Raw genomic sequence first — 144179 nt, 5'->3', positions numbered from 1 at the left:
ATTTATGGGACACAGCAAAGGCAGTGCTAAGAGGGAAGTTTATAGCAATACAGGCCTTCCTCACAAATGAAGAACAATCTCAAATAAACAATTTAACCCACCATCTAAGTGAACTAGAAGAAGAAGAACAAAAAAACACCAAAAGGCAGCAGAAGGAAGGAAATTATAAAGGTTAGGGAGGAAATAAATAAAATACAGGTTAAAAAGACCATAGAAAAAATGAATCAACCAAAAGCTTTTTTTTTGAAAAAGTAAATAAAATCAACAAACCTCTGGCCAAACTCACAAAGAAGAAAAAAGAGAGATCACAAATTAGCAAAATAAGAAAGGATAATGGAGAAATTACAAAAAATAAAATAGAAATACAGAATATCATATGAGAATATTATGAAAAACTATATGGAACCAAACTGGATAACCTAGAGGAGAAGGACAAGTTTCTGGAAACATACTGTCCACCAAGACTGAATCAAGAAGAAACTGACCACTTGAACAAACCGATCACTAGAAATGAAATCGAAATAGCAATTAAAAAACCTCCCTACAAGTAAAAGTCCAGGACCGGACAGCTTCACCAGGGAATTCTACCAAACATACAAAGAAGAACTCATACCAGACCTTCTCAAACTCTTCCATAAGATTGAAAAGTAGGGAATACTCCCAAACTCATTCTAAGAAGCCACTAACACCCTGATACTAAAACCAGACAAAGACACTACCAAAAAAGAGAATTATAGGCCAATATCACTGATGAACATAGACGCCAAAAGCCTCACCAAAATATTAGCAAATAGAATCCAACAACACATAGAAAAGATTGTACATCATGACCAAGTGGGGTTCATCCCAGGGACAAGGGTGGTTCAACATACGCAAATCAATCAATGTAATATATCACATCAACAAGAGAAAGGACAAAAACCATATGATCATCTCACTAGATGCAGAAAAAGCATTTGATAAAATTCAACACCCATTTATGATAAAAACTCTCACCAAAGTGGGTATAGAGGGAACATATCTCAACATAATAAAAGCTATATATGACAAATCTACAGCCAGCATAGTACTCAACAGTGAAAAACTCAAAGCTTCCCACTAAAATCTGAGACAAGGATGCCCATTATCACCACTCCTATTCAACATAGTCTTTGAAGTCCTAGCCACAGCAATCAGACAAGGGAGAGAAATAAAAGGGATCCAAATTGGAAAAGAAGAGGTAAAAGTGTCACTCTATGCCAATGACATGTTACTATATATAGAAAACCCTAAAAGGTCTACACAAAAACTACTAGAGCTGATCAAAGAATTCAGCAAGTTAGCAGGTTACAAGATTAATATTCAAAAATCAGTAGCATTTCTTTACACTAATGATGAATCAACAGAAAAAGAAAGTAAAGAAACAATCCCCTTTTAAAAAGCACCCAAAGTAATAAAATAACTAGGAATAAACCTAACCAAGGAGGTGAAAGAATTATACACAGAAAACTATAAACCATTGATGAAGGAAATTAAAGAAGACTAAAAAATGGAAAGATATCCCATGCTCTTGGACTGGAACAATCAATATTGTTAAAATCGTCACACTGCCCAAGGCAATCTACAGATTTAATGCAACCCCTATCAAATTACCCAGGACATATTTCACAGAACTAGAACAAATCATAATAAAATTTATATGGAACCATCAAAGACCTAGAATTGCCAAAGCATTACTGAAGAGAAAGAAAGAGGCTGGAGGAATAACTTTCCTAGACTTCAGACAATACTATAGAGCTACAGTCATCAAGACAGCATGGTATTGGTACAAAAACAGACATATAGACCGATGGAACAGAATAGACAACCCAGAAATGAACCCACAAACTTTTGGTCAACTAATCTTCGACAAAAGAGGCAAGAATATACAATGGAATAAAGACAGTCTCTTCAGAAAATGGTGTTGGGAAAACTGGACAGCAGCATGTAAATCAATGAAGCTAGAACACTCCCTTACACCATACACAAAAATAAACTCAAAATGGATCAAAGACTTGAACATAAGACAAGATACAATAAACCTCCTAGAGGAAAATATAGGCAAAACATTATCTGACATACATCTCAAAAATTTTCTCCTAGAAGAAATAAAAACAAGAATAAACAAATGGGACCTAATGAAACTTACAAGCTTCTGCAGAGCAAAGGAAACCATAAGTAAAACAAAAAGACAACCTACAGAATGGGAGAAAAAATTTGCAAATGAAACCGACGAAAGCTTGATCTCCAGAATATATAAGCAGCTCATACGACTTAATAAGAAACAACCAAACAACCCAATACAAAAATGGGCAGAGGAACTAAACAAGCAATTCTCCAAGGAAGACATACAAATGATCAAAAGGCACATGAAAAAATGTTCAATATCACTAATTATCAGAGAAATGCAAATCAAAACTACAATGAGGTATCACCTCACACCAGTCAGAATGGCTGTCATTCAAAAATCCACAAATGACAAATGCTGGAGAGGCTGTGGAGAAAGGGGTACCCTCCTACACTGCTGGTGGGAGTGCAGTTTGGTGCAGCCACTGTGGAAAATAGTGTGGAGATTCCTCAAAAGACTAGGAATAGACTTACCATATGACCCAGGAATCCCACTCCTGGGCTTATTTCCAGAAGGAACCCTACTTCAGGATGACACCTGCACCCCAGTGTTCATAGCAGCACTATTTACAATAGCCAAAACATGGAAACAGCCTAAATGTCCATCAACAGATGACTGGATAAAGAAAAAGTGGTGTATTTATACAATGGAATACTACTCAGCCATAAAAACCGACAACATAACGCCATTTGCAGCAACATGGATGTTCCTGGAGAATGTCATTCTAAGTGAAGTAAGCCAGAAAGAGAAAGAAAACTACCATATGAGATCACTCATATGTGGAATCTAAAAAACAAAAACAAAAACAAAAACAAAAACAAACAAAGCATAAATACAAAACAGAAACGGACTCATAGACATAGAATACAAACTTGTGGTTGCCAAGGGGACGGAGGGTGGAAAGGGATAGACTGGAATTTCAAAATTGTAGAATAGATAAACAAGATTATACTGTATAGCACAGGGAAATATACACAAGATCTCATGGTAGCTCACAGAGAAAAAAATGTGACAATGAATATATATGTTCATGTATAACTGAAAAATTGTGCTCTATGCTGGAATTTGACACAATATTGTAAAATGCTTATAAATCAATAAAAAAAGTTTAAAAAATTAAAAACAAAAATAAAAAAATAAAATTCATGGACTTAGATATAAAAAAAATTTTAATATTTAGAATTCTCTAACATATTCCAGAAAAATAAATCAAAATATAAACATGATGCAATTCTCCTTTGGATTTTTCCTCTGCTTAAGTGGCATCATATAACAGAAAATTGTTTTAAAACACTTGTTTATATCTTGCTATAGCCACAGAAATATATAATATTAAAAATATGAAAAAGCAAGGTCAAGAGAACTGTGGGCACTGTGCATAGGGAACAAAATACATGAATTTCTCTATTCCTAAGAATTTCTAAAACCTATTTTCCTAATTTCAAGGACAAATTTACTCAAAAGAGGAAAAATAAACAGGTCAGCTCCACATTTACAGCTTTATTGATAGGGTATAGCCATTATGCCAAAATTCAGCCATCTATATAGAAACCTCATTTCCCATCTAAAGTTAATGAGAATATATTTTTCTTCAAATAGGACATAGTGTCAAAGTGCCAGGAATTGAAAAATAACCTTAAAGTCTTCATTCCACACTTCAAATATCAAAAAAGCAATAATTCCCCAAATCAGGAAAGCATAATGAAATAACTACACAGGAAAAAAGTGGATATTAAGTCATTTCATTCTTTCTTAATATTATATAGTGAAAACTGATGTATTTATAACTTTAGCATACTTCATACAGTCATTATTCATCAAAAATAGATAAATGTTCACAAAGAATATTTAACTTAAATTTCATAGTTGCTTCTAAAGTAGCACTTGAAAGATTGACCTGTATAAGGAAATAAGAGTCTTGTCAAATAGAACACAATCCTGTGGGTACCAGGGGGAAAACGGGCTGGGAAGGGATAAATAGGAAGTTTGGAATTTGTAGATACTAGCTACTATATATAAAATAGATAAACAGCAAGGTCCTGCCATATAGCGCAGGGAACTGTGTGCAATATCTTGTTATAGCCTATAATGAAAAAGTCTGAAAAGGGATATATACATATGTACAACTGAATCACTATGCTGTACACCAGAAATTAACACAATATTTTAAACTGACTATACTTAAATTTAAAAAAAATTTTAAGTCATCAAAAGAGATAGTAAACTAAAAATATAAAATATACCACAATGTTTAAAATCTCATAGTATTCTATAGGAAAATCAATGAAGACAACTTAATTTTTCTGGGAGGGAAAAGTATGCAGCGTTACAAATTTAAAGTGTAAATTTATATAAGCATTCAATAAGGAATGCATTTATTGAATTGCCTTGCAGTGCCACATAATGACCATCGTCTATTTGTGGAAAAACAGTAAAAATGATATACTTTTTGAATATGTGTACATCAAAACCAAAAGGTTAATTTTTACTTTTTCCTTTATGAGCAACTTTGGATGCATTTTTAGGTTTTGGTTCCCAGAGGGAACTGGATGTCCCTTAGGGTTAATTCCCTGAGTTGCCAAATAAATCCCAAACATTGAAGTTAATGTGTAAGCAGAAATTAAATCCACTTTTGCTTGATCAAGTGGGTCCAACTTCTGCAACAATTCGTTGCTAGAAACACACATGGTCTTCAGCATCTCACCCACAGCATCAATGGAATTCTCAAATGCTGATAAATACTCATGAATTTCTACTGGATAGTCTTCATTCATTTCTTTGCCTGCCACTATGACCAACTCACAGGCCTTCCACTCCTGCCTCCCAGAAAGCAGCTGGTGGCAATGACATCAAACTGTTTCAAAATTCTTTTAAATGTTTAGGAAAGTTTACTTCACATAGAATTCATTGTTATTGTGTGTCCTTCCCCAGTTGCCCCCAGCAAAGATCAAAGGGATAGACCGGATGGTTAAGCTCTTTTATTCATCACTCTGCCAGCATAATACTAAACAGAAGCTTAACATGATTTGACTCTTTTTTCCCGTATTCATTCAAGCCTAGAACCAGGGTGAGACAAAGAACCTATAGATGGAAAATGTAGGGTACTTACTCTTGGGAGAGTATAGCTCAGTGGCAGACTGCATGCTTAACATGCACAAGGTCCTGGGTTCAATCCCCAGTATCTCTATTTTAAATAAACCTAATTACCTGCCCCCTTAAAAAAAATTTTTTTTAAAGAAAATACTCACTCAGTGAAATTGCCAGGTCAAAGGATAAGTATATTTTTTGATTCTGCTATATTCTTTATAGGCAATACTGCCTTTCAAAGACAGAGTACCAATTTATCATGCCACCAAAAAAATCAATGAGACTGATTTGATTTTGAAAAATTAAAAACATCAATCATCCATTTTACAAAACCTTGCCAAGACTGGACGTCATCTCTATGGGGTGGGGAGGAGATCACTGTATCAGATTATAGCCGGTATCTCGAGAGTCTTTCGGTGGTATCAGCTAACATATTGAACATTGAAATGGACTGTTACCAATGACTCCTTAGTGATTTTGGTAGATAAGCCTATTTTTCTAACTTTAGGGGTGAGGAAACCAAAGCTTAGATTTTTTTGACCTTCAGAAGCCACACAGCTAACAAGTTTCATGGTGGGATTTTATCCCCTATCAGCTCAGCTACAAACCATGGCTCTTTTTACTACATCACATCCAATTTCTTTATACCATTTTTTTTTAACTTTTGTATTTCTTCCTTCTGAAATACTTGCTCATAGCCTTTAGATTACTGATTCCGTAATTGAAGCCTTTCAGAAATAAGAGTGGCCAGGCTTCTCACTCCCTCCAAGATCATTTGGAATAGCAGGGTTTTTCCACTAGAGCCAGGCTGGCGTTAGACTGTGCGTGAGAACATGAGGCGGGATATGGTGCAGTGAGGTCAGAAGTAAGTGCACAGATTACAGTCCCGTTTCAGCCAATTCCTAGCTGTCACCTTGTAGCCTCTTAACATTGCTGTGACTCAGTTTCCTTGCCAGTTAAGCGGGGGTGAGAATCATACCTACCCCACAGACTTGTGGGGAGAATTCAATACAGTAATACATGGAAAGCATTAACTGCAGTGCCTAACACATAGAAGGCATTTAATCAATGCTAAGGAGAACAAAGGAGTCCAAAGAGACAGAAGGAAAAAAGAAGAGCATCTGACTAGGTACGGAATTCCAGATAGTCTATTTTCTCCCAAACTCTACCTACAAACTCCTCGATTTTAAAATGGCAATAAATGCACACTAAATCTTCTTTGTTTATTGTATTAAAGGGAGAAAGTAAAATTTAAAACTTGGTCAGCTCTGCCAGCATGTAAAAACCAATCAAATTATATAATGAAACATCTTTTTTTCACCCCTAAAAAGATACAAGAGTGTACTTAACACAACAAAAAAGAAGGAACACCCACTTTGGCAAGGAAATACTTTCATTTTCAAGATAACAAAAACGTATCTTGAAAACTGTTCTGCCTGGATTGCATTGGCCAATAAAAACCTCAAATCTGTACTTTGTAGCATATAGTGGAATGTGAGCACACTTACTTCTCTCTTGCCTGTGTCATTCACTTCCAGTGAGGTTCTCGCTCAAGCCCAAGACACAGCCTGCCAAGAACCTACTTCTTAACTGTAAGTACTTTGAAATGAAGCACTTCTTTAAAAGCTTATCTTAGCACTGAAAAAAAAAAGTCTTCTTTACCAGTATTTGATTTCCTTTTTTTTTTAATTTCTAACATGCTGTATTTTAAGGTTCAGCTGAAAGACCAATGTTTTCTTATCTAACTGCTTAAATTTAGTCAATTTAGTCAAATTCAACATGTGCCAGGCATATGGGAGATGCCATGCTTTTTAAAGTAGTATAAGATGTTTTGAATCCTTCATCAACTCTGGCTTTCAGCAGGAACACATACTAGGCCTTATGTTTACTAACTTGATCATTAATTTCACTCTATTTCATTCACAGGCATGCTTGCTTGTGCCAGTCGAATTTCTTTGCGTTTTGAAACTATTTTGCTTGTTGTTGGTTTTCTTGCCATTGGAAATAGAAGACAGGATTTTGCTACTAAACATGAGAATCCTTGAATTTTCAGTATGAAAGTAAGAAAAACAGACTAGAATGCTTTAAAATTAAATTCTGGTGCTTTATGTAAATGTGTAAAGAAAGATAACCTCCTCACCTCACATTTATCAGCTTTTGAGATGAGAAATTATGAAATGCAAATGTTTTAATCAAAGTAAAAAAATGAAAAGTTAATCTAAGTGATATATTTAGTACCCAGATTGATTAAATTAATAATATTGATGTCAATCCAATTAATACATTAATAAGATAATGGTCTGTCCTTCTCAAGAGTAAGGTGTTCCAAGGCAGGGGAGTCAGGTACAAGGTTGGTCATAACTAAGACTAATGGGTGAAATTAAGATGTTTAAGATGTTTAAAATGTAAGCCAAATCCTGCAAGGTTTCTGGGCATTGAGGTCATTTCACAAAAGGAGCTTTCTAAAGAGAGGAGCTACAGTCCCTCTTCAAAGCTTGTCCACCGAGTTTCCCATTTAAATTCCCCTTGCCTCCATTTTTCCTTTTTCCTGAGTGGCACCAGCCAACATTTTTCATCACTCTCTCTGCTCCCATGGTATCAAAGATGTATGAAACAAAACACCTCTATGGTCATTTAGTGATGGGCAGAGCTGCTGGCCGTGGAGCGGGAACTACTGACGCTCCTTAAACCCTACCAAACCCAACACAAGGCTTTCACAAACACTGGACGCCTGCCCAGTAAATGTTTGCTAAAGGGGATTGGATCTGTAGTTATTCTTCACAGAAGAGAAATGAAAATACCCAGGGCTGTGAGTTACAAAGTGTGCTCTGTAAGGTCACTGGCGCTGGAATCTACTGAGAAGCCAAGGCTCTGCACGGGCAGGTGGTGCTGAGGTGAACAGGGCTGGCTTAGTCTGTGCTCCTAGGTGAGCTGGAGGCCTCAGCATGGGCTGCATCTGCCTGGCATTTTTCTAATTCTCATCAAGTTGTAGCTCCGCAGAAGGGCCACTTTTCTCTACTTTACACGACAGCATCTCATGGCATAGTGGCAGCAGCCTTGAGGGTGTGCGGTACAGATTCCTGGATCCCAGTCCACCTCGCCTAAGTCACAGCCTCGGAGTATAGTCCCCAGGAATCTACATCATAAACTAAGTCTCCAAGTAGCTTTTACGCACAGGAAGCACTGAAGGCCACTGAACAGAGGAGACAGGCTTGTAGACTAGGTCCCAGAAATTCTTAGAAATATCACTGGGCACTGAAGAGATTCCAGGGGAGTTGTCTTTTGTTCTCTTCCACCACCACCCCCACCTCCCCAGTTCCTGCTGTTGCTTTTACTTTGAATGGTTAAGGTTAAAAAATTACTGGATACTTAATGGCTAAAGCAGAGATTTGCAGTTGTTTGGCATATTTTGTTTCTATTTCACATTTTGCTACAACCTAAAGGATCCCTCGAATTGTGAAATGATATTTAAACCACAGAGCTACAGAGGAGTAAGTGTGTTTGTTTTCTCCTCTGTTTTATAACCGTCAGGGAGGTACCTCTTGAATAAAACAATCTCACATGAGAAGTCACAAGACCTCTTTCAGAAAAAGCTAAATTGGTCAAATGGAAGTGTGGGATGCTGATTCCTAGGGCTACTCTTCCAGGGGAGCTGGATGGAGCAGCCTTCTTCCTGCTGTAGGTAACCTTCACTAGAGATACACTCTGAAACCTACTGAGGCCCCCACTCCCTGCTCGGTTCTCTGTACTGAAGTCCACAGAAGCACCTGGGTCTCCACAATTTTCCATATTCAAAACAGGAAGTCAAAAACTGTGAAAGAAACAGAAACCGAGAGCTTTGACTTTAGGGCTGAAGACTGTTTCGGACCCCACACAGGTTTCAGCTGTAGACTTTCCTACAAACTAACTGGCAGTCAGCACGTGGACGGATTTTCCATGAAGCTGCTCACTACAAAATGTGCAGATGATCGCTGACTGAACTTCAGATGCTCTGGTCTCAGGCTGCTATAAGGGCTAACTCCAGCCTATCTAAATACACACGTACTTAAAGTACACACTGAGCGAGGACACTCAGTTGAAGGAAAGGATGATTCTATAACTGAGGCAAGTTTCTATACTGAAATCTTCAGATTGCTGTCATTGTATTAAAAATCACAGCATAGACTTCTTGAAAAAAAAACAACTTAAATGAACATGTTTTTCCTGAGAGAGATCATGGAAAGGATATTCATCATTCATTCATGCAACTGGTATTTATTGCATGCCAGTTGTGGTGCCAGGCATTGGCTAGGGGCTATGGAGAAGAAAATACAGACAGCTCTAAGCTATACGAATAATCAGCATGACCCTTTACATTCCTTCTCTCTCTTTTTTTTTTAAGTCACTAGGTTTGCTTTTGTTTCCAAATGGGTATTTCTTGTGTTGATTATAAAAGGAATAAATGCTAACCATAAAAACAGAAAACCAGATAATGCACAAAATTACAAAGATAAAAATAAAAAATACCCATCAGCCAATTCCCTAGTGATAACCACCCAACATTCTATATAGCCTTTCCTGTCTTTTTCTAATGTTTGATTATTAAAAGGAAACGCAAAAGAAAATCTGACTGAACATTTTTTTAAAGCATTTCCTGCAATGCCTCTTCTTCCCAGGCCTCAAATATGGGAAGCCATCACCCAAAACTATGGTTTCTATCATCTGTGTACTGAGGTTTGCGATATAGAAAAGACCTAGATCCTAGGATGTCTGGCGGTCTAAAGCAGCTCTGGGAAGGAAAGCCATTGCTTAAGTGGTTTCCAGGGCTGGGCACTAGCCAGTGTCTGATGTGCACCAGCTCCAGCTGGCATCACGCATTGACACCGCGGTAGCGGGCGTGTTAGTGGGCATCTACTGCGTGCGAGGCCTTGCGCTAGGCTTGTAAGATACGTCAGCGAACACAGCCCACAAAACTGTGCCCTTGTGGAGCTTACATTCCCGATTGGGAGCTTCCTGTTCCCCCAAAAAAGCTAACTATTGTAAAAAACGGTGAGCAACAGAAATGGCATTGCAATTTCTTTACTTGCTTCTTTGTGAAAGAACGAGTTTGTTTAGAGAGTTGTGGTTGCTTCCCGTTACGATGAAAAATAAGCCTGCGCACCACACGTAGAATCTGGAGCCCACCTCAGCGGGGCGAGGTGGGTGGGGGGCTGGGGTGGTCGTTTCTGTCTTACCTCCCGATCAGTGAGCTGATCAGCCCACCTATCTGATGATAACTTTAAAAAATGTATTATATATGCCTGGTGAGACTGGGCGACGGGTGCCGGGAGGGAGAGGCGCCCGACCCTGTCCCCGGTGCTCGAGCGCCACGACACGACTGCCCGGCCGCTGCCGGTTCCCAGCAGGTCCGGTGCGTCCGCGAGGTGCAGCCACCTTCAGCTGGCTGTCCCCCGCTTACGGCCGACCCTGCCCGCGGGCTCCGTGCTGGCTGCCCTGGAGAATTCGGGGGCAAATGGGACCCTGTTCCAGCAGAGGAGACAGCCGGGTCCTGGGAGGCCGAATGTGGGGACCAACTGGAGAACACCTTCCGCGCCCGCAGGCCGCTCGCAGTCACCTTCCCGAGCGGTCGAGAGGTCGAGAGGTCAGCGCGGCTGAGAAGCCACACCCCGGCCCGCCCCGCACCTGCGGAGGCCACAACTCCCGCGTGCGCCGGAAGCGGGGGCGGCGGGCTCTCCGCCCTGAAGAGAACCACAGGCTGCGGAAGGGCAGGGAGGGAGGGAGGAAGGGTGTGATGGCTCGACCCAGCGTGACGCCCGCATACCCTTCCGCACTCACCCTGCCCTGCTCTTGTCGCGGCCTCCTTGACCCTCCTCCCTGCGAGGGAGTCAGAGCACAGCCAGACGCAAGGTCATTCGCTCCAACACCTGAGGAGCCTACCCTTACCCTTCAAGATAGACTCCTCCCCGCTACATAGACACCCATAAATGACGCACCCCCGAAACGATCGCCCCCACCCCGACCCTCCGGCTGTTTGTTCACCTACTAGAACTTCCTTCCGCATTGTTTTCTGTGAGATTAACAGTGTTTAAACTTTTATTGTAATAGAGCAGTAAAAGGCCATTATGGCACCAATCAATCAATCAGAAATCAAAATCAAGCGCCACTTTAATGCATATAAAAGAACAAACAATACATTTTTAATCAGCTTCAACTATTCCGAATGCATTTTATGGTGTTTTACACAAAAAAGAAATTCTTTAGAATGGTTCCTAATAATTATAAGGGGGAAATGAAACCACAGTTCAAAAATCTTATTATGGCTATATTTGCATTATATACTACTTGGGTTTAGGGATATATTTTTCTAGTGTTTGTAGCAGATTGCTTTTGTATTTTTCATTCTAAATCCTATGGGGCTCTTCTCTCCCCGAATTCTCTTTTATGTTTTGTTTTGTTATTTTTTTAGAAATAATTTTAGATTTATGAAAAATGTTGCAAAAATAGTACACAAAAAAAGACAAACAATAACAAATGCTGGCCAGGATGATGGAGCCCTATACAAAATGCAGCCGTTTTGGAAAACAGTTTGAAGCAGTTCTTCCAAACACTATACGTGACCTTGGTGGTATAGTGCTTAGCATAGCTGCCTTCCAAAATACTAAGCATAAAGTTACCATTTTGACCCAGCAATGCCACTTCTAGGTGTACACCGAAGAGAAATGAAAATAAATGTTCGCACAAAAACTTGTACGCAGATACTAATAGGAGCATTATTCATAATAACCACAAAGTAGAAACAACCTGAATATCCATCAACTGATGAAAGGATAAACATGAAATGGTGTATCCACAGAATGCAGTATGATTCAGCAGAAAAGTACTGATAAACACTACAGCATGGATTGTTGAAAATCTTAAAAACATGCTAACTGAAGGAAGTCAGTCACAAAAGACTATATTCTGTGATTCCATTTGTATGAAATGTCTAGGATAAAGCAAAATAGTAGAGACAGAAAACAGATTAAATGTGGTTTGGAGGTGGAGGTGAGAGGAAATGGGAGTGACTGCCAATGGATATGGCTTTTCTCTGGAGAATATGTGACACAATTAGATTATGGGGATGGTTATACAGTTATACACTCTAGTCACTGAACTGTATCCATTTTAAATGAGTGAATTTTATGGTATGTAAAATATATCTCAATAAAGCTATTTTTAAACTAGCACACAGCACACACACGCCTCACCTAGGTTTCCTGATTCTTAATGTTTTACATAACCATAGTACAAATATTGAAACCAGGAAATCAATGTTGATAAACTACTAAAAACTAATCTATAGGTCTTGTTCAGATTTTACCAGTTGCCCCACTAATGTCCCAAGGAAGAGAAAAGCAGCCCTTGCCATCCCAGAGCTGGCCCAGTGCTGTGAGCTAGGCTTTGGTGTTGCTGCAAGTTGGCCGGGCACCCACGCTAAGCCTTTTTCTTTTTCTTTTTTTTTTTTTTCTGAGCTATAATTGACATATAACACTATATTAGTTTCAGATGTACAATATAATGATTTGGTATATTGTGAAATGATCACCACAGTAAAACTAGTTAACATCCATCACCACACAGTTACAAATTATGTTTTCTTGTGATGAGAACTTTTAACATTTATTCTCTTAGCAACTTTCAAATAGACAATTTAGCATTATTAACTATAGTCACCATGCGGTACATCACATCCCCAGGACTTACTTATTTCACAACAGGAAGTGTGGGCCTTTTGACCGTCTTCCCCCATTTCGCCCACTTTCCACCTCTCACCTCTGGCAACCACCAATCTGTTATCTGTAACCATGAGTTTGGCTTGCTTGTTTGTTTTAGATTCCACAAATAGGTGAGATCATTCTGTATTTGTCTTTCTCTTCTGACTTATTTAGCTTAGCATCATGCCCTCCACGTCCATCTGTGTCGTCCCTCTCACCTGGTCTTGGTGTTCTCTGGCACATGAAACAACCTCACAGAGTGTTAACATGAGATAAGGCTACACCGTGACCATGATGGATCAGAGTAACAACGCTAGCACTCCATAATCGTATTTGAACACAGATGAACTTTAATCATCATCCAAGCCACAAAATACCAAACATTTCCCTTTCCTGACTCACATGAGTGATTGCTAATATAACCTATTGCAGAGTTAGCCTTGCTCTAGTCAGCACCTCCTATAGATAAGATTCATTAATATACCCAGTCATAGTATTGTGTCCACTTTCTAGAGCATGTCAAGATGTCCCATTATTGATAATATTAACTTTGATCATTTGACTAAGATAGTGTCTGCCAGGTTTATTCAGTAGAAAGTTGCTGTTTTTCCCTTTGTAATTAGGAAGTAGTCTGTGGGGAGATACTTTGAGACCATGTAAACATCTTGTTTCTCATCATACTTTCAAAGTCTAATTTTTGCATCCATCCATCCAAATCTTGGTTTCTAAATACTGTTTTTCAAATTTTAAAAGCCCAAGTTCATTGGAGAAATGGTTGATTAAAAGGCTGGGGCAGGGAAAGTACAAGATAAACCTGAAACATCTTGTGGGACCAAAAAATAAAACAGGGTGGATTAGAAGCGGGACCTCAGAACCAACTGGATGGCTCTTCCAATGCTACATCTGGAACAATTTGAGCAATGATGCAATTTTAATATTGTCTAGAGAAACTATCCATAATTCTATGCTGATATAAATAAAAGAATTTTTAAATGAGGGAGAAGGGGATAGTGCTTTCCTACAGTAGAATTCCCATTAATGAATGTGAGAGCGGGAAATACAAGATCACCATTTGACAAACCCACAGTAATCATTGTTATAGACCCTCTGGGCATGCTGTGCCTCCCTCCTTAGTAGAATAAATTCTTTAATTTTGTATGCCTCTCTGAGTAGAATTTCCACAGCTGTGTTGGAGTGGTCCTTAAAGACCCCACAAAGGGGATTTACTCCCCTATTTATAACTCTGTGTGTGTGTGTGTGTGTGTGTGTGTGTGTTTGTGTGTAAATAACCATGAGTTCATACCTCTGATTCTAATGCAACAGGATTCATACTAGCTGTCCTCCTTTTCTTATTTGTAATTTCTTTCTCTGACAGTGCAGTCTCATTATCCACAATGTATTTACTTGTTCAAGCTAAATATATATACATATAATATATATAAGTATATATATAATATATATATAAATATATATATGGTACATATACATGTTTCAGAATTGCTAGTTTCTACCCCTGTGAGAAACAAGTTTACTAACTGAAGTACAATACTTACGTCAGTTATTTTTGTCTTCAGCTTTACATTATATATTCAAAATACTTTGCAAAGTTATTTAGTTTACCCTTTTCTTCCCCAGTCCCTTCCGTGTGGTTGTAATATTAATTGTAATACACTCAGCTCTGTTACTGTTTATATTGCACTTTGGACTCCTCCCACGTTCTGATTGATTTTAGTGATCCATTGTGTGTTGACTTGATACGTGAAATATTAGCATGGCCGGACGAGTCAGAGTCAAACGAAACGGCACACTGAGAGTAGTGTTGCCCCCACCCCTGCTACTCCATTTCCATTCTCTCATTCTTTCCGTCTCCTTTACTTTGAACATAAGAAATTTCATTTGTTCCTGGTTCACTCTTCCTGTACTTCTTATTTCACAGCTGAACAGATATAGTATGTTTTCTTATATCCCTTTATTTCTTGTATAAAGGATTTCATACCATGGGCATTCTTTTGTACATTTTTTACCACTTATATATATCCTGGATGTCACTTCATGTTAGTTTATAGAGCTTATCCTCATTCTTTTCTTGGCAGCTCATTCTTTTCATAACACTGCATTGTGCGAGTGTACCATAGTTTATTCAACCTCTCTCCCATGTATTGTTTACAATTATTTCGTAAAAACAAGCAATGCTGCTATGAATAACCTCATGCATGTGTATTTTTGCATTGTTGGAGGTGTATCTTCAGGATGAATTTCTAGGGGAGGGATTACTTGGTCAAATGGAAAGTGTTTACATAGTTTTGTTAGATATTGCCAAAGGTCCTCCCAGAATGGTCGTACCAGTTTGCATTCACACCAGCAATATTTTAGAGTGCCTGTTTCTACACAGCCTTGCCAAAAGACTGTGTTGCCTTCTTTCTAATTTTTGCCAATCTAAGTGTTTAATTTATATGTATTTAATATTGAATGAATTTGAACATCTTTTTTACAGATCTATTTAAGGGTCATTTTCATGTCACATTTTTTGTGAATTATCTGTTCCTGCCTTTTTGTCATTTTTCTCAACCTTGGGGCTTTTAAATTTCTCTCATTTTAAAGTTTTCTTAAAATACTTAATTCAAATTTAGTCCTTGTTTTCATTTTGTTCTTTTATAATCATTTTATTAAAACTTAGAAAAATATGTGGCATTTGCATACCACACTCACTACTGGGAAGGGAAATACCTAGAGCTATCTTCTAAAGGTGATAATGTTTGATACAAACATTTAAAAGAACATTTTAAAGTTTCTTCCTTCTTTCTAAAAAAATAATAAAAATAAATTTGTTTTATCCTCATCCAAAAACACTGAATGTTCTTCCCATGAGGCTGTTTGCTAGGACTCAGAGGACCATCTATAAAAGTAGACCTGGTTAATTTACAATTAGCTGTGATGAAGCCTGCGGAGATTTAGACATGTTTGAACCAACGCTGATGCATTTTCAGTTGTGTGGAGAAACACTCAAGATGTTGTTCTGTTTCATATGCTGCTCTCTTTTTGTCCTCAGGAACTACCAAACTAGCCAGGTGTCACTAAGCAATGCAATCAAGAAAGAAACCAGCTAACTCAAGAAATAGAAAAATTACAAAGTAATAGGGGACAGTGGAAGTTATCTGCTTGCTTTTGAAACTGTTCTATGAGGGGAATAATGTAAGAAAGCAAATAGTACAATCACATTGCCTGAGTATCTGGAGGCATTGTGTTTTCGATTTTAGTATTTTTCTTTTGTGCTTTTTAAAACATGTCCTGAAATCAACTTACTTCATTAAAAAAATAAGAACTAAAAAGAAAAAACCAAAAAATGAAAAAAAAAAAAAACAAAAGCAAAACAAACAAGCAAAAAACACCTACAGAAAAAAGAAATCTGAAGTGGAAATGTATTACACCTCAGTGTCTAGCACACTGTAAGTGAATCAAGCATAAAATAAGTATTTAATTTAACAAGGCAATAAAAAGTAGCTTCTGTGAGCCTAGCATTGAGCTTGGTGCTAAAGAAATAAATATAAAGAGAGGGTTCCAGTTCTCAAGGAGATCACAACACACCAATGGCAATGCCATCTGTATGTACTAAGTGTTCTGATGGAGTGGGGACTCTAAAGCTGAGGGGCAAAGGCAGGAGCAGGGACTGTGGAATGAGCCCGAGAAGGATTTGAATTTCACAATTCACTCAAAGTCTCTGAGCATCCATTTCCTCATCAACTCAAGATAATAATTCCTACCTAATAGGGCTGTTGTAGGATTAAGTGGACAATGTGAGTCTACTAGTGCAGTGCCTGACATAGAGTAGAATCTCTGTGACTACAAGCTCATACAATTGCCAATAAACGTTTGTGGAAATCATCAAAAGCAGCTCCTTACTGGGTGCGCAGGGTACAGCTTAGTGTTAGAGTGCATGCTTAGCAGGCACGAGGTCCTGGATTCAATCCTCTGTTAAAATAAATAAATAAATACCTAATTACCCCCAACACACACACACACACACAGTTCCTTGCTACATTTTTGTACATAATTAGCCACTCTCCCTTATATTTATCTGATTTTTTTTAATGTTCATTAAACTCATCCCCAAGCTTTATCTCATTTAATGCTCTCAATAAGCATGAGAGGTGGATAGGTCAGAAACTATTTCCATTTTACAGATTAGTAAATGGAAATTTAAATGAATAGTTAAATGACTAGTTAAATGACTAGGCTGTTCAATGACTAGTTCAAGATCACACAGTTTAGGAAACTAGAATTTGAGCAAAGATATTCTCATTCCAGATCAGATCAATGTTCCGTGACTCTGCAGTGCCTCTCATGATGAAGAGAAATTAGGACTAACCTAACAAAATGTACTTCATAATAATCTTTACTGGGGTACACTATAAGGGCTTGCCCCTAACACGTGTCAAGGGTCTGGCAAGTCAGCACTCACAGAGGGATACAGGCTCCAGGTAAATTTGAAGAGAAAAACCAACTTGGATGCAGAAAGATTGGAGAGGACTTCTGTGATATTGTGGTTTATAATAGGAAATACATATTTGGTCTTCATTCCTGTTCATAGCACAGAGCTTCTAAAATCTTTGGAAATTCTTAAGAGGTAAGACTCATAAAGATGTCTTATTATTCATAGCAAGCCCCTCTCAACTACAGAGGAGTTTATGCTAATGAAGTGACTTTTGGAAAGCCTTGAGGACTGGGGCTGGTTGCCAGGGAACCAACCTGTGATTAGAGGTTTAGAGCTTTTAGCCCTACCTCCTAGTCTTCCAGGAAAGGGAAAGGAGTCAGAGATTGAGTTCAGTCACCAATGGCCAAGGAGTCAATCAATCATGTCTATGTAATGAAGCCTCCATGAAAACCCTAAAGGACAGGGTTCAGAGAGCTTTTGTGTTGGTGTGCTGGGAGGGTGGCATACCCCAAACTCCACAGGCTCTGAACCTCACCTTCAGTATCTGTCATCTGGCTGTTCATTTGTATCCTTCAATATCCTTTATAATATATCAATCATCCAGTAAGTAAACTTTTCCTGAGCTCTGTCAGCCACTTCAACAAATTAATCAAACCAGAGGAAGGGGTCATGGGAACCTCTGATCTAGTTGGTCAGAAGCACAGGTGATAACCTGGACTTACAATTGGCATCTGAAGTAGGGGAGGGAGAGCAGTTTTGTGGCACTGAGCACTTCGCTTGTGGAATCTGACACTATCTCCTATACACAGTTGTCGGAATTGAGCTAAACTGTAGAACCACGTATGGTTGGACCCCCCCCCCCAACATGGCAGTTCTCTTCTCTCTGAACATCTCTTGCTCAACCAGCCTCTGCTTCACCTACACCCAACTCACATGACTGATCTTTCCTCTTAATCACATGCCTAATCAAATTCCTAAATTCCTATGTAATTGCCCCTGGCCCCAGCTAGAAAGTGTTCTAAGATTTGGATCAGAACACCTCCACCACCATGATAGCTTTTCAAAGAGGTGGTGAGGGGTATGCTCCTCTGCTGGTTTCCTTGGTAACCAATGAGCCAACCTGGGGGCTAAGACTATTGCTATGTCCTGCCCACCACCCACTGCACATGGTGGGGCATCACTCCAAGACCTTTTTTCAGACATGTAAGCTCCCCCATCCACTAAACTATTGAGTTCTCTGTCACTAGCTCCGGGATCTTCTTTTTGATCTAGAGGCTAGGCAAGCACAGGGCTTGCAAGCCTATGGGGTGCAGCCCAATGGACCCCCAGCAGGTGTTGCAGAATTGCTTAGTGTGCAAAAAGCTGCCACACGTTCAGTGATCACAAGTGAAGTAGAGTGTTCTGAGAGTAGACAGAAAACAGGAGAGTTTTTTTCTTTACAATCAGAAACAAGTCCATAAAAAAGGAAACATTAAAAAAAGGAGAAAGAGGGAGAAAGGTGTGTGTGCACAGAAACTTAGGATGGTGCAGTTTTAGAGAGTCTGTTTCCCTTATTTGCTACTTCTGGCTGTTGGTTAAAAAAAATACACAATGTGGGAGTTGAGAGTTAAGTTTTACTTGGGGCCAAATGAGGGCTATCGCCAGGGAGACAGCCTCTCAGATAGCTCTGAGGAAGTGCTCGGAAGAAGCAGGTGGGGAGGTCAGTATATGTGTGATTTTAGTGAAGAGGGATATGTGCAGTCAAGCACACATTTTGGCAGAAAGTTTCTGCTAGTCGTAAGGATCAGATGTCTTTGTTAATGATTTTAGTTCTTTTCTAGAAATGAGAAGATGCAAGAAATTGGGCTCATAAAATCTTCTGCAAATATCGAACTATCTGAAGCCCTGTTCTGCCAGTTTCCCCCAGAGCACAGAGTGTCTCATTCCTGATCTCCACCCTGAGCTCCCTTCAAGGTGTGTTGAAGGTCAGCCACTGCAGTAGCTAGAGACTTCATTCTTGTAGAGCCAAATGGCGAGTGACAGGTTGTAGTTGGCATGGCCATAGGTGTCCTCATTTGTTTCCCTGTCTTGTGTGCAGACTAGGCACCTGCTTAAAAACAGTACTTGCAACCGTGTTACATTCCCTGTACTTCTAGGGGAGCATTTTTACCTTTTACCACTTCAGTGAATCTCTTCCCCCAGGGAACGCTGCAGAAATTATGTTCTTCAGGGACTAACAAGCCACTTGATCTAAATCTCCTTACTTGCCTACAAAGCAGAGTGCCTCAAAACAGGCTTCCAAGAGCAACCTCCAGGCTACTGACACTAATTTTTTTTCCTTTCAGATCACAGCTACTGAAGATTCGGTATCCAAAATGCAAGCTGCATCCCCAGTGGTCATTGTGACTCAGCCTACAAGTGGTCCAGTACTTCCAACCTCCAACTGGCAGACGGGCATGTGTGACTGCTTCAGCGACTGCGGGGTCTGTAAGTGCTGGGAAAAGGGCCCCGGTAACTGACATGGAGGCAAATTAACAGAAACCAAATCCTCCCCTCATTCCTCCCTTATCATGTAATAAAAGTTCCTGACCTACTCCTCCAGGGCACCCTGCATGTCAGGCAACGCTTTATTAACAGAAAATGCCTGTACTGAGTATAAGGTAATTCTTCTCCTTCCTTCAAAGAATACTTTTATCCTTAAAAATAAGTGCTGGGTTAAAATAACAGTGTAAAAGCAAATGACTCTAACCATGCACAAGCTTGGCCTAATGATTTTAAGTTGACTGTGCATTATATAGAAGAGATGTTTCAAGCTTAACTTGATTTTTTTTTTAAAAAAGGCTACTCTTGTTACATTTAAATTCAACTCCTTATATTATAGTTCCATTGTGTCCAGTACACAAGGGATAATTTTCATCCATGGTTTCAGCATGAGCTCAGAGAAGAACTATTTTAATTTAGGGCTTTTAGGCTTTTTATACACATAAGAACAAAGAATTTTAAAGGCAATTAACTTCTCATTGGGTAAAATATCTCTGACTCTGTTTTTTGTTTTGCTTCATTTCATTTTCTGATGTCTAAGTGACTTTCTGAGAAAAGGAAGTTTGAGGGTGAGATGAAAGTGTCAGAGGTCAAATGCGTGGTTCTCAACACCAAGCAAGAAACAAACAAACCTACCGACCAAAAAAAAGTTTGCTCTGAGATTTTTTTTGCCTGTTTCAAATCTACACCATGTTCTGAGACAGGGAAGAAAATCTTGTTAACCTTTAACTTAGCAGTGAAGTTGAAATTCGGAATCAAGTTAATAATTACATTGCAAAGCATAGAAGGAAAGGGTTACCCGGGAAATGGAACAACTGGGTTTGTTGATTTGCTCTCATTGTCTTACTGGAGACCTGGAGTCATGAGTTACACTTCTCAGGACATTAGTTCAACATCTGCAAATCATAGTGATAATGAGACTACAAAACTGAAACCTTCTAAAGAGGAACATTTTAATCCTCCAAACCCTAGTATTGTTCCTCAAGTAAGTGAATTACATGTTCTAATATGAACTTAATAGTTTCATGGCAGGATTCCTTAATTATAGATCTGACCACATCATTCTTTCTTTTTAAGATATTTCAGAGGTTCCTTATGACTTTCATGACCCACTCTGAGGTCTCATACTTCTTCACTGTCCTGTCCCAACCTGCCTTGTCTTCTAGCCTCATCCCCATCCCATCCCTGGGCTCCAGCCATGTTGAATGAAGACCAGTCATTGCCAAGACATGCAGGTTATCTCAAAGAGGCTTTTTTCCCTTTTCTCTACCTGTATAATCCCTAATCTTCCTTCAATATTCAGATCAAGCAATCTTTTCTTCCCACAGCCTAGGAGACCCCATTTCTGTGGGTGACACCTAGGTGTCTTGAGTAGTTCTGCTGGAGAACTTTTCATATTATGTGACTTCCCTACTAGACTTCAGACAGAGGCATTGTCAGCACTGAGGACAATCTTTGGAACATGGCTAGGATTCAGTGAATCATTCAATATGTATTTGAAGGCGTTCCTACAAAAAGAATACAGACTTTCCAAGGTGCTGTCACTCCTAAAATGATTAGATGGGGAGAAGGGAGAAGCTAATGCAATGTTGAACAAAGTAGTGCTGATTAACTTGGCAGCAAGGTATGTGCAAATGCCCAGGATGTGGGCTGCCATTCATGAAGGCAAACTAACTTTCGACTGCGTGGGGGGCGGGGGAAGCAGGGGCAGAGTGGAGTCATTTGCGCCTCTGCCTTCATGTGTTCAGGTCTCTGTGGCACGTTTTGCTTCACGTGCCTTGCGATTCAAGTTGCATCTGACATGAACGAATGCTGTCTGTGTGGAACAAGTGTCGCCATGAGGACCCTCTATCGGACTCGATACGGTATCCCGGTGAGTCTCTTACAATACTGTGTCATTCAAATCCGCACCCACAATCAAAATAATTGCTATAAACATGGAGGCCCTTTGATGGTATCCACCATCTGGATTGGATCTGTAGGCGCTTCCTAGCTTGTGCAACCTTGTATTCCATTATTGTAGCAATAGATCCTCTGATTATGTGACTGCTTTCCATGTATCTGTGAAAACCCTAGAGAATAAACGTCTCATATTTGCCATGTATATTATACAATGGGAGAGGATTATTCAGAGCCTACTATGGCTCAGGTACGTTACCTATATTACATCACTTAATCTTTACATCATTCCTATAAAGTAAGTAGGTCCCCACATTTGCCAGATGAGGACTTTAAAGTTTGAGAAGGTCAAGTAACTCAGGCAAAGATACGCACTAGAGTAAAGGGAGTCAGTATTCAACTCCAACTTTCCACGCCTGCATATTCCATTACACCATAAGCTTCACTTTATGTATAGAAGATATTAGTGCTCTCCAGAAACAGAACCAAAAGGAGATATAGATGACATGGATATAGATAAATATAGAGAGAAAGAGATGTCAAGGAATTTACTCATATTATTGTGGGGGCTAGCAAGTCCAAAAAGCAGGACAGGCTGACAGGCTGGGAAGAGTTGCAGAGTCCAAAGGCAGCCTGCTGGCAGAATTCCTTCGTGCTCAGGGGAGGTCAATATTTTTCTATTAAGGCCTTCAACGAATTAGACGAGGCCCACCCACATTACAGATGGTTACTGTAAGTCTGCCAATGTAAATGTTAATCTCATCTAAAATATTACCTTCACAGAAACATCTAGAATAGTGTTTGCTTGAATATCTGGGCACCATGGCCTAGCTAAGTTGACACATAAAACTAACCACCACAAGGAACAAATGAAATAGAATATTATAGGAACTTATTTTATTCCATTGAAATTATTTTACTTTTTCAGTTAAAAAAAGTATTTCTTAACTGTAAAAAATAATAAACATATAGGTAATTTTATGACAAATTCAAACACAGAAATATATAAAACAAAAAGTGAAAATATGACTCCTTTACACACAATGCCACTACTCAGTGATTAAGCCCTATTAATCATCAGTGTGCATTGCTATCCTTCAGGGTTTTTCTCCTATGCCTATAAGGCATCTGAATATAAATTAGATGTGGCTATACCTACAGATCTAGACACATGGGGTTTGGGGTTTGGGGTCTGCAAGCCTCTTTTATTTGTTTTGTTTTTACTTTTTAAAATGGGTTCATACAAAAGAATATGAAGATGAATATATGTATGTATATGCATGACTGAGACATTGTGCTGCACACCAGAAATTGATACCTTGTAACTGACAGTAATTGAATAAATTTTTTTAAATAGGTTGATATTATACTATAATCTGTTTTCTTTTTTCTACATAATATATGGTAGACCCCTTTTATGTCTGTAATACAGATTTTTTTAATGTCTACATAGTATTCCATCATATAGATAATTTATTTAATCACTTCCTTATTGGTGGAAAGTTAAATAATATTGCATTTTAAATAGTTGTCCATATATGATTTGTACAAGCACTGGTATTTTTGTAGGCTAGTGTACTACATTAGATTGATAGATCACAGGGTATGCACATTCAAAATTTGAAAGATACTGTCAAATACTCCTCCAAAAAGATTATACCAATTTATAATTCATTAACATTATATGTGTGCCAATGTTTTTTTTCCATTTTGTCCATCAGAGAGGCAAAAATGATATTTCTTTCTTGCTTTAACTAAATTTTTATTAGATAGATCAAGCAACTTTTTGAAAATTTACTGTCCTTTTTCACTTCTGTAAATTATCTGTACATACACTTCGTTCATTGTTTTATTGGGTTGTTTGCCTTTTCTTATCGGTTTGTAGGAATGCTTTATTTATTATGTTATGACTATTTAACATGAACGTTAGCAAATTTTTTAAAGGCTTAGTACATGACCAACTTTTTAAAATGCTCCCTGGGAGTTTGAAAAATCAGTAACAGTCTGAAACTAGAACTCTAGTTGATTTTAACAAAATTTGGAAGATTAGAAGAAAGAGGAAGAAGCAAAGATATCCTAAAGACTTTGTTGGTCTGGCATTGATCGGTAAATATAATTTTTTAAAAAAGAATCTTATTGAAGTATAATAGACTACAATAAACTGCATATATTTAAAGTGTACAATTTGATAAGTTTAGATTATGAATGTACCTGTGAAACCAACCTCACAGTCAAAATGATGCACATATTCATCACCCCCAAAATTTCAGTCACACCCCTTTGTAATCCTTCCCTCTTCCTCTTCTCTCTTCCCTAAGTAACTCAATGTGCTTTCTGTCAGTATAGATCAGTTTTCATTGGCTACCATTTTATGTAATAGAACTGTACAGTGCATACTATTTTGTGTAGCTTCTTTCACCCAGTATGCATATTTTGAGATTCATCCAAGTTGTTGTGTTGTGTACAAGTTAACATGTGTTAAGAGGGTTGATCTGATGTTAAGTATTTTTAACACAAAAAAAAAATTAGAAAAAAATAAAATATTTGAATGGTTATTAAGCACATAAAAAGATGTTCAGCATCATTAGTCATTAGAGAAATGCAAATTAAAGCCACAATGAGATACCACTACATGCCTATTGGGATGCTAAAATTAATCAGACTAAACCACACCAGGTGTTAGCAGATATGGAGGAACTGAAAATCTCATGTACTGCTGGTGGGAATGTAAAATCAGTTTCTTAAAAAGTGAAACATATACCTACCATTTGGCCCAGTCATTCTGCTCCTAGATACTTACCCAAGAAAATACATATCCATATCAAGACTTGCAAATGTTCAGAGCAGTTTTGCTTGTAATAGCCAGAACTAAAAACAACCCAAACGTCCCCTAGTGGGCGACTGGATAAACAAATTGTGATATATTCATATAATGGAATACTAGTCAGCAATAACAAGGAATGAAATTAGAAGTTCTAGATTTGCAGATACAAACTAATACACATAAAATAGATAAACAAGTTTATACTGTATAGCACAGGGAACTATTTTCGATATCTTGTAGTAGCTTATGGTGAAAAAGAATATGAAAATGAATACATGTATGTTCCTATATGACTGAAGCATTGTGCTGTACACCAGAAATTGACACATTGTTCTCTGACTATGCTTCGATTAAAAAAAAAAATATATATATATATATATATAAAAATAACAAGGAATAAACCACTGATATACACAACAACTTGGATGAAACTCAAGATAAATATAATGTCAAGTTGTGGGTAAAAATTTAAGGGGAGGTCATTACTAACTGGATAAAAATTAGTTATGGAACATCGAAAACTACTAAAGGGAACAAAAGGAACCAGGAAAGATCTACTCAGCAAAAAAGAAGAAGAAGGAAAAACAGCATCTAGTGAATACCAAACATGAAACAGTTCGGCTGTCTCATGGTGGGAGTGATTTAGATTTCTCAGCTGTACTAAAATGTCTTTACCTTTTATTAATTCTTTTAGTGTGTTTGTGGTGCATCTTAGGGAGTCTGACCTCTTATGAGATAGGTGAATAATTGCCCACTTATCTCGCCCCTCTTCTCTCCGCGGCCCCTAAGCCCGCACTAGGGTCCTCTGTTAAACTGATCTTCAGGCGGTGCCCCGAGGGAAAGCCTCAGCTGACAGCTCTGGGCTGGCCCAGCTGCTCAAGCTGGCTTCAATTAACCTCTGGTCTCTCGTTTCCCAGCCTCTTCTTCCTCTTTTCTGAGCTCTAGGTGTTTGGTTTGCGGTTTATCTAATGCCCTGCCCCTGACTCTGTTAGGTTTCATGTTCCTTAGCTCTGTTTTACTTTCTCCCTCAGTGTAACCCCTCTGCTTCACATTTTTCAAAAATTGCTCAAGATTTCTGGCTCACTGAATTGCCCCGTCCCTGCTTTCTAGTACGGCTTTAATTTTATTTAACAAAGTTCTTCAAGCACATAGTTTTTCAAATTATCTACTTCACAAAGTTTGTTAAGAAAAATTATAGTGCCCACATTTCTCTCCACTACTTCCTCTTCCCTAGAGCTGGTCTTTGGGTGTTTCCCCAAAATCATAGTCTTGTATTGCTATTGCTACTTTCTGACTTTTCATTCTGGGGCTTTGTCTATGTACCTCCCACTGTGGAAGATGAGATTTTAGTTGTCTTCTCCCCTTTCCTCACTACAGACATGCACCTGACCCCTGCCTCACTTCTTCCAATATAGTTACATATAATTGTGGTTAAATCCATATTCAGTATTTATATTAGGGCACTTATGTTTGCTCTTCAGAGTTGAGTCATGTAATGAACTATGACTGCTTTTTCTACCAAATTTTGTTTTTCGTAGTGTTAATAACTCTCAGCTTTTTCATTAGTTTTCCATTTACTTAGCAGTAAGTCAACCCCAAAACCTTTCCCAGTTTTCTAAATCTCTTCCCAGAACATTCAACACATCAGACAGTCTATCAATTTCGTCTTCATGATGACATCACTCCCTGACCTGCTACCCTTGAACTAGTTGCTCTTCCCTCCCGGTGCTTTGCTTGCACCCTGGGATCTCCTTCATCACGGCCTGGAGATGCCATTAACCTCTCTCCCAGGTTAGGCTCCGTTTCTTATATCTCGTATCTTCTTCTTTCTTGGTCTGCTCCTTCATTTTGGGCGTGGTATCTTCCTAGAGGAAGCATGTGGGAGAAAAGAATTTTGAGATTTTACTTCCTAAAACTCTTTATTTTACCTTCATATTGATACTTTGATGATACTATCTTTTGTTGTCAATATCACAAAGTATAGGAAAACATTTGATGTCATAAAAAGAGACAAGAGTTACATGGAGAAATCAACAAACATTTCCCTAAATGTACCCATTCAAGCTCTGAATTCAAGGGGTCAATGCCTTTTGCTTCTCTTCAAAATGTCTTGAAAATCCACAAGTTTTCATTTCCAAATAGGTGGATTTTATATTTCTATTTCTTTTATATTTTCAAACAGGGATCCATTTGTGATGACTTCATGGTGACCCTTTTCTGTCCTCAATGTTCTCTTTGCCAAATCAAGAGAGATATCAACAGAAGGAGAGCCATGCGTACTTTCTGAAAAAAATTAATGGTAGGTCCCCAAATCTGTGAATGCTTAGAAATATAATTACGAGCTTTTTATATTACAACAATTCTTTAAGTCTCTTATATGTTATCTTAATATAAAAATTGATTTTGATTTCTTTTTATGAATAAGATAGCTGGACTAGCTTGCTTTGACATAAATCACAGCAATATTTCTCCCAAACCAGGTCCTAGAGTAATAGGAATAAAAGCAAAAATAAGCAAATGGGACATAATTAAACTTAAAAGCTTTTGCATAGCTAGGGATACCAGCAGCAAAATGAAAAGACAACCTACAGAATGGGAGAAAATATATGCAAATGATGTGACTGACAAGGGACTAATTTCCAAAATATACAAACAACTCTTACAGCCTAATTTAAAAAACAAGAAACCCAATAAAAATTTTAGGACAGAAGACCTAAATAAATCTCTCCAAAGAAGACATCCAGATGGTCAACAGGCACATGAAAGGATGCTCGACATTGCTAATTATCAGAGAAGTGCAAATCAAAGCTACAATGAAGTATCACCTCACACCAGTCAGAATGGCCATCATTAAAAAGTCCATAGTGGGGAGGGTATAGTGATAGAGCACATGCCTAGCAGGCATGAGGGCCTGAGTTCAATCCCCAGTACCTCCATTAAAAAACAAATAAACCTAATTACCTCCCCCCTCAAAAAAAAAAACAAAAACAAAAACAAAATTTTAACACAAAAAAGTCTACAAATAATAAATGCTGGGGAAGGTGTGGAGAAAAAGGATCCTCCTACACTATGGAGTTCGGAATATAAATTGGTGCAGCCACTATGGAGGACGTATAGAATTTCCTTAAAAAACCAAAAATAGACTTACCCTATGATCCAGCAATCCCATTTCTGGGCATATATCTGGAGAAAACTATAATTGGAAAAACACATGCATCCTAGTGTTCACAGCAGCACTATTTACAACAGCCAAGACATGGAAACAACCTAAATGTCCACTGACAGATGACTGGATAAAGAAGATGTGAGACACACACACACACACACACACACAATGGAATATTACTCAGCTATAAAAATAATAAAATAATGCACTTGCAACAACATGGATAGAACTGGAGGTTGTCATTCTAAGTGAAGTAAGCCAGAAAGAGAAAGAAAAATACCATAGGATATCTTTTATATGTGGAATCTTAAAAAAAAAAAGGCACAAATGAACTTATTTACAAAACAGAAACAGATTCAAACATAGAGAACAAACTTATGGTTACCAGAGGGGTAAGAGGGTAGGAAGGGATAAACTGGGAGTTCAAGATTTGCAGATACTAACTACTATGTATAAACTAGGTACACAACAAGTTTATACTGTCTAGCACAGGGAACTATATTCAGTATCTTGTAGTAACCTACAATCAATTAGAATATGAAAAGGAATATATGTATGTATATCTATGACTGAAGCATTATGCTGTGCACCAGAAATTGACACAACATTGTAAACTGACTATATTTCAATTAAAGAAATAAAACAAACAAACAAACAAACAAACTTAATTACCTCTCCCCACCCCCCCAAAAAAGAACCTTTCTTTCTAATGTTCTTCTGGGCTTCCCACCAGTTAAAACTATCAAGAAGGCAGAAGGCAGGACAGCATTGCTGGCCTCCACAGGTCAGCCTCCCAGGGCACCAGGCAGTGCGGACAAGGGTAGAAATGGATTGGATGGGGCAAACAGGAGATTTCTGATGCAAGGTGTGATTTTAATAAATAGAAGTGGGTTTTACTTCTTATCAGCAACATTAGTGAACTACAGAAGCCAAAAAAGGGGAAAACATCTGTGTGAGCTTAGTTCAAATCTGGTAGGAACAGATGATCTAGGTAGGAAAAGAATGAGAAGTGAAAGCTTTCTAAAAGTGAGCTGGGGCCTTGGTGTATCATGTAGTGGATACTAGGCTGATGACTTGGCCTTTTATTTGGTGAGCATTGGGGAGGCTTTAAGTAAGGGAGTGACATGTGCGCAGCTATACTGTAGAAAATTAATCTGATAGTGAATATTCAAACGGACTGGACAGGATGAGGTCAGAAGTAAAGATGTGGCCGTACACCATTTCAATATTTGTTTATTTAAATAATCACAGAGACAATTTGGATAAAAGATCTACTCACACATACATAATAACAAATCCTGGCATTGGAGCTTTTTTTTTAAACTTGAGAAAATTACCTTACTGATTTCTGAACTGGTTTGAAGTAAAATACCTTGGTGACCCTAAGGCCTGCTCATCAACTCAGACCCTACATTATTCACTGACAACAGAGCTTTAGATCCTCAAATAAATCCTCAAATATCTGAAACGGGAGAATCAAGAGACCAAGATCAAACCAAAACGTGGTTTATGTTAAAATTTAAAAAAAAAGATTGAGACAAAGAGATACAGGTACCAACTGAAAAAGTTCCCAATAGCCAAAACTGGAACAATCTGAGCAACAAAATAAGGTAGTATTGGGTTAAAATCAACTCAGATTATAAAATAAATATCTGTAAATCCATACTGATATAAATACCTGATTAAATACATAAATAGAGGAGAATAGACAAATCTCCCAGGAGTACAGGATTCCAAATAATTTATGTAGGTACTCCTCCCTCAAGGAGATGGAGTGTAATTCCCCACCCCTTAAGTGTGGGTTTGCAGAGCAACTGCCTTTCAAAGAGTGTAGTATGCAAAGGGCGAGGGAAAGAGTAACCTCATGGTGGAGAAACCCCACAAAACTACCTCAGGCAACTAACATCAAAGTCAACATCATCGGTGGTGTCCTTGAGAGCAAGTACCCCTGAAATGATGTGATGAATTGACGCATCACCTCTGTGATCGTCCTCGCAAAACCCCACAACTCTAGTCTCACCAGGGGCAAAACATTACACAAACAAAAATTGAGGTCCATTCTATAAAATATGTAACCCATACTCCTCAAAACTGTCAAGGTCGTTGAAAATAAGTAAGGTCTGAGAAACTATCACAGTTTGGAGGAGCCTAAGGAAACATGGTGACTAAAGGTAACATGCTATCTGGATGTGATCCCGGAACAGCAAAAGGAAATTAGGTAAAAACTGAGGAATGTAAATAAAGGATCGGCTTAGATTAAAAACAATCTATCGACACTGGTTCATTAGTTGTGATAAACCTACTAAAGTAAGATGTTAACTAGTATAGAAACTGGTGCAGGGTATATGGGAACTCTCTGTACAATCTTTGCAACTTTTCTATAAATCTAAAGTGATTCTAAAATTAAAACTTTATTAAAAATAAAAAAGTCACCTGAGGAAATTTAACCCTATTTTTTGTGTGTCCCTTATAGGTGAAGAGCTTTTTTTAAAATCCTTTTTCCTGTGGTCTCTCTTGACCTGTTGAAGAGCACTTACTGAAGCAGCTAAAATCAGCTCCACACCTCTTCAGCTTGCATGTTTCTCCACTCTTGCAACTGAAGTATAATTGATATGTTTAATCACAATCAGTGGGGTTAAAAATATAGAACTTTGGTTTCTTTTACAGGAATACTGTCCTTTAGTGATGCTAAATGATCCAGCTTGGTTTCTCCTTGCTATTAAATTTTCTGGCTTATAAATTTTGTATTACATTTAAAGTATCAGTCAAATAAAATATTTTACTAACTCAATTATTTGTGCTTCTTTGCTTTCAATAAAATGTCTTTATGTTATTACTGAACTTCAAGGGTCAGTCTCATAATTTTGTTCTCATAGTTTGGTTTCCTAACAGGAGATTTTGATTCACAGCAACTCAGCTCTCTTTCATCTAAGAAGTTTAAGAGAGAGAAAGAAAGACTACAGGTAACTATTCTAAGACGCTTAAGATACCATCAGCCAACACGGTTGCTCTTTTTCATGTTATCTACGAACACTGCTAATGCTGACAAAACAACAATGCACTGTGCTCTGTTTCCCAACTGCATATCTGATGGTTTTGTTATTACGTTATTGATTTTTTTCTCTTTTAAATATGAAGCATCAGACCAAGTAATAAAAACTCAGTTCTCAAATTTAATGACTCAGTTTTGCTTAGTGATGGATACATGTGTGAAGCAATATGTTTTTGCATATTTCTTATCCTATTTGATCCTCTGCAACATTTTGCCCTGATGAAAGTCTCACTTTCTAATTTTCTTTCACTCTCCTCCTACATACACTTCTGAATCCATTTCATTTGTTGGAATGGGGGTGGTGAGGGAATTACCTACTGTAAGCAGATATTTCACTATAAGTACACCGTGAAATTTCAATGAGATAAAATGTAAAAGCTCCTGGAACTTAATAGGCACTCAACAAAGTAGAGCACTTTGCGCCTTCATTTACTTGCCTTCTAGGTGTAGATGCTTTGCAAGGTTCTATCCTGAGTCCACTCCTTTCACACCTCATGTTCTTCTTAGTGTCATCTACTCCCATGGCTTCAAATGCCTTCTGTGTGCCAAGGAGGACTGTATTTCTAGTTTCTCCCTTGCTATTAATCTTCAGAATGTCCCTTCGTTTGCCTACTAGACAAGTCAGTCTGGATGACCCCATACCTTCTCTACCTAACAGATCAAACGATACCACCACTCAGTTGTTCAAGGTGATATATCTAGATATTAATGAAACCTGAATTGTCTCATCACACCCTACTCCCTTCTCCTCACATCTAACCAGACACCAACTTCTGTCCCTTAAACTCCGCTTGATACCCCTAGTGGGTGATCTGTTTGTTGCTGTATCTGCAGTGCCTAGAACAATGCCTGACACCTGGCAGATACGTCCTCAAATTACTTTGTGAATGAATTAATCTGTCCTCGCCTCTTTCTTCCCATTGCCACGGATATAGTCCAAGCCCTCATTATGCCTTTGGAGAACCACACTCATAGCTCCTGAACTAGTTTCTCTGCCTCTAGTAAATCCAGTTCCCACTGCATTCTCTCCAATCCATCCTATACACTGCATGTCACGAGTAAATTGTGAACATTCTAAAAAATTTTCTTTGGTCCTTCACAATGTAACCTCAATTTACCTCTTTAGCCTATTCTGACATTTTTCACTCTCAAAATTCCTTATTTTCCCTGCTTTCAACACACATACTTTTTAAAAACAATTTCAAATCCCGACTGTTCATTGTTATATATGTGTAGAAAAGCAATCAATTTTTGTCCAGGATTTTTTTTCTGATTCCTTGGGATTTTCTACATAGACAATCATGTCAGCTATGAACAAGGACAGCTTTATTTCTTCCTTCCAAATCTGTGTAAGTTTAATTTTCTTTACTGGTCTTACTGCATTACCTAGGACTTCCTGTGCAATGTATAATAATACCCTTTATAATCCTTCTACTCTTTATGAGATCTGTAGTGAAGGCCCCTTTCATTTTTAATATTAGTAATTTGTACCTTCCCTTTTTATCTTAGCTTGGCTACTTACAAATATTATTGAAATTTTCAAAGAACCAGATTTTGATTTCACCGATTTTACCAACTTCTTGTTTTCAGTTTCACTAATTTATGCTCCGAACTACTCTTAATTTTTATTATTTCTTCTCTTCTACCTACTTTGGATTTATTTTTCAAGCTTCTTAACATGAAAGCTAAAATTATTGACTTTAGATCTTTCTTCTTTTCTACTATATGCAGTTTTCACTGCATCTCACAGATTTTGGTTAAGTTGTATTTTCAGTTTCACTTGGTTCAAAATATTTTAAAATTTCTTTTGAGATTTTTCTTTGACCCATCCTTTCTTTAGAACCATGTTGTTTAATCTCCAAGTATTTGGGGATTTTCCAGTATCTTTCTGTTACTTCTAGTTTCATTTCATTGTGGTCAGAGAGCAAACATTTTATGATTTCTATTCTTTTCAGTGTGTTTTATGGTCCAGGATGTGGTCTACCTTGGCGAATGTTCTACATGAGCTTGAGAAGACTGTGTTCTCTGTTACTGTTGGATGAAGGGGTTTAGAAACATCAGTTAGATCCTGTTGATTGACAATACTGTTGAGTTCAACTGTGTCCTTATCAATCTGAATCTGTCCATTGCTGACAAAGGGTGTCAAAGTCTCCGGGTACAATAGTGGATTCATCTATCTCTCCTTCTAGTTCTATCAATTTTTGCCTCATGTATTTTGACACTCTGTTGTTGATGCTCTGTTTTTAATTGAGCATTTTATGATTTCATTTTCTGTCCTCTCTTAGCATATCAATTATATTTCCTTTTTAAAATTTTATAGTAGTTACCCTAGAGTTTGCAGTATACATTTACAATTAATCTTAATTACAATTAAGCCCATGTTCAAATAACATTATACTGTTTCATGGGTAGTGCAACAATGTATTCTTAGAATATTCCCAATTCCTTCCTTCCATCATTGTCATTTATTTCACTTATCCATGTGCTATAATCATCCAAAAACTGTTGCTATTATTACTACAAAGTTAATCTATTAGACCAATGAAAAATAAGAAAAAGAAAGTATTTTACCTTCACTATCTCATCTCTGAAGCTCTTCCTTCCTTTTTGTAGATCCTGAGTTTCTAACCTATACCATTTTCCTGCTCTCTAAATTTCCTTCCCTCTAGCATTTCCTTTTAATTCTTAAGTTTAATCTCTCTGCTTACATTATTCATCTGTTCTTGCATGTTGTCTACCTTTTCCATTAGAGCCCTTAGCAAATTAATCATAGCTGTTTTAAATTCCTGTTCTGAGAATTCCAACATCGCTGCCATATCTGAATTTGGTTCTTACGCTTGATTTGCCTCTTCAAATTGTGTTTTTTCTGGCTTTTATCATCCCTTGCAATTTTTTGGTTGAAGGCCAGATGTGATGTTTCAGGAAATATGAACTGAGGCAATTAGGCTTTTAATATAAGATTTTAGGGTAATTTTGGTAGAAGCCAGGCAGCACTTAATGTTTTCTGTAGCTGTAAATGACAGAGGCTTCTATCCTCCTTTTTCCTTGCTATGTCTTCTTCCCTGTAGTGTTGTGTTCCCCTAAGAATTCTTTCTTAAACAGTCAGTCTTGGATCTCTCAGTCATAATCCACCGCACCGATACCGTACTGGAACTCTGTTGTTGTGGTGGAAGGGTACTTGGTAAGCATTCAATAATTTTACAATTAAATCTGTTTTTTATTTGGCCCAAGTCCCTGGGCTGTGACATCAGAGGTGTTTCTTATCCTTTTTTTTTTTTTCTCTTCTTCCATGATACAAGAAGACTAAAGAGGGCTGAAATGTTCTAACTGGCTTTTCCCCAGATCAGATAAGGCTCTGGTAACTTCCTTTAGAGGACAGGACTTTATCACGGAAAATGATCTAGGTGTATTTCAGGACAGTTCCTTTTTCCTCCCCAGCTGCCTGAAATACAAGAGGATCCCTGATCTTAATCATGAGAACCTGATGGGGTTCCTGGAGGTAAATCCTAGAAAGTGTAGGGGTTCCCCTAAGAGTGGGCCCTCAGGGGGTTTTAACTGTCCACCTAGTCCACAGTCAGCCTCCAGTATTTTGCCAAAGTTACCATTTCACTATGTATATCAGTTATCGGTTCAAGGAGGTCTGCTCCTGGTAAGCTGATCTCTATTCTAAATCTATTCACCTGTCTCTCCACTTTCAGGAGTGGTGGTTTGCCTTGTGACCTCAATTCTGTGATGGATCTAAGACAAGGCATGATTTTTCAGTGTGTTCAGCCTTTTTCTTGTTGTGAGAATGGAGTTATGACTTCAGCTCTTTACATGTTGGAGCTGAAACTGGTAGTCACCTACAAACTCTTTTTTTTTAAGTCTTTCCTCATTTTCTCTATAAAGTTAGGCTGAAATAATCGTCTCAGAGGAGCCCTCCCTGACCTCTCTCTGCCAAATGAAAAGCTCCTCCCTGTGTGCTCCAGTACTTGTACAGCTACAAGTATTACACATGTTGTCTACTGGCTCTGTGAGTCTGTGAACGCCTGGAGAACAGGCATTACGGCGGCTCATCTTTGCATTTCTTGCATATAGTATAAACAATCGTCTACTGAATTGAAAGGAAAAAGGAACAAAATACTGTTCACTAATTAAAAACAAAGTACTACTTTTATTCAGCTCACTTCTCCATTTATTAGAATAACCACATCTGGAGAGGCACAAAGCACTTAAGTTTACATGACTACAAAGTTATCACAAATCCCAAACTTTTTAGCCACAGATATTTCACTTATTCTGTTTAAAGAAAAAGCTTTCAAAACATCTGAGTTAGCGTTGAAACACAGAGACCCCGAATATATGGGAAATACATATTTTCACTTCCTGCTCTAATAATGTTTTCTTTAAATAGAATCCAGCATAAAAGGGATTGAAATATGTAAGGTCATGATGCAAATGCTTTGGAGAAATAGTGAAATTAATCTGTACAACACGGAAAAAGATGTAGTGCGCACAGAAGGTCTGCAAGGCCTCACTGAGCCATCTGGGCTTCCATGGCTTGTGCTGTCCATTCTGGTGCTGTCTGACTAATTTTCTCCAAAAGGTTATTCACTTGGAAACAAAGCGACTGGATCTGTTTGTCCCATGTTGGCAGGGCTTCTCGTGCTAAAGAAAAAGGAATAACGTACAAAGTTGAAATTATTCCTCTATACCATAGAGAATGTGAGTTAAAAGATAAATACAGAAGCACTGATTTTTAAAAGTTTACTCCAAAAATCGTGGCTAATAAAATTAAGCTAATCAAGCGATAGTTAAGAAGAGTACCCAAATCACTGGCACAAAGTACAAAACAAAACAAAACAAAACAAAAAAATACACATACAGAGACTTATTATCAACCAAATAACCTCAACCAAAATCACAACAATAAAGCTACTTCACTGAAGCCTACTGACTCATCACCAGTGTTCACCAAATCATAAGACACTGCCACCTGCTGAGGAAAGTAAATTTATATATTCGAGGCTGTCTCTACTTGATTCTGAAGGATATTTTAATATTTAAACCCAAAACAAAAAAAAATTCATAATGAATCCAGCAGATTTTTCTCTGTACCAGCAATGTATAGTTAAAAATAAAAAACTGGGGGTGGGGGTAGGGGGGTAATCCCATTCAAAACAGCACCCAAATTTTCAAATATGGGCACAAAATTAATGAAGAAAAAAAATAAAATCTTAATAAAAGACAAAATTATTTGAGTAGACACAAACCACATTCCCAGGTGGAAAGATGCAGTATTACAAAAATATCAGTCCTTTGCTATTAATATACAAATTTAAAGGAATTTCAAAGACAATCCCCCTTTTCTGTTTTGCTTTCTGAACAAGACTACTAAAGTTAATATGGAAGAATTGATGTTTAAGAATATTCAAAATAATCCTGAGAACTAAAAATACGGGCAGGATTATGATGTATCTATAAAATGGAATCTTATTCAGCCATGAAAAGGAATGAAGTACTGATTACATGCTATAACATGAATGAAACTGGAAAAACAGTATGTTAAGTAAAGGAAGCCAAAAAGTCACTTATTGTATGATTCCATTTATATCAAATATCCAGAATGGGTAAATCCACAGAGACAAAATAGAAATTGGTGGTTTCCAGAGGCTGGGGAGAGGGAGGAAGGAGGAGTAACTGCACAAGGGGCATGGGATTTCCTTTTGGGAAGATGAAAATGTTTTAGAACTAGGTAGAGGTGGTGACCGCATAACATTGTAAACATACTAAATGACATTAAATTTTTCACTTTAAAATGATTAATTTCATGCTATGTGAATTCCAACTCAATTAAAAAAAAAATAGTAGTGGAGGAACAAGAGTAGCTTTCCCAACAGTAAAATTTACTATAGATTTATTACCTAATATTGTTACAGATTAATGAAACTGGAGTACAGAAATAGATTCAAACATAATGGTATCTGATATATGCCAAAGATTAGAAAGAATGTTTTATTTAATAAATGATATTTACATAATTGGCAATCCACCTTTTAAAAAAAATTAGACTACGCCTAAAGTTATACACACAAATACTGTTGACAAATTAAATTTCTAAATATAAAACAATAAATGTCAGAATAAATTTTAGGAAAATACTAATTTTACCCCAAGGTGAAGAAGACTTTCTTTATCAATACAGGAAACTCAAAAGCCATAAAATTTTAAATGGACATATTTGACTATAAAAAAAAAGCCTTTAAATATGTTTATGGTATGCATTGTCTTACAGAAACACAAGTAACTGGGGTGGGAAATGGGAATGGGAAAAATATGTGTCACACAGACAGCAAAGAGCTGAAATTATCATTAAACCAAAAGCTCCAGCAAACTGACACTGGGAGGTCAGAAGAACAGGTGTAGAGGGAAAAGGAAGGAAATAGGCAAGAAAAAGTAACATCAATTCACACAAGAGGAAACGCTAATGGCCAATACATGGAAAGATCAAACTTCACTAGTGTCAGGGAAATGTACAGTGAAACAATAATGCAGTATTCTCCCTCCATCAATTGGCAAAAGATAAAAAAAGGAATAAAATCCAGCTGTTGAAGACTCTTTCTCTCATACTGGTGGAAGTGTAAATGGCTACATGTGTCTGCAAAGCAAACTGGTGGTAGCTGTTAAGAATCAAAATACATACATCCTCTGATGCAACAAAGGATGAAACTTTTCTATAGAACTAAGTGTCCCAGTATATAAAGATAAGCACAGGAAACCACCTGAATGTCCACCAACAGGTGAATAGCTGAACTCCAGGAAATACTATGCAGCTATTAAAAAATAGATTTACATCTACTGACTTGAAAATATGTTCATGGTATATTAACTTTTAAAAAACACCTTGTAGACCAGTATGTACTTTAAAGTATAATGCCACTTAAAAAGATCTCTACATGTTTTTAGGAGGGAGGATGTAGCTCAAGTAGTAAAGTGTGTGCTTATTAGCATGCTCGAGATCTTGGGTTCAAACCCCAGTCCCTCCTCTAATAATAAAGGAATAAATAAACCAGATTACTCCCCCCAAAAAACCTAAATAAACAAATCACTCTTCAAAAAATAAAAAATTAATCAAGAAAAAGATCTCTATATGTCTTTATTTATCTATATATAAGCATGGAGAAAAGCACACAAGAATTTAGACTGACATTAGTTATGCCAGGGAGCTAGGATTAGCCAAATGGAGACGGAAGTGAGAAGATATTACAAACTCTTCCTTTATTCATCCTTATAATGTTTTACTTATTATTATAAGCATATTTATCATTATAATTTTTAAATCTAAGAAAATTAGAAAGGAAAATATTCCATATTCTATCAAGATGGAATACATTAATTTAAATTGTCCTTTCACTTGGTGACCCCTCTGCTATACTATTCATCACATAATGTTTGTGTTTATTCAATACTTATTTCCCACTTACAATGTGCAGTGCACTGGAAGATGTTGGATATACCATGGAGAACATGAGACACGGTATCTACCACTAGGAAGCTGAGCTTGGAAACAGATATTTAGACAAATAGCTACAGAAATGGAAATAGTTACACTTCATGCTAGGAAGAAATTCAGGGTGATAAGAACATATAACTTTAAGCCATGACTAACCTGAGGAGTCAGGAAAATTATTACTGGTGAACACTGTTCAAACTAAGACCTGGGGACAAATAGAAGACGGCTGGAGAGGCCGGCTGTGGAAAGGGGTGGTTATTTCAGAATGTTTGGAGTGGGAAGGAATTTACAATGCTGGGAAAAACTCAAAGACCTGTGAGCTGGATTGGAAACAGAAAGCTATAAAGGATCATACAGGACTTCCTGGAGACTTTGTAGCATTTTACTCTGCAAGCAAAGGGAAAGCCATTCTTTAGAGTGTCAGAGAAGAGAGTAACATTTAATAATTTGGTTTTTTTCTTTTTTGTTTGTTTGTATTTTTAAAAGATCACAATCACTCTGGCTATACTAGGGCAATTGAATTAGAAAGGAGAAATTGTAGATGTGAGGATAGTTAAAAGGCTGTTTCTCAAGCCCAGAAGGGGTTATGAGGGTTCAGAATATGTTGGTGACAGCAGAAATGAAGAAAAGCACGTGGACTCCAGACAAACCTAGGAGGCAAAATTGAAAAGGATTCTGGGCAGCCAAGAGAAGGCATGAAGGATCAGAAATGCTGGAGAAAGTGGACAGTGTAGTTTTTGACGGTTGGTTGGTTGCTGTGGGAGGCAGACAGGGACGGGAGATAATGAATTCAGTTTTGGATACGTTCATTCTGAGATGCCCACAAAGCAACCAGGTGGGAAACCTATTAGTCAGTTGGAGCCACTGAGTCTGGGAAGAGAAATTTACACTAAAATCTAAGCATTGCCTGCATCAAGATGGTAACTGAGTCAATGGGAACAGATGAGATTCCCTAGTAGAGTAGAGTGGGGAGACCAAAGCTGAGGAGTAAGCCCTCAGCAACCCTAATATTTAAATTTAAAGCACTACAGAATCTATAAAGATGACTGGAAAGAATACCTAAAGAAACAGGAGGGAAAGTGGGAGGACAGGGTGGAGGAGATGAAAGAAGTTAAGATGTGGGGGGCAACAAAAAGGAGTGAATCATCAACCCTATTCGATATGTTGAAAAGTCAAGATGAATTCTGAAAGATCAAAGGATTTTTGCTAAAATGGAAGAGATCCAAGAACGTTTAAACATTGATAGAAAGAAGCTAATAGAGAAAAAAGGATAAAAACAGACAAAATAACTACTAAGCACGGGTTCCTAAAAAGGATTTTTGGGGGGGTAAGGGAGGCAGAGGTCAGAGGAGGGATCCCAAGTACTAGTGGAAGAACTGGAGAGAGAGAAGTCGTCTCTAGTGCAACAGGAAGAAAAGACAGAATAAGATCTACATTTAACACTTAGTGGTTTATCAATCTGATAAAGAAGTTAAGATAATTTCATACTGACAGTTTATTTTTCCTCCTGTGATAAACAGGACACAAGATTTTCTGCTGAAGGAGGAAAGTCAGACATTTAGGAAAATGACTCTAAATAGTCATTACAGAGTAGAGGAAAAGGGTTGAGGAGGAAATGTGTAAGTATCCCAGGCAGTGTTGAAAACCCAGGACCTTGAATTTGCAATGCAATCTGTCTGTCTGGTGCTCTGACTCTTCTCCAGCAACATCTGTTAACTACTCAAGCAAAGGTATGCAAAGATGGAGAATGGGTTCAATTCAAGGCGAAGTTTTGCTGGATTGCAGGGACAAAAAGTTCACAGACAAGTGTTCTGGGGCATAAAAGAGTAATTGCAGTGATGAATGATGAAATCCAAGCTGGACAGGAAGAATAGAAACGATGAAAAACAGCTGGGCTGACTGGAAGAAACTGAAAAACAACAGACCGGAGGCTCCAATGCTGTCAAGGGAGAGGTGAAGAAGCAGTAACTGAGAAAGACCACTAGAAAGACAGAGAAAAGGTTGTGTCAGGGTGGGATACTGCAGATTAAAATTGTACAGGTGGAATGGTTCTGGTATAGCAAGACCCAGGGCATAAATGAGGTGGGCATAGGGGCTGAGGTATTAGACAATGAGAAAGTCGCGAGATCTCCTTATCTGTCTGCCTCCACTCATTTAATGAGCTGCTAAATAGGAGCTACAACTGTCATAAACAAGCAAAACTTCTTACTTTCAAAGTGAACTATTCCATCAATCTGATCAATAAATCCATTCATACGTCCTTCTGTTATCATTTGCGATGCTATCTTTTCTGCCTGTTAAAAAAAAAACACAACAATAAATTCTCAGACATTTTATCATATCTAACAGTCATTCACATGTGATAAGAGAACTGAAACGTGGTTTAGCTACCCATCACTAAGCTTTACATATGTACAATTTTTACTTTCTCTTTATGTCAATAGTTTAGTCTCTCAACTTCCTTTTTATGTATTGGAAACAAGAAAATACCTTAGCTGCAGGAATCTCTAAAAGGGCTCCAAGTTCTTCAAAGGTAATATTATTATATAATTTGCTTGCAGACAACAAATTGTGTTCAATAACAGCTCTGTCCAAGATGCTAGAACCTTAAATAAATATAAGAGAGTCTTAATTTTGAAACTACTTTTACACTCTTAAAAGATGCATCTTTTAAAATTAAATATCCAGGCAGGTAATAACTCATAATCATTGTCCTCATTCCTCCTATCAAAATTTTAAAAGTAACCAAAATGCGTTGTTTGATACATTTTGAATAACATACAATTAAATACAAACAACACATTTAGAAAATGACTGGCGAGTAGTAACTAACTAGCTAAATGGATTTAATCCTTTGGATTTGGGTTTGCTTCCCTGGACTATCAGCTTCATTAACTTTTCTTGCTATAAGCACAAACTTTCATCAGCAAGTAGCAGCAAAACAATCATGTGACCTGTTCTGCAAGCTTGAAAAGTCAATACATACAGCTCAATGGAAGTATCTCTGTTCTTTTAGGCACTTCACATGGATCTTACCCTGAGGCAAACGTGAGAAATGTCTGGAAGGCAGGATCCCTTCATGAGAGATCAGGTGTAACATCCCCCCATAAGTGAGATACTATAGGCCCTGACAAAGTTCTGAACCTAAGGCCCGACCCTGAAGGTATCAGACTGCTGAGCTCACCCAATTCTCTTTTCTTTCTAGTTTTATTGAGATATAATTGACATATAACATTGCATTCATTTAAGGTGTACAACATAACGAGCCGATCCACATACATACTGTGAAATGACTACCACAATAAGTTTAGTTAATTAACATCATCACCTCACATAGTTACAATTTTTTTCTTATGATGAAAACTTTTAAGATCTACTCTCTTAGCAACTTTCTAATATAAAGACCTAAATAAATAGAAAAACATGGAAGACTTAATATTGTTAAGATGATAATATTCCCCAAACTGATCTACAGATTCAGTGCAATCCCAATCAAAATCCCAGCTGGCTTCTTACCAGAAACTGACAAGCTGTATGACATTTATACAGAAATTCAAAGGACTCAGTGGAGTGAGAACAATTTTGAAAAAGAACAAAGTTAGAAGACTCAGATTTCTTGATTTCAAAACTTACTACAAAGATACAGCAATGAAGACAGTGGTACTGGCATGAGGACAGGTATACAGAATAATGAAATAGAATTTAGAGTCCAAAAATAAACTCTCACATTTACAGTCAACTGATAGTCAACAAGGATGCCAAGGCAATTCAGTGGGGAAATAAGAGTCCAACAAACGGTGCTGGGACAACTCGATATTCACATGCCAAAGAATACAGGTGAACCCCTACTTTACATCATATACAAAAACTAACTGAAAATGAATCAAAGACCTAAATTTAAGAGCTACAACTATAAAATCTATAGGAGAAAACAAAGCAAATTTTCATGACGTTGGATTAGGCAATGGTTTCTTAGATGAAAGCACAAGCAACAAAAGAAAAAACATAAATTGGACTTCATCAAAATTAGTAACTTTTGTGTTTCAGAAGATACCATCAAAAAAGTGAAGAAATAACACACAGAATGGGAGAAAATATTTGCAAATCATTTACCTGATAATGATAAGATCTAGAATATACAAAGAATTCTTACAATTCAATAATAAAATGACAAATAATCCAACTGGGAGTTGTAATGACAATAAACAAAAATGTCCAAGAAAGATAAGTAAGAAAATCAATAACGTCTAAAACTGGAGAGGAAGGAGACAAAACATCTGTCATATATGTATAGCCCTGTGTGAGAAATCTGAAAATCATTTGCATTCTCAGAGACCCTAGTGAGTCGCTCTCATTTTAGAAAAGAATTATCTATCTGATTATATCTTCTTTTATTTTTGTCATGGCCAGAAACCTCAATGTCAAATCTAAAACTAAGCTATATCAATCTTGGAAACTTCTTCTTACTTAACTAGCTTTTAACTTGTTTGTCAGGCATCTTCTTGCAAAAAGAATTTAAAGTTGTTCAGAATACACAGAAGACAAAAATTTAAAAGTAAAAAAGAAAAACAAAAATAGCAACAACCAACACACAAACACGCTATTTACAGGTGGGCTACAAGTTTAATTTTTTCAGTTTTCTTGCAGCCCACCAGTTTAAGAAAACCAGTAAGTTTATCAACTCATGGTGTTCAAATAAGATAAAAACCAATTGCTCAAGGAGAATCACAACTAATCCTAAAACTGAAAAAGAACTTTTCTGAGTAGCTGCATTAAGAATATACTTAATTAATGAGCATTAGTAATCAATTGGCTTGCTTCTTAAAGTACAATTAAATGAAAGTAATTTAATAGGAGGCCAATATAATTCCTGCAATGATCTGGTTTAACTCCACTCAGTAAGACTGGAGAGGTGTATATCTTTCCATCAAATCTTACATAAATAATTCTTTTTTTTTTAATAAATAATTCTTTACAGCTAGATTCTCTTCAACATAGGATGACAGTGAGGCCCAGGCAATGAGTCTAATAGAGCTGCATGTTAATCTCAACCTTTTCCATGTTTCTGATTGTCCTGATGGTCCTATATCTGTATTTTTATTATCATGTGTACTATTGTTATAAGCTACTTTAAAATCTCTGTAAATAAACATATACAGGATATTTGATGTTATGAATAGGTATCTGTTAAAAACTTCTTCCCCAGCAAAGGCAGTCTGATTTAAGCAAACACATCCCTTAACTAGGGAACACAATACCAATTTCTATTCTTATTGGAAACACATTCCCCTGAATAACCTTGGGAAAGCGACTGTGCCAAATTTTGTTGTACCTAAAATAGGACTGGAAAATTATGCTCTGTCACAAACTGATGATTAAGATTGATTACAGTGCTTATCAAATGGTTTGTGTTTCTAAAAAATCAGGCACTGTACACCTAGACTGAGGGTTATTCTTCTGCCCTTACAGTTTACAAAGTATGCTTTATTCCACAAAATACTTTCCAACAGGGCTATTTTTATACTTCAAAGTCATATCTGTGTATAATATTCATCTTGTCAATATAATATTCCTTTTTCTTATCAAGTATTATATAAAAATATTACAGAAAGATATTAAGATGCTTCCAATTTAACATACTTTCCACTAGTGTGTACCTAAATATTTACTACCACATATTTATCAGACATGATCATTACCATCAGCTGTAGTCGCTTTCTGGTGAGGCATCAGCATGGCAGCAAATTCTTGAAGTTGATTTCCTCTGATGATCCTATCTAGGTACATTTTCTCTAGAATCCCATAAGCAGCAAGTTGCTGACACCTTTCATCCTTAAAAAGAGTAGCTAGCATCCGAGAACGCTGCTGTCCTAAGGGAAACAAATGAGCATCAAATATTCTCACAATCTATTTTCCCAATGATAAATAATCTTTCCTATGACCCCATTTTTGCCTACTAAAATATACAGTTGATTCTCATTATTTGCGGTGGTATGTTCTATTAAGCTACTGCTGACACTGCATTAGTGAACCCTCAACTGCTGCTCCCAGGGAGAATACAGGGTTGGGTTCCTATGAGCCTCTGGTCACAACATTTTTATCAGCTGATCAATATGTAACCTTATGTGTACTTCCGTTTAAAAGCACCTTATTTAACATATGTTTTTGATTCATTAACATTGGACTCATGGGCTACACTATAACTCACACCTGAATGAAGCTTATCTGACACGTTATCTTCTCTATAAGGCACATCACAGACTTCCCACCCTTAAGAACACAAGACAGCACTTCAGCACTATACTTAAGAGCCATTTTAAACAGCAAAATCATCAACAAAATGCATGGAAATGTGAAAAGCATCGTATTAAAAAGACCACAAAAAGGGCACTTGTTTACAGCATGTGAGCTAAAACAAGAAGGCAGAACACTGCCTTGTTCAGTCCCAACTGGAAACATACACTGGGGGACTCAAATTTTTTGCTGCTCCACACATGTCTGCAAATGACTGTAAAAGTACATTGACTACTGATTTGGGGGTGACAAATTATAGAAAGTAGACAAAGTCACAAATATTGGAATCCATGAATAATGAGGCTCAAGTATATATTCATTTGTGAAGACTATGGTATACAGTCATTCTCTCAGTATCCAATGGGAATTGGTTCCAAGACCCCCATAAATACCAAAATCTGCAGACGTTCAAGTTACTTACGTAAAACAGTGTTGTATTTGCATTACCTTCACATATCCTCCCCTACACTTTTAAATTATCTCTAGATTACGTATAATACAAAGTAAATGCTATGTAAATAGTTACTGATGTCAGAAAATTCAAGTTTTGCTTTTGGAACTTCTGGAATTTTTCTTCCCAAATATTTTAAATCCGTGGTTGGTTGAATCTACAGATGCAGAACCCCTGGAAATGGAGGGCCAACTGTATGACAAAATGCTATAAGAGGTATGAATTATAGCTAATTGTTATTCTCCTCTTCTTGCTTATTTGTATTTCTACAATGAAGATGCGTTCTTTTGTAATAATAATAACAAAGACCTCCTTTGCCTTCTTCACTGAGTTGACATTTGTACTGCTGGTGCAAAAGCAGTGGTGGCTAAAACTACTGGCACCACAGCACAGATCAAGGCACTGGCACCAAACTGTACTGTGCCACACACTCAACAGTCAAAAAAAAAAGTTTCATTTCAGAATGTCCTTGAAGCAGTAAAAAATCATTTTTATTATATCTTGACAGTTGAGAATATGTCTTTTTAATACTTTGTGTCACAAAATGAGATATATACCAGTACTTCTGCTGTAAATCAAAGCCCAGTGGTTATTCCAAGGAAATATAGCACACATTCACTTAAAATAACTGCTGATAAATTATGGTTTTATAGACTTGGGTATTTGGCAGAAATTTTCTTAAAAATGAACAAAGTGAGCCTATTACTACCAACCAACAGCATCTGCTGGACCTGCTACAATTTGAGTTTTCAAGAAAAATGTTAGAATTTTTGAAAGCTTGTATCTGCCAGGTGGGAAGGGATAGACTGGGATTTCAAATGTAGGATAGATAAACAAGATTATACTGTACAGCACAGGGAAATATATACAAGATCTTATGGTAGCTCACAGATAAAAAAAATGTGACAATGAATATATATATGTTCATGTATAACTGAAAAATTGTGCTTTACATTGGAATTTGACACAACATTGTAAAATTATTATAAATCAATAAAAAATCTTAAAAAACAAAAAAAGAAAACTTGTATCTGCCGCTATAAGCTTGACAACTTTTCAACACTTAAAAGGGTTTTTCCCTAATGAAATCAGTGGTAACACATTTAAATATAATTTTTATACAGTGTATAATAAAATATATCAATATTTGGAAGCTCTGCGTAACTCAGTGAGGCAGTAGTTTCCAAACAAACAATACATGATGGCACAAAATCTTACGTGGGTAAAAGATTCATTTGAAGTGCAAGACAGACCAAAATTTGAATATTACAGGATGCAAAATGCTCCTTGATATGGTTTTAGATGCCACAATCCAATGAACCTATAAGAAACTATACCGCTTGTCAAATGTGGTATCAAAAAAAAGTTATCAACAATTATCTGAAAAAAACAATAGTATGCCTCCTTTTTCCAACTACATATCCTCATTAGGCTGGATTTTCTTCATATGCTTCCACTAAAACAACACATCAAAACAGGCTGAGCATAGAAGTGCCTTTAAGAATTCAGTTTTTGTCTATTAAGCTGGACAACAAAAAGATTTGTAAAGTCAAAAGGAAAACAATTCCAATTCTCTAACGTTTTTTGCTTTGGAAAATAAAGTTATCTTATAAAAATATGTCATTTATGTTTATATGTAATAGATCTATTATTGCTATTTTTAAATGAATTAATAAAATTTTAGAATTTCTCACTTCATCTTCCAACTAGTAAACAATAAATATACCCTTCCTAAACAAAAGCTCTCTAGGGTTCTCAATTTTTCAGAATCTAAAGGGGTTCTGAGACCAGAGGATTTGAGAACTTAAAAATACTGGACAAAAACGTGAGGGAATTTAAAATATGTCATTTCAAAATAGAGAAGATCTTTCTAATAAGCACATCAACAAAATCTAGACGCTTCATAAAAGAAAAGATTAAAATAAACTATATAAAAATTTAAAGTTTCTGCATGGCAAAAATTTTATAAACAAAGCCAAAAAAGAGATGACAAATTGGGGGGGAAATGGTTAATTTCTTATATACATGAAGAGCTTTTATAAGTCACCAGAAAAAGATAAAAACAAACAAAAGAAAATGGCGAATGAACATAAACAGATAAGTCACTCAAAAAAAATGGGTTTCCAACAATAATTTTTTTTTACATATATGGAAAGACACTCAGGAGCATTCATGATAAATGAAATGCAAATTAAAACCAGAGTGAAATACTATCTTTCTTTTACCAGATAAGCGAGGATAAAAGAATTTGGTAATGTATGTGAATAATCAGGTACATACAGACATTGTTGTTTACAGTGTAACATTAAAGGCCAATATACAATTTCTATCAAAATTTTAAGTGTATGTACCCTTAAAGAATTTAACCTATACATATATTCATCTATGTGTATAATTACTACAGCATTGTTTATAATTGACTAATTATAATAAAGCCAAACAATAGAAAATCGAAAATGAGCTATATGTACTGACATAGAGAGACCACCATGATATATAGCCACATAAAAAAAGCAAGCTGCAAAAGTGTGTATATCATGCTATCATTTGTATATTAAAAAAAAGAGGATACACACTTTTATATTGAAGGAAATAGAAGAAACCAGTAATAGTTCTTCACAACAGGAAGCAGTATCATTTTATGTATTGCCTTTTCAGTAACAAAAATAAAATAAATAAGATCACTGCTGGGGGGAGGGTATAGCTCAGTGGTGCAGTGCGTGCCTAGCATGCACAAGGTCCTGGGTTCCATCTCCAGTACCTCCATTAAAAATAAATAAATAAACCGAATTACCTCCCCTACCCAAGAATTTTTTTTTTAAATCACTGCTTTTAAAGCAGTGGTCTGAACATGTCATTAGGCGCTCAAGTAAATACAGTTCAAGAACAGACATTCTAAAATAATTTAGAAAAGCCATGGCTTAGAATTACCAGCATTTCCTCTCAATGCCCTTTTCTGCTTTATAAGTTGAGTGATTTGCACGCTATAAGTTAGTAAAAAGAACAAAGAACAGTTTATTATTTAAATTTATTGAAGAAAAGGATAAATGCCTGGTCTAAAAGTGAGGCTTGAAGATTAAAAAATCCTCAAAGCAGTACGTTAATTATCATATTACCACTTTCTAGATTTTAATTTTTGTTTCTTTGTATAATTCTCACTTAATTTAATATTCATTTTTCAGTGATTTTAGGAGAACTAAACTTCAGATTATCTCTCTTAACTATTCCTAATATCTGTGGGTAAGAGACTGATAACATGCATATTTTAAAATGTCTTCAGTTAGCAATCCATTTTATCACTGTTTTTAACTGTTTAAAATTTAAACTAAATTTACCATAATCGTATTAATAAGATTAATAAGAAGCCCTCTTGAAGAATAACTCTTCACTAAGTCCTTGAATAGTAATAAACATAAAATTATTAAGCAAAGGTAACTTACTGTTCATTAAAGCATAAATGACATGTTTACCTGCTGACGCTAAGATGGTACAGTGCAGAGCATGTTTTAAGGCCTCTAGTCGTTCACTTTCGTGCACTATTGTCTTGTAAGAGAGCTCATTGTACCTCTGTGCAGCTTCAATGAATTTTCTTCTATAATCAAGAACACGTGCATAGCATACCTGTAAGAGGGAAAATGTTTCAACTGGGGGAAAACTTTTTCAAAAAGCAAAAAATAAAAGAATTTCTAATATATAACAGCATTCATCAGATATTCTGGAGCACCTTAATATAGTAGGATTCTCTAATACAAAATTAATTCCAAATCAGCTCATCTGTTACCTTATAGTGTATCTGTAACTGTTCATTGGTTGATTCATTCTGAAGCAATGATGCCCGATTTATGTAAGCCTCTGCCTGGACTGGATCATCGTCCTCCAGGTACAGCCTAGCAATCTTCAGGTAAGTCTCCAGTTTATAATCTACATTGTACTGTCTGGGACATAACAGAAAAACACAATGACTAAATATTTCATCAAGAAAATTGTTAGGGGTGGTAGAAAATAAGTTATTTTTTCCTTATACATATTCTGTTAATATAAAGGAGTCAATCTTTATACTGCATTATATTATATAAATAAGCTAAAAAAATTCTTATTGAGTTTTTGTTATTTTTAATCACTGTTCATATTTTATTTTAGCTTCTTATAATCCTCAGATAATCCCACATGACAAAGATCTTTAAAAAAAAAAAAAAGCCCAGTTCAGGGATATGCTATATACTACTGGGGGCACTATAAACATGTATAACCAACCCATAAAACAATTTGGAAAATACTCTCCAACCATCCCTTGAATCCTTTAAAATGCTTATATTCTTTATCTACTGTGTTTTACCTCTAAAAAATAAATCCTAAAAAAAAAAAACCATGGATATACACACATTTGTATGTACAGAATATTCATTTGTAAGGTTATTCATAAATAAATGCAAAGAAAAAAACAGAAATCACCCATAATGATATTTACAGTATCAATTAAGTTATGGTACATAAAGATGGTAGATACTATACAATTATTATAATTACTTTTGATAATAGTCACGATGCAGTTTTGCTAAGTGAAAAAACTGAATAAAACATGTAAAACACCATTAAAGTGCATTTCTATACACATGTATCATGAGATAATAGCAATTATCTCTAGGTGATGAGATTACAGGTGGTTTTCATTCTCTTCTTAATCCCAATGGTCACATTTCATGCAAGAAATGCATAACACTCTACATAATTCAAAACTCACATAATTTAATTCTCACAAAAAAATTCTCCTTACCAGCAAAAGTGGTGCCACCATGTGGCAAGAATAGAATTTACAACTGATTTAGCCCCAGTTTTGAAATTAACTCTTTACCTCTTAAATTTTTTATATTAATTCACATTTTTCCAAAAGTCATATATTATTACTATTTTGTATTACTTTCATTCACAACACCAATTTACATAAACTGCTAAAAATAGCACCATACTTTTCTGCATTTTCAAATTTTATGCCAAGTGTATCAATTACTTTCACAATCAGAATGAACCATTTTTAAAGATACAAGTTCTCAACAAATTATCCAAATCTCTTTTACTTTAATTTGTTTAGAAAACTACTAAGTTTTCAGTTCTTTGGTATCCTTACAGATAATGTTACAATACTCTCAAAATGATAATTACTACCACTGCAAAGAAGAATATCTAATTTTATATTTATTTCAACCACCAATGAAAATAAATCATTTGCTTTGTGCTAGGGAGAAAGTGCTCTAGACAGAATAAGATCAAAGCTACTAAGAAAGTCCCTAGCCTTTTCAAACCATCAAAGGAAAAAATCAAATTAGTAAGAGGCCTTAGCAAAATTCAACATGTACATCTGAAGGTTTTTTCATATCCTGGTTGCTTTTTCAAGGAACATTACTGCCTAAAAATTTCATAAATGCACCTGAAGTAGTATCTGCCTTATAATCACAAATATTAATGACGACAAAAAAGAAACCTTCATGGACCTGGTAAAAGAGAAGTAGCTGAAAACATTTAAGTCATTCACAGTTGGTATTTTTATACTTGCCAACTGAAAGAGGAAGTGTGCTTAATGATACACCCATGAGTTTCACACCTTTCATCCTTCTTGTACTGTATACTTTGGAGTATTTCATAAGAACTATAAATATTTTTCAAAATACTTATCAAAGGTAAGATTGGCTGAATAATAGTTACAAACTATCACCCTAATTTTTTCTAATTGTTTTTCCATCTCATTTTCTCTAGTATCTCAAACCCAACAATCCATTGACCCCATTGTGACACCAAATACTGATACTATAACACTGCTACTGTATTTCTCCCCTTAAAGGCCTCACCTCCCTCCTTACCTAGCTTAACTCCTATGGTCAATATTACAATCATTGAATTGCATATGCATCCATCTCTCTTGTTCTTCTCATGCTGTCATACTTTTGGGGCAAAATCATAATGCTGATTAAACCTAAGAGTTCACCCACTCCTTTCCTGCAATCATGGAGCTGAACTCTGATGGAGAAAAACACTCAACTAATTTGACTGATCTCATTTTAACGACTACAATCTTCAACTGAGCCCTTAATGCTGCCAAGTATACTACATATTCCTAGTCCACTCACTGTCCCACTCTCCTAGAGAACTTTTTCCGATATTCTTGTACCTTTTCAACCTCACAACTCCCACCACCCCCAACACTTTGAGCTGACGACTCTGACTCCAACTTCACTGGGGACACTGAAGCAATCAGGGCACTCAGACCAATGTTACCACCACGTTACTAATGCCTGCACCCACATGCTCTATGTTCCTGGCTGTTACTGTAGATCACTCAGGGCTATTCTGCCCACCAGGGAACATGCAGCAATGTCTAGTCATTTTTGATTGTCACAACTGGGAGTGGTGGTGCTACCGGCACCTAGTGAGTAGAGACCCATGATGCTGCTAAACATCCTCCAACACACAGGACAGCCTCAATAAATTATCCATTCTAAAATGCCAACAGTGTCAAGAAAGTCTGAGAAAGTCTGCCATAAACGAACTATCAATGCTCCTATCTAAAGCCTATCCCTCCACTAGATTCTTTCCCCTCTAGTCTACTCCTGCAAGAATCCCCTCTATTTTCCACTGAATCATAAAAGAAAAAACAATCTCAGCCTAACCTCTGCTGTCATCTTCTACCCCATTACTCTGCTCCCTTTTATGAAAACTTCACCAAAGAGTTGCCCATGCTCACCATCTCCAATTCTTCTCTTCCTATTCTCTTTTAAACAACTCCAATCAGGCTTTCACTCTCACCATTTCACCAAAACAGCTTTAGTCAAGGTCACCAATGGCCTCCATGTACTGGCTCTTATGGTTAACCTTCAACTTCTCATCTTACTTTTCTATTAATACCACATTGATCACTTACTCCTTCTTGACACATTTCCTCCTTTGGCTTCTAAGATAGCACACTCCACATTCTTCTGGTTTCCTTCTTACCTCAATGGACCTCTTCACATCCGAGTACTTAGTGCTCAGTCGTCTACCTGTATTCCCTCCCCTGGAGATCCCATCCACTCTAAAGGCTTTAAATTCCATCTACACGTCAGTGACTTCCAAGTGTACATCTCTAGTCCAGACCTCTCTCCTCAACTCTAGACTAATATATTCAACTCCCCAGTAAATACCTCCACTCAGTTATCACATGTCAGAAACAGAACTCTTGAGCTTCCCTCAAAACCTCTCCTTTACCACTAAGTAGATGGCAACCCCATTTTTCTAGTGATTCAGACCCAGAATCAGGACTTAACTTGGCTGCTCTTCTTATACTTCATATCCAAGCTGTCAGGAAATCCTTAGCTTTACCTTAAAAACATAGCCAGAATCCAACATTTCTTATGTCTCCATCTCACCTGCAGTAGTGTATAAGCCTCTTAATTAATGTTCCCTACTTCTATCATTGCATACCTGTAGTTTATTCTTAACTCAGTAGTTAGGATGATTTTTTTAAAATACAAGTCAGATCATGTCAGCCCTCTGTACAAAATCCTCCAGTGGCTCCCCCTCATTTCACTGAGAAAAAAGCCAAAGGCCTTACAACGGATCACAAGACCCCACAAAATCTGGTCCCCAGTACTCTCTGATCTCACCCTCTATCGCTCTCCTCTCTGCTCACTCCACTCCACCCACAATGGTCTCCTTGCTCATCTTAAAATACTCCAAGCAGGCTCCCGTGTTAGGGCCTTTCCAATAGCCATCCTCTCTAAGAGGTTCTACTGACACTCTTCCTTCAGACAGTTCATGGCCACTCCCTTACCTCCTTCAAGTGTCTGAGAAGGTATCAGGACCCCTCTACCACTCCAATCACTCCATCTAATGGTACATTCTGTCCCCAACTTTGCCCCTTTCCTTTTCTCCATAGTACTTATCACCTTCTAACACAGTACAAAATTTATTTATTTATTAAGTTGTTCATTATTTGTTTTCTGCACTAGAATATAAGGAAAAAAAGCAAGTGAACAATTATATATATATCCATCCAATATCCACTATTTACTATACTTTTGTCCTGTTTCCAAAGGAATTCCCACCAACACTTGGGCTGCATTTCTCCAATCTTCTTCTTTTTCATATATGGATGCAAGATGCTGTCTTATGGAAGCAACCTGGAATAGTAGGTATGTATACACGTTAAATTATTTCAACTGATATTAGTAACTAATTAAAATAAATAGATAATAATCTATTGTGACAATGCTCTCATTCAACATATTAAGCAGGCAAATAAATACTAAAAGTTTACCTAGCCCATCCAAATTTTTCTATGAATTTTGCATTCATAGAATATCAAAATAGTGACCTGAAATAACACATTTCTGCAGTGCGGATTGTGGCAATAATTTAGTTTAAATATTAAGTTTTGCTTTTATGTCACTGCATATATAATGCTGGAGTTCTCCTATGTTCTCAGCCTAATTCACAATTTTATCGATCTTAAAAAGTTGTCTCCGGGGGAGGGTATAGCTCAAGTATTAGAGTGCATGCTTAGCATGCATGAGGTCCTGGGTTCAATCCCCAGTACTTCCTCTAAAAATAAATAAATAAGTAAACCTAATTGCCTCCCCCACAAAAAAAAAAAATTGTCTGAAGAACATTTGCTTCATAAAACCAAACTGTACTATATGAGCAAATGTTAGCTGCACTTAAAACATAATCAATATTTATTTGACTTTACATTGTAAAATGCTGTTTGGCACACTATTTGTAAAAATGAAATTGAATTATTATCATCTTTAAAAATCTAACAGTATCTCTCAAAATAATTACTGCTATCTCAAGTTCAAAAATCACTGCTCTAATAAGCCAATGTTTTATAACTATAAATGGAATATAACCTTTAAAAACTGTGAATCACTGTGCTGCAACCTGAAACTTACATAATATTGTACATCAACTATAGCTCAATTTTTTTAAAAAATCACATAATAAACAGATTCCTAACAAACAAAACAAAACAAAAATCAATGCTCTAGGTTTTTACCTGCTCCTCAAATGAAATGACTCTAGGCTGGATCTTTTCCAAGGTGAAATGATAGATTTCTTTGGCTGTGCTATCAGGCAGATTGGGGAGGTGTGTGCAGAAATCAGTCAGCAACTGGCGAGAGATCACGAGGCTGACATTTTCATTGACCACTTGTTAAAAAAAATAAGAGATAAGAAAACATGAGTAACTTACACATTTTCATTAAGCAATCAATGTTTACCTAAAATTAAAACTAAAAACAATATATATTAGTATATCCTTCAATGCATTACTCAGGGATTTACACACCCCTATGACCTTACATTATAGGACCAGTTTTCCTTATGCTAAATTATTTAATTATATAATGACTACATCAAAACAGTAAAAATACCACAGCTTTTCTAAGAAACAGAAGTGGTTGGGAAAAAGTTTTAACAGTTGAGAATTTTATATCATTCCTTTCTCTTCTTTATTTTTCTACAGATTGAACGTACAGACACACCTACATTTTTATTTATGTTCTTATATTCCACTGAGCTACAATAAAGAGTTAAAGAAGAAACAGTAAAATAACTGTCAAGAAATTTAAACAAAGCGAGTGATGATAGTTACCACCACTTGAACTTTCTCAATAAAGACAACAAATAAGAACTAGATGCATAGACTTATTTAATGACACTGTTTATAAACATTTATAAATTTATAAACATTACGATACATGATTAAGGATAAAAACTGTGGAGCCACACTACTTCCAAACACTCCTGATTACACGCCCTCAGACAAGAAACTTAACTTCTCTGTGCTTCTTCCTCTTCTGCAAAGCATGGCCAAGGCTGCTGTGAAGCTTAATGCAATACACATATACATAAAGCACTTTAAACAATACCTAGTGCATAGCACTCAGCAAATGAAAGTTATTATTATCACTATTATTACATTTCAGAAAACGTTGTCATGCTTATGACCACTCCTTGGATAAATTAAGTTTACATCAGTAGTTACTGGGGAAATAAATGATGGTTCAGAACCATTCAGTTGACATAAATGATTTTAACAGTAGAGTGCTTTTTTTAGTGGTTCACTGAACTCACAATTTATATAAAGATCAAAAGTTATAAGAAGCACTATTCTTTTGCTACAAAGTGCAAAGTTCTCAATAAAGCCACTCCTCAGGGTTTTTCTGAAATCATTGCCAATTCGTCTCACATTATTACAGGCCCCAATTTTTTGAGGCAGTAACTTATAGGTCTTGTAACTAACCAGTTTATAATATATAAATTGGAATTGGATGATACTGGATGTGACTGAGAAAATGGTTTCATGACAAGTGCCATTAGGTACCTGTAACTGCTAGAAAGAAATTACTACACAAATTAGCACTTCCCAGGGAAATATAAGTAACTAAGAACTGTAAATCAGAAAACCTAGTTTCTAGTCTAGGTTCTGCCACTGACTAGTTGAATGTCCTTGGAAAAAAGTCACTAATCCTGAGACTCATTTTACAGTACACTTTATAGGGCTATCTATACCTATACTATTAGTCACAGGGTTATGACAAGGAGCCTGTGTGATGGATAATGTGTGCGAAAGCACACGGTAAACCGTAAAGCACTATCAAGTATCATTAATATTGTGAACAAAGAATAAATTCCAACCTGAGTTTTGAGCAATTTTCAAGATAACTGGATATGTTTAAGGTCAAGGAGTGGAGAAAGTGTCTTGAAGTATGGAAATGTCTAGTTCCCATTCAAAAGAACTGTTCTTAGCATTAATAACAGCTAACACTTATCTAGCATTTATCATATGCCAGGTACTGTTCCAAGTACTTTACTATGTATACTAACTCATTTAATCTCCCAACAATTCTACAGAGTAACTATCACATTCCTATTTTATAGACAAGGAAAAGGAGGCACAAAGAGGTTACCTAAGATCACACAGCTAATAAAATAGTAGACTAGGATTTGAATCCAGACTATTCTCTTTGTCATTATGCTATATTGTCTCTCATCAGTTACTCTATCAGTAACTGTACAAAAACCTTAACTGCAAATGTAACAATGTCTTCACAATTCATTGAAAAACAACAAGTATCAAGTTGTAAATAGTATAAGTTCTAAAACCAATCTCAACGCATATTTAATTTAATCTCAATATAAATTATATTGAAAATTTGATATAAAACAAGGCATGAACAAGTTTTAAAGTCCTATCTCAGTAATACATGGCAAACATGGAATTTTTATCCCACTTACTTGCTTCCACAAAAGCTTTCAAAGCTTCCAGCTGTTCTGCCCCAGATAACTGAATGGCTTTTTCCAGGATCTGACGATATCTAAAACAATACCAAAAAAAAAAAGTGTTCAGAGGGTACTATACCATCTAATACTAACTTTGATGTTTGTTTATTTCTATTTACCCTGGTTTCTTTCATAGTGCTCTAGTTTGTGGTTTTCTTTATAGAACATCATAGTTTTTTTTTTAAGTTTCCAATCTATCACAAGAAACACTAAATCTATAATTCAAAGTTCCACTTCTAGTTTTCTTTACAGTATACCACAATTTTTAGGTTTTCAAGTACATCACAAAAAGTGAGTCTATAGGTTACTGGATCTGAGGTGCCACTTTTTCTTGAAAGCTTTAGTTTTAAATTTTAAATGTTAATTTTCTTTCAAATGTCTCAAAAAATAAGCTATATTTCCTTCACGTCTGTGTTATACAGACACACAAGAAAGTTATTTGAGGTGTCCTAGAACCTTTTCCTTGTGGACCTAATGAATCTTAGGTTATTAACAATAGAATGATGTTGACTAGGCAATGAAGTCAAGTATCAGAGATTAAATGTCTTAGTGTATACAAAATAAACTCCACCATACCCAGTGTACTGACAGAACATTCTTTATGCTGTCAGTCAGTGCCTATTAATTCTTTATTTGCATTCAGTTCTAATAACTGTTCTGCTAATATTCATGATCACATGAGATTCAAATCAGCATTCTTAAAATGATGGGGAAATGCTAAAAACAAGGACAATACCAATTATTAGGGAATGGCAAATTCCTTCCTAAACTGTAAACTCCATGAGGACAGGGAATTTTGTTTGTTTTAGTCACTACTGATACATAATGCCTAGAATAGTACTTGGCACATCATAAGCACTCAAATACATAACAGGGTTAGTAACATTTTATTTCTTAAATTGAGTAGTTGGTACATGAGTATTACACTATTCTTTACCCCGTTTGTCTCAATCATAATATTTATTAAAAGCATTAGTTAATGCATTTTATAAACCTAATTGCAATTATTCAGAACACCATCCAGAATACAGTCAAGAAATAAAAATATACAAATAGGGCCCAAATTCATTCAAATTTATGATGTATATTTGTAGGGCACACTCTCAAGCTACAATTCGGCACTTACTGATTCTCATCTTATACATTATTCTCAAAGCCATTATACTTCTCAAAACCACAATGAATCAAACTAACTTTGATATACTGACAGAAAAGGTACACTGACAAAAAAGACAGCAAACTCCAAAAGAAGAGAAAAACTATTCCAAGAAAGCAAGGAAATATTATCAAGCTTTAAAATAAAAATTGTTATTTTTTAAATTGCTACATTTAAGGAATAAAATTCAGTTATCTAAAAAGTCATTTACAGAGACTATCTCATTCTCTCTATATATACACATATATACACATATGCACATATATTTTCCATATCTATATTTATACATTTACTTTATTGTCCTCGGCATGGTTTTAGTTAATATATTCAAAGGTTTATCATTTCTTTTTTGGATTGGATTACTTTTCTTATTCAGATCAAGAATAATAGCTATATCCTCTTACTCTTACATGGCTATAGGTTATTTTATACTAATAATATATTCAAAGAGACAATATCTCACAAAAATTTGCTAATAACTTAAGTTTTAATGTATAGTTTCATAACTTATCAATCACCTAATCTGCACTGGGAACACCAAAAAGAAAAAAAATCTAAAACAGTGGAAAAGAGGGAAAAGTGACTGACGTGGAGAACATGACAAGTACCAATATTTTTTTCTTAAGATATATTATGGAGGAAAATAAATTTAATTAATTAAGGCACCTTGCATCTGTCCTATTCATTTATCATCAAATGTTTATCGAACATTGATTATGTACATAAACTAAAGTACAATGTCAATTCCCGACTTCTTGGCACTTGAAAGAAATCTGAAGGTAAATAAAATATGTACACATGAAAATGTACCACAGTCACTATTTAGGATCAAAATGAGCAGAAGAGGTATGTAGTCACAGATCTTCCACTTACAGTAATGGTGACCTGGATGACCGGACCAGCCCTACTTCAAAAAAAACAACATAAAAAGCTGAAAGAAACGAAAAACAAAACAAAACAGAACAAAACAAAACTTTCAATAGCACAAAATCCCTACAAGAAAGAGTAAACAGAAGAGACTACAGGCACAAAGAGATGAACCACAGCTTCTGCCTGAAAGCATTTGCTGACTGTGGAAAGACAGCAGAAAGGTAGAAAGAGGCACTTCCAGTGGGGCGGATGGAGCGGGCTCAGCTAGGCTCGGGGGTGTTCTGCCATCTGCTGGAAACACTGAGAGGCAAGCTGCAATTTCCAGCAGACTAATGAAACTAGAACAGGGATCTGGGAGGTTTCACCTGCCAAAGGAGGAAACACTAGCACTTTGGAAGTAAGGTTACAAATTCTATTCCAAGGATTATCTAGTAGGTAGACCAATAAATTTGGAAGCCTGGGTCCTAGACTGATGGCACCTCAGGTGCCTGGCAGAAGGAAATGAAAATCCTCTCTGAAAGGTAACATCATAGGCCTCCAGTTGTTTCTAAAACTACATTTTAAAATAAATTGCCCAACATAGAAGATTACAAGGCACATGACAATATTAGCAAGGATCAACAAAAACAACAGACAATAGCAACAAACAGGGACTCCAGTTAAGACTGAAGTACACTTATGTTTATCAACTTTATAGAGAAAAAGACAAGCTTTAAAGTTTCAGCAAGAAACTAAGAAACCTAAAAAGTGTCATTTGAAGAAAGAATCACCAAAAAACTAAAGAACTAAAAAACACTACCACCAAACTTAAAACTCAGAGGAGTTCTTAACAGCCGACTAGACACATCTGAAGAACTGATAAACTAGAAAGCAGGTCAGAACTTACTCAGAATAAAGCACTGAAATGGAAAGTACAGAAGGCAGGGTAAGGCACATAGAGGTCACAGTAAAAAGGCCTAACTAGGGTTTCACTGGGGTCCTAGAGGAGAAAACAGAATGGGACAGAGGTAACATTTAAAGAGATATAGCTGAAAACCTCTCAGGACAATGAGAGGATCCAATTCATTGTTTCAAGAAACAATGAAACTCAACCAGGAAAATGGGGCAGAACATTTGCAAAAATTGGCCATAGTTCTTTTACTCTCTGTATCTATGCCCCTTTGCAATGTGACTTTGCAGCTCTTCACATTCAGTAGCATTTATTTCCCCACCCTTTGATGTGGGCTTGTTTTAGATCAACAGAATGCAGTAAAAGTAAAGTGCCTGTTCCAAGCCTAGATCTCAAGAGAATTTGTATCTGTCTTTATCTCTTGGAACCTGACTGTTGCCATATGAAGGAGTCCAGGACAATCTATTCGATAACGAGATATGCAGCCCACTCACCTCCACTGCTCCAGCCAACACACAAGCAGAATCTGACCTGCCTACTTGCCTACCTGGCCTGAAGCTGACTACAGATGCATATGGAGCCTGTGTGGAACCAAGACCACATGGAGTAGAGAAGAATCAACCAACTGGGCCCAGCCCAAACTGCCAATCCAAAGAATGGTGAGCTAAATAAATTATTGCTTTGAGCCACTAAGTTCTGGGGTGGTTTATTTCAGAGCAAAAGCTAACTGACATAGATAAATAAAAACAAATCCACAGACACATCAAAACAAAGCTGCAGAAAATTAAATACAAAATCTTAAAAACAGCTATGTGCTAAAATAATCTTTTAGAGGGGAGAAATAATTTCCTAATGAGGTTGATTTTTAAGCATTCTAAGTTTCTGAACTTAGTATTCAGTGGGAAAGAGTAGGGGAAGACAGATACTCTAGGCAAAAAAAAAAAAAAAAAGAAATCACGACCTGAAATATAGTCCAGTTTGGTAAGACTAATGTAAAGCCAAAAGGTAGATGTGTTCAGAGTTAAGGGCTATGAGCCAAGCAGATAGACTGTATTCTGGCTTTGTCACTAGCTATGTGACCTCGGAGCTAAATATTTCACCTCTGCACTTCAGTTTTCTCATACGTAATGTAAATAGTATCACTTACTGTTAAGGATTTTAAAATGTAAGTAAAGTTGTGCTTGGCATGTGATAACTTCACACTCTTCCCTGGGAACCATTGAAACTTGTGTGTGGAAATAAAAGAGACCCAGAGAATCTGAGTAAGAAGAGGACTTTGAGGTTATACAGTCTGACCTCAGTTTTGTGTGTGTGTGTGTGTGTGTGTCCTCTATTTTTTGACAATTCTATTCCTGTCTATTATTAGTAAGCTCTGATCCAAAGTCTACCTCTGTGAGGTATAAAAATATATTTTCTTTTCTACAAAACAGCTTTTCTCATAGTCAAGGGCAGCTAAAAGGCCTTCCTCTAACTCCTTTCTCCAGATCAACAGCTTTTTGTAAAAAGAAATGTTTAGATTTCAAAGGCCTGGTATTTCCCTCTGGTTTTTTTCCTCCATGCCACAGAACCGGAAAGGGAAAAAAAAAAAACACCCTATTTATATAGGATTAACTCAACAAAGACCTATAATCCATGACCTCAAACCTGCCCTCAAAGAGATTACATTCTAGTTGGAGAAGCAGAGACGCAAACAGACCAATTAAGTGCTACATTAGAGGTAGATATAGGATGCCAGTTGGCATAGGAAGAGCAACTAACCAGGTCCTCTGTGTGTTGGTAGTTGTTCAGAGAAGGCTTTTTGTGAGAAATAACATCTGAATTGAATTCTGAAGAACCATGTATGTTTTAGCCAAGTGAAGAAGATAAGCAATCACAACAGCTATCTACTCAAATGCTCTCAAGGCTTTTTACTCTTCTTCTAAAACTTTGTATGAGATAATTAATACAATTCAAAATATGTACAAACACAGCCTATATAACTTGCAAATAAGCTTCTCACATGGCTAATTTCTTTTATCAATTTTGGACTACTGTATTATCTCACAGTTACGGCAAAGCATTTCTAATTGAAGTTTTGACAAGAAATGCCATAAAGTCTAGTGGGTAAAAAAATGAGCTTTTTAGGGTAGACAAAGCTGGTTACAAATATAAGCTTTGCACCTTTCCAGCTATTCACTGAGTCAGCCAGTAGCATCAATATTTTAAAAAGGAATTTACTCCATAATTTCTTAATATGGAATCCTCCGTTACTCAGCTCCTAACATAAACCCTAAAACCACTGATATATTTCAAGATTACTTATCTCGTAAGTACATACATTATATCACGTAGCTGGCAGAACTGTTTTATTATGAAAATAAATATGACACATTCGTGTCCAGATAAGACCAGATATGTATCTACAGGCAAGGCCAAGACTTTCCTCAGAAAGCACTGGTTATCAGTTATCAAGCACATTATTTCATTTAATCTTCACAACAACCCCATGTAGATTGCTGGCGTCCAATGAATTATGCCTCCCTCTGACCATGCCCCTCTGCAATGTAACTTGACCACTCTTTCCATAAAGAAGTAGATCCCATTTCCCTTCTCCTTGAATCTAGCCTGGTCCTGTGACTTACTTTGACCAGTACTTGAGAACTGATGTTGTGAAACTTCCAACGGTAGCCTTAAGAGGTCTTGCAGCTTCCACTCTCACCCTCTTGGAACACTCCCATGGCCCTGTAAGGAAGCCTCACTACTAAACGAGAGACAATGTAGAGAGAGACTGAGCCAACAGCCGAATATGTGAGTCCATGTTAGACCCATCACCCCAGGTGAGCTGTCAGATGACTGCTCCTGTATGAGTGGGCCCAGACAAGACCAGCAAAGCAGCCCAGTCAACCCAAAGAATCTTGAGAAATTATAGTTGTTTTATACCACTAAGTTCTTGATTTGTTACAGAGCAATAAATAACTAAAGCACCCAATAAGATAGATACTACTGTTTATCTGCAATTCAGAGCCGAGGAAGTAAATGCTAGCTTAAGTTCCAGAATTCTGCAAATACATAAAAACTATATCTCTTCTGATAGCTAATACAGATTTTTCTTCAACAAAACAAAAAGGAGAAAGCAAGCACAGGAGAAAAAAAAAAAGCTAGTTTTACTTTCATCCAAATCTATTCAAATTACATGCAAAAAAGGATTGAGCCATGGGATATATTCAACTTATTTCCAACCCAGGGAATAAGTTAATATGCATTTGTTAATTGCTTAATAAAATAACAGTAACAATGACAATCTTGAGGTTCTAAGTGTCAGGCACTGTTCTAAGTGCTATGTGTGATATAAGTGTATATGCAAACACATACTCATATGTTCCCAGACAAAATGAGTTCCATAATTACACAATTTTCCTGAGAGGGAAATGGTCGCACAAAGTAAAGCTCAAGATACACAGCTAAATTTCCCACTGATAAAAGTAGATTGCATTTACCACCAGATGCACTACAGCCTACATAGAACAGTCAATGCTTCAACGTCCAGGTTAGAGCAGACATATCCTATTAATATAGATGAAAGTCGTCTCAGCTGCCATGCTGTAAATAGGATCAACATGAAAAGCATATTTTAAACAGAATGCCTGTTCATTACAACAGAACAGCTCTGAGAAACTGTGAGAAACCCACAAAGAGAACGGACAATTTATCTGTCTATGTATCTGTCTGTTTATCTATCTATAATTAACACTGTTGAATAACTGCTTGCAGGCCAGGCATATGTCACAAATTTTAAGTTGGAGTAGATCTAAGCCTTCTACATAAATTCCGACAAAATTCCTAAACAATCCAGATTCCTGCAAACATCGCTACTCTAGATATGCTGACCCACGTTATGGTGACATTCTGCCTACGTGCCCTTCTTCAGAGTTGGTGGAGGAGACCGAGTATCCAAAACACAAGAACCTACAGAAGAAGATGGTTCGAGTGGTTCTGGACGACATGATAGCGGCCATACCTCCTCAGCCCCCGTCAGCCTCAAGAAGCCATCTCCCTGGCAAACTCTGCACCAAGATCCCAGAATACAAATTTCCCTCAATCAAAAAGAAAAGAAGAGAAAGTAGGGGCAAAGAGAGGCCAGAATTCGGTGTGAGAGGCTGGCCAGAGAAGGGAAGGGGCATCAGGGAAGGCTTAGAAGGCCAAGAGAGCAGTCGTCCGAAAGACCGCGCTTCCAGAATCTTAAGGGACTGGAAAGGAGGCCATCAAAAATTGAGTAAGTTGACAGTCACCCCAGATCTATGGTCCCGAGGGCTCCCTGCACAAGGTCCCCTCCAGTTTTCTGCTGCTCCCAACATTTGCCTTCACAACCAACCTCAGGCCCGCCCCCTCGGTCGGCAGGCCCGCTCCTAGCCTCACATTCGAAAAGGCGCCGTCAACCCAAGGAAAGCAAGTCTCTGGCTTCACTCCCCACCTCCCAAGCCCCTGAGAAATACTCACTTGCCCGCCAGATCTTTATGAGAACCACTCGAATTCATGAGCTGGCCCAAATCTTGTCGCACGGCCGCCGCCATCTTTCTCCCAGCTCAGCGGAGGCTGCGGGAACCTCTCGCTGCCAAAAGAAAACGAGTGTAGTCCTCCAGAGTGCAGCCAGAGGGAACCCGAGATGCCACAGAGTAGCGTCTGTGTGGGCCAGAGCGCCGGGTGTGGGAGCCGGCATTAGGCCCGCCCCCAGGTTTGAGTGGCAGGAAGCTCCACTCCTCAAGTGTTAGGCCCGCCCGGCTTCTCCCATACGCTCAGGCTCGCACGCTCCCACTTCGGATTGGCGGATGAACTCCAAGGGACTGTGTCGCTTGTGCAACCCCAGTAAGTGCCCAAGACGCAAAACTACTGCGTTTTTGTCAGGTTCCGTGCCTCACGCCTATGGTTTGCCGTCCCTTTAAGGCAGCCCTCAAGCTACCCGAGGTAAAGAAAGAGTTGTTTTTGTTTACAATTCACCAGAGACCGGTACTTTTCTGAAGTACAATAAAAAATATCTCCATTCCCCTTCCCACTCCGCACCCTTTACATAGGTTGATTATACACCCCAGTTTGTCCGGGACAGTGCCATTTTCCATCTGTTGTCCTGGAGCAGTAGTTAATAACATGTCCTTTCACTCTAGAAACTGTTCCATGTGGATGACAAATTATATGATCACCTTACCTTGACACGTAATTTTATTTACTATGTATGCATCCTTAACAGAATTTCTGTCTGCAAAAACAAGCAAATAAATGTAAAAATTTATCTATTTTTTCTAGCTTTCACAAAAGATAACACACCATATCATTTTTCTGCTCTTGACTGTCTCACTCTTTCAGAAGATTTTACCACGTAAGTCCAGAAAGCTTAAGTCCAGAGAGCTTCTTCATTCTTTTTTTAGACCTGGAGAGTATTTCACATAATTCGGGGATGCCATGGTTTATTTAATCCCTATAGCTAGACGCTTAGGTTATTTTTAGTCGATCAACCAATGTTGCAATGAATAACCTTGTACACACATCGTTTTATATGTGTACAGGTAGAATACATTCCAAGAAGAGAGTCAAAGGTACTTACAGTTTTGATAGATACTGCCAAATTGCACTTTATAAGGATGGTACCATTTTGCCTTCCAAGCAGCAATACATAAGAGTGCAAACTTCTCTACAACCTTGCCTATATATATATGTCAAAAATACGAAAGGATGTCAAACTTGAATTTTTGCCACTTGACATGTGAAAAATAGCATGTTCCCTCTACTGGGAAGGGAAAAGAAAAGAAGACCAGAAACAAGGAAATTCTTCGAGAAAGTAATGTGGAGAGTACCACATCAATTCAGCTCTCACTCCCTTGGCAAAAACTTAGAAATGACCATTCCTATCAACAGTGAGACTGGAAATTTAGTTTCCTTTTGCCCAGGAAAAAGGAAAGGATAATTTTAGAAGGACAATCAGCAGTCTCAACTACCATCTGTCCCTCTGACCATAATATTTGTGTGTATCCTTCTTACAGTAGAACATTCTCACCCCTAAAGAAGAGAATTCTGTTTCCCATTCAGTTTCTCTACCAGCTTAAAAACCCAGAATATCTGATGGTGTATAACCCTCTCCATCTGGTTGGGATGTGGCTTTTCATAGTCCAGATACATGTACATTATAGAACAAATTTTCTGCCTTATGCCATACAAAACAGTAGTGGAGCAGAAACAGGGTAACCAGTTACAGCTCATAGAAAGTAAGAGTGGAAAACACACAACAGTTACTTGTCTATAACAATGGTAAAATCTTGGGCAGCAATTATAAACATCCACTACCTTGGTTAGACCCTAGTTGTGCATTTCAAGAAGATGTTGATCGTTCACTGTATTCCGTGGGCCCAAACTTTTCACTCTGAATACAAGTTATCTGAATGTTGCCAGGTATGCCCTCTTAAGGGAAATGCTTTAGAGCTTGAACAATTGAGGGCATTTTTAGGCCAGGTTTTTCCAGTGTTTTTTTAAAACATAATTTTATTGACTATTCTGCAAACTCTGTTTGCTTACAGACAGTCCCAGGTGCCAGTGACCACACCCAAAGTTGTTTCTAGAAGTAGTCATTAAATCTGCCCTATTTCCTGACTTCCACACTTAACCTGTTCTTAACATCTTTTGAATGATGGCAACCTTGAATTATCTGAAACAATAAAATATGTGAGAAGAGAACTCTGTTAGTTTGACTTTTGCTTCAGCTTATCTTTGTTTTCTACTGTTTTTTATTTATTTGTGTTTTCCAAAAAGTCTTAATGGGTTCCAAGAAATCTCTAAGCCAAGTCTTCTCTTCTGTTTTTTCTTTTCTTTTCTTTTCTTTTCTTTTCTTTTCTTTTATATTAGGTTTAAAACACTTGGCTTTTTCAACTTTGTGAAGCACCACAATTTCTGGGCATTGTACTCCCTGTTCGCCCCACCTTCAAACTTTACTTGTAATACCTTGCTGTAAGACAAAAAGAAGTAGCCACACACACAAATTGGCTCTTTCCAGATACCTCCACTAGAGCTACAAGCTAGGGAAGAAGGCTATCTGTCTTCCTAGTTATTGCAGGCATCAATTTTACTAAATTTTTTGACATGACAAGCCCTCCCCTTTCCAGACTGCTTATTACCCTGGCCTAACCTCTCAGAGAATACTGCATATTTTTATATTTTTCTCATAACAGTGAGAAAAACAAACCTGGACGGCACTGAAAGCTTGTTCTCTCCCTCTTTTCAGTTACTTAGCAAGAAACTAGCTAAGCACATCTGAGTTAAGGGAAGTGCACGAATCCTAGTTCTTTTTTACCAGGTAAAACTTTGGGTCCCAGCCCTGACTTATTGAGTCAAAGTTGTCATGTTTACAAAATCCATCTGGTAATTCTTGCACATTAAAGCTTGAGTAGCACTGCTCTGGGCGATGTCACTGCTGGTATATGAGCTCTTCTCATCAAACTCTTACTTAATAAGGCTGTTTCTCTGTTCAGGGATCTCCCATTTTTACATAATCAACTAGGTGGTCTCTAGTCCCTCACGGTTTCCCTACTAATATGCAAAGGAAGTCATCCTGGGGTCCTTTTCCTAGCTCATCTTCCACTCTACATCCCATGTGCCCAGCTCAAATATGTTATAAAAGTCAAAAAAAATTAAATAAAAAGCATAAGTGAGTGTACATATTCTGCTGCTTTCTGAGCACTAATCTTTACTCTGAATTTGTTCCATATGTTGTTAGTGCCATGTATCAAAATTGTTCTTGAATCGTCTCGTGTTTCCCAGCCTAGTTCCCAGAATCAGCCATTTCTCCAAAAAGCCTTTGTTCCTTTAGTCCCTTTTAGGAATGAGATTTACAGATAACAATCTGAGTGCTAGGGATGCTCATTGCTACCATGCTGGTCACTTGGGAACCTTTTCATAGGCTAGAGCTAGGATATATATACATATTTTAAGGCTAAAATAACTCATGAGTTTATAATGATACTTACAATTCCAATTTGGGTGGTTTTACTTAACCTCTTCTCTACTACATCTGTATCTCCTCACTTCCACATCCAAAACCCTGGCCCACAATACATAGGAGATCACAGACTCAGAATTTTCCATAATTCATTTCATTCATCCCAGATTATACACACAATGGCCTCAGAATAACAATACTAAAACGAACACTTTCAATATGATTGCCAAAAAGAGTTCAGTATTTTCCTGCCATTCCTTGCCCCATTTCCTCTTATTTTTCTTAATTGTACATATCTATATTGTGAGCACACACAGCCATTACAAATGGCACTTTCTTGCTTTTAAGCCTAATTTAGTCTTAGTTCTGTAAGTAGTTCATATTTAATGCTCACCATCAGCTCTTCTATCGATAGCTCTCTGATCCTTTTGGTTGTCTGAAGTTAGTTCTTTAAAAGGTTTCTCAGGAAGTATTCAAGGAAACCACATTCTTAGTAACATCTTCTGTCTCTTGTGTTTGAAAATCAGGTTTGTTAGATATAATCAACCTTGCGTCACTTTTCCTGACTGTACCACATCTTAAGTGTGGTACTCTATTTTCTTGTGGCATAAAGCGTTGCTGAAAAATATCTCATACTAGACTATGTGCTGATGTTGGTCATTCTGGGTCAATATTCTCAGGTACACAGTGTGCTCTTTCCGTATGTGGTTTCCATTTTTTTTTTTGGCAAAAACTTATCTATAATTATAATATCTTACACTTGTTCTATTCTTTTGGTTTCTTTCTTCAGAAACTACTGTTATCTATATGTTAAACCAGAAGATCTACCTATTTTCAATGTTAGTCACCATTCCTCAAAATCTTTTTATTTCCTTTTTCATATATTTTTATTTTTAAAAATTTCCTCCTTTTCACTATATTTCTCATGAAGCATTATCTGCCATTTTTATTTTCTCCTGGTTTCCTTCTACTTTAGTCTTCATTTCTAATGTGATGTTTTTTCTAATTATTTCCTGAGTTCTACCACTTATTCTGGGTGTTCCTAATTTTATTGTGTTATCCTATCACGTCCTATATCATTTCCTTTTCAATTTAACTCATGAGAAAAGTGTATTAAAGCTTAAAAATAAGTATCTCATCTTCTTTTCAATTTAGCTAGTGATTACTTTCCCTTTTCTGACATTCACAATCAAACGCTTTTTCTCTAATAATATATGAGAACCAGTTGTCAGTCATTTCCTTCCTTCTAGACACTTTAGTCCCCCATTGGCTCTTTACTACACCTCAGTAAATGAGAGTCTTATGAATATTTTCACTTCCACACCTTGCAGTCCTACTGGAGACTTTCAGAACATAAGGATGTAACTTCTGCTCCTTCCACCTCCACTTAATTCCTAAGTTTCACTGAGAAAAGTTGGTATTTTTGTTCTGTTTCACCAAGTATTTTGTTTCCCTTTGCAGTACCTCTCTTGTAGTTTAGGACTCCTCAATTTTCCTCTTGTGTTATAATTCCCAGTTACATTGTTATTATTCACTTTCACTGCTATATAAATTCAAAGTAAGTTACTCATCACAATGTCCCTTTCTCTTCATCTTTCCTGTCTTCATATGAGGTCTCTGTTCCAATTGTTTTATTGTTTGGTAGTATTTACCCTTAAGTGGCCCGTTAAATGCTGTGCATGGATAACATACTTGTGAATCCGTGCCTACTCAGAAATATTTATCATCCTGACAGTTGATGGGATTTCGGCAGAGCTGCTGTCGTTTTCCCTCAGTGACCTGCAAATGTTATTCCACCAGTCTTCTAGCTTCCAGGATTTCAGATAAGTCCAATGCCAGTGATGTCTCTCTCTCTCTCTTTCTCCCCTCCCTCCTATCCATCTCCTTCTCTCCTCCTCTGTCTTTCTCTTCCTCCTTCCCTCCTTCTCTTCCTCTCTCCTCCATTCTGTCTCTCCCCCTTGTTTCTCTTTCTCTCTCCTTCTTTCTTCTCTTTGAGAGACTAAATATGCAAACAGGCAATGGGAAGACCATATAGAAAAATAAAACTCTGACTCATAACCTGTAGCAACCAGTCCAAGAAATCAACTCACTATCTGCAGCAACCATCCCAGGATACATGCAACAACATGAATGAATCTCAAAAGCAATATGCTGAGTGAAAGAAACCAGATATATATATATATATTTGTTTATGTATATAATTGTTCCATTTACATGAAGTTCTAAATTATAAAAAAAACTAATCTATGGTGGTAGAAAATCTGAACTTACTGGAGGAGGGGGAAATGGAAAAGGGTAGGAATTTACTGGGAAGTAGCAGGAGGTGACAGAAATGTTCCAGAGGGAGGGTATAGCTCAAAATGCTAGAGTGCATGCTTAGCATGCACAAGGTCTTGGGTTCAATCCCCAGTACCTCCTCTAAAAAATAAATAAATGAATGTAATTACCTCTCTCACCCCCCCCAAAAAAAAACTTTAAAAAAAGAAGATTTTAACGAAAAAGAAATGTTCCATATGTTGGTAGGAGTGTGGGTTACATGGGGTGTACGGATTTATCGAAGTTTATCAAACTATACACTTAAGATCTGTGCATTTCCCTGAATGTAAAACCTTAAAAGGGGAACACACACACACAGACACACACACAATTAATAATTAATAAATAAAAAGGGGACACAATCATGCTTTTTGTTCCATAGTCTTGTGTGTATGTGTTGAATTTAGTCTTCTATTTAGATATCTACATATTTTATTATTTATGTACTTATATATTTATTGATGTATTTTATGCTTTTATTTATGTATTTATTTATGGTTTAAGTTGTATTCTCTTTTTCTAGTAGTTTCAAGGCTAGTATTCATCCAGCCTCAGAGAAATAGAAGTTCCAACAAAACCCTTACACTTCCGCAAAGCTCCTCTAGTGTCAAGATGACCAGCAAATCCTCTCAGGACAGTGCCAGTACAGATCTGATCTTTCTACTTCAAGGTCCATGGATCTTCACAGGCTACACTCTCTTCATTACTCACTGTGTTCTGATTCTCTTTCCTTTCTATCTCTAGAATCACCGTAACCTGAGGCTTCATTCGTGCCATCTGGTGCCCACCCTGTCTGTCTGCTGTTCTCATATGTTCATGTTTCAAGTGGAATCATATAGTTGAAAGTAGGTAAAAGAGGTGTGCTAGCCTGATTGATTTTTGTAAACCACCTGGTACCCAGAACTATGTGCTTTGTGTTAACTAGGCACTCAAAGAAAATTTGTTAAATTGAGTGAATAACATAGTTGGATAAATAGGAGACCTCAAAAATCCCAGCATGTTGAATGTGATGTTGTTTCTGTCTCAATCTCCCTTCCCTGAGAGTCTTCACCCGTCCCTTGAGGAACAACAAGGTTTGCTGACTTTTCCCATCAATTTAAGTGCTAAAATCAAGGAGTTTACAACTCTCAGGGCTGAGTAGGAACTAACATCAGTAAGGTGGAAAAGATAATGCAAATCTGCCACGAACTGTGGCAACAAGCAGAAGCAGATAGTTAAACTCAGGTTGTAAAGCAAGAGATCGGAGAGCTAATAAGATGATTTGGAAAGGGTGGGTTAAGAGTGTAAGTGGAAGGACTGTCCTGGGTGAAAACTGTGATGAGCATTGTGGTCCAACAATAGAGACCCTCAGACTCTTTTAATAAAATAACACCTGGAGGACTTTCAGCATCTACCAAGATGTAGAGAGCTGGAAAGAGCACTGCTCTCGCCACACAGCAATAAGCTAGGTCATCTACAAAATTATAGCTTTTATTAAACCAATCAAAGACCTGCGATTATAGGGCAACCAACTAGCCTGAAATGTAAGGAAAGGCTTGTGCTTCTAAACACAGATGAGAATCATGCTTGTAGGGAGCCATGATTATAAGTGGATTCACATCCACTCTCAGGCTGGTCTCCTGGGACCCCCCAGTGGGCAGCCAGGACAAAGATTGGGGGCAGGGTGGAAGGTAAGAGACAGACTCCTGGGTCCTACAAGCCTAGAAGAGAGGATTGGCTGCCATTGTAGGAAAGGCAGGAGAAAACCCAGTCCCTTCTCCCCTAAGGAAGGAAAGACTTGAATTGATGGGAAAAGGCAACAAACCTTGCTATTCCTCAAGGGATGGGTGAAGACACAATGCAGCTGGAGGAATAGGGAAAAGAGGCGGGGAAACCGTTCTAATCCTGGGAGAGGGACTAGAAACTGTCTAGGGGACAGATTCAACCTTGCAGATAAAACGTAGTGCATGGGAAGAAATACTCTTCCTCTGCGGCTGATATTTGTGTGTTGTGTGTATTATGTCTACGTATGATACTAGGTGACAGCCACTGGAAGGCAAGCCTGTGAACTAAGGCAAGACCTTGAGAATGGCCGTGTGGAGAGGAAGAAAGAGCCAGCTTCTTTGATGATATCTTTTCTCTGCTGAACTATCCTGGAAAATTTCTCTACCATTTATTTTATGAGCTATGCAGAGTGTTATGAAATATATAAGCTATTTTTACCTGGGCTTTCTATGACTTGCAGCTGAAAGCTGCCTAGTTACTGTCCTTAGTAAGTTACAACTATGTAGAAGATAGCTTTGTGGGTAGCTTTGTGAATTCACAGGCCTCAGGCCAGGGCCATCTCAAGAATTTTTACATTGGAAGAACAAAGAACAGCAGTTTGATTGGAATAAGGAGGTGAATGCTATGTGAGCAGGGCAGTTTACAGAAGACTGATGAGTCATTTGTCTTCCTCAAAGAAAGGGGTTGTTTTCATGGAGATTATAAAGGGTGAAAGTGTTCTAATCTCCTCCCAGTCTACACCTATGTAGGCCCATGTACATGGTGTCTTCACATCTACCTCTTCTGGCAGTTTGGATCAATGCCCTCAATTCTTCATTCCCTCTCTGTACTAGAACTGGTAATACACCTGCACCCTGTGCCATGTACCTTCTACCTCACTAGTGTAGAAAGGAATATATATGCTCCATCTTATTGATATTGGGCCATATGACTTGTTTTGGCCAATGAAACAAGTGGCAGTTGTCTGGCAGAAGTGACAGTGTGCCAGTTGGCCAGAGAAATAGCCTTAAAAAGGATAGCATGTTTCCACTCATTCCTGTTGTGTTCCTATGCAGTGGGGAAGGTAGAGCTCAGTGGTAGAGCGCATGCTTAGCATGCCCAAGGTCCTGGATTCAATCCCCATTGCTTCCATTAAAAATAAATAAATAAAGCTGTTGTGTTCCTGTGCTCCACTAGGAGAGTGTGCCTGGGTAGCTAATGCCCTATCAGCTTGGGGCCAGAATTTTGATATACAAAACAGATGGGAACCCAACCGTAAGCCTGGGTTCCAAACCTACCTGAGCCCTGCCTAGGTCAATGAACCCAGTCAATTCATGAGAAAAATAAATGCTTGTGATTATAAGCCATGAAGGATTTTAAGGTATTTTGTAATTAAAACCAAAACCAAAACAACAAAAACTCTACCTGGTTTTCAGTCTCTCTGGAGGGAGATATTTTCTTTCTCTTACTAGGTGGAAAGGTGGGCACACTTTTTCAAACACATTAAACTCTTTGTGTCCAGGTCCAAATAAGCAAAGCTGAGAGAAAGGAAGCACTTCCCTCTCCCAGTGTGAGCCCTTCTTTCAAGTTCCCATATCCTGTCTCAAGTTGTGTCTCTTAGGGTGACGGAGGGAGTTTGGCAATATCTACTTCCTTCAAGGGAAAACCCCACTCCTAACCACAGGGATGGTTATACCCCTAGAAGGACAAGTACATCAGAACATTACAGAGGATCCTCTACTTCTATCCTTTTAATTAGAAAATCAAAAACAACAATCATGGAGGCAAAGAAATCATATAACCAGAGGAAAAGTAAATGAATCCTACCTGGCCCAGCAGATGACTTTAGTGGTTGACTTTATTTTTTCAGGTGGTTTGACATTATTAGTCACATCATGTGCCATAAGGTAAAAACCTGGAGTGTGTTCAAAGTATACTGATCCATATTCCCTTAGTCCAAATCCTTGGGTATCTATGTGTTTTTGGAATTAAGGATATTTTGAATTTTAGAAAGCATGTGCAGATTATAAGAACACTCCTTTTTTTTCTTTTAAAACCAACTTTAGTGGAGTATAATTTACATATACTAAAACATCTGTTTTAAGCGTAATGAGTTCAGGCCATTGTATATAACCTTATGCAACCAAGACCACAATCAAGGTCAAAAACATTGCCATCACCTCAGAAAGTTCCTTCCAACCCCTTAGGCCTTTATCAAATTCCATAATCAAACACATATTTCTGCACTGACATATATTGAATACTCACATTAAATATTCTAAAGAATATTAATACCTTATGTCATATTGGTTTTCCTACTAAATGAGTTTGTCATAAGGGTCCAGAAATTTCAGTTTTCAAAACGTTTTAGATTTTAAAATTGTTGATAAGGAGCTCTGGATCTGTTCTAAAAAGGTTTATATGATAATGAAAAAGAAATGTGATAATTACACTTATACAGATTTATACATGTTGGTTGCTTGTATAGAGACATCTTGGGCTTATGACAAATAGACTCAAGAGCAAAGGAACTTCTGAATAATTTTTTGGAAATGAATATATTTTAAGAAAATTTTATTAACTAGTGTGTACTTTGTACCTAGCAGTATACCTGGTATGTAATAGATGCCCAGTAATACATTTTGTTTTTCTTTTGATAACTCTACCCAACTCATACTTCAATACCATCTTTTCATTTTTCATATTGATATTTTCCTCAGAAACCCCCTTTATTTAAAATCTCTAAATTTTTCTGCTAGTTATTGGCTGTCATTTCCTCTAAAACCGTGCTATCCAATATTGTAGTCATCAGCCACATGTGGCTATTTATATTTAAATTAATGACAATGAAATAAAATGAAAATTCTGTTCCTTAGCCACATTAGCCACATTTCAGTTGCTTGATAGCCACACAGTAGCCTAGAGGCTACTGTATCAGATAGTGTGGGTGTAGAACAGTTCCACCGTGCCGGAAAGTTCCGTTGGATAGAGCTGCTCTGTCTTGTTCAGCACTTTATTCCCAGTGCCTTGCTCAGTGCTTAGGATTTGGTAGATGATCAACAAATATTTGTTGAATAAATGCTTTTAGTTCATCTAGAAAAGCCAGCATACAAATGTAAGCAAAGATTTTCTTTTGTTTAAATAGTAGTGGTTCTTAGGGGCTAAAATGCTTTCCTTGAAAAAAGTAAAAAATTATATTACATTTTAGGCTGTATTGTAGCTTTGGTTATTATTAGTTTTCAGTCATGGGCACTTACCATATGCCAGGCAGTGTTCAAAGGGCTTTGTACATAGTACCTCATTAATCTTCATGACAACCTTATGATGATGCTTTATTCCTAATTTACAATGAAGAAACTGAGGCACAAGAAGAAACTTGCTATTCACATAGCTATTAAGTGGCAGGGCCAGAATCTGGGCCCAGGCAGTCTGGCTCCAAAGGCCGAGCAATTAACCACAACACTGAGCTCTCTATAATTATTTTTAATGAGGACCAATTGGTCTCTTCTTTCCACTATTTAAACTTCTTTTTTCTTATTTTCTTATTTAATTGCATTTAGCTAAGACGCCCTGAAAAATGTTAAATAATAGCTCCTATAGCCCCACATCTTTATTGGCCCCTGATTTTAATGTGAGTGCATCTGCTGTTTCACTCCAAGTACGACATTACTGTTATTTTCTGATGATTATCTTGATCCAATTAAGGAACTGTTCTTTTCTTTCTAGTTTACTGAGAATTTTTAAAATTCAGCGATGGCTGTTGAATGTTATATAATACTTCTCTAGAGAATATCATTTGACTTTTCTCCTTTAATTTAATAAATGTCATGATTTCTTAATGTTAAACCACCATTCTTTGAATAAACTGTACTTTGTCATGGTGTGAATTCTCTTTATTACCACGTTACTGGATTTTATGTCTTAATATTCAATTTTGTCTTTGTAACAAAGTCATAGTGAGAAAACAATTCCAACCCCCGCCCCCTTCTTTTGGTACGGTCTGACGTGGGTTTTGTTATCTGGGTTATGCTAGCTTTGTGGAATATACTGGGAAATTTTCTCCTTTGGGGGGAAATTCTTTGTTTCCCTAGATTCTAACTGGGTTTGTGTACCCATCTCACTCTTCTTCCTTCTAGAGGTGCCCCACAGCACCACCAATCATTTAACCACGAGGTTGTGTTCTTACACTAGCTCTCAAAGCTCCTCATAAACTGGACTCACCTACTGATCCTCAATAAACCCTGTGTATCATTCAGCTTTCTCACGTTCCTTGCACAGGCCCCAGACCTTCCCACTTCAAAGCCATTGCTAATTTCATGCCACTTGCCTTGCAAAATCCTAACCGTAGATTTTAAAGTAGAAGGTACAGGATGGTGTTGATTCTGGCAAAATCGAATCAGCCTTTAAAGCAAAGACTATTTGTAGCTACTTTGCACCCCTCACTTTATTTGATCCTCCGTATCCTGGGAAATTTTGTTATTTTCCTTTTGTAGTTGGGAAAAGAAACATGATAAATATTACACACTAATAAGTGGAGGTGCCAGAATTTAAAACCAGGACTGCTTGACTCCAAAGTGATTGCTGCTTCCACTACAGCATGTCTCACCTCTTCCATTGTGTTCTGAGACTATAGTGCCTCACGTTGACCAGTATGTCCTCCCTGCTCCATTAGCAATTACAAGACTGTAATGGTACCACACTATTTTACATTACGTGTACACATTTGTATTTTCTATTGTTTCCTCTGTAGTTTTTGTCCCACAGAGCAGTTATTAACTGAATCTCTCAGTACCTGCTTATCCGACTTCAAATTTGGATCTTTTCTTATCTTATAAAAAGAATAGCGGAAAAATAAAAGAAGGAAAAGGTGAACAAATACAAAGAATTTTGATTGTGTTACTCTTGGCTGTATACTGTAAAAAAAAAAAAAGTCCCTTTAAATAAGTTTAACTCTGCGTGATCTCTCAGGGGCTTTTTAGAGACCCCTGTAAAATCAGTACCTAAAAAACGAAGAGATTTGGCATTTGTGATTGCTGATCACCTCCCCACCCAAGCACGTCGAACAGCCACAAGATGCTGGAAATCGCACCTACAGCAGACTTCCTAACAAGGAACGCTAGAAGATAAGGCAGTCCCTCCCAACTCCGCTCTTCCCCCTCCCAGCCTCAGCCCGATGGAACGTTCCGTGCGAAAGCTTTGACAGAGCGCCACTGGGAGTCACGTGGAGCAGGAGCGTACTCCCGGCGCCTTGCGGAATGACGCTAGCTAGGTTGCCAAGGGGAGGGGCAAGGCGGCGCGGAAGGGGCGGGGCGAAGGAAGCCGGCCGGAGAGGCGGGGCGGGCGGAGTGGAGGGGCGGGCGGAGAGGGGCGCGCGGGCGGGGAGGGCCCAGCGTATTATGGGATGCGGCGGTGGAATGGCGCTGGGCGCGTGATTTTGAACAACCCCGGGTCTGTGTCTCCGAGGCGCCGCCGCCGCCGCGGCTGCTGGGAGCCCAGGGAGCGCGGCACGAGGAGAAGGCGGCGGCGCCGCCGGCTTTGGTGAGTGTCAGCCCCCCGGGGTGGGGGCCTCTGGGCGGGCGGGCGGGAAGAGGGCGCTGCGGGTGGTGGCGCGGGCGGAGGGCGCCGGACCGCCCCCTTCGGGAGCCGGGGCTGGTGGGTCGTGGCAGAGAGCGGGAACCTGCAGTCTGGGGCCGACGCGCCCCATCCCCGGGCCGCAGGGGGCGGGAGGATCCTCCAGGCTCGGCCTCTTCCCGCCGGCACTCGAGAGGGCGGCTGTCACCGGCTGGGCCGGCGCTCGGCCGGCAGCCCGCCCTTCCCCGCCGTCTGGAGGAAGGGCTCCCGCGGCTGTTGACACGCACACTGCGCGGCCCGAGGAGCCGCCGTGTCGGCCCCGGGTTTCTGGGAACCGGTTTTGCTGCTGTGTCATTTTGTACCAGCCCCTCCTTTCCCTGCTGCCCGCCGCCCCGTTCTTCCTACGCCCCTTTGTATGGTGTCTTCGTGTATGTCCGTTTTCCTCGCGAAGCCCACCAGCCAAATGTCATAATGTTCCCGAGGTGCACGGGGGAAGGGAGCCGGCCAGGACTTAGCTTGGCCAAGCAACGGTAAACACCAAGCGGAGTGCGGGTTGACGAGGCTGGCGGTGGGGAAATAAAGTTTAAAGATGAAGAAATTGGGAAGGTTTGATACTCTTGGCATCTAGCAGGATTATAGAAACGGCGACTGGGCTGGGCGATAGATAGCACTTGTTTAAGCCTGAATCTGCTGACTTTTATATGGAGTTGTCATTCAAGCAAGGTAAGGAAATGAAATGACTTTTTCAACTTCTACTTTTCTTTTCTTAAACTAACTTAAAAAAAAAACAGTAGAGTGTCTCTGTTCGAAACCTTCAAATTCAATTTGCTCATTTCAGACAGATCTTTTAGAGCTTATGCTGTACTTGAATAGTAGGTATAGAATTCATCTTTTGAATGGGTGGTTATCAAATCTGAAATTAACAACGATAACCAGTTTCTTTTTGTGAAAAAAAAAATCTGGTCCCGTCAGAAGCCTTGCAGGAGCTTCTATTTTTTTGATGATCAAAATATACTTATATTCTCTTAGTTATTTATTAAACTGCATCATGGTGGGGGTCTGTGGATAACTCTGGGATCTTGTTTAAGCAAGCTGCTTATTTTCATTGTATCGAATAAACATGTCAGTGGTAGATTTGTTTTTTAATTTGGTGACTGAGATCCTAAAAACATTTGGCAAAGAATTTTAGCTTAGAGGTATATTTTCTGTATTTTAGAAATTGTTCACTCATGAATAGGATCAACACATTTTAAACCTGGTTGCACTTTGACGCCTTAAACCAATGACAAACGAACTGGAAGTCACAGTGTTTATAGACAGAAATGATTAGACGAAATTAAATGGAGAGGAAAATAGTTTTGAACTTTATTTTAAAAACCGGACGTTCTGACCACAATGTCTGCCTAAGAATCAGTGCCTGTAATTTACAGATGTATTAGAGAGGTCAGAGTTGCCGATGGAAATAGCCCGTTCTGTGCTTACGGTGGAGGAAAATGTCAGACTTGGTGAGTGACATTAAAGGTCTTGATCCTGTTTTTAGTGTCTGCGATGGACACAGTGAACAAAACGCATTCCATCATCTCTCCCAAGTTGCTTTATTGAAAATGAAAGAGTTTGGGCTCTTTATTGTCCTCGTGCCCCTTTCCGCATGGTTTTTGCTCTTCAAAACAAAAATATGCCGGACTTGGGATCCGGCAGGTAGCGCGACTTCCTTTCGCGTTGCCACCGGGCCCGCAGGAGCTCCATCTTTCGTGGCGGGGTGAAAGGTCTCGGCGTGGTCTGTGTGTGCATTTGTGCCTCCCTGAGCATTTGAAGGTTGGCGGGGCCGGCGGGAGGTTTCCCCGGATATGTGGGTGTGCGCCTCTCCGGAGGGGAGGGCCGGGGAGGGGAGGAGGAGGAAGGGGGAGGTTACTGGCGGCGGCGGCGGCGGCGGCGGCCCGGGCTCGGGCTGTCGGGGAAGCTGCTGAGCTGTGATGGTGATGACGAGGTGAAAATGGCGGATCTTTCGAAATACAATCCCGGCCCCTGACATACCAGAGGCGGCGGCCGCGGCGGCGTCGCCACCCCGGCTCCCTCCTCGGCCCCCGGGATCCCTGTAGCGCTCCAGTTCGCGCAGACTGGGGAAGGAAGCGGCCGGCCAGCGCGACCGTGCACAGGCAAACAAGCACCGCCCGGGCTCGGAATTGCCCGGGACCTTCTGGAGCCCCCACCTCGGAGCCGGAGGGAGGAGAAAGCGGCAGCCGCCGGAGGTAGAGGAGAAGGGGATACCCGAGGGCTGCTCTGTTTTGAGGTCTCTTTATTTCGAGGGGAGGCTGGGTGGAAAAAGAATTGCGTTGTGGATCAAGGAATGACTAGTTCAGAGTGCAGAAGAATCAGTAGCCTTGTAATGACATCAACATTATTCTTTGAGTGTTAAGAAGGCTCGAGTTTGCTCTTATACCCAAGGCTGCTGCTGAGGCCTAGAGGAACCGCTAGCACTTATCATGATTTCCTGATTTAATATATAAAATAACCACCCTGGCGGGTGTTGGTTTGATGATGTTAAGCAGTTTATCAGGTTGTATGTTTCTTTAGGGAGGCAGAGCATTGGCATTTTATTCTGCATTTAAGCTCTGTGTCTTAGATCATAGTCTATAACTTGTTGGGGGGTGGATGTTAACATTTTTTAAGCATATGGACCAGTTTTGTAATAATTAAAACTGTTGTCTTTTTCTTTTATGGAGCTGTCATCCATAGAGGACCCCTTGGCCCCTGCCATTTGGCAAATAACAATTGAGATACTGTCAGTCATATTTGATATCCATGTTTTTCCTTGCCTCCTATCCATTTCATGAATTCAGAGAGTAAAGTTAATGGAAGATTTTGCAGTAGATTTTATGATCCAAGTGGAATACCGCTCCGGGAGCTCTATTTTGGTTCACAAGTTTTACCTTCATTGTTAAGAAGGAAGTTGTGATGGCTTGATGCATACACTTGATGTGAGTCTTTTAAGTTTGTTGAAGGTGAATTGAGAATGAATGTTTTATTTTTATTTAAACTAGACTTGTTAGCTCTTTGTTTAAAGAGCTGGAGAATTGGATTGATTGACTTTATGACAGCTAGTCTCATTTTGTTAGGTTACCTAAATAACCATGTATGTTTTAGATTGTGCTGCAGATTCCCAGCAGTGTGTTACTGAAAAGTTACATGTGAATCAAATTTTTGTACATTAACTTGGGACCATGTTTTTTTTTCAGCTTTTGTAGTGGAAGGTTAGGTCAGTGGAAGGTTGAGTCTACAGAGAGGTGAATGTATAAGAAATGAACACTGGTAATGTTTATGATTAGCAGTGATTTTCCTTATCCAAGTTTCCTACAAAGAGATGATATCATAGTATGTTATACAATATTATTCATTATGTATTTTATTCAGAGGGGAAATATTTTGTGTGTATGTGTTTGTGTAGTTTGGACATTTGTGTGTTCAGATGCATTCATTGGAAGAATAAGAAACCAAAAAAAATTTTTTTTAAGAGAAATAACTGAAAGGTACTCAGAAACTTTAGTTAATGATTTTTTAAAAATCATTTGATATTCTTGTTTTATCCAATAGGAATCTGGTTCTGTTTTGGTGTGTGTGTGTGTGTGTGTGTGTGTGTGTGTGTGTGTATTCTCTTATAGCTTTTATGTTGCAGTTGTTTGATCCATGCCAACCCAGCTGCTAAGACCAAGCAGCTGATTAGACTAAGAATTTTTAAAATAATTAAAGAGAGAGATTTAAATGCTTTTTTCACTGGCTTGCCTTTTTTGTTTTTTTAAATCACAGAATGTTGTTGTCCTTTTGGGATTCCTTGTGATTGTCTTTAAAAGACCAGTTTTCAGATTGTTGTGGTTAAAACGATTGTCTTAATAATTAGAAGTGTGTTAGAAAGGAATGAAGGAAGGGTTATGCCAGTGGAGATAGTTGGTGTCTTCTGGTGGAGAAGAGCACTTACAGATTTCCATTCTTTTTTTCAAATATTATTATTGGGTATCCATTATGTGTTACATACTATGCTAAGGATTGGAGATACCTCAATATCTTTGCCTCAAGAAGCTTTCAGTTTAGGAATTACTGGAGGTAAAGTTGGAAGGATTGTTGGGTAGAGCCTTAATGCAGAAGGCCTTGAGATTTACAGAAAAATTTTGAGTAGGAGAATGACAATCTCAGAGATGTACTCGGGAAGATAAATCCTTAGCTTTTTATGTAGTATGTATTGTAGGTAAGAGGAGATAAAGGTAAAAGTAAACTAGTTGGCCCCAAGCTTTGGAGATCTGGAAGCTCTTGGTTGCAGTGGGAAGGAGACATTGTGAAGGTATAATCTTCATTATACAAGACAGATAAATAGTTCTGTGCAGAGAGATCAAAGATGACATGATCTTAAACTTTGCTTTTTGACAGAATATTGAGTGCCAATTTAGAAAAGAGAGAAATCAGGAGAAGCTAATTTAGATAGAGAAAGAAGAGAAGAATTTTCATTTCAGTTTTAGAGTACCACTTAATCTTCACAGTAACCCTGCAAATAAACTAGAGTTTAGAGAGATTATTGCTTAGTGTTGCATGATAAGCAGCTAAGAGAGTCAAGATTTGGAAGTGGATCTTTCTGATTTGAATCCCCTTGTTGTTTCCACCATGTTAGTCTTAAGCATGAGTAATATACAATCCCCCTTAAAGGGAAAAAAAAGACTATGGCTCCTCAGTATTTGCCTAAATAATTTTATTTTATTGAAATATTTGATTTTTTGATGTATATAAATTCCTTATGCTTATTGCTTTTATGCAAGTATAAAACAGAAGTAAATTTATAAATGAAATATAAACAAAACTATAAAATCAGTAAAACGAATTAGATTTAGGGTGATGGATGATGTTGTTTTGCTGAAATGAAATCTTTCTTTGTGAGTATACTCTGGTCTGCCTTGGCGAGGCACACAGTTTTCTGTCTAATGTATATCCTATGATAACTCCTACACCACTTTCCTGGGTTTGAATGCTGCAGAGCTTTCCTCCTTACATCACTGGTTAGGTGTTTTGGCTTTCACTTGACATAAATATATCATTTACCTTATAAGACCTTTCTATGCCTTTTTCTTTAGCTCACTCTAATTCTAGTACCATTGATGGCGGATATAAGATGGTAATCTAGATGATCCAGAGTATACTTTAAAAAATACATATTATTGAAATGAAAGTACAAACTTTTCAGTTCTTTCTCAAGACTCATGTCCTATAGTCCACTGTTCCCAATTTTGTTTGAGAAATGTAGTTCTGTACCTAGTTTTTCAGTTGCTGATGTTAGATTTTAAAAATGAAAGCTAAAATCCAAGTAGTACAGTTAACCAGTCAGTACTGGTAGTCCTCTAGGTACAAAAGTATAGTTCTTAAGCATTCAGATGTTTCTGTCCCAACATCTGACAAATTACCCATCTATGATATGGTGATAGGTCACTTTATGTTATTATGTGCACGAAGGAAAACAGTTGTTTACCAGGTTGTCCTCCACCTGTAACTAGGAAAGAAAACAGTGTTTGAGCACTGGTAATATTCTCTAAGAGACTATTAGAAATGTAAAAGCACAGAGCATTTGTCATTTCTGTCTTATATTATTCATTTCTGTCTTATATTATTCATTTCTTTTAATGTCCTAAACCAGACCATCTATTTATCTCTACCTTAAACTAATTACTGTAATAGCCTTCTAACTGATTTCTCTGCCTCCAGTCTGATCAAACATTGAGATGAAGTTAGTCCTCCCGAAGTAAAGTTGTGATGATGCCACTCTTCTGTTGATTTCTGAGGTCTGTCAGGGCAAAGGCTCTGTTAATTTCCCTCTACAAAGTTGGGATGCAATACACATTTGTTAATTAAATGACTGATAAAAATCATAAACTAGTTAAAAACTAAGGCCTTTAGAACTTTGTTTTATGAGCACAAGATACTGGAGGCAAGGGAAATGCATTGTATGTTCTATATTCTTTTCTTACCATACCTGGGCAGGTAACCCCTCACACACTGAGGTAAACTGAAGCTCCTCAGTCCTGTTGGCTCGTGAAGGTCCTCTCTTTTCTTGGAGTGGTCCTCAACACAGGGATGATGAGGTTGCATGTGCTTGTACATATCTCCCATTCCTAAAGGATAAAATTAGAGTGATGATTCATGTAACTAGATGGCCAAACCCTTTCCTGCCATGCCCACAAGCTCCTTTTGAGAGTTTCTTTTAGCAAAGGCCACCATGCCCTGCGTGTGACCCTGATTGAAACAGATAAAGCAGTTATCATAGTCGCCTAGAAGGTGTGCTGGCTCCAGAACTCTGCACAGCCCATGCTGCTTAAACACTGGCCAAACCAATCAGACCTTTTCTTGTTAGAAGTTTGAACTTTACTCCTACTTCCAAGGAAGTCTCCTAGTCCTATAACTCCTAGTCTTTTTTAATAGTACAAATAGGACGTGCTCTTCCTAATAACAGAGCTTCAAAATACATGAAGCACAAATGCACAGAAGAGGGGAAATAAGCAAATCCACAATCAAATTTGGAGATTTTGACAGCCTTTCTCAGTAATTGATAGAAGAGGAAAGAGTCTGTAGAAGATTTGAACAACACTATCAACCAACTTGACCTAATTGACACTTACAGAGCACGACTCTCAGCAGCTGCAGAATACATGTTCTCTTCAGGTGCACATGCAATGTTCACAAAGAGGGACCATACACTGAGCCTTAAGCCTCTAAATTCCATCTCCAAATGATGGAAATGGTAGAGTATTATATTCTCTGACAATAATAGGAGTAAATTAGAAACGAACAATAAAAGATAGAAAACCCCCAACTATTTGGGAATTAAAGAGCATACTTCTTTATTTTCCATGTGTCAAAGATGAAATCACAAAATATTAGAAAACATTTGAAGTGAATGATAATAAAAACATTGAACTTAGCAGAATGCAGTTAAAGCAGCATTGGGGGCAAGTTTTAACACTAAAGTGTTTATTTTAGAAAAGAAGAAAGGTTTAAAATCAATGATCTAAATCAAGTGTTAACAAATTTTTTTCTATGAAGGGCCAGATAGCAAATATTTTAGGCTTTGTAGGCCACGATTTATCTATATCTATATATAGGTATAATAGATACATAGACACACACACACACAGCCACCTCCCCACACATATATCTTCCCTCCCCCAACTATTTAAAAACATAAAAATCATTTTTAACTGAAGAACAATGCATAAATAGACTCTGGGCCTGATTTGTTCTACAGGCCATGGTTTGCTGAATTCTGATCTGTGCTTCCATCTTAAACTTCTAGAAAAAGGACAAATTAAATCTAAAGCAAGCAGAAGAAAGGAGATAAAGATAATAGTCGATTAAACAAAAGATGGATACACAACTGAGAAAATCAATGAAGCCAAAATTATTCTTTGAAAAGACTGATAATATTGAAAAATCTCAGGGAAAAAAAGAGAAAAGAGAGAAACTAAGATGAAGAATGAAGTCATTTCTGCAGACATTAAAATAATATGATGTATAACTTTATGCTAATAAATTTGGCAACCTGGAGGAAATAGATAAATTCCTTGAAGGATACAAACTATCAGATAGCAAAGTCACTCGAGAAGAAAGAGATAATCTGAGTAACACTACATCTATTAAAGAAATTGAATTTATAGTTAAAAACCTCACAAGGAAGCTTTATGTCTAGATGGCTTTACTGGTGAGTTCTAGCAAACATTTCAGGAAGAAATAGTAAAAATTCTACGTAGACTTTTCCTGAAAATTGAAGAGGACGAAACACATCCCAACCCACTTTATTAGACTAGCATTATCTCCAGATAGCCAGTGCAAAAAACTGTAGACCAATAGCCCTCCTGAGTATAGACAAAAATGCTTCACAAAATATTAGCAAATAGAATTGAGCAATACATAGAAAATGGAATTTCATATAATTTTATATAAGTTTGGGGTTTATTTCAGAAAAGCAAAATTGGCTTAATAAACATCAATGAATATAGTTCACAGACTAAAAGAGAAAAGGCATGTGGTTATCTCAATCGTTGCACAAAAAACATGATTAGATGTCCATTTATGATTGAAAAAAGAAACAACTGAAAACTGGGGCTGTAAGTAAACTTCCTCAGTTCAGTAAAGGGAATTTAGGAAACACCTAAGCTAAGGTAAGATTGGGAACAAGGTAAAGATGTCTTCTCTGACCACTGCAACATTTTACTGGAGGTACTAGTCAGTTTAGTAAGGCAAGGAAAAGAAGCAAAAGACATACAGATTGGAAAGGAATAAATACAGATGTTGTTCTCCGACACCATAGATTATCCTTCTAGAAAATCCTGAGGAATCTACATCAAAAAGATACTAGAATTAATAAATGAGTTTAGCTAGGTTGGACATGGACAGCATAAAATAATCAGTTAAATTTCTATACATTAGCAACAAACAATTGGAAAATGGAAAAAAAAAGGCTATTTATAATGTATCAAAAACCATGAAACACTTAGGGATAAATTTACCAAAATATACACAAGACCTATACACTTGAAGTACAGAAGACATTGCTAAGATAAAGAAGTAGAGAGATACACTATTGGGAGACAGTTCTCCATGGGTTTTTGCATTTCTTTACTTCTTGCAAGTGAGACAGTGACAGCCCTTTTAAACAATTTTTTCCAGGATGTTTGTATAGCATAAAGCCTTGCATGATAGAATTAGTGACTCTTGCTGTAGCAAAGAGCAGATTTGCTTACTGTCCAGTATAATAAAGATAATATCTCCCTTTGGAGACAGGGTAGATGTACTTCAGCCCATTATAAATGATTCCAGTTCCTTAAGCTCAGGGTTCCTCAGTTGTGATGTGAACTCATTGCCTTCACAGCATCTACCTGGGTGTCTCCACTTCTGCTCTGTGGGACTTGTGGGCACGGGGAACTGATACACATGTGGTGTTTATGTTCCTTGCTATGCTGAGAGTACTAAGTCCTGTGTTTCTGACCTAGGACTACTGGGTTGTCTGCTAGTATCCATGAAACAATAACAGGCTACATTGTTAGCTTGCAAGGAGAGTCTAAAATCTCAAATCCCTCTCAGTTCTTGACAGTTTTGGCCATAAGGATGAAGTCTTGACAGAGACATGGCTTTTTGAAAGAGGAAGGATGAGGGCCTTGAGGGCTGGGCTGGGGATATGGAAAGACTGTCTGGCATCTGGTAGTGAGTGCTCTCACCCAGGTGGCGAGCAGAGGTGGTGGGCGCAGGGAGTGTAGACACCCTTCAGTGTTCTACCTCTCAGTGAACACTTAGGGGCTGAGCTGAGTGGTAGCCTGAATGGTGCTTCGGTTGCCGTACACTCAAATCCGTGGCATAGCCCCTGCTGAAAGGCAGTGGGCCTGTGGCTGCTGAGCATGGGGTCCCCAAAGCTGAGAAAATGGTGTCAGAAATGAGGATTTGGGTGTATTAACAACGTTAGAAGTTGCCTTAGTTGAGCTGCAAGTGTGAGTGCTTGAAACTGAAAGTAAATGCACTATCAGGCCACTGTCTCTCTCTGTGGCCTAACCTCTCCTCCTCTTATGTCAGGTGTTTAAGGAGAGAGATGAATAGGGGTTGGGCTGAGATCTCCCTGTCCTTAAGAGGGTCTAAAGGCCATACTCATGTGTCTAAATATGCTGGGGGAACTTCAGGGAGAGGAGGGAGTCAAACTTTTATGGCTCTGTTGGATACTTACATCCAAATCATCAGCGTACCTTGTTCTCTAGGGGATGGAGTGTTCAGAGACAATTGATGGGGCAAAGTTTGCAGTAGGGAAGGGAAGCTAATGTGACACTGTGGGTGGGGCCCTTTGTGGTTGTGTACTGTTGTTGTGGCCTCCATTACTGAAGGTAGAATTGCTGTTGATATTTTCACATGTCTGTTCTGCAAGTGCCAGAGGGTGTTCTCCTGATTAGGAGCAGGCAGAGAAGTGCTTGTATTTTGGGGTCCCAAAACCCTAGTGATTCCTCTGAGGTACAAGTTATTGTGACTCACGATTTTTCAGTGTATATAAAGAACTCATCCAACTCAATAAGAAGACAGAAAAAAACCAATATTTTTTAAAAATTGGCAAAAAGCTTTCATGCAGACACTTTTATACAGGCAATACTCATATGAAAATGCTCAACATCATTAGTTATTTGGGAATTTAGATTAAAACCACAATGAGATATCATTTCTTACCTACTAGAATGGCTGAAATTAAAAAGACCAACAAAACCAATTGTTGGTAAGGATGTGGAACAGCTGGAATCTCTTATATATTGCTGGTTGTTGTACAAAATGGTATAGCCAAGTTGGGAAATCGTTTCTCAGTTTCATGCAGGTTTGAAAATAAACTTACCTTGTGATCCAGTAAGTCCATATCTAGGTATTTATTTTTTAAAAAAGAAAATATCGATCCATAAAAAGCTTTATACCAGTTTTATTCATAATAGTCTCAAAGTGGAAACAATATGAATGTCAGTCCACAGGTGAATGGATAAACAAATTGTGTAGATTCACCCAAAGGAATATTTCTTGGTGGTAAAAAGGAACTGAATTACTAATAAGTGTAAGAATAAATATAAATCTCAAAAAACACATTGAGGGAAAAAGCTTATACTATATATTCCTTTATGTCATGAGTACATAATATATAATTCCATTGAAGTTCTAGAATGGGCAAAAAGGCAAAACTAATCTAGTGAAATGGTTGTTTGTAGAGAGTAGGATTTGGGGGTAGGGGATTGACTATAAAGGAGTAGGCATGTTTTTCTCCATTTTAAAATACCAGTGACAAAAATTTAAGGCAGTATAATATTGTGATTAAAATTATGTACTTTGGTATCATAAAACATGTCCTGAGTTTGAATTCTGGCTTTACCATTTACTAATTATGTGACCTTGAGCCAACTGTTTAAACTTTCTAAGTTTTCTCATCTATAAAATGGGGGGTGATAATGATACCATCTTAGAGTTGTTGTCAAGCTAAATTAAATTATACCATTACTGGTAGATAGTAAGTGCTCAATAATGATGATTAATTTTGGCAGTATTGGTATTTGTCAGTGCTAATAATTATAATTGGCTACTCATGTCTGTTAATCTTGGATGGGTACTGCATTTTTGTATTTTAAAAAAAGGGAAAAGAAAGAATAATTGATTAGGTTCCTATGGATCTGTAATATTCTCTGGACAAATAACTTACTGTTATTTAGCCAGTCATAAATATGATGTACCGTCTTTAATCTGTGAAGATAATGGTACTGACACCTTTATTGGGAGTTCTGCATGACCTTTGGCTGAAAGCATTGCAGTGTTTGGGGGTTTTGTTGTCATTGTTGTTGTTTGGTTTTTTGTTGTTGTTGTTGTTGGGTTTTTGTTTTTGTTTCTTTTTTGCGGTGGAGGGTTCATTGCAGGGCCAAGCAAGGAGAATGGGTGGGTGACTTGTGCTCAAAAAACCTGAACTCCTGCCATTTTGATAAGTTTGTAATTTGCTTTATTATTATTACCATTTTTTTTCTTTATGGACTGGCTATATACCTTTTAAATGGTTCCTTTTTTGACATTTTAAATGGCTGAGAAGAATTTGAGAATCTTCTTTCCAAATAAAGATTTCTTTAGTTATGAAGCTAGTTGATCAAACTTGGGCCAGATAAGCCATTTGATCTACAGTAGCTGAGAGGATTACTCTAGAAACTCCTTTAACATTAGTTTGAGCATTTAAAATGGGTTTTTATAAACAGTGTGGTACCCTCATTTTAGGACTTAGCTCATTGGAGATTTGAGGATATTTTCTAATATCTGTTTACATTTAAATCTACATTCTTGTGTGGATCAGCAGTGTTCAAATCTGTCAGTAGGAATTAAAAAAATAACTGGGAAGAAATAAGATGATGTTGAAGATTAAAAGGTTTTATGAGCAGGAATTGGAAAGGGGTTTCTTGTAATTATGTGACTTAGTGTTGTCTGAATGCAGTATACTTTTGGACTGAGACATGGTGAATGAGAATGTTTGCTTCAGTTTTGTGTCCCGTATGACTTATATTTCAGAGTCTTGAAGGTTGAAGATATATGTTAAAATGGTTTAACCCAAATATGCATCAGGAATATCCTTCACTCAGTTATACAGCAATAAAAAATTTTATTTTGTCATTTACATTTTTCTTGAATAATTTTTTCTTATTAAATTTGTTTTGAAACCTAGTAATTTATTCATTTTTCAACTTTCATTGCAGTGCCTGATCAACTTTCTAGCAGGAGAACGATCATGGAGGTGGTGCCAGCTGAGGTGAATAGTTTGCTTCCAGAGGAGATAATGGACACTGGTATAACTTTAGTGGATGATGATAGTATTGAGGCTGTTATTGTTTCATCCCCAATTCCCATGGAGACAGAACTGGAAGAAATTGTCAACATAAATTCTACTGGCGACTCTACAGCCACGCCCATTTCCACGGAGCCAATCACAGTGTACAGTAACCACACTAACCAAGTTGCAGTGAACACCACAGTTACTAAAGCAGATTCTAATACCACAGTGCAACCAGCTTTTCCAAGTGGCCTTCAAAAACTTGGTGCTCAGACTCCTGTGACTATATCAGCCAATCAGATTATTTTAAACAAAGTATCACAGACATCTGATCTTAAACTTGGCAATCAGACCCTTAAACCAGATGGACAGAAGTTAATTTTAACAACTTTGGGCAAGTCTGGTTCACCAATTGTTTTAGCACTACCCCATAGCCAACCCCAGGCTCAGAAAGTTACAACTCAGGCCCAGTCAGGAGATGCTAAGTTACCACCGCAGCAAATTAAAGTAGTTACCATTGGAGGGAGGCCAGAGGTGAAACCTGTCATTGGTGTCTCAGCATTGACCCCAGGAAGTCAACTGATTAATACTACAACTCAGCCCTCTGTGTTACAGACCCAACAGTTAAAAACAGTACAGGTAAAAAAACAAAAGGGGGCTTACTAATTAAAATGCATGTTAAACATTAAATTGATTGATAGTTGTGTGTGTAGGGTGATTAAATGCATAGTTGTTACTGAATTCTTTTGAATGTTGCTTTTAGTAATTGTGTGGATTTTTTTTTGTAAAGTTTGATATGTCTAATGCTTTTGAAAATTTCTGCCAGAGAACTTAGAACTTAATTTTGGTTAAATTCCAAATTAGTGTATTTATAGCTTTTTACTCATTTTAAAATGTATTGTATTCTCAGTAGTAGTTTGAGTATACGGATGTTCTGCTGGTATAAAAATGTCAGAGTTGGTTCTGGGCTGTCAAAAAATCATTCAGACATGATATTTTCAGTTAACAGATGGACTAAGTCTAGGAAAACTTGCTGCTCTGAGAAACCCTTTGAGCTAGCAGTAGTACATGCTAGCTAGTGTGTGCCTCTTCTTTGGAATTTACTGTCCGTTGCATTACTCATGTTTGCAGTGTGGAAAAGGCAGTGCCATGTATGGAAGGTTTAGAGTTGGACCAACTGGATTTGAGTCACCTCTCTGCTGCCCTCCCAGCTGTGGAACTTTGGATTGGCTATTTACTGTCTCTGAGTTTTTTGCTTTTAGCTGAAAGATGGCTATTTGATTGTGATGAAACACATAGGAAGAGATGAGTACTTGATACAGTTCTTGAAACATTGGAGATCCTTCAAAACGGTACCCATTGTTAGTGTGAACAGGAGCCTAAGATAAAAGGTTATCAGGACATATATTAAGTGGTTCCCCATTCTTCATACTCAAATAGGCCTTTTTAGGTCACCACTACTTTTAGAAATACAATGATCCATTTAAGACCAGGGAACCCAAATTAATTTCCTGTTTGAAAGCGTCGGCTTTTAGAAAAAGGAGAAGGCATGAATTAGAGAACTTAAGCAGACATATAGGGAAGTAGGAAGGTTGGGGGAACTGTCTACTCTCAGCTGATATTAGACACAATGTTTTGGTTATTATGTTTGCAAAATAATTAGAAACATTTTTCATGGGCTTTTTATTTAAGAACTTTGTAAGATTTCTCAGACTGTAAGATTTTCCCATGTTCCTTCTGCTGCTGTTAAGCACTTAGTGCCCTCTCCTTTCTTGTTCATTATCATCTCTCACTTACCGCTGACTTCCTTTTACTTCTCTTGATGAGGATCCCTATCACCATGAAACACCTTGTCCTCAGCTTGTTTTTTTAAATCAGTTTTGAAATTTGTTTTTATTGGTTTACCAGAGTTTATCTGGCTTTGGGGATGTGAATCATAACCATGTTCGCAAGAAACTATAATGTAAATTAGGATGTTATTTTTTTTTCCATTTACAAGAGCAACATATACATACTGTTTCTAAGACCAGTTTATTTGTATCCCCTAGTTTTCTACTATAATCCCCTAAGTACTAACAATAAAAACAAAGACTGGGGTCTGATTCTTACAACTTCTTTTATTGTTGTTACTGACTATTTATTTAAAAAGAACTTCTATTAAAAACAAAACAAAAACAAAAGAAATGTCATTTAGAATATTGTTCTGCTTGTTCAGTTATTTTTAGGCAACTCAGATCTTTCCAACTCAAGAGTAGCCTGCAAAGCTCTGAAGCAAAGAAAAAACAAACAAGCTACTATTTGCATTCTAGGCACCAGAATATTTGGTTTAGTAATATATGGTGTATATGACTTTCTGGGGTTTTTTTTTCACACGGTCCTCAGCATTGTCTTTAATTTAATTAGAGTATTGAAACTGTTAGGGTGTGGACAATGGGTAAGGGTGGAAGGAGGAGACCCATCTTGAAAAATGAAGGAAAGCGGTGACAGTTGAGTCCCGAGGCAGTAACCAAGGGGGATAGTTACACTTACTTACAGATGTATGAACACTTTCCCATGTTTCTTGTGCATAGTATATATGAGTCATAAATATCTAGCAGTCTGGAACAACATAACTCCTTATTGGTTCCTGCACCTACACTACACAGTGCCAAAAATTACCTCTGTGCATTATTTGGTCACATGTTTGTCTATCTTATTTGTAAATTTATTTTTTGATTTATTTTTGTCTTACTCTGCTTATTAGATAAATTTTGTTAAAAATAATCCTTTATACTCTGTTTTATTTAATAAAGTAAATTTGTTCTAAGGTAGTTTAGAATTAATAATGCAAAAAGCATGGTTCCTTAACAGAACTGGAATCCTTATTTTCAGCAATGCTCCACTAGAGAAATAAAACCACAAGGGCAAGTCGGGATCGTTCATTTTAATAATTAATGTGCTTTTGGTTGTATTGTTTACATTTTTTTCCTGATTGGTGAGTATTCATATAGCCTTATGATTGTGAACATCAGTTAAAAATAGGAAAATACTTTAAGTTCCCAATTTTTATAGCTAAGGTTATTTTTTGCTAGACATGGGTTTCTAAGAATATCAATACCTCTACCTCTTGAGAGTCTTAATACTAAGTTAATAGATGGCATATTCTGACTAAAATTTAGAGTTTTAGGCCTGTAAATACACGAGGGAAATATTTCCCTGTATGTCTTCCAAATTGCATCAGTTTTTTAAAGTACAGTTATGGATTTATTTGTGTATTTCAAAGCTGGGAATTTTTTTAATGTAGTAATGGATCTCCTTAGTTTGTTTATTTAAAAAGTGATTTGTATTTCATTTACATTTTGTTTTGTCAGTAGTATGTTTGGAGTGTAAGAAAGTAATATATTCTAAATGTAAGAAAATGTGTTATTTAGTTTAATATATAGTTTGAACACAAAGCTGATATTTACCTAGTTGGTATATTTTGTCATTCAAGTTGGTCATGATTATTCATTTTGAGTTATTATTTCCAATAATAAATAGTATTTTCAGGGCCTCAATTTTCATAACTGCCAAAGATAAAATTAGTATTTAATGTCCTTTCTGCTCTGAAAGTCTATGATTTTGATCATAGTTGAACTTCTGTTTCTTTTAGAAGAAGCTATATCTTTGCATGCATGGATAATTTCAATATAAAAATATTGGTAACTCTACCTTCCCTGACTTGTGGGGAATTTTAGTTCAGGGCAACAGTGTAAGATCAGAGATGAATAAAACATAGCCCCTCCTTTCAAGGAATTTACAGTCTAGTAAACTGTATTTTAGTAAACAGTATTTCAGAGGCTTCACTTTTTGAATAGTCTTTGTTTTGTCAAACTTGTCTGTTTGTATCCTAGGGTGTAAGCTTGCTCAGTTCTTCATTTGTCTGCCCCTGATTTATAGATCTAAAGTTGAAGATAAAATCATAAGCCTATCTTTTTAATGTGTATTTATATTTTGCTTCCAGGGGCCAATGAAATTATATTAACAGGTGGCTTTATCATTTGCACAATGCTTTCTTAACTTACTCTATTCCATCTATTTATTATTGAATGATTTGTGATTTGGAAAGAAGTATTACTGTACTAAAGTGTTTCATTATTAATATTATGAAATATTTATTATTAGATAAACATTATTGAACATTAAGCATTATTTTAAAAATTAATTTGGTTTTCATTATATGCATATGTCCCAGAAACTAAAATCCAAAAGTATTATTATATAATGGCTTAAAGATGTGATTATATTAATATTTTGATGAATGGCTGTATTTTAAATGTTTTTAACATTAATGCTTAGATATGTTTTGTTAAATGATCTGGTTTCACATGTACTTCTATATATGAATTCTGTTTAATTTTGATTGAGTAGGTGTTTTATAGAAACAGTGGCCTTCATAGTTATTTATATATTTCAGATTGCTAAGAAGCCTCGAACACCAACCTCTGGTCCAGTAATCACGAAGCTGATCTTTGCAAAACCAATTAATAGTAAAGCAGTTACAGGACAGACAACTCAAGTATCACCACCAGTCATTGCAGGTTATATTTTTTTATAGTTTATTAAGCTAAATATTTACCTTCTTTTTAAGGTTTAAAAAAGGTTGTTCTGCGACCTTGAAATGTTTTAGTGCTTATTACTATAAACCAAACTCATTAATAAGAAATGTTACACTTCTTAAATGTGTGCTTCAAGCAAAATGCCTTATCTCAAAATTAATCCTTTACTTTAGTCTCCTCAGTTTTTGGTTAGAATTTTACCTTGAAGGTAGCAAAGTCTTAAACTCTGATAATACTAGCTAACATTTGCATATTGTTTACTGTGGTCCCTGTGCTAGTGTAAGTTCTTTACATATGGTGAATGGACAATCCTCTGGCAGTCCTACGAAGTAGGTATTAATAACATCTCCTTTTTGCCAGTGTGGAAACAGAGGCACTCAGCTAGCAAATGTCCAAGTTGGGATTTGAATCCAGGCAATTTATATCTGGAGCACATATGCTAAGTCTAGTAGGTTTAAAGTAATACATGGGAGAGTATAGAATTTCATGGTTTCTGTTTGAATTTTTAGTTTCAGTATTTTCATATGCTCTGTATAGAGTTCTCTATGAAACAAAATTGTCACAATGGTAATAATTACTTAAGTTGTAACAGAATTTTAGTTATGTTTCTTTTACCAGCAAATTCCTTAGTGTGGCCCAATTCTCTTTTATTAGATACTTGACAATTTTTCATCACCAATAATAGCACCTCAGAAATTCTCTTTATTATTCTGGTTAATCTGCCTTTGTACTTCCAGTCTAGCAGTTCTTTCACTTTGAAATCTGATTCATTAACTCTTCTACTTTCTCATTAATAGTCAGCCCTTTCCTGTCCTCAGATTTTTCCTTACTTAACATGGAGTTCATGACCCATCATTATCACTCCCTGCAAGTACCATTGGTTCTCTTTTTACTGTCTCTTCCTATAATGGTTTGGTTAAGGCTAGCTCTCTTCTTTCTTCTTGCCTGTCAAGCAGCTTATTACTTGTAGAGAAAATCACACAGCCTTGGTGACTGGTCTTTAATTCAGAGCTATACTAATATTATTCCCTTCACCAATTAAGAGCTCATCTCTAATTTCCATTGTGCTAAGAGTTTATGGAAGCTCCTCTGGGTGGTAGACTTTGGCTAGGGACTTTCAAATGCTAACTAGAATGTGTACTCTTGGTGAAGGTACTTCACATGTTAACTAAACCATCCCTGGAATATGTATTAAACCACCTACTCCTGTCTTTGATAATTTACAGACAATGTAACAGTAGGCAACTCTGAAGTCAGTGGCAGTAATTTATCATTAATCTGAAGTTTTGAATTATATGTAGGCAGGCTTCTCATTTTAGAACATGAGAGAAGGCTTAAGGAGATTGTAGTTTGAGGGCAGTGTTGGGTGAGTGATTGTTCTCTTTAGGCCTTTAGTAGAGATTTGGGATGGAATAGGATGCTCATATCTTGAGGGCTGTCGTGGGAGGCAGATGTGGCCCCAGAGGAAAAATTGGAAAGGATTTGGATTTGGAGCTGCTTCAGGAAGTGGGCCTCAATTGGCTCGAGTGAATAAGATTTGGAGGTATTGATGATAAAGGGACCACCAGTCCCTTGGGAGGCTGGGTGGATGGAGGTGGTTAACTAGGAGGAATGTCTCAGTGCAACGTTCACTGTTTCTGAGTTTGAATAACTTTTAGTTATGGGGGAAATTGTATACTAAACAACTGGTTTTGCAGAAGTGTCCAAATGAACAATGGTGATGTCAAGGTTTCACCTCTCTTACATTGCCTATAATGGATGTCATTCCTGGGTCTTTGGGTCATTTACATTGTGTTGCACACTAATCATAACTTCACCTTTTAGTTATAGGCTGACTTACTAGTCCTCCCAAAATGCATACAGATAGACTTCTCTTAAATTTCACTAGAGTTGCTGGCATTAATTTCAGTTATGGAGGAATAATTTCTACTGTTAACTAGTAGTTTGTAGCCTTTTAAATTAATATAAGCCAAATTTTAAACCAGCAAAGTAACTCTCCTGTTGAATTGTCCTATCACAAGGAGGTTCCATGGTTCCATTATCTTCATATTGCAGCTAATGATCTTTCAGGGTACATTTAGATTGCTTTTTAATGACTTTTGGGCTTCTCATTGATGGTGGACATCTTTTTCTGTCTTTCAGTCAAGGTGAACTTAATGTTTGTATGTGAGTGATTTGTATAAAATGCAAATCTGATCTTGTCCACCCTTGCTTAAATTTTTTTTTGGCCATATCCATTTCTTACCCATTTCTTGGCCTTAATCCATCAGGAATAACTTCAAATGCTAGAGCTTTCTTAGCATTAAAATCATTTATGATCTAATACATAACTTTTTTATTTTCACCTCCTGTTAGGTCCAGACCTACTGATGTAACTTATTTTAAGAGATCACCAAATGGACCATGTTCTCTCAGAACTTAAGCTCTTGGCACTGTTGCTTTTATCTGAAGTGCTTTTTTTTGCTTTCCTAATGGATAACTCATTCATTTTATCTTTGGATTATCTCTACCTGTCTTGGAAGTTTTTGATCCCTAAGCTTAGTTAGGTACTCCTTTCTCTGACCGTCTCCCATATATTTCTATAAAGCTTGGTTATACTTAACCAAATAGTTGACTTTAATTAGACTTCTGTTAAATTTTGCACTGGCTTTTTATGTTTCCATTAGTCGTAGTGTATTGTAATACTTGGTTTTCTTGTCTGACTCCCTTACTACTACACTTTTTCTTAATAAAATTTTTTTTGATTTGATTTGTCGTCTAGTTTTTAAAAATTACTAATGAATTAAATTTTTCTTAATTTTGGTGAAATATACATAACATAAAGTTGATTTAACCATTTTAACCTTTTTTTTTTTTTTGACGAAGGTACTGGATCGAACCCAGGACCTCATGAGTGCTAAGCATGTGCTCTACCACTGAGCTAAGCCTACCCCACTTTAACCATTTTAAACTGGGCTCTTTGGTGGTATTAAGTACATTCACATTGTACAACCATCACACTGTCCATCTCCAGGACATTTTTCATGTTGCAAAATTGTATCTCTGTACTCATTAAACAATAACTTCCCAATTCCTTCCTCACCTCCGTCCCTAGCAGAGACTTCCGTCTCATCAGTTTGACTGTTCCACATAAATGAAGTCATACAGTGTTTGTCCTTTATGACTGGCTTTTTGTGACTGTCTGATACCTAGCACAGTTTCTGGCACATAGATGTGATTCAGTGAATGTGTATTGTTGAGTGAATAGGTATTATCATGGAGGCAGTGTGATGTATGGGAGGAGCTGTTGGGAAACTTGAGTTTTAGTCATGGATCTTCTGTTGATTTTCTTGTGATTTTGGGTAAATATCTTGTCTGTTCATCGTACTTATTTCTTGGAAACGTTGATATCAGCCACTTCATATGACTTTTGAGATGGTTACATGAGGTACAAAGGTCCTCATCATCAGAGCTCCCAAGGTACAAGGTTGCTATAGCAAAGCAGACTTCATCAGTGTGAAAATATTCATTAATGAATTAATCTCTTATAGAATTAGTCCTGGCTCAGATATGCTAACTCCCTGCCTGGCCTGTCTGTGGCTTTATGGATTATGTCTCTCTTGATTCTTGGAGAACACCTGACAGTAGAGTGTAAAATGCCTTGCAAATTGATTTCAAAGTGAAATTGTATAACTTGTATACTTTCTTGAACATTCTGCAGAGCCAAGGAAAAACAGGGATTTGGAGATTAGATTAATCAGGAGAAATGCTATCTGGACGAAAACCAAATGGCCCTTCAAAAAGAATAACTTTGGGAGGAAGGAACTTTCAGTGGTAGAGCATGTGCCTAGCATGCACAAAGTCCTGGGTTCAATCCCCAGTACCTCCATCAAGTAAATAAATAAACCTTATTACCCCCTAAAAACTTAAAACACCCCCTAGAAAGGAATAACTTGAATTATAAAGGATGTAGAGGGTTCTTGGGAAAATTTGTGAAATTCTGAAATATTTTGGCAGAAATGCTCTTCTTTATCATGTGGCGCCCATCAAACAGAACCTGGGATTGTGGTGTCACACAAATTTTCACAAGATCCTCTCTCCCTTAAACTGCACATTTCATCCTAAGAGTTAGTATAATTGTAATTATACTGACTTTTTGTTAAATATAAGCAAAAAAAAGTTTCAGTTTTAGGGGTTTTTTTGTTGTTAACAATGAAATTTTTATCCTTGTTTTAAGTGTAATTCACTTTAAGTGGCCTTTTTCTGTTATCAGTTATCAGGAATTGAGGATTTTTTGTATGAATGTTTTCTGAAATGTAAGTAATGTTTAACAAATAAGAAATTGTAGTAATAACCATAAATGATGAGCATTTTATGAAAGGGTATTTTTAATAGCAATTTCTTAATATAATGATTCTTGGGACTTCACACTTATCCTACACGTATTAGTTTTGGAGACCAGAACAGGCAAATATGTTACTTCAGGCAGGTACAACACTTTAGGGTGGCCTTCTGAAAATATTTGATGTAGATTCATTTCATTTATATGGAATTGACTTATTTAGTTATGATGTAATTCAGGCTGAAAAAAAAAACCCTAGCAGAATTCTCAACTAAAATTCAATAAAGGATATATCAGTAGTATAAAATGTAATCATGTACTACAGAGAAATTGAAAAAGTTATGTTTAAATTTTTTTAAAAATTCATAAATGTCAGATAAAACTTAATTCACCTTTTTAAAAACAAACTATGTATACTGTGGCATTGTTATCAGAAAAAAATCCTGAAACTTATGTGCTAGTTTTCTATTTTTGTTTAAAGAGGAAATCCCTTCCTTTGTTTCTCTTTTTCCCTTTTTCTCTTTCTCATTCCCTCTTTCATGTATAATTATATCTGTCAGTTAAATCATAGCATCTAAAGGTTAGAGGGGATTTTAGAGATAATTTGATTATCTGCCTTCTCTTTTTCTTGAGTGCTTGAATTTCCTTTTTAGCCAGTGGGTTTGATTATCCACCATCTTCTTGGAACACCTTCAGTGAGTAGAAACTCACTCATATTGGAATAGTTGTTTCAACTGGAAATTTTTGTTAGAAGTTCTTTCTTGGTGCTGAACTGAAAGTTCTCTATTTCTGTTATGTTAGTGCTATGCGTCTAATGGGTACAGATTGCTTCTAATCCTTCAACTTGACAGTCTGGATCAGTCAAGATAATCTTGGTTTTCTGCCATAATAAACAATCTCCAAATCTCAGAAGTTTTTCTTTTAAGCCAAATTTTATTTTTTATTTATACTTCATGGTTATCTGTATGTCTGTTGTGAGTTAGAAAGGGACTCTTCTCATTATCGTCACTCAAGGACTTCAGCTGACAGAGGAGCCACCATGTCAGACGTGGCAGAGGAAAACAGAGCTTTGGAAGGTCTTGCATTGGCAGTAAATATTCTGACCCAGAAATGACACATCACTTCTGCTCATAATGTATTTGCCAGGACTAGTCATGTGGCCCTAATCTAAGCACAGGGAGTGGTGAGGACAAGGAGTCCTACCGTGTGCCCAGAATGGGGGAGAGGGAGCGGTGGCACCAGAATATTTGGTGAGTGGCACCACAGTCTTTCAGGAATTTGGAGATGTGTCATGTCTTTGTATTTCTCGCTTGCCTGGGATAAAAATTCCTAATATTTCAACTCCTTGTGATACGATTTCTAAATCCCTAAACCATCCAGACACACTATAGTTTTTGTGTGTATTTCCAGAAGGGAACACAGTTTTGCTGCTGGAATCTGGCCAGGACAGCTGGAAGAATTTTTTTTTTCCTTTGGGCAGTCTAAAATCAGATAGCATTAAACCAGACAAGTGTTCAAGTTAGTCCAATACCTATTTGTTTTATAAATGTGGATTTAGCTTGTATCCTGAATGGTTTTAAGTTCAAACGGGAAGGCAGCTGAGATATAGTAGAGAACAGAGATTAAAGTTTTAAGACTTGGATCCAAGTCCTGACTTTGAGGAGCTGTGTTACACAGGACACGTCGCTTAGTTGTCCTGAGCATATTTTCTGGTAGACACAACTTAACAGTGTTGATGAGAATGTGAGCAGAAGTGTTTTTGTGGACTTTAATAAAATGGTATAAAGATACTAAATGTTACTAAGAGGCATTGTTTTGTTTCCTTCTGCCTAGGTTCACCACAGTTCATTAGGGACCTTCTTAAGTGTTTTAAGTTCTTAAGTGGCTACATATGAAATACTAAACATAAGTACTGCAGTCCTTGTGGTTGTAAGTCGTCATCAACAGACATTTTTATACTATTATTGAAAAAAGTCAAACTGATGTGCTGCCTCTCATTTGCAGGTAGGGTTCTTTCACAGTCTACTCCTGGGACTCCTTCAAAGACCATAACAATATCTGAAAGTGGTGTTATTGGATCAACTTTAAATTCTACAACACAGACACCAAATAAAATAGCCATCTCACCTTTGAAATCGCCAAATAAGGTAAAAAAAAAAATTAGGCACAAATGCCAAGAATTGTGGTTAACGACTGTATCTTCTTGCTAGTCACTTCAGATACTTCAGTTTTAATGTATTCCCAAGCAGTTAATCAAGGATATATGACAGATAAAAAAAACCTTACTCTAAACACATAGTAACATAGATACCATTTTTCATGCTAAGATGATATCCATGGCCTGTGTAAATATGGGTACAACACAGATCTTTTGAATGAGGTATGTTGTGTAGGTGTTTAGTTCCTCTTCAGTTAACGTTTGTGCAAAATTTTTGTTTTTGGGTCGGTCACATGTATACTGACTTTATAAATATAAAATGTTAAATGTAACTTTTTAAAAAATAAAATATTCGGTGTCTTATGCTTAAGCTGTCCTGGATTTTATGGAGAGTTGAGCTTTCACTGGGTAACAGAGTACCCTAAAGACTAGAAATTGCCATCAAATGCTGGTAACCATATTGTCAGAGTTTTTTAGGCTCAACACAATTCATTGAAAGCATTTGGAAGCTTTCCATGATTTGTTTTCACTTTAAGGTGCAAGGTACCTATCATTTTAGGTCGAGTAAATAGTCTTAGTTCCTGAAATATACAGATGTCATTATACCAGCATAATGTTTTGAAAAAAGTATGTTTCGAAGGACATATTCAGGTGGAAAGTGAAGCATCGTTATTCTGTAAGGTGCCACCCTTGTGACTCTGAAAACATGCTGCCCTTTGCACCTGCATTTTTCTTTAATTTGTTACTGTTCGTGAGTAGAACAAACATTAAATGTTTACCTTACATTTTAACAATGACTAGCTGTTGGTTTCTGTTTTAATGAGACTTTAATATAATGTATGAATACGATGTCTGTTACAGTTTTTTTAAATGGGATTCTACCTGCATAATAATACAGATAATTATTTACTTGAATGAATTCAGCAGATAACTTGAGTGCTTACTGTATGTTATGCATAGTGATAGGCACTGGGGATAAAGGCATGAAGATGATAGGTTTTAGTTTCAGATAGTTCAGTAGGGAAGTTAGACTTAAGTGTTAAGAATTGCCCTACAGAATCATAATGGTCTCAAGTGGTGACAAAGGATGCTGTTCTTGAAAGGTCTGAATCTTAAAGGTGGTTTGGGCCTTAGCTGTGGGTAAGCGTGGGAGCCTTCCAGGCTGAGGTAATGCTTCACATAGAAGTGTAAAAGCATGGCCCTTTCAGGGAGCTGCCTTGCGCTGGTGTAGTGTGAGAGCTGAGGTGCTGAGGTTAGGTGGATGGTCTCATTCCCCTCAGGGGAGTTTAGATTTTGTTGCTCTTAAGGATTTTCTTCCAGGACAGTAGTTCTCAGCCTTGTCTGCACATTGGAATCACCTGTGGAGCTTTTAATAACTACCAGGACCAGTTCTTATCCCCAGAGACTCTGTATTAATTGGTCTGGACTTTGGTCTGGTATCATGATTTCTTTTTAAAGCTCTCTTAGTGATTCTAAAGGGTAGCCTAGATTGAAAACAAATGCTCTAGGATAATGTGAAATTTGCATTTTTAAAAAGATGACTCTGTGGCATAATGAAAGATAGTTTTCAGGAAGGTAATCCTGGATTCTAGGAGAGACCAGTTAGGTTAGTCACACTTTTGAAGCACCTGGGGACTTCTGGGAAAAAGCTAAAGGCTGGCCCCTACCTGATCCCATTTAAATCAGTCTCTAGGCTGGGGCCTAGGTATTAGATTTAATGTTTTAAAATTCTAAGGTGGAGGCCAGGGTAGAGAATCGCTAAATTAGATTATTACAGTGCTTCAAATTTGAGCTAGACTAGTAGCTAAGGGACTAGGGAAAAGAGATGAAAGAAGTTAAAAGAGGTTTAAGACATAATGACTGGACGTCGGGGTGTCAGGGATGGGGAGAATCTAGGATGAATCCTCTATTCCTTACTTGAATAACAGAATAGATGGGAGCACTGTGGACTGGTATGTGGGCTATATCTGATGGCATACACATGAGAACTGGCTTAATTTTTCTCTTATCCTTGACTTTAGCCATGCCATGTTAAATCTTTCCCTGCCTCTTCACAAGAAGTCTTTTTAAACTATAAGAACACCTTTCTCTGATGATTAAATTCACAGGTATGAAAAGTCTACTCAAAAGCTTACATCCAGTTGAAAGCTTCTCCCCTCAATTCAGACCGAGTCTTGTCTCAGGGACCTTGCGGTGGAGAAGAAGAGTATGATCTGTTTCTTCACTCTTTTACTTTCTCCTCTTTCTGCTTTTGGCTGCTGATTGGAAGGAAGATTAGAGAAAGGGCAACATTTTATGTGAATGAGACTGTTGTAATCCAGCTGCCAGCACCCTTTGTGTGGCAGGTGTTCAAGTGTGGCCTTTCAGAGTTAATATGTTTAGATGGTTTTTGGAGGCCCCCCTTGGTATATCCATGTAGCCCAGGTCCCTGTCGTAGGTGTGGTGCACACTCCAGCTTACCTTTGGCAATCTTCTCCTGTCTCTTCTCTTGTAGTTCACCTATAGCCTGTTGCTTCTGAGTATCCTTACTCTAGAAGGCACATGTCTTTGGCCAACAAGATGCGTTAGCCCTTCTTCAGCATCTGTTTGGCTAATGGGAAACCTGTAGCACCCAGTGGTAGAAGTGTAGCTCACCTAACTGCTGTCCTGTGTGTCCTTGCTCTGCCGTTTTGAATATCCGTCCAACCTCATGCTTTCAGAATTCTCCAGGCTGGGACCGATTGCTGTGTTCATCATATGCCCTAAACTCTTGGGGATATATGGTAGGTTCTTCTGGCAGCTAGACCGAAATGGGCTAAGGGTTCCTTTAACTCAGTACATTGCCAGCCAAAGATTCAGCTGTCACTTTCCCTTTTTATAGTTATCACCCAGTCTGTCCCAGAGGTTTTCTTAGAGAACCCGTGCCTTTGTTCTCACAGAGCTACAAAGCGCTAGCATTCTCTGTGTTTATGAATTCATTTCTATTTCTAATCTGTTTTGTTTTGTTTTGTTTTCAATAGGCAGGAGGTGGATGATAGTGATGCTGTCTTTTAGTAACTCTGGCGTGGATGGAGTTTTATCATTTGTAGTTCTCAGTTTTGGGGGTTTCACTTCAGCCAAATTTTGAGATAGGAGAAAACAGCCCATTATCCTCTTATACTAGAGAGGAAATATAGAAGAAATAGCTTGTTTGAGCAAAGAGATGTTGTTTAGTTCTTGGAGATGTTTGACACTGAAGTACCCACTGATTGTCCGGAGGAGGATGTCCATTAGGAAACTAAATATGGGCAGTGGCTAAAACTATGCATCAGGATGAAATCAACCAGGGAACATGAGGTTGTGTGTACAGTGAAAAGAAAAGCAGGACTGAACCATGAATGTTAAGAGTTAGTAGAATAAAAGGAGCTAGTGGAAGAGAAGGAATGATAAGAGAGATAGTATGAGAGACTAAAAAAAGTGAGTGGGGAAGATGGTTTCAAGAGTGATGGTGAGCTACAATTTCAGATGTCATAGAAAAGTCACTTAAGAAAAAGACTGGAAAGTAATGATTTGCTGGGGATGGACGTCCTTGCTCCCATCAGTCAGAACTGATCAGAAGGAATCCTCAAGCACCCACCCTCCCTACCCGTGAGCGCTCACAATCTGATCACCATCTGCCTTGAATCTGCCAGGACTTCTCTCATTACTTATTCCTATTTATATTGGGTACCACCGAAAGGCCCAGACCCCTAGATTACCTATCTTTTCCCACATCTAATCTCTTTAAGGTTGTCAGTATCTTCTGTCCCCTTTCCCACCCTACCCCAACTCTTGATTACTTCCTCTGCAGACCTCTTAAGTGATGACTGTCCCCAGCCCTTATGCCATCGAGCCTAGAGGTGGGGACTAGGGTATAAGTGTCTTCCTTGCTTTTTCTCTTTACAGTTTGCAGGCCATTCTCACTCTCTCCTCCATCTTTGAAACTGATGTTACCAGGTTCGTTATGGGAAGTTGGGCATGGCTAATGTTTTCTCAATTTACTTGATATTATAGTTGTCTTTTATTTTAGGGCAGATTTCTTCCATTATATTTATTTTCTAAAGTAATTTGTTTTCTTAAGTATTTATAAGACATGCAAATAAGTATTAAACTAATGAAAACATGTTTTTGCATGGTTTACTTTCTTCTTTATACTTTAGCAATGCTGTTATCCTCTACTTTCTGACGTTTAATGTGTCCTTTGTCCTGTAATCTTATTCTTGCCTTTTAGTATTGTTTTTTTCATGGCATATTTGGTTTCATTTCAGAAATACACTGTGGTTTGACAGTTTAAAAAATATCTATTGAATTCACAGCATTAGTAGGAAAAAGGAGAATAATTATAATGACAGTCTCAATACATGCAGCAAAATTCTAATAATATCTAGCCTCCATTTTGGTTAAAAATACTTGAAACAGTAAAAATAGAAAGATATTGGGAGGGTGGGTATAGCTCAGTGGTAGAGTGCATAAGGTCCTGGGTTCAATCCCTACTACTTCCATTAAAAAAAAGAAAAAAATAGATATTTTTATAATTTGAAAATGAAGATAAATACATTGAACTTCATGTAATAGTGAATGTTCAACAAAGATACCCGCTTTCAACACCTGTTCAATTCTGCTGCAAGTCTGAGTTCATGCAGTAAGGCAAGAAAAAGAAATAAATGTTATAGAGCTTCAAAAGAAAGTAAAAATATGTTACAGTTTACACATTACATTATAATATACATGTAAAATTTAAGAATCTGCCATTGAACTATTAGAATTAATATATAAATTTAGCAAGATGACTAGATATGTGGTCAGTATAAAAAGTCAATATGTGTATGTAGACTTTTACGTTTAAAGTAAGTTTGATATGATTGGTTGTTAAATCTTCTATCTTACTAGTTATTTTCTCTTTTTCCCACCTGTTGTTTTTCTTTCTTTAACTCTTTTTCTGCTTCTTTTAGGTGATTTGAATATTATTTATGGTTCTGTTTTTATCTCCACTATTGACGTATTATGGTTTAATTTTTTTTTAATTTTGATTGCAGTGGAGTCAAATGTACGGCTTTGACTTATCACAGTCTACATGCAAATTTGTATCACTTCATGTAGGGTAAGAAGCTTACATAGAGTGCTCCAGTTCCTCCCTCCCACCCTTTGTGCTATCATTGTTAAACATTTTACTTTTACATGTTATAAACTCTATAGTACATTTTACTGGTTTTGCTTTACACAAAGTTGCAATTAAAAAATAAGAAAAATAAATCCTGTAACTAATTTCATTTTAGTCATATCCTATATACTCTCTTTGTGCAGGCCTCAAACTCTGGTATTAAACTCCTCACTAAAGAATTTTCTTTCTTTCTTTCTTTCTGCTTCTTTCTTTGTTTCTTTCTCTATTTTCTTTCTTTATTTCTACATTTTTTATTGAGTTATAGTCATTTTACAATGTTGTGTCAAATTCCAGTGTAGAGCACAATTTTTCAGTTATACATGAACATACATATATTCATTGTCACTTTTTTTTTTTGCTGTGAGCTACCACAAGATCTTGTATATATTTCCCTGTGCTATACAGTATAATCTTGTTTATCTATTCTGCATATGGCTGTCAGTATCTACAAATTTCAGACTCCCAGTCTGTCCCTTCCCACCCCTTGCCCCCTTGGCAACCACAAGTTTGTATTCTATGTCTTTGAGTCTGTTTCTGTTTTGTATTTATATTCTTTTTTTGTTTTTTGTTTTTTTTTTTAGATTCCACATATGAGCAATCTCATATGGTATTTTAAAGAACTTTAATATTTCTTTTAATGAAAAGCTGCTGACAAGAGATTCAGCTTTTGTTTGCCTGAAGAAGTCTTATTTTGCCATTTTTTTTGAAAGATATTCGTTGGGTAAAAGATTCTGGGTTGACAGATTTCCCTAGTACTTGAAAAATATTACTTCATTGACTTCTAGATTACATAGTTTCTGCTGAGAAGTAATGCTGTAATTTTTGTCTTTTCCCTCCTCTGTATGTAACATCTTTTTTCCTAGGTGCTGTGAAGATTTTCTCTTTATATTTGGATTTCTGTGGTTTGATTATTATGGATCCAGATGTGTGTTTTGTTGTTGTTCTTTTCTTTTTAAAATATATATTTATCTTGATTTTAAAGTTTCTTGGACCTGTGATTTATTGTCTTTTATTTTTGGAAAACTTTTGACCGTTACCTCTTGACATCTTTCTTCTGCCTCACTCTCTGCATTCTAGAACTCCAATTTCAAAAATGTTAGACCAAGATAGTTCCACAGCTCTTGGATGCTCTGCTCTGTTGTTCTTCCCCCACTTTTTCTTCTTGGTGTTTCAGTTTGGATAATTTCTGTTGCTGTCTCTTCACATTAATTGATTATTTCCTCAATTATGTGGAGTCTACTAAAGGGCCCATTGAAGGACTTCTCCATCTCTGATAATCGTGTTTATTCTATTTCTGGCCTTTCCGTTTGGCTCTTTTTTACCGTTTCTGTCTCTGCTGCAGTTCCCCTCTGTTCATTGCTTGTTGTCTTCCTTTCCCACTAACTAGGTCTGTTAACATATTAATCACAGTTATTTTATTTTATTTTATTTATTTTTTCTTCTCTCTTTTTTTTATTGAAGTGCAGTTGATTTACAGTGTTTCATTAGTTTCTGGTATACAGCATAGTGATTCAGTTATGTGTATATATAAATATATATATACACACACACACACACATACATATTCTTTTTCATTATAGGTTTACTACAAGCCACTGAATATAGTTCCCTGTGCTGTACAGTAGATAATCATAGTTATCTTAAAGTCCTTATTTGATGGTTGCCACATCTAGGTCATCTTTGAGTCTGGCTCTCATTTTATCACTAGAATGGCCATCTGGCCTTTTTATTTTGAAGCATATACATCTGGGGTGGGGAAGCTGTAGTCTATTAAAGGTAAGTGATATAGCACAAAGAGAGAAGCCGGGCTGTTGATCCATATCAAATCTGATCAGAAAGATTTTAGGATAATTAAATTGTTGGATAGCTTAAGTTCAAAAAATGTAAAGGTTTCTAGAGCTTGGGTCCTAGAAAATTGGATCAAAGAAACAAGGGTTAGAAATTTCTTCCTCACTAATTCGGTTTTAGAGTAAGTAAATATTCCTTAACTGTAAGGCCTGGTCATTCCTTATGCAATGTTGATGGGTCCTTTTTTTTTTCTCTGTCTTATAATAAACATGAATACATCTTCAAAGTACCCTACTCTTTAATTTTAAGAGTCCATGCAAATTATTCTGGACATCCTTGAATACACCTACACCCACTTCTTGTTAGTTTTGCTCTCCTGCCCAAGGGAGTGCTCTTCCTCTTTTGCCTTTTTTTGGCAAACAGACCTTTTCCGTTTGCCCTGCCTGTGGTAAGTAATTGAACCATCCATCACATAGTCATTTAGGACACAGAATGTACTTAATTTGCAGGGGAGGAATTCAGAGCGTAAGCTTATGTACAGATGATTTAAGAAAAGTTTTTTACTTCTCTGATTTCTATGACCAGTATAACTTCTTGAACTCTTCCTACTTCTGGGTCTTCTAGCTTGAGTAGAGTTCTATAAAGCTTCTGTAATTTAATTCTAGATTCAACATTTTACTGTAGTTGCTTTATCATTTATTTACTCATCCCTCCATCCATTAAACATCTTATTTTTAAAATGCATTTCAAAGTAAGTTGCGCATATCTGGTATATTTCATCAAGCGTTCCATTAACTAGAATTCACTATTTGTCTAGAGAGTTTTCTTTTCCCTTTTGAGGTAACATTCATGTATACTGAAATATGCAAATCTTAAAGGTACTATTTGGATATTTTCAGCTAAAATGCATACATCTATTTAACTAAAAAAACCTCTTAAGATAAATAACGTTATTATCATGTCAAGAAGTTAACAATTGAATATTTTTTTTCCTGTTTCTGAATGTATCAGGATAAACAATGCAACTATCATTTGACAGGTTTTGAGAAAAAGCCTTTTTGATGTATTTCCCACAAATTGAGATACAAATGACTACAGATCATTAAAAATTGTTTTGCTTCCAGTTTGGATAGTTTCTAATTTTTTTTCCTACTAATTTGAAGGAGGACTTAAGTAAGTTTTCAGATCATTAAAAATAATTTTTGATGGTAAAATACAGTGTCATTTTTAATATAAAACTCAGAAGGAATTCCAAGTGTTAATGTATATTATTATAATAAATACCCTTCTGTTCATATATACTTATTTGTGAAAATAGTATTTTTCAATGTTTATATTTATTGAACAAACAGGAACAGAATTGGTTCTGAGCTCTCAGTCTAGCCATATGTAATATTCATTTATGACTACAGAAAGTAATCTTTTAAAATGAGTCCTATTACCTTTCTTATTGAGAGATGCATTCAAATAAAACCTTTTTATATTCTAACAGTCACAATCAATAATATATTTGTTGTTTTAAGTGCATACAGTAATTGTATAATTAACTCAATTGAAACAAAATTAACACTTAGAGTTTACATAAGGGTAACAGGAAATAATGTTTTAAAAATTTCAATTTATATACATCTTTTTTTTCAGAGAATTATGATAAAAGAATTTCAAGCATTTATATATTATACTAGAGTAACATTTTTAGACGATATGAAATTCAAACACCAATTCACAGAGGAAAGAATAATACAAATTTCTGACTGCCAAAGAGTGCTTTATTTGTATTTTAAAAATATAATAGATATACTGGTGAATATCAAATCACTATGTTGATTTGATTCCGTTGAATGGATTTTAAAAAGTAATGTGATAGTTTTATTTTAAAATGCTAATATTTATAATAGGCCAGAAATTACAATAAACTGAATGATGTTCTCAGTCTCCCCAAACATTATCTCCACTGCAGCCAACTGGAAGGGAAAAGACATGGAAAAGCCCATGTGGGAGGCTTTATGGACCAGATCTAGAAGTCTGCAGGTTGCATTGTTCACTTTACTTGCTAAAACCTAGTCTCGTAGCCTTACCTTATTACGAGGGAGCCTGAGAAATACAATGTGACTATATGCCTAGGAGGCAGAAGAGAATGTAGATTTTGGTTAGCAGTAAGCAGTCTGTAGTGAAATTGTCCATATACAGCATAATAGTGCTATATTAACACAGGTAGTTGGCATTAGTTAGGCAGCAGAGTGGGAGCCTGAACAATAATGAAGGTTTCCTCTTATAAAGAGATACTCTTCCGTTCTCTGTTTATAAGTGGCTGTCAATATTTATTGAGGTCCATGTGTGTCCTGTGCTGAGGCTGTGGAAACTACAGAAGAGCTTACAATGATTGGATGAACAAAATTCAGTGCACATAAAACAATAATGAATAATGAAAACAATAATGAATAATGAAATAGGTGCAAAGTTGTGTGGTATAGACAAGGTGACATGAAACTGAAGAGACAGAGGTAAGTCCTAACATTCCTTCAATCATCGTTCAGCAACACCTACTACATGTTAGGGGTCATGCTTTATGAAGAAATAGTAGTGAACAAAAATGGAACCTAAAGTCTGTGGAGTATTGGGAGGGCATGTGGCAGAAATGAATCAGATAATATCCAAAAATACAAAATTACAAAACTGAGGAAAGACATGGCATGAGGTCCTACATAAAGGGATTCAACCACAGTTGGGATGATCAGAGAGGGCATCCCTGGCTAAGATATTTTTATGGGTTTGAATTAGAGTGGATGTCAGTTGTAAGAGAGAACGACTAGAGATAAAATATGTATGATGGACCCAGGACAGTAAGACAGTGTAGTAAACTACTCTTATTGGAGTTAGTAATGCTTTGGAAGGAGTGGAGAACATGTAAAGATAGGGTTAGATTATGGGTAATTTTCAAAACAAAGCAAATTTACACTTAATTTGGCCATTGAATGAAGACTCATGGAATGTTTCTAAAGCACCAAGAGATATAAAAGTATGAAAGTGAAGTTTGCAAAAAAATTACCAGGCAGTGTTTGTGTGGTGGATTCAAGGTAGGTAGAGATGCATCATAAAGCTCATTTTGAATTTGCCTTGCAAATATCCAGGCAAGTGATATGAGCAATGCCAATATCAAAGTTGAGGGTTAGAACAGTTTTAGGGTGGTAGTTTCAGAAGTTGATAGCTTTTGCTCTTACTGTGAAGCTCTTAGAGTTTGGGATGGTCAAGTGAGTACAGTTTGAAGTGAAGGAACTCTTCCCTAATAAACTTTAACATTGATTGTTATAAGATTGGAAGAGTTAGAGTTGAGGTGACTGCAGGTTGTAGGTCGGTTGATTCTGCTGCCTGAATTTTTATCTTGTATATCTATAGCTCCTCATACCAATACTCCTTGGCCATGATAAAGGAGTGGAAAGAATAAATGAGAATTTATTCTCTTTTCTATATTACTATACTGATCTTATCTTTATGCCTTTACAATTATATTGGTTGAATACCTGAGATGTTTTCTTGCCATATTATTAAAAACTTTTTTTATGATAGCAATTTAAAATATTTTGAAAGCTCAGAATAGTATAATTAACCCCTATGTACCCTTCATCCAAATTTGGAATTATCAAGTTACCTTGTTATCTATAACCCTCCTCCCACTTTTTTTAAAAATAAATCTATAGATATTTCTTTATGTACATATAAGATAGCCCCCCCCCCCTTTTTTAAAACTCATCCAGTAGGGAGGATATAGCTCAGTGGCAGAGCGCATGCTTAGCATACCCAGTACCTCCATTAAAATAAGTAAGTAAATAAATAAACCTAATTACCTCCCCCAAAAAACAACAACAAAAACTTATCGACATTCTTTTAATGCCATTCAATACCTGGTTAATTCCCATTTCCTCAGTCATCTGAAGTTTTTACACAGTGTTTGAATTTGGGATTCAGAGAAGTTTGTAAATGATTGATATTTCTCTTACTTCATCTTGGTTTTTTTCTCTTGTTTTTTTTTTTTTTTTTTTTTTAATGACAAGATCAAATTGTTTATATCCTATAGTTTTTCATAGCCTGGATTTTGCTGGTTGCATCCCTAAGGTGCCATTTGACTTTGAGAATTTCTGGAGTGGAACTCAGATGGCTCCTGTATCTTTAGACCTTCACTTGTGTTTTGCAGATACTTTCTCCCAAGCTTTGGTTTGTCTTTTTATTCTTTTAACAGTGTCTCTTATAGAGCAGAAATTTTTAATTTTAATGAAGTTTGACTTACCAGGTTTTTTCTTTGATGGATTGTGCTTTTGGTATTCTATCTAAAAAGTCATCACCAGGTGCAAGATAACTTAAATTTTCTCCTATGTTACCTTCTAGGAGCTTTATAGTTTAATTTTATAATTTTAGGTTCATGATCCATATGTGAAAGGTGGAAGATCTGTGTTGAGGTTTAGTTTTTTACATGTGGCTGTCCTGTTGTTCCAGCACCGTTTGTTGAAAAGACTATCCTTTCCCCATTGAATTGTCTTTTTGCTCCTTTGTCACAGATCAGTCGACTGGATTTGTGTGGTGGTTCTTCTGTGCTCTCTTGTTTATCAGTCACTTTTAGTCTTTGGTGATCTAACTGATTAAAAGTTCTTACATAGATTTGTATTTCAAAAAGTTATTCATATTTTTGTGTCTTTTGGATTCCTCTCCTGTGAACTCTGATGCCCATTGGGTGGTTTGTCTATTTTTTTTTAAACTTGTGAACTAAAAAGGCTCATAGCATATTAAGGAAAGTACTTCTTTGTTATTAATGTGGTTACAAACATTTTCCCCCTTTGACTTTGTCTTTTTTTCTTGCAGAAATTTTGCACATTAAATTTTTGTCAAAATACTGTAGTGTCGTCAAGTATGAATTTTGAGTTTTTGAGCTATGCTTAGATAAGTCTTTCTTACTCCAATATTTTAAAACATTAATCCATTAAAAATCAAGAGACTATGTTAATCTTGGTAAAACCTAACAGCCTCCTCTCAGTTTTTCAACCCTATCTGTTTTTCTTAAGCGCCTCTCTGAAATGCGGACCTCACGGGAGGTCACATCCTGTCCCTCTGAGGGTTTTAGCCCAGGACCGGACTCCAGGGCTAATTACCTACCAACCATAGGTGCTTTTGAGCCTTGTTTACTTCTCCCTAAAAAAGAAAAGCTCCTTCTGCCCAGCTCTGAGAGGCTTGCAGATATTACAGTGTCTCCAGCTCTGAGAGGCTCGCAGATATTACAGTGTTTCCCTACAGGTCTTACGATAACATAGTAGCCTCTTCCCCTGCTGCCATGGCCCCTTGCCACCTCTTGCAGGAATCCTTTTGAATAAAGCCTCCCCTTACCTATGTCAGAATTTGTTCTTATTTGGCAGAGGGCATGGAAGACTTGAATGTTTCAAATTGGGGGTCAGTTCAAGTCAGTGATTATGTTAAAATGTGTATATAACAGCTCTACTGGACACCCAAGAAAGGCAAGAATATGCCAACTGGGAAGGTGCCCCACCCCTGGGGAACCTTACAGAGGAGAGGTTCTCCATAATCCAGGCCAAGTGCCCCCAAAGTCACTCTTCTGCACACCCTCTCTCACCATCCTCTGTGTGTACGTGTGTGTCTGGGATCCAGGGCAATGTAAATTTTCTTTTAATTTGGGAGATTGTTCACAGAAAACAGACCCTCTTTTCTCTCGTCCGCCTATTAATTGTTTGTATATCTATACAAAACACTTGAATGGGCCATGGTGCCTTTTTTCCTTATTTGTATTTAATTAAAATAAATTGTCATTTGAAAGAAAAAAATTATTTATTTTACATAAATATTCTTTTATTACAAATTAGATACATGAACAATTAGATTTACCCTTGTTTTTTAAACTTGAGGAAATGGTTAAATTGATAATAGACTCTACATCAGTTTGATACTGCCTGACTTTTATAACCCACCTTGCAAGGTGAATATCTAATTTTTGTATTGTAGTAATATACATGCAATGTAAAATTTACTGTCTTTATATACATTTTAAGTGTGCAATTCAGCAATATTAAGTGCATTCATATTGTCGTACAGCCATCTGTACCATCGTCTCCAGAACTCTTTCCATCTTGGAAAACTGAAACTCTATACCCATTTTTCCCTCTCTCCATCCCTTGTCAACGACCATCTACTTTCTGTGTCTGATTTTGACTACTCTACTTCATAAGAGTAGAAACATGCATTACTTATCCATCTGTGACTGCTTATTTCACTTAGCATAATGTTTTTAAGGTTAACCAGTGGTGTAGCATATGTTAGAATTTCCTACCTTTTTAAAGCTGAATAATATTCCATTGTATGTATATTCATCTGTGAACAGACACTTGAGTTGTTCCTATGTTTTAGCTCTTCTGAATAATATTTCTGTGACCATGGGTATACAAATATCTCTTGGAGACCTTGCTTTTAGTTCTTCTGAGTTGTTTATCCAGAAGTAGAATTTCTCAATCATATGGTGAGGAACCACCATACTGTTTTCCATGATGACTATACCATCTCATATTCCCATCAACTATGCACATGGTTCTGATTTCTTTCATGTCGTCAGTAACACTTTTTCTCATAGTAGCCATTCTAATGGGTGTAAGGTGGTGTCTCATTGGCATTTTCATTTGCATTTCCCTAATGATTAGTGATGTTTGAGTATCTTGCCCATTTTTAAATTGATTTGAGTTTTAGAAGTTCCCTGTGTGTATTTTGTATTTTAATCCCTTATCAGATATGTGATTTGCAAATATTTTCTCCCATTCTTTAGTTGCCATTTTATTCTGTTGACAGTATCTTTTGAGGCATAAAATGGAAAAGTTTTCAAGAAGCCCAACTTGTCTATTTTTTTTCTTTTGTTGCTTGTGCCTTTGGTATCGTATCTAATAAATCATTGCCAAATACAATGTTGTGAAGCTTCTGCCTGATGTTTTTTTGTAATAGTTTTCTGGTTTTTAGGTCTTAAATTTAGGTCATGGATCCCTTTTGAGTTAATTTTTGTATACGATGTTGGGAAAGGCTCCAACTTCATTCTTTTGCATGTGGCTATCTAGTTTGCCCAGCACTATTTATTAAGAAGGCTGTCTTTTCCACATTGAATGGTCTTGACAGCTTTGTCAAAAATCATTTGACCATATATGCATAGGTTTATTTCTGGATTCTACTGTTTTATTGGTCTATGTGTTTAGGTTTATGACAACATTGGTTTTATTTTTAAGGTTACATCTTTTGATCTATTTGGAATTTGTTACAAGGAATGAGTTATAGGTATCCAGCTTTTTCTTCTTCAGAACAAATGACTAATCCATAATCACTTATTGAGTAGCTCATCATTCTACATCAATGACAGATTTCATCATGAACTTTCCTATATATGGGCTCTTTTATCTGTTCCTTTGGTTTTAAAACTCTGTTCCTAGGCTAATCTCATATTATTTTATTTACTTATCTTGATATGTTTTAATCTTTAGTAGGGCTGGTTTCTGATATTTATAAGGCTGATACCTTATAAAGCATATTGTCTAAATTTGCCTGATATGATCATTTGACACTTTCCTTAAATGCTTCATGGATACTAATATACCACATTTAAATTACTCATTTTTGTCACTATAATTCATAACTGTGAATAAAACATAAGTTGGACTAATATCCATGAAAAATTAGTAAATGAATGCCTTACATATACTTCATAACATTTCACCAGTCAGTAAATCAGTGCTGTGAGTGCTGGTATCTCAAGATGTGACTCTGTCGTTAGTCATATAATATGTATATAATATTTTTTTTCTCATCTCCTCATTTGTCCCTTTTAGCTTGAAAGCATTTTAAAGCTTTCAAATTTGCTTTTTGGTAGGTTTATTTATTTTAGTAACCTAAAGTTTGGAAACTGGGATAATGTAAGCATAGTCTTTTCATGGTGATAACTTCTATAAACATCTGTCACAATTTTTTAAAGCATATAAATATGAAACCCTACAATATCCTAATTTCAAACTATATTACAGAGCTTTAGTAATCAAAACAGTGTGGTATTGGCATACACAGAGAAAAAGATCAGTGGATCAGAATAGAGAGCCCAGAAATAAACCTACATGTATGTGGTCAGTTAATTTGTAAGAAAGGAGCCAAGAATATACAATGGAGAAAGGGTGGTCTTTTCAATAAACTTGATGTTGGGAAAACTGGAAGCCACGTGCAAAAGAGTGAAAGTGGACCACAATCTTACACCATGCACAATTAAAGACTTGAAGGTAGGGCTGAAACCATAGAACTCCTAGAAGAATACAGGTGATAAGCTCCTTGGCATTGGTTTTTTTTGGGATTTGACATCTAAACCAAAGGCAACAAAAGCAAAAATAAACAAGTGGACTACATCAAACTAAAAAGCCTCTGCACAGCAAAGGAAACCATCAACAGAATGAAAAGGCAACACACAGAATGGGAGAAACTATTTGCAAATCATATATCTGATAACTGGTTAATTTCAAAATATATGAAGAATATATATGACTTAATTGAAGGAAAAAACCAAACAATCCAATTAAAAATTGGACAGAGGTTCTAAATAGACATTTTTTTCAAAGAAGACATACAAATGGCCAATAAACACATGAAAAGGTGCTCAACATCACTAATCAGGGAAATGCACATCAAAACCACAATGAGATAACATCTCACAGCAGTTAGAATGGCCGTTACGGAAAAGATAAGAAACAGCAAGTTTTGGCAAGGTTGCAGAGGAAAAGGAACATTGGTGCACTGTTGGTTGGAATGTAAATTGGTATAACCACTATGGAAAACAGTATGAAGTTTCCCCCCTAAAGTAAAAATGAACTACTATATAATCCAGCGATTACATTTTGGGTATTTGTCTGAAGGAAACAGAATTGCCATCTCAAAAAGATATCTGCACCCCCATGTTCATTGCAGCATTATTTACAATAGTCAAGACATGGAAACCTAAAGCTAAATGTTCATGAAATGAATGGATAAAATGTGATACACACATGTGATACACATGCAGTTATATGCATATATATAATAGAATATTTGGCAATAAAAAAGAATGAAGACCTAACATTTGTTAAGTAGACCTCGGGGGCATTGTGATAAATAAGTCAGACAGAGAGAAAGATAAATACTATGTTATCTCATTTATATGTGGAAAACAAAAACAAAAAATACAGAGAACAGATTGGTGGTTGTCAGAGGTAGGATATGTGGGCAAAAAGTGAAAGTGGTCAAAAGGTATTTACTTCTAGTTGTAAGATAAATAAGTCCCAGGAATGTAACGTACAACTTGATGACTGTATAGTTAACTTTGTGTTATGTATTTGGAAGTTGCTAAGAAAGTAGATCTTGAAAGTTCTCATCTCAAGAAAAAAAATTTGTAGTTATATGCAGTGTTGAAATGGCTCCTTCCAAAACTTAATTGTGGTAATCAATTTGTAATGTATACATGTATCAAATCATTAAGTTGTACACCTAAAATCAGTGTAAGGTTATATGTCAATTATATTTGAATTCAAAAAAGATCCTCTTATAAAATTATGCAAATTATGCAAAAATCAGTTACCTAGATTTAAAACTGAGTCCTAAGTCATATATTATGGTGCAGATACTTAGGATTCTTTATATCTGTCCTACTGTTCTTTATCACAACTTTGAAAAACTGTTTCCTGGAAGGTGTCTTTACATGATTCTGTCTGTCTTTCTCTTGGCACCAATATGTTACATACAAATTAAAAAAAAAAAAAGAATCATTTCCTTCCCAAATGTTATTGTTAAATATCCATCTGGGAGATTTGTAATGCTTATTAGCATTTAAAGGCCCTAAGAATTCCCATAGCAAAGACCTTTGTCTAACTTTGTTTACCTCAAGATTTCATAATTTAATGTGACAAAGGCAGATTGGTTCACGTAATAACTAGTCTTGAAGAGCTTATGTTTAATGAAACAAATGCGTATTAGTAAATGCTGCCCAGCCAGCATTAAGGATGGTACTATTCTGATTTTGTAGTATATTAAACAAGTATCATCTTAATATCTGTTCAAAACAGCACAATTTGTACAGGTGCCCCAAAGCAGTGTATAGATTTCACTTGGTGGTAATGTTCTCTCCTGTACAAATAGAGAAACAAAGGTGTAAAGAAGCATCAGGTTGCTTGCCAGAGCACATACAGGACTGAGACAAACTGGAACCAAAGCCCATATGTCCAGACAATGATTTCTAAGCTGTGTTTGCAAACAGAACCAAATTTTAAAGTGAACCCCTAAACCCTGCAAAAAGCAAACACATTAATATGGAATCCCACAAATTCAGAGTTTTGGATGTTGATTAAGCCATCTGTCTATCTCCAACTTCACCAAATAAAGTAAGAATTCTCATTTGCAGAACAGAAAAGTGGTTTATTCTTCCTTTTCTTTTAGGTGAATCTTCATTTAAGCCCGGACTTTTGGCATTTGCTAATTAGAAAATAATGATCAAAGAAATTTATCCTAAATATATCATTATGATACTAATCTGTAAATAGAAATGACTTAGGAACTAGTACAAATAAAAAAGTCTTTCAAGCTCATGTTTTTCAGGACAACCATTAATATGTATTAAACGTAGACATTTTGAATTTAAATTAAGATATTTGCTTTTTAAGCCAGCTGTCAAGGGTGTTAATCAGGAAATAGTGATAACTAAAGCTTTTTATTGCATATCCATGAACTATTTTTCTGGTCATGTGGTACATTCAGAGAGGCATTCACATGGAGTTTCTCAGGCCACTCTTACTTCAAGGAAGGGACCAACTGGTGAATTCTCAAAGCAGTTAAGTGTAGTATTTAGATGCTTTTGTCTTTTACAAACTTGGTAACTTTTATATGTTACATAGTATTTTAGGTGTTAAAAAAATGCAATTTAAAATCAGTGGTTGCCAAGAATTAGGGTTATGACTATAAAGGGGAATGCAGGAAAGTTTCTCTGTGGTAGTAGAACAATTTTATATCTTCATGGTGATATAGTTACATGAATCTATACAAGCTTCAGTGTACATTCGAAAAACATCCCTATAGAACCTGGTGAAATCTGAATAAGGTCTGTTCTGTTCTGTAGCTTAGTTAATAGTATTATACTAAATGTCAGTTTCCTGGTTTTGATACTGTTCTATGGTTATGTGAGATTTTTTTCTATTGGGGGCAGTGTACGTGGGAACTTTGTATTAGTTTTATAATTTCTTATGAAATCTAAAACTCTTAAAATATAAAAGTTTAAAAAATGTTATTTATACTTCTGTTCAGTATACTAACTAATAAAAAATACTTTCGTGTTTCTTAGAGGCAGATGTACAACTTTAGTTCTTAACAGAGTTTTTGAGGACTGAATGCTATTTACTTTTATTCAGTCATTTAATAGCTATTCATTAAGTGTCTACAGTAGGAGGCATTAGAGCTTGGGCTTTGGAGTTGGCTCTGGTTCAAATCCTGGCTCTGCTGCTTTTTAGCTGTGTGAACGTGGGTAAGTTACTAAATGTCTCTGAGCTTCGGTTTCTCCATCTGTAGTTTGCATAATGATAATGACATGAATAGCAGCTCACATTTATTGAACATTGTAATATGTAATAAGTTATTATTTGCACTTTATATGATTTAACTCATTTAATCCCCATAGCAATCTTATGTGATAGGTGCCACATTTACATTTTCAGATAAGGACACTTACGTACAGAGAAGTTTAGTTAGGTGCACTCAGGGTCATTCAACTAGGAAATGTTGGAGCCTAGATTAAAACTCCAACAGTCTGGATTTTCTGTTTTTTGTCTATACAGAATTAGCTTGTTGAAGACCAACCGTCCCACCAAGAGTTACTAAAAAGAAGAATAAAATGTATTTCAAAAATCTGTTTGAAGGCATTGCAGATCTACTAAGGGAGCCAGGACATCATAGACTACCATCTTGAAGGGAAGCCTAGAGGAGTCACCTGGTGTTCGGTGTGACGCTTCCCCTTAGGACGTTTACTGATTTATAAGTTGTGGCTGAGAGATTGAGAAGATGAGCCAAAAGTGGCCCCCCCAAAAGTTGAGCTGAGCAGATCTGTCAGTCTTATAGATCTCATGGACAAAACTGGGTCCAGGCCCCAAGCAGGAGAAGGAAGCCTGGTAAACATTGGAGTCCTCGTTGTCAGAAGAGTGAATCAAAAGTAGACAAGGCCTCTCAAAGATTGAAGCTCAGCTTCAAATCAGCTCAATTTGTGACTGGTTTAGAATAGTCTGCCTTTACTCTTAACTGTGTGCCAAAAGCCAAAGTGAATTCTTCCTAGGAGAATATAAAATCATTCAGAGCCTCCTCTAATTAATTATCTCCTTAATTTTTCATAAATAGTGTCTGTCATTAACAAGCACTTAGAAATCATCACACATACCAGGTACCCAGACCAAATTATTCAAAGCCAAGAGATACAGGTAATGGAGTTACCAGATTTACTTTTCAAATAACTAAGATTAATATATTCAGAAATTTATTTAACAAGATGAAGAATTTCAGCAGAGAATTAGAAACTATAAAAAGGAATCAGATGAATATTTTCAAACAGAAAACTTAAAACTGAGGTTAAGAATTCAGTTGATGTATTTATCAGCAAAATAGATACAGATAAAGAAAAGATTAGACATACTTTGAGAAACAAGGTGTAGAGAACTTCTCATCAGCAGACCTGCACATAAGGAAATCCTAAAGTGAGTTCTTCAGGCAGAAGGAAAATGATCCCAAATGGAAGCACAGAAAGGGTATAGGAAGGACAGAAAGAGTAAATTTGTGGGTATATCTAAGTGAATGTTTAATTGAGTTTAAATTATATGTAGAATTAGAATACTTTACAATAGCATAATGATGGGGCAAGAATAAATGGTGTTAGTGTTCCATGGTTTTCATTGTGTGAGTGATGTATAAAGTATGAATTTAATTTCTGTATTGTACATTGTAATCTCTAGGGATACTAAGAACAGTAATGATGTATAAATAAGCTGCTACAAGGAGGAAATTAAATAAACATTTAACCCTGAAGAAGGCAAGAAGGGAGAGAAAAAGTAACAGAAGAGGACAGGTGGTTCAAATAGGAAACAGTACAATGGTAGATTTAAATCCAAATAGTTAACTATGTTAGATGCAAATGGACATATACTGATTTAAAAAAAAAGTAGTCAGATCTGATTTTGTTTTAAAAGACCCAGTTATATACAGCTCTAAGAGTTGGAGCTTGAAGTTTAGGATATAGAAAAGTTGAAAGCAAAGAGATGGAAAAAAGGTATACTATGCAAACTTAATTAAACCGGCCCCTGTACGTGTGCCATACTCTACCTAACTCATTATTTAAGTCCGATAATCTTACTTAGAGCTTTCAAAAGCGCTGTCCTCTAGATGTATTAAGTGCTCAGTAAATTTAACTTATAGCCGAGGCACCCTGTTTTTTTAGAATAGTGTTCCTTTTCCAATTTGAGCTGCTATACCAAGGACAGTGTCTCTTGCACCATTGTATGTAATCTGTCTCATAGGTTGCTTGATTTTTCAGTAGCTTCCACATGTATACATTTTATCCCTTTTCTTAAGCTTTATGTTTTCATTTAGTTCACTGACTATGATGGCTTTTACCTCTTACCTTTTTTTTTAAATCTCCTATGTAGTGCCTCTGCCTAGTGATAATAGGTGAATTATTTCTACTGAAGTAATCTACTTTGACTGTTATCTGTAGAAACTAAATGACATTTTTCCTTTTTCTCCCTGTGCTTTTATGAAAAATGTTCAAATTCATCAGAATTATTCCTTCATAAGTTATTATCCATATAATGAATAGATTTCCTCTATCGTGTCACCTGTCTTAGCATGAGGGCTTTTTGAAGAATAGGTGGGGATGTAATTCTTTATAACGTAATACCATAGAGCTAGTTAGAAAATCTTGTCTGGACCTTTGCTTTGTATGACAGTCTGTTGTACAATGGTTAAACATCAGTTGGAGACATCTTAAAAGACTTTTGTTCTGTTCCGCCTTTGATGTTTCATTTAGCTTTTTGGGAAGTTGTATTGCTTTTCGTCGGACTGAAGGAAAGGATTAAAAATTATTAAAATGATTATACTGACTCAGACTGAATCATCCAAAATTAGTTTCCCTAGACAACCAAAATTGTGGTAATTTTGGGACTGAATTTGGCCTTCTACCCATAGGTTAGTAGGTACATTTGTGTCTTTAGAGTATTATAAGCCTTTCAGAATTGACCAGACCTAATGAGAGTATAAGATGGGCTTGTCTTTTGGGTTTCTTTCTTTTTGAGTTTTCTTTAAGATATGTGAAAATGAAATTTGTCATAGGTAATTTGGTGGGTAGCAATAAAACCAAGTACTGTGTACTTTTTTTTTCCTATGTTGAATGTGAGGTTTGATTCTGAAAGTTTTAAAATAACCTTTTTTATATAAATTTTCCCTGATATTAACAAAATTGTGTAAGTTCTTGTAATTTAAGTAATAGTTTCCCCAGAGCACGTCATCTGACCTGGACTGTCAAGGAAATTAACCACTAGAGATGGAAGGTAGTACTCAATAATTTTGGTTTCACTCTTGTATTCATTACTATTCATTTCTCTTTGAACAGGTTTATTCCTTTCCACAGCTCTTGATGAAATACAGTAACATACTTTTTTACTTGAGCAATTGTCATGAGTAAAAAGGAGTAGGAAAGTAAAATCGCAGATTAATGATAGCCGTGTTGTATTGTTTAATAGGCAGTGAAATCAGCTGTGCAGACCATCACTGTTGGAGGCGTGAGCACATCACAGTTTAAGACAATTATTCCTCTGGCAACTGCTCCCAATGTCCAGCAGATTCAAGTGCCTGGAAGCAAGTTTCATTATGTCCGACTTGTTACTGCCACAACAGCCAGTAGCTCAACCCAGCCAGTTAGTCAGAATCCCAGTACAAACACTCAGCCTCTTCAGCAAGGTTAGTAACCATCTTTTTTTAAAAACGATAATTAATGCTTAAACATTATGAAAGAAATTCGTCCTTTTCTTGCTGAAATCTTGATTGAGTATGGTATTTCAGCTGAGAGTTTGAATCAGCAGCTGTTGCAGAAGGCAGTATAATAGAATCCCAGTTGTGTGTAATGTAGTATTTCATTCTGCTAGAAGCTGATACACAGTGTGCTTTAATACCACATCATCATAATTATTCCTCAGTGTGTGGGTAGCCATTTTATTGCTGGTTTAAAAACCTACCTTTTATACCAGTGAGGTAGGTTTAAATGGAATCAAATTATTTATCTTATTTTCTAAACTATGAAGCTGGGCCAGTTGGGTCAGTTGAAATGACCAGTAGGCAAAGTATAAATGATAAATATAAACTTTATATCACTTTCATCCTTTACTTATTTTGAATCTGTAATTGCTAATAATAAGCAATTAAAACATTCTGTTATTTGCTCAGTTGTAGTTTTTCTGGAGGATATTCCTGTTTGTAGTTCTTCCTGCTTCCTGTCTGCGTTTAAGCCTTCCAACCACCTGATATCCATGTACAGACTCACACACATAACCTTTCTCCATATTTATCTACTTGCTGAAAAACTGAATGTTGTGAAAGGATCAGGACTGTTTATATTTAGGGCCTAACGTTTTCCCTTGGAATACTGCTGCATATTCCATCAGTGTCAAAATGACATGGCGAATGACTGAGTTACTGGATGTAAATAGATGAGTTTAAAGGCCATTTGTTTACTCCTTCATTTTTATTAAAGGATCAGGAGGGTTGGAGCTTTTGCTGATAGCTAGTTCATCTAAGGGAAGGTGAAAGAAGAAACCTACTTTTTTTAATTACCGCTGGGTGAAAATGGAAAATGCATGAGGGAAACAGTATTTTAGTATATATTGTACTAAAATTAGACATATCAAGTAATCATATTTTCTAATCCCTCTTTAAACTGATTTTGAAAGAAAATCTTTTATTGTAGTGTTCATAAAGAGAGGAAAAATGAAACTTGCATATTGCTGACTAAGGGAGTTGTTTATATCCTCTCATTACTTAGCAGGGAAGTAAGTGCCTCAAGTCCAATTTACTTAGATACCATAATGAAATAAAAGAGTCATTAAGTACAGATGGTTGTATTTTATGTTTGTGTGTTTGTGTGCACACAGTATGCTGAGTGTCTGTTCCCAGTGTGATGTTAACACTAATTTACTCATTATCGGTAATATGCCTGTGGTATGAGTAGAGAAGGAAGCTGAAGATTCACCCAGGAAGAGTGAAAGAATGGGTTGGACGTTTCATAATTCCAGTACATTTCCTGGTGCCTTCTTTTCCAGCCTTCTGTCTGCCTTGCTGCCTCTTTCTGCCTCTCTGTTGTCTCTGCCTTCTAGCAATTCCTCACCCTCGCTCTGCTTCCCTGCTGTTTCCTTTTTGCTGGCCTTCACATGACCTCTCTGTCTCCCTGGCTCCTTCACCACTGTCTGTATATTCCCTCATCACACCTACTCACATGCACCTACCACCCATGTCGTTTCCCCTAGATTCACCCATATTTTTCTCTTTTTGTCTTTCTCTCCTATCCCATAAAAGATCTGGGTATATTTCATAGGAATAATGAGTTAAATTTACAATTTCATTAGAGAGACACTAAATAGTTGCTCAAGTTCATCAAATGTATTAATATGTCTTTCTAAGGGCTCAGTTCCCTATAAGGGGTTTACTTAAATGCCAAAATGAACTGGGCTCATCTCTCACTTTTCCCACCAAAGCCATACGAACACCAATACTCAAAGGCTCCACCGTGTTAGTTGCTGATGGACCCGGAAAATTGTTTGTTAACCTCTGTAGAATATAATCTACAATCTTGGTGAGGGAGGAAATCAATTTAAGAAATTAAGAACCCTCAAGCACTTGTAGGTATGGTTTCTAAAGTTTGGAAGGAAGCTGTTTGTAAAAGCTTGTTCAGAATTCCTTTTAAAGGCTGAAAAATTAAAGATTATGCCAGCTTCTATGTAAGCTGCAGTAGTGGTATTGTGGGTCATGCTGAAAGTTGAGGAGAAATCTAGACTGTTGACTTAGTTATACAGCATCAATACGACCCTTTCCCATATGTATCTTCTAATGTTCTTTTTTCTGACCACTTCATTTTCTGTTTTCCTCATTCCCCAATTTTCAGTTAAAACTCAGCATGCAGATGCCAAGCTAATGTAAACTTAGAGTTCCCAAGTTTTCTAGTTCTGTGTGTGGGTGTGCATGTGTGCGTGTGCGCACAAGTGGGGACACTTCCCCTTTCCTTATCCAAATGAGAATCACGCGGATGTGACTCCCATGGGATGTGACTAAGGGCAGGCTACATGCGTCTTCCTCCTCATTTCACAGACCACCAGGAAGTTCCTATGTTTCTCTCCCTGTGCACTTACGTCAGAATCGCTGCTTGTGTGCTCTTGGACCAGTGCCCAGCATCTCCTCTCCAAGGAAAAATGGTGTAGGGAGTCCCATCTTCAGTGTCCTAAGCATGAATTCAGACTTTTAATTCCTTTTAATTTGCTTTTTAATTCCTTATCATTTTCCTGAGACCAGTTTATAGTGGTTATTACAATCAGAACAGGTAACAGTTTCAAATTGGGTATTAGATCTCACTGCTCCTATAATTCATGGTCATAACACTCTTTTTGTGGAACAACTTTATTGAGATACTGTTCACATCTACCATAAAATTCACCCTTGTTAAATACAATACAGTTTGGCAGTTTTTAGTTTATTCAGAGATACGCAGTCACCACCCCAATACACTCTTTCCAGAGGTCTCCTACCTTCCCCCATTCTGCCCAGTTTATCACCTTGCTGCAGGGACCTGCATCCTTTCAGTCGAGAGTGCTGTCTCTAATGGTCTTTCAGGGCTTTTAACTTTTTGTCTTCAGCCATCAACCCTCCTACCCTCCCATCCCCACTAAAAGTAAAAAAATCTGTTAACATTGTTAACAGCCATTCTATCTAAGGAAGTCTGTTCTTTTTCTTTTATTGTTCAGAGCAGTTTGTTTGTTTCAGTTTAAATTCTGTTATCTCAACCTCTCTCTTTCATAGCAGGCTCTAGGCCTTTTGCATAAATAAAACCTGCAGGGATATCTTTTTTATCTTCTTAAATCCTTCCCTTAGACTGTGGAAATGAGCAGCATTAAAAATTGTACTGTTTTTGATCCAAACACACAGGTCTAGTGCCAACCTCTCTCCTGAATTTCATCATAGCATTTCTCCAGGTCAGATTTCATCTTCTCTTTAAATCAGCTCATCTTTGAATTCTTAGTTCTAATAGCCATCATTTTTCCCATTCGCTTGAAAGCTCCTTGATGATTTACTTTTTTCTTCCCTTGCACCTACAATTCCTGACATCCAGTTAGTTGATAACTCATGTTCCTTTCACCTCCACCACGTTTCCTGCAGCTGTTCTCTCCTTTCCATTCCCAGTGCCGTCACCCCAGATTAGACCTGCATTTTTTTGTACTAACTTTCCTTGTTTCTTGCACCTCTGTTCTGTTTTACACACCTTCTGTCACATGCAATTTCTTTCTGTGCCAGATTGTTTCTGTACTTCACAATGCTCAGAAACTTGTCATTACCTACTGAATTAAAAATACAGACTAAAGTTATAGATGTCTAAGTAGGATTCAAGGTCTTCACCAAAACGGCCACCATCTGCCTTTTTGCCTTTTCTTGCCTACTTAAACCCTAGGTTCCAGCCAAACCCATCTGTTCACCAACATTTTATGAAGGACCTTGCTGCTTCCCAGCATCAGGCTCCATGTCTCATGCTCTGCCTCTGCATGGAAAGCCCTCTTCCAGTTTGCATCCCCATTCAGCAGCCTGGCCATTGGTCAGGAGCCATCTCAGACACTGTTGTCCATGCATCTTTCCGTATTCCCATGCCCTGCCAATCAGATCTATGTTCTGTTCGCTTTGGACTCCCACAGCATTTTCTCTTTTTTTTTTTTATTTTAACAGTATTTACTTTATTTGTTTATTTGGGTACTTGTCTGATCTGCTCTACTTGAATGTAATCTCTTTGAGCAGGTGTCTTGCTTTAGTTTCCCTGAAACACTGTCCACAGTGCCATTTATATAGTAGTAATAACAATAACAATAATGCCAGCTAACATTTTATTGAGCACTCACTATTTTGAGTTGAGTACTGTTCTAATAAATTTTCACGAGTTAACATATTTAATTCTGTTACCCTGTAAGGGAGGTGCTCTCCCCATGTTGCAGATGGGGATACAGGCACAGAGAGTTTGAGTAGTTACAAAGCAGCAGAATTGGGATTTGAATCCCCAGTGTCTTAGGACTTACGAGACCGTGTTCTTAACCTTCCTGTGTGCTGCCTTTTAGTAGGTACTTTGTAAATAATGAATTATACAAGAATGTTATTTTCTCTGGCTTGACTATAAACACAGAATTAGAAATAGTATGGAATACCATTGTTACCCAGTCCCCTGAATGGCAGTATTTTATTTATGCATCATTTCATCTGACTCTATTTAGTAGTGAATTATATAAAGCGTCTGCATGCAGATTGAATTATTTTCAGTAGAATGTCCTAAATGACAGACATTCCCACGTAAAGTAGATAGACTGTAGCTACCTTAGTTACATGTTCCCTGCTAGATGGGTTAAAGAATTTTGAAGGTAACTACCTTGATTAAAGATTTTTCCAGATAGGAAACCAGTGGAATTCTTTAAGCTCTTTCATGAGAATATCATGAGGCAACTAAGTATCTTAAATGTTTTAAATCCTATTTTCTGTAAATAATTTTCTGTTCTTCTCCTCCCCCCTTTTTTACAAAGCAAAGCCAGTGGTTGTTAATACCACCCCCGTGCGGATGTCAGTTCCACTTGTCTCAGCACAGACTGTCAAACAGGTGAGTATCACATCACTTCGTCTCTTGGCCTCTCCCAGACAATTTACTTTCAAAATTGAAAGTTAAGATTTAAGGTTAAGACGTTTATTTGTTTGTTTGTTTTTTTATATTGAAATATAGTTGATGTACAATATACATATTACCAGTGTACAATAAGTGATTCATCATTTTTAAAGGTTATACTCCATTTACAATTATAAAGTATGGGCTCTATTCCCCATTTTGTGCAATATACCCTTGTAGCTTATTTTATATATAATAGTTTGTAACTCTTAATTCCCTAAGTTTAAGAGATTCATACCGAATTGAGAAGCTGTAAAATTTACTTTTATAATCATTGGTATAATCATTCCTTTCTTTTTAGGTTGTTCCCAAACCAATCAATCCAACTTCACAAATAGTTACCAGCAGCCAGCCACAGCAACGGCTCATCATGCCGGCCACGCCACTGCCACAGATCCAGCCAAACCTCACCAACCTGCCACCAGGCACTGTGCTGGCACCGGCTCCAGGCACAGGGAATGTAGGCTATGCAGTGCTTCCAGCTCAGTACGTGACTCAGGTATGGGCAAAAAATTAAGTCACTGCATTTCATAAAGGCTAATTGGGTCTAAGATGTCTAGACTATCGCATTCTAAAACTACTCAAAAAATCTAACTTAGTGTTGGAATGGCTCTTTCCAAATCCTTGAAATGTTAATGAAAACTTCTAAGGGTATTTTTACATTTTTAGCGTTTAGAAATAAACAGCACAGGTCAGGTTTACAAGTCAGACAATTTGGAGCTGAGAGCAGTTTGGTGAGACGGCAAGATCATGCAGACATAAGAGAAAATAGATTGAGTTAAAATGAGCAGAATCCCAAATCAGTTTAGAAAGGACCATGCTCTTCCTCACATGTGAATATGATGCCTTTGACTTGTTCTTGGAAAATAGATTGTGAGATGCGTTTCCAGGTGACATATCTTTAGTGATCTGTCCAGATCTGGTCATCTTCAGATGACATCTGGCCATCTTTGGAATCAGAGCCATATATTACCTAGAGTTGGCTGGCTTGGCGTAGGAATGCTGCTTTCTAGGAGGCAGACAGAAGTTTTCTTTTTCATGTAAGAACCAAGCAAATTAGCACCATGTTCTAAGCTACTGAGTTGACCTACCCAGATTGTAAGAGAGAGAGAGGAACAGGAACCTTTCTGTGTACTTTAATGAAATGTATTTTGTAGTATGTTATGTGCCTACAGATTAAAAAAATTAATGTTCAGTATTTTTATCATTAGCATCTCTTTTCTTATGTTTAGAAATCAGTATAAATAAAAACTTAGTACATATGTAACTTCTCATTCTCTATAACTCGTGATGAATGATCAGTATAGTACCTGTTTTATTTGCAAGTAGACACATTGCATTTTTCTAGCTGGTACACGTTATTACAGTACTTTTGGGGCATTCATCTAGAATTTCCTAATGCTGACATACTTACTCCTTTGTGAAAGAATTTCTTGTATTTGTACCATGTAGTACTTCAAAATGTTTACATTGTTTTCACCTCTGGTATTAGTTTGGGTCTTTAGAAGAGTTCCATGAGTTGGTATATTTTTATGAAATTCTTCATTCTGTTTTTCCTATTTTAGTAGGTGAATGTGTGCTTCTTACTGATCACTATATCTAAAAGTATCCATTTTTGTAAATATGATCTAAAATAGCTTTTTTTATTTGTAGCTACAGCAGTCTTCATATGTGTCTATAGCAAGCAACTCAAACTTTACTGGAACACCTGGTATCCAGACCCAGGCAAGGCTTCCATTCAATGGGTGAGTAGTTTGAATATATGTAAATTAAGATGTTGGATCAGATTAAATAAAGCATCAAATATATGCATTTCAAAATATATGTATATGTGAGTATTTGACTTTTTTTCCCTTCAAAGATATGTGGGCATGCCTCTGTGGTTCTTTTTATTTTGAAATACTTTGAACAGAAGTTGCAGGAATAGTCAGAGAACTCCCAAATTATCTTTTACTTGGATTCATCAGTTATGCCACATGTATTTTATTACTTTCTCTCTGTCTCTCTTCTCCTTCTCTCTCATCCTGAATATGTTTTTTAAATGATTCTATTTTTTAAATTATTGTTAGATCTTTGCTTTTTTGTTTGTTTGTTTGTTTTTTAATCTGTTAATTGCTGCCTTTGCAGTATTGTTTGAGAAGCAGTTCTTAGTTAATTAGTTGGAACCAGGCTACCTTACCTCTCCCCTTCCAAATTCCAACCTCACACACCCTTTTCTACTTACTACCTTTTATAATTGACTCCTAAAGTCTTTAAGAGATTTCAACTTTAGTTCTCTCAGAAGGAAGAGTATTTTTTGTGGAGTGTTCTTTAGAAGCTGTTGATAACTTCCTTTTCTTTTTTTTAATCCTTATCTTGGCTCTCTACCTTTTTTTTCGTCTTACAGCTTGCTTTTGAACTTAATGTAAATGAAACAACATAGCAAACTTTTATTAGAGATGGATACATTTGTTAAAGCTTTATTTTAGGAGGAATTTACAGATTGGAGACTTTTCTAATTTTAAATAGTTATCTTTAATTGATTAAAATATATGTCTTTTGTGTGTGTGTCCATATTAGCATAATCCCATCAGAGTCTGCCAGTCGGCCCAGAAAGCCCTGTAACTGTACAAAATCGCTGTGTTTGAAATTGTAAGTCTTTTTGCTACTGTTTCCTTATTTGATATAACTGAAAATGCTTCTTTCTTTTTGGTGGGGGTGGTAAATTAGGTTTATTTATTTTTGGTGGAGGCACTGGGGATTGAACCCAGGATCTTGTGCATGCTAAGTATGCACTCTACCACTAAGCTCTACCCTCCCCACTGAAAATGCTTTTAAAAATAAATGGACTTAACTAAAAATTCATAACAGACCAATTTCATAAGTCTAAGTAAAAAAACAAGTGAATGTTTGAGCACATATGACAATGTAAAAGTACTCCTTCCTTCCTTCCTTCCTTCCTTCCTTCCTTCATTCATTCAGAGTATTTACCATGGGTGAGGCGCTGGAGTAGGGGTTAGGGGCATAGCAGTGTGAGACAGATGTGGTCTCTGTCCTTACTAGTAAGTTTGATCTGATTTATGACCTTTGTATTTGGTCTCCTAAATGAGTAGTTTTTTAAATCGTTGATTAATTTGCTTGTTAGTACTAAAGTAAGAGATTTGATGTGAAACAGTTAAATGAAAGCACTGGTCTTATTTATGGGTGTTTAGAATCCAAAGAAACATGACAGTAGTTCAGGTGAGCAGGTTCCACAGGTAGAATATAGCCCATGTTTTTCCTTTTTCATGTTTTTGAAATAACTTACTTTTGGGGCACATGGAATCATGTAGCTCTTGTGCTGACAGCTGTTACTACTAGAACTAAATTTTTAAACTAAAATTTTTGAACCTTGTCATGTGGTTGACAATCAGTATATGTTGTTAACTCTGTAAGTTGGTGACTCTTGAGTGCATTTCTAAAATGCTTTACTGCATATACAATGCTATTAAATAAAATAATTTCTAGTTTTGTTTAACAGTATGGCTTACATTGATTTTTATGTTCCAGATATTGTGATTGCTTCGCAAATGGTGAATTTTGCAACAACTGCAATTGTACTAATTGTTATAATAACTTGGAACATGAAAATGAAAGGCAAAAAGCAATAAAGGTGATTATTTTTTATTTCACTTTAACTGATAAAAATTTTCAATTTTACCTGGTTTGTGTTGAATGCAAGTATTTTACACAGAAAATTAATTCCCTTTGCGAAGTTTAAGTTTAATCTACTATAACTAACATCGCTTGATGTTTGATCTGTTTTGATAGGCATGCCTTGACAGAAACCCAGAAGCTTTTAAGCCTAAGATAGGGAAAGGAAAGGAGGGAGAATCAGATCGACGTCACAGCAAAGGATGTAATTGCAAACGATCAGGATGTCTTAAAAACTACTGTGAATGCTACGAGGTGAGGTGCTGGGTGGGGAAAACAGTCTAACCATCTTTTGAAAATAACTTCAGAAAGGGCATACAATAAAAATTGACTTGGAAATTGGGAAATTGACTTTGCTATTGCAGTTTGAAAATGTGCACAGTCAGCCCAAGAGACCTAATTTGAGGGAGGACCTACTTTCTGGCCTCCCAAGCAGGGTTTCAGAGGAGCAGTACCTTGGTTTTGTTATTAGAGCTCAGGGTCTCACGAGCTGACTTACCAACTCATAATTTCTTGGTCATTATACCTGAAAGTATGAGAATCACAGCACCAGTTTATTGATTTTCAATAAAATAACATCAAAGTGGACTGGAAACTCTATAGTAGTGGTTCTCCACTAGGGGTATTACGACCCAGTCTCTTTCCCCCACAGCTTTTTGGAAATATATGTGGATAATAAAATAGCTACACTCCAGGTTGCAGTCCTGAAAGTATAGACTTCTCTTGCCCCAAATGCCAGTAGTGCCCTGTTGAAGAACATTGCTCTGTGGAAAACTAAGTTATGTTGAGAAGTTTGTGTTATGAGCATAGAAGTAGCTAAGGAGGAATATGTAATAGCTGGATGAGGTTTTGGTCATTGTGAGGTGATTGCATCCATTTTTACTATTTCGTCACCCCACTCAATTGACTGTTTTGATTTATTGGTCGGGCTACTTTTCTGGAAAATATGTATTGAAACTATTTTGACAGATGCCATGTAAATCATCTGCTTCTTGTTTCAGACAAAGTACTGTATAGTTTATTATTTTCATTTTCAAAGCTTAAATAAAACAATCTAGTCATGCCCAAGATTAACACTAGAAGACTATTACAGTTTTCTTGACTCACCCAGAACTCTTCACTGACAGTCTTTTGAGTTGAGTCATTACTATTTCTCATCTACTAAATTTTTATTCTTTCAACTTTCATATTCAGAGGGAAATAGTATTTTTAGTTTTGGCAGAAGGCCTGGCCTTGCACTTGGTGAAGTGATGCCAGTGAGGACGGCACTCTCCCCGGCCAGGTTTGCTCGGCTCCAGGAGCGAGTGCCTGCGGCTGCATGCCCGCCCTCACCCAGCGTGGCATAGTAGATTTTGTGTACTGTATTCTGTCTGTATTGAATAATTTCAGAGGGCAAATACTCCTTTCAGGAGGTATAGTAAAGTAACATTTTGTTAGTCCTAAAGTCAACAGGAGTGAAAATTGCATATAATCAAAATTATTTTTGAAAGTCTCTTAAACAATGTATCAGAGTCCAACAAGTCAGTTTTTTATCCAGTCTTGGGAAAGACTGACTCTTTTGTTTGAACACCTGATGAAATAGTGGCTTCAGTTCATAAACCATGTCATACAAAAATTGTCATGAATATGTAAAAATGTAAGCTGTAAAACCAGGCCCACAAAAAAAAAGAGAAAATGGAAACTGATATGAAGCTGGGTCAGAAGGGCAAAGAAACCCTTTCTTGCATATGGCATCGAAAAATCAATATATACTAAGCATATGAAATTCAGACAGACATAAACTAATGATTTCATTGAACCGATTGATCACTCTGTGAATTAATAGATGTAGAAAAGGCAGTGGACTGGTTGAAATATGTTAGAAAAGAGAAAGCTGCCCTATCTATTATAATAAAATCCTTTACAGTCAGGACATAACAGCATTTAATAAACAATGTGTTGTTCTAAAAGACCAAAACGTGGGAAAATTTGAAATACACTGGACTTTGACTAGCAGTGGCTATTTGACTCACTGTTAATTAGCTGTAATGTCTGACAGTTTGTGTTCATTGTTGGTCTTTTGAATTAAATTGTCTCTTGTGGTCCAGTTGGTTTGCATCTGGATAACACATTCATGTTCCTTTCACATGCCTTTCAAGGCTTGTTGATTGAATGAGTGACTGTCCACAACATTTAAATGATCTTGATCATGCCTTCTCTTGTGACCTTCCCCCCCCTTCTTTTTTTTTTTTTGCCACAAGGGAAGTTGAATTAGCAAAGCTAAATTGATGCCTTGTTATTTTAATTTCTTCCTCCTGAGTTCCTATTAGACATTATTAGGATATACTTTCTTATAATTCTTAAAACTTAATCCGAATTACCATTATTGGTATATCCTCCCCTTCCCCCAGGTTAGGGATTTTCCATTAGACACTTACGAAGTATTGCTTCAGTTGGGTTCCCAGACTGGCTCATAGTAATCCAGTTAACTAAAATGTATATCCATTTTTCCCCTTGGTAAATGGAGTTTATTAGTGTATTGTAAGAAAGGAACAAGGTAGATGTGTTCATAATACAATGTTTGTATTGCTAGATCCTGTAGAGAGAAAGGACAGTAGGTTTGTTAATTTATTTAAATTGATCTGGGTTCACTGAAGAAAATGCAACCAACAAAATATATTAAAATTTACTAGGAGTCTGGGAAATGTAAATTAAAGAGCAATGAAATCTTACTTTACCTCTTCCCCCCCGTCAGATTGGTAAATATTAAAAAGAGTTATAATATACATTGTTAGAGGGCATGTGGGAAAGGCTTCATTTTTACATTGCTGATGAGATGTGAGGTGTTATATAGCCTTTTGACAAAACAATCTGGCCGCATCTATAAAACTAAAATACATGTACCCTTTGACCGGTGAGCCCAATTCTTCTAGCTCATAGAAATAAAAGCATAATATATATAAAAAATCTTCTTATGCGTTCTTTGTAGAACTCAAGATCTGGCAACAAAATAGGAGAGTGAATGCCCAAATAAAATGTGGCACAGCCATACCAGGGATTACTACCCAGCTGTTCAATAGAGTGAATTCAGCCCCTGCCAGGTGCCTTGGAGGGAGAGATTCCATGAAGTATAGTGTGAGAAAAGGGAGATGCAGAAAAGTGGGTATCATTTACGTAAATGATTATGTAAAACAAACTAAAACAAAGGAGACTTCTATATTTGTAAATTAACATATATGTACATATATGTTAATTTACATATGTCTGTGTTTTTCATTAAATATACACATAGCTTAGATATTTTTACATGAAAGGACACACTGGTTTAATATATAACACTGAAGTGTTTGGGGAATCTGGAGAGGAGGTTTAGGAAGGAGGAGGTATCAGTAATAAAAAAACGTCTATGAAATCCCTTTAATGTGATATTGTGTGTGTGTTTGCATACGTAGGAGGTTATCAGCATGCTAATGGTTGCTGATTGAGGTTGCTGGATTCTGAATGACTTTTATTTTTTAATATTGTAATGTATCACTCATATTTTTTAATAAATAATACATTATCGAGATTACAAGACCATAGAAAAAAATCAACCAAACCAAAAGCTGGTTTTTTGAAAAAGTAAATAAAATCGACAAACCTCTGGCCAAACTCACAAAGAAGAAAAAAGAGAGAGCACAAATTAGCAAAATAAGAAAGGAAAATGGAGAAATTACAACAAACAAAATAGAAATACAGAATATCATACGAGAATACTATGAAAAACTATATGGAACCAAACTGGATAACCTAGAGGAGATGGACAAGTTTCTGGAAACATACTGTCCACCAAAACTGAATCAAGAAGAAACTGAACACTTGAACAATCCGATCACTAGAAAGGAAATAGAAATAGCAATTAAAAACCTCCCTACAAATAAAAGTCCAGGACCAGATGGCTTCACTGGGGAATTCTACCAAACATACAAAGAAGAACTCATACCAGTCCTTCTCAAACTCTTCCAGACGATTGAAAAGGAGGGAATACTCCCAAACTCATTCTATGAAGCCACCATTACCCTGATACCAAAACCAGGCAAAGACACTACAAAAAAAGAGAATCATAGGCCAATATCACTGATGAACATAGACGCCAAAATCCTCACCAAAATTTTAGCAAATAGAATCCAACAACACATAAAAAAGATTATACATCATGACCAAGTGGGGTTCATCCCAGGGACACAAGGCTGGTTCAACATACGCAGCTCAATCAATGTAATGCATCACATCAACAAGAGAAAGGACAAAAACCACATGATCATCTCAATCGATGCAGAAAAAGCATTTGATAAAATTCAACACCCATTTATGATAAAAACTCTCACCAAAGTGGGTATAGAGGGAACATTTCTCAACAAAATAAAAGCTATATATGACAAACCTACAGCCAGCATAGTTCTCAATGGTGAAAAACTCAAAAGCTTCCCACTAAAATCTGGGACAAGACAAGGATGCCCACTATCACCACTCCTATTCAACATAGTCCTGGAAGTCCTAGCCACAGCAATCAGGCAAGAGAGAGAAATAAAAGGGATCCAAATTGGAAAAGAAGAGGTAAAAGTGTCATTATATGCTGATGACATGTTACTATATATAGAAAACCCTAAAAGGTGCACAAAAAAGCTACTAGAGCTGATTGACGAATTCAGCAAGGTAGCAGGTTACAAAATTAACGTTCAAAAATCAGTTGCCTTTCTTTACACTAACGATAAATCAACAGAAAAAGAAAGTAAAGAAACAATCCCCTTTAAAATAGCACCCAAAGTAATAAAATATCTGGGAATAAATCTAACCAAGGAGGTGAAAGAATTATACACAAAAAACTATAAACCATTGATGAAGGAAATTAAAGAAGACTTTAAAAAATGGAAAGATATTCCATGCTCTTGGATTGGAAGAATCAATATTGTTAAAATGGTCACACTGCCCAAGGCAATCTACAGATTTAATGCAACCCCTATCAAATTACCCAGGACATATTTCACAGAACTAGAACAAATCATAATAAAATTTATATGGAACCATCAAAGACCTAGAATTGCTAAAGCATTACTGAAGAGAAAGAAAGAGGCTGGAGGAATAACTCTCCCAGACTTCAGACAATACTATAGAGCTACAGTCATCAAGACAGCATGGTATTGGTACCAAAACAGACATATGGACCAATGGAACAGAATAGACAGCCCAGAAATGAACCCACAAACCTTTGGTCAACTCATCTTTGACAAAGGAGGCAAGAATATACAATGGAATAAAGACAGTCTCTTCAGCAAATGGTGTTGGGAAAACTGGACAGCAGCATGGAAAACAGTGAAGCTAGAACACTCCCTTACACCATATACAAAAATAAACTCAAAATGGATTAAAGACTTTAACATAAGACAAGATACAATAAACCTCCTAGAGGAAAACATAGGCAAAACATTATCTGACATACATTTCAAAAATTTTCTCCTAGAAGAAATAAAAGCAAGAATAAACAAATGGGACCTAATGAAACTTACAAGCTTCTGCAGAGCAAAGGAAACCAGAAATAAAACAAGAAGAAAACCTACGGAATGGGAGAAAATTTTTGCAAGTGAAACCAACAAAGGCTTGATCTCCAAAATATATAAGCAGCTCATACGACTCAATAAGAAAAAAATAAACAACCCAATCCAAAAATGGGCAGAAGACCTAAACAAGCAATTCTCCAAGGAAGACATACAAATGATCAAAAAGCACATGAAAAAATGTTCAATATCACTAATTATCAGAGAAATGCAAATCAAAACTACAATGAGGTATCACCTCACACCAGTCAGAATGGCCGTCATTCAAAAATCCAAAAATGACAAATGCTGGAGAGGCTGTGGAGAAAGGGGAACCCTCCTACACTGCTGGTGGGAATGCAGTTTGGTGCAGCCACTATGGAAAACAGTGTGGAGATTCCTCAAAAGACTAGGAATAGACTTACCATATGACCCAGGAATCCCACTCCTGGGCTTGTACCCAGAAGGAAATCTACTTCAGGATGACACCTGCACTCCAATGTTCATAGCAGCACTATTTACAATAGCCAAAACATGGAAACAGCCTAAATGTCCATCAACAGGTGACTGGATAAAGAAGAGGTGGTATATTTATACAATGGAATACTACTCAGCCATAAAAACTGACAACATAATGCCATTTGCAGCAACATGGATGCTCCTAAAGAATGTCATTCTAAGTGAAGTAAGCCAGAAAGAGAAAGAAAAATACCATATGAGATCGCTCATATGTGGAATCTAAAGACTCATGGACAGAGAATACAGACTTGTGGTTACCAGGGGGGTAGAGGGTGGGAAGGGATAGACTGGGATTTCAAAATTGTAGAATAGATAAACAAGATTACACTGTATAGCACAGGGAAATATACACAAAATGTTATGATAAATCACAGAGAAAAAAATGTGACAATGAGTGTGTATATGTCCATGAATGACTGAAAAATTGTGCTGAACACTGGAATTTGACACAACATTGTAAAATGATTATAAATCAAAAAATGTTAAAATAAATAAATAAATAAATAATACATTATTTATATCAGGAGAAAAATCTGTGTAAGGGGCAAATTGATGTGGGAGGCCTCAGACAAACATTGTATACGGCCCAGGATGCCTGACCTGTCCACATGCATAGCTGGCCCCTTTGGTGTTTGTCAGCAAGAGATGCTTCCATTTTATCTTATGTCAGCTGACTAGCTAATTCTATTATCTACTGATTTATAGTCTACTATACTGATGTCTTTTGGTTTTGACTTGTAAGCTTTGCTTGTGTAAATCTTTCAGGCAAAAATAATGTGTTCCTCAATATGCAAATGTATTGGCTGTAAGAATTTTGAAGAAAGCCCAGAAAGAAAGACATTGATGCACTTGGCAGACGCAGCCGAAGTAAGGGTACAGCAGCAAACGGCAGCAAAGACTAAGTTATCCTCTCAAATTTCAGACTTGCTTACTAGGCCAACACCAGCTTTGAATAGTGGAGGAGGAAAGTAAGTCAATATTTTAATATCTTTTTATAGTAAGATATATTCATTTTTGGTAAAGTTTCCTTTCTGGGGCAAAATTGAGCTCATACTTTGGGTTGTTGCAAACCTGACTTTTGCATTTTCTATCTTTAATTACTTGTAAAGGAATTGAAAAGTAAGAGAAAAACCACTGTCAGATGTATTGTACAGTTCTAAAATGCGCAGCGGTGCTTTGGGTCACTGTGCTTAATTTAATTGGCTGTTTCCCTGCTTAAATGAGATAATTATGTAATTTGACAAACCCTGAAGAAAACCAAAATTTTTATACCACCAGGTTGTGTCTTATTCATATTTTTGCACATTCTTGCCTTCTCTTGCCTTTTCTGTGCCTTGTGGCGCTTGCTCCACCCTCTTGGAGCACCTCCTACACGCCGTGCTGTTGTAGCTCCGTACTTCCCTGGATTGCCGAGCTCCGGAGCAGGAGGCTGGGGCTTTACGGTCAGGCCAGCCTGAGTTCAGACACAGCCTGTGCTCTGTAATAGTCTGTGACTTTGACAAGCACCTCACCTCTCAGCCTCACCTCGGGTTTTCTTATTCTTCAAATCACCCTTACCACGTGGCTGTGAGGCGTAAAGCAAAGGGCCAGTGCAACATAGTTTCCTGACTTGGATTTGTATTAGTTTGTTAGAGGTTAATTTGAGGAATTATCAAGTGGAGTGAGCCTTACAAATGGTATTTTATTTAAAATGCCTAAGTTGAAATAAGCTACAACTTATAAAATTTATAAAAGTAAGGCTTTTGTACAAAATATTTCAGACATTAGTTCTAAAGAACTCTTACAACTGGAATATAATCAGCAAAAGGTTCTTGACTGAATGAAGTGGAAGCGGGCAGACATCTTAATGAGGGGTATGATGGGGTCCTTCCTGGTCGCCTGCTTTCAATAAACCTTCAGAATATGAACTCATCTCCTTGTGGAGATTAAAGGTACTGCTAAACTAAAATATTTACAATCAATTTTTCAACTTGGGAAAATGTTTGATATTATGAAGTGTGAAAGAGCACAAAATGATACATTATGGTCAAAACTAAGTTAAAAAAATGTATAAAAAAAGTTCTACCAGCATGCTAACAAGTTTTTGAGTGGCAAAAATTTGAATTTTTTTTTTACTTTCCTGTAGTTTCCAAATATAACATGTACTATTATTATACTGTATTACTTAATTATATTTTAATACCTATTGTAATATTTTAATTTTATAATATTTTCTAATTTAAAGTCCTTTTTGTATTTTAAAGATGGCTATAAAACTGTAGCAGCCCAGATCCTTACCCTGTCTTGACATAGTGGACCTTAATTTCACTTGTTTTGTTTTGCAGTTTCTATCAGTGACTGCTCTTACAGGTTGTGGAGTTAGTGGTTAGATTAGGGACCCTGATTCTCTCTCTCATAGGCTTTAAGACTTAGCTACTTATAGCAAGCCTCAGGATGTATTGCTCTGTTAAGTACTGAATAGTTCAGGTCTTTATGAATGAAATTCCACATACAGAATAGCATTTGGTGACCCCATTGTTTTGTTTTGTTACCATGAAATAATGCACAAGTCTGGTGTGCTTTTTTGTTTTTTTACAAACACTATATGGGACTATGGGAGAGTGCTTTATTTTCTGTGTTGTTCAGGAGATGGTGCTTTCAAAGCCCAGTATTATTCATTCATTCAGCAGATACTCATGAAGTGTCTCTGTGTGTTGGGAACTATTCTAGGCAGTGAAGAAACAACAGTAAATGAAACAAAAATTATACTTGTAGAGTTTACATTCATGAATTGGGAGGAAAAATCCAGTCAACATGCAGAATTACATCTTTCAGTTAACCAGATAACCTTGTCTAGATAGTAAGATATGTATTTTATATGAAATATTGTATTTTAAAAATATACTCAATAATAAAACCAGATGTTACTTTTTAAAAGCTCTTTAGGATGTGCTTGCGTTTGTTGCAAAAACTGTGACGTTCGCTGTGCTTGGTGAATCATGAAAATGTCGACAAATCCCCAGGTGAAAGAGTGTCAGCACTGTTGTTGTTATTCACACCATCTCTCTCCTTTCTCAAAAATCATTTCAGATTGCCGTTTACATTTGTAACTAAGGAAGTAGCTGAAGCCACGTGTAACTGCCTCCTTGCCCAGGCAGAGCAGGCAGACAAGAAGGGAAAATCAAAGGCAGCTGCTGAACGGATGATACTTGAGGAATTCGGACGATGTTTGATGAGCGTCATCAACTCTGCGGGAAAAGCAAAAAGTGACCCTTGTGCCATGAACTGCTAACTCTTGCACAAAGAATGGTGAATGGAAATGTACGGAAAATTGAAGGTGCAGGGACACTTGATTTTCTGGAAGATAGTTTAACAACTGTTGTATTGTTAATTCAGTCCCTCTGAGATCTGAAATTATAATATTGAAAGAGAAGAAATTTTAAATAAGGAAATTAGTACATTTGAAATCTTAAGTTAAATCTGCTTATGCCCCTTCTAAATTGAATTTTTTCTTTATTGTATTATATAGATTATTAATTTGCTTGGGTTTCTTAAGAACTAGATGTTCTTTCCTTCTGATTCTATTGATAAAGAACATTTATAAATTGCTATAATTTATAGTGTATGGCGTTGTATGACTTTGTTCCAGTAGAAAAAGCCAAAGAAGCATTGGCATTACCCAGTCATTATTTAGTACTAGATCTAGAAAATCAGCAGATAGAATGTCTACATGAACAGATTCTTACAAAAAATATTCAAGTGACATTTTGTGTTTACAAATGCACTATCTTTTTAAGAAAAATCAACTTTTTAGAGGGCGGATTCTGGAGTAATACCCTGTTGCCACTTTGGGAATTGTCGGAAGAGGAAGTAATCTTCAGGCACACTTTTAAGATAAAAAAATTTTTTTTTTTAAAAAAACAAGTGAAGTGTTAAGGGACAGTAAATAATTCTCAAAGGACAGGCAATTTGTTTCCATAATAAGGAGTGACTAGGAAATGCTCTGGGATGTTTCCATTTTCTTTTGAGGAGGTGGTATGTATTTGAAATAATAAATTGTCAAAGTGATTGCTGGGTACTATTAAAATGAAAGGCGCATATGAATAGAAGTAAACATATCTTTATTATGTAGTGATAAAGTAGAACCTCACATAATTACCAGGTGTAAAATTTGGCTTGGATGGATAAATAAAGAATATTGAAGCTCACATGAATTTAGGGAAGGATTTTTGATCTATACAAACAGTTCTCTTTATAGGCTTTTGAACTAAGAGGTTTCAAAACAATATATTATCTCTTACTTGATTTACTCAAATGGTCCTAACAAAGCTTTCAAAATTGTAGTGGGATTTCTTTTTATAAGGGAAGCTTAATATGGCATTATTTTTAGCCAGTGGTTTGGTAAGCTGAAGGTATGAGTGTTTTCATACAATTACTAAAATAATCTAAATCATTTTTGGTAATTCAGAATTCAAAAGCTTTATGAATTTAAGAGCCTGTTATAATAGGACTCTGGATTTTATGATGAGAAAAAACCATGTTGGAATTCAGGCATTTTGTTGGTTACCTTAATCCTCAGTAATTATTAGTAAATGATTATTACATTTCCTACAAGGAATCTATAGTTGTATGTATTAAGTGTGTATATATGTTCATATGAACATGCAAGATATAGGCAATAGAAATTAAGTAATCCAAAAGAAGATTCCGTTATTCATTATCTTCCTTTTGAAATTTGGATTTATACAATTATAGTGCAGTAACTTTAAATGTAGATAGTGCAAACATTCTTAGCACCTCAACCTAGTATGTTTAATTAAAATTTGTATAAATGTAAATTAGTGTAAGAGGATAAAATAATATCTAATCAAGTTATTTTTCAAAAAAATTACCACACCTTTTTGGTCTAAATCTAAACTTTGTTCATTTTGTACATATTCTGTGTTTAATTCTAATTGCACCTTTGTGATGTGTATTTATATACAGTGTGCAGAAAATGTTTGTGAAATTTGGATTACAATTGTAGTTATGTATGATGGCATTGCTTGAGAATGTTTTGCTTGTAAAAATTTGAAGGTGCAATCAATCAAATGCTACTAGTTTTTCTGATTTTCAAGAAGCTATCTAAAGTATTAAGCATTTTTCTTCCTGTGTAGTACTTACTAAACAACTTTTTGTATTTAGGCATTTGCATCAAATTGCTGAACAAGATTAATATCCACATTAATTCAACAATTTTAAAAGACTATTTGGGGAGGGTTGGGTTTATTATTTTTTAGCTCTATTTACATCCCAAAGTAGAAAGATTAAATTTATATTTACTAGAGCTATTCAAAGAATACACTTTTCTATATTGTAAAAACAGGACAGCAGAGTAAATCATACAAAAAATAAACATTTATACTATTCTGTAAAAAAAGATTCTGCATTTTTTTCTTTAGTAACACTACTTTTAACCATTTAATATGCAAGAAACTTTTAAATAATACCTGATTTTAAGTAAATTTGACATTACTTCTGAAAGCACACAACTAAAAAAGCTGTATCATTCTGCCCAGTTATTAACATAAATTGCTTTGAAATGAGAATATGTCTTCTCTTTTTTCTACTGTTTCTTCTAAAGGCAGAAACTCAGTCTACTCTTTCTTTTAATGTTTGGTATTTTTATGGTGAACACCTTTCTTTAAATTCCTTTTCTCTCAAGAACTAAAAGCAACCTATAGGTCTTATCTCTGGATTATATGAGAAACAGAAACATGTTACAGGTAATAAAGTAAGTGGAGCAGTGACTCTGGGGGAGACTGCTTTAGCTTCCCCATTCTTTGATCTGGACAACGGACGTTTTCTCAGTCTTATGTAAAATGTGAATAAAAACGCCATTAGAAAAGTTTTCTATTTTTATTGTTTTATGACACAAATAGCTAAGAAATGAATCCGTGTTATGTAAATACAGCTTTCAAACCAGAACCTCCAGCCCTACCTGTGGTCATATTGCATCCCTTAAGTATTTTATATAGGAATTCTGTAGCAGCAACCCAAAGGAGAGGGAAGCCAGTCAGCTAGAAAGCCTTTACTATTAAAATATGACTTAGAACTGTTTTTTTTCCTTGTTTGGACTTCTTTAACGCACATTTTGTCATTATCTATGGACTAAATGTGAGCTTTTTACGGTCCAAATGATTTTATAAATTGTAAGATATAAAGGCTTTAATTAAAAAATTTTTTAGTTTAATGAGAGCATATAAGTCATTTTTAGTTTACTCAAAAGCAGTAAGAAAGTTTAAGTATCTTCAGGGTAACGTTTATTTTATAAGGCCACAGACTTTAACATAACTATAATTTATAATTATATTAGTAAATGAAATCTGACAATAAATAAAAAGAATACATCATGACCAGGTTGGGTTTATCTCAGAAATAAAGGTTCGCCCAACATTAAAAAAAAAAAAAATCAATGTAGTTCAATGTATTGGCATACAAAAGAAAAACCATGTGATCACTGCAAAAACTGCAGAAAATAACCTTTTGAATATACCTACTAGATTGTATGCTTTAAAAGGGCAAATACTGTGGTACGTAAATTATCTCAATTTTTTTTCTAAAAAAAGGTGCGGAAAAATCATTTGACGAAATTCAACACACCACTTATGATTAAAAAAAAAAACAAAAACAACTTCAGCGAACTAGGAATAGAAGGGATCCTCAACCAAAAGAGCCTACAGCTAACCTCATATGAATGGTGAAGAATGAATGTTTCCCCTAAGATTGGGAACACAACACTTCTCCTGAACATTGTATTTAAGGGCACTGTACAATAAGGTCTTTTTATTAAAAAGGCCACAGATGAGAAATGAATAAATATGACAATATCTATTTGTGGATGATGTGATTTCCTATATAGGAAAGTCAAAGGAGCTAGATAAAAAGGTACTAAGACTAATAAGTGAGTTTTACAAAGTATGCAAAAGTGTATTTCTACACAGTAGCAATGAACATTTAGAAACTAAAATTCTAAAATTACCATTTATAGTAGCATAAAACATGAAATGTAACAAAAGTACATACAAGATCTGTATGTGAAATGCAGAAAACACTGATTAGAAAATCAAAGACAACCTTAAGAAAAAATACATATATATACACACATCATGTTCATGGATTGGAACATTCAATATTGAGATGTCATT

The 144179-nt window shown here is 36.7% G+C and overlaps 3 protein-coding genes and 1 pseudogene across 11 annotated transcripts; 2 read left to right on the top strand and 2 right to left on the bottom strand.

Moving 5' to 3' along the window:
• Positions 1-4624: 4624 nt before the first annotated feature.
• Positions 4625-5587, bottom strand: LOC116282964 (nuclear nucleic acid-binding protein C1D pseudogene; annotated as a pseudogene).
• A 1107-nt stretch (positions 5588-6694) lies between these two features.
• Positions 6695-30598, top strand: LOC102542585 (placenta-specific gene 8 protein-like). Its single transcript, XM_006198196.4, has 5 exons — positions 6695-6825; positions 19723-19864; positions 21667-21791; positions 26824-26940; positions 30281-30598. The coding sequence occupies exons 2-4, from the start codon at positions 19753-19755 to the stop codon at positions 26926-26928; spliced, it is 342 nt and encodes a 113-aa protein (XP_006198258.1). The 5' UTR covers positions 6695-6825; positions 19723-19752; the 3' UTR covers positions 26929-26940; positions 30281-30598.
• A 4394-nt stretch (positions 30599-34992) lies between these two features.
• COPS4 (COP9 signalosome subunit 4) lies at positions 34993-64012 on the bottom strand. 2 transcript variants are annotated; one of them, XM_006198197.3, is made up of 10 exons: positions 63801-64012; positions 56365-56444; positions 54122-54273; positions 53143-53246; positions 48878-49031; positions 48567-48717; positions 44051-44221; positions 40842-40957; positions 40561-40645; positions 34993-35506 (listed from the first exon to the last, which is right to left on the bottom strand). In XM_006198197.3, the coding sequence occupies exons 1-10, from the start codon at positions 63872-63874 to the stop codon at positions 35373-35375; spliced, it is 1221 nt and encodes a 406-aa protein (XP_006198259.1). In that variant the 5' UTR covers positions 63875-64012; the 3' UTR covers positions 34993-35372. The 2 variants fall into 2 exon arrangements, with proteins under 2 accessions (XP_006198259.1, XP_006198260.1); XM_006198198.4 differs by lacking the exon at positions 40561-40645 and having other exon boundaries at positions 35176-35506; positions 63801-63960.
• A 12713-nt stretch (positions 64013-76725) lies between these two features.
• Positions 76726-143865, top strand: LIN54 (lin-54 DREAM MuvB core complex component). Of its 8 annotated transcripts, none has more exons than XM_072942660.1 (14): positions 77201-77634; positions 89178-89890; positions 93687-93810; positions 100154-100296; positions 122061-122277; positions 127134-127207; positions 127572-127769; positions 128924-129015; positions 129830-129901; positions 130799-130901; positions 131060-131197; positions 137779-137981; positions 140083-140313; positions 143601-143865. In XM_072942660.1, exons 1-13 carry the CDS (start codon positions 77613-77615, stop codon positions 140282-140284), a joined length of 2301 nt encoding a protein of 766 aa, XP_072798761.1. In that variant the 5' UTR covers positions 77201-77612; the 3' UTR covers positions 140285-140313; positions 143601-143865. The 8 variants fall into 8 exon arrangements, with proteins under 8 accessions (XP_072798774.1, XP_072798763.1, XP_072798761.1 ...); XM_072942656.1 differs by having other exon boundaries at positions 140083-140329; XM_072942673.1 differs by lacking the exons at positions 77201-77634; positions 143601-143865 and adding an exon at positions 76726-76878 and having other exon boundaries at positions 89178-89230; positions 140083-142411.
• The last annotated feature ends 314 nt before the right edge of the window (positions 143866-144179 follow it).

Source organism: Vicugna pacos, chromosome 2, assembly GCF_048564905.1.
Source record: "Vicugna pacos chromosome 2, VicPac4, whole genome shotgun sequence".
Classification (NCBI taxonomy): domain Eukaryota; kingdom Metazoa; phylum Chordata; class Mammalia; order Artiodactyla; family Camelidae; genus Vicugna; species Vicugna pacos.
Note: the sequence above shows the minus strand (reverse complement) of the source record. Positions and strands in the feature narration are given on the sequence as shown.

Coding starts and splice junctions, on each gene's coding strand:
- LOC102542585 (XM_006198196.4), top strand. CDS start 19,753: ATGCAAGCTGCATCCCCAGTGGTCATTGTGACTCAGCCTACAAGTGGT. Junction 19,865..21,666: donor CTTCAGCGACTGCGGGGTCT/GTAAGTGCTGGG, acceptor TCATGTGTTCAG/GTCTCTGTGGCACGTTTTGC. Junction 21,792..26,823: donor GGACTCGATACGGTATCCCG/GTGAGTCTCTTA, acceptor ATTTTCAAACAG/GGATCCATTTGTGATGACTT.
- COPS4 (XM_006198197.3), bottom strand. CDS start 63,874: ATGGCGGCGGCCGTGCGACAAGATTTGGGCCAGCTCATGAATTCGAGT. Junction 54,274..56,364: donor GAAAGCTTTTGTGGAAGCAA/GTAAGTGGGATA, acceptor TTTTTTAACAAG/TGGTCAATGAAAATGTCAGC. Junction 53,247..54,121: donor TCATTTCATTTGAGGAGCAG/GTAAAAACCTAG, acceptor CTACTATTCCAG/GTTGCTTCCATAAGACAGCA.
- LIN54 (XM_072942660.1), top strand. CDS start 77,613: ATGGAGTTGTCATTCAAGCAAG. Junction 89,891..93,686: donor AACAGTTAAAAACAGTACAG/GTAAAAAAACAA, acceptor TATATATTTCAG/ATTGCTAAGAAGCCTCGAAC. Junction 129,902..130,798: donor AAATCGCTGTGTTTGAAATT/GTAAGTCTTTTT, acceptor TTTATGTTCCAG/ATATTGTGATTGCTTCGCAA.